Source organism: Magnolia sinica, chromosome 4 (assembly GCF_029962835.1).
Source record: "Magnolia sinica isolate HGM2019 chromosome 4, MsV1, whole genome shotgun sequence".
In the NCBI taxonomy this organism is placed as follows: domain Eukaryota; kingdom Viridiplantae; phylum Streptophyta; class Magnoliopsida; order Magnoliales; family Magnoliaceae; genus Magnolia; species Magnolia sinica.
The window spans coordinates 46,820,380-46,964,558 of NC_080576.1; the positions used below are offsets into that span (position 1 = coordinate 46,820,380).

A 144,179-nucleotide genomic window follows, 5' to 3' on the forward strand; every position below is an offset into this window, starting at 1 on the left:
CCTCCAACTCCATCCATCTATAGTGAGGCCCATCTTCTAAGCGGTTTAGATCACCAAACAAGTCCTCAAATCTGACTGATGTAGTTCTGATGCATCTTTATTATAATAGCATGGGATGCATTCCTGCAAACTTCTCCATGAGATGCGCATTCACGAAGAAACGGTTAGGTGTCCAAATTTAATGTACAAAGCGTACTTAGGTTTTCTAGCCGTATATATTTTTGTGCTTTGCTTCTTCCACAGAAGAACATGACTTGGACGGTCTGAATTGATTTGCATTTATACCATTGCCAACGTTAACAACAGAGGCAAACACACAAGATTTGATCCTCGAAATGCAAGAGGGGGAAGCGGATTCCATGTTGCACCCGCCACACCCACGAGGATATCCATGTGGCACAACTTGGCCCAAGCTTTGTGAGGGCCATCATGATGTATGTATTTCATCCATGCGGTTCATCTATTTTTCCAGCCCATTTTAGGTATGATATAAAAAATGAGGCAGATCCAAAGCAGTGAGGATTGAACACCCACTGTTGAAATCTTCTTGGGGTCCACTGTGATGTTTTATTTGCCATCCAACCTGTTCATAAGGTCGTGTGGAGTAGATGAAGTGAAAATATATTTTATTTGCCATCTAACCTATTCATAAAGTTACACTACCGTGTTCAATCCCATTGTTTTGTATGGTGCGGTACATTTGAGCTTTGGATCACGCTCATGCTCTAAAATAAGCTACAAAATAGATGGACAGAGCGGATAAAAACACATACATCATAGTGGGCTCCATGGAGCTTGGGCCACCTCATGCCACATGGATATCCCTATTGCGGGTGCAACAGGCAATCCACTTCCAGTGGAGGGAGTTGCTGGTGGTCCCGGAAACTGTTCCCCTACAGCTGGTAGATCATGTATCACTACAAGAAAACTGGCCTTTAGCGGCGGTCAAAACCGCCGGCAAAGGCCCAGAAAACCGCTGGCAAATTCTTTGCCTGCAGTCAGCTGACAGCCGGTAAAGCCTCAGTCGGTAAAGGCTTTACCGGCGGTCAGGACCTTTACTGACGATTGTGCTGGACGCCGCTAAATCGTCACTTTTTGCTACACTACCAGAAAATTGGTAAAAAGCTACGAATAAAATCCGTAGCTAAAGATGAGTAGCCCACAATGCAACCAAGCCATTGCTACTGTAGCTCTTTAAAAGTTGCTACGAATGAAATCCGTAGCTATAGGAATCATGGCCACTGACAATCCGTAGCAATAGAGAAAATCTTTCTCATCAAAAAGTACGAAAAATAAAAAATAAAAAGAAAACGAAATAAAAAGGAAACGAAAAGGTGACCCACATGCATCCTAGTTCTTTTTTCTTTCTTTTTTTTTTTAACGCCAGTCTAAGCAGCTAACATACCTTGGTTAATGTCAATGATCTCCTTGTTGCCCATGATTGCCATTGTTTCTAAGGGACTCGTTTCTTCTATCAATCTTTGGTGAGCTGTCTAGCAGTAAAAGGCATCAGCACCAGTATTTCGGAGTCCTTCAGCAGGTTCAGGCCCTCAATGATATTGAGGTTCACCACCTGTGAGCGGCGGTTCTCTGTTTTGTCTACCAGAAGCTCAATCTTCTCACCACGGTCCATAACCTGTACAAACGGAGATTACAATGGGTTTATGTTGTTCTACACATCACAAGATTTAAATAATTTGGGGGCTTCAAAAGACAGGGCTGCATGGAGGACATTAATCTTGGCATTTGGGTGGCCCAAGGAAAAAGATTTTCCTAACTGCACAAAAAATAAATCCAATATATTCAAGTCAATGCCATCCACGTTTATATTCTTTGTCACAAACTCATTTAATTCTTGATTGTAGTATCAACATATTTAAATCATAATTTTAAAACTAATTGCCTGTCTTTATCTCTACATATAAGACTGTTGATTTAGAGAGACTATGGGACCATTGAAACTCCATTAGTTTAAAGGTTTTTGTCTTCCCTATGTTATTGAAGATCTACTAGGTTCAATATATACTTCATAGGCCACAAAATGAAGATCACAAAATGACAGAGAGAGACAGTGGAAGAATTGTTATTCCTTTACAGTGCCCGCACATAGATTGGAATCCTTGGAACCAGCTGAATGTGAGCCGAGCTTCAAGTGGTTTAGGAATAGAATTTACAAGAACCATTCTAGACTTAGACGACTGCCTCCTATAAGGCTTAGATGATGATGATGATGAAGGTTAAAAGAAAAAAAAACAATAATAAAAGATGTCAGATATGCATGCTCATGCTGGACAAAAAAAAAAAAACACAACAGCATAAGAACTGCACAACCTCGGCTGCAAAATTTTCTACCCAGGTGCCACTGTCACTTTGAATTGTGTTTTTGATTTGTGCTCCTGCTCCTGCCTCCTAGCTGTTCATACTAGCTAACATTTTGAAGCTGAAGCTTCTCAATTCCCATGCTCAAATCAGTTCCTGCTTACCTTCACACTTTGTGATTACTTGCACACCAACAAAGAGACCATTACCATGGGCCCTACCTGTGGAAGTATGGAGCTTCCAATAGAGAAAAGAATGGTTACCATTCAATTCTAACCTACAAAACAAATCTTAGCCATTAGCCACTGTTCCAGGTTATTCCATTAGCATCTTACAAATTGAATATGATAATGGATCCTTAATGTATAAAATCAAGCAAGAGACACCTTAATAACAATGGCTTACTAGCTGATGTCGAAGCACTTGGTCATTTCCATAGCAGGCAAAGTGGCATTCCCCCTAGCCATGGAGGAGTAGACATCAAACCCAGTCTTCTTGGATGAACCCAAATGGTTTTCTTTTCATGAGAGGCAAGTCGTAACATTGTTGCACCATCCTCCTCCCTAAGAGAGAAAAAGGAACATGATTTTAATCATGCAACATCTGCACCTACTCTATAAGTGAATTAAATACCTCCACAGATGAAATACACGAGAAATTCAAACCAATTTTAATCATGCATCACCTTTGTAACTTTGCAAGTCCGATTTACATTGATTAGTTTCATATCAAAACCCTGTCATTATTCCAGAAAAAAAAAATAGAAGTTCTCAAGAAGAATGAAGTACACAAAAGGTTGGTGCAACAAATGAATGACTTGCAGCTTAGATAAAAGGTTTCACAAAGAATTATAAAGAAAAATGGATTCGCTTTTTCCTCCAATTAGATGGCCTGTGTAAAGAGAATGGAAGTATTAGAAGTCACTAATCCATTGAGTGGACAAACATATAGTTTTATGGCTCAGATTTCAATTTCCTTGCAACTTACCCAAAACAAACAACCCATTTGGGATATTAAATCAAGATCTAAAACTACCATGAAATATTCATTGAGGAGAATTAAGCCTCTTGTCTACTCTACAAATCAGAATAGGAATAAACTTTCTCACTGATGTTGACATTCTTCAAGTTCATGCCGGTAAAATCATCAACATATATGTAAGAACTAGAACCTCATGACCAAAGGTCCTCTTCAAGATCCTAGGGGAAGCCTTACAACTGGTTCACTCCATACATCACCATTTCAAATTTAGAAATGCAAGTAAAACATACAAATGGAAGCACGGCCAGGTAAAGTATAATCGATCCATTTCACATGAACTGGTACTGATTTTCCCGGAATCGTGATACCCAGATACTTTGAGAAAGATCAATCACCCATGAAAATCATAGTGAGAAAACTGCTTACACTAAAAGTTACTTTTCAATAAAAGATCAATTAATGTTTTCAATGATTTCAATTAGGGAATCGACACTACAAATCCCTAATTAGGGATTCGAAACTCAAAAATTCCCTGGTAGGTGCTAAGATGAGGACAATAGGAACTTCAGCTTGTTCTGGTCCATAATCAGCAAAAAGAAAAAAAACAGATAAATGAAATGTAGACAGTTGGATAACTACAATTGTCAATGGGCAAGGCTTGGGCTTAGCAAAATTGAAATTTTGAATAGGGCCAGCCAGATAGGCACATCCAATCAGTTCAAAATCCACACCGAAGGCAACCCAGGCCCAACTCATTAACAACCATATGGATAACAATATTGAAAATGAAAATTTATATCAAATACAAGCAACTTCAATCTCCCTATAAATAGTAACAAGTGGGTGTGGCTTTGCATTTATATGAACCAATCTGAGAACTCCAGTGTGAGATCCAGACCATTCATCCAGTGGGCTCAATGGTGAATATTCCCAAGCTCAGTCCAGTCCACTCACTTGGTGGCCCACACATGTATGAAACAATAGATGGTTAGAAAATCAAATGTTCCTCATTCAAGATACATGCGCAGCCACCCTGTGGATGAACTGGCCTGATTTTTGGAATAGGGGCATTCACCTTGGGGCCTACCTTATGAAGGGCCCGAATCTCACATGCGTTTGACTACTTGTCTTGCATTTGCAGATGGATGTTTGCAAGCAGCATGTCTTAAAAATTAAGATTCTTTATATGTGTGGAGTAGGCATACAGTTAATGCTATCATACTAGCCACTGCACCAATTCTGAAACCCTTCGCAGCAAATTCACCACTGAAATGAATTTGGTCCAAGGATGACAGATTTATACCCCTTTGTATGTCTTTCACCTTTCAGACATTTGCAGCACTATTAGTTGACTAATATTAGATAAAATAGAGATGTTAACTCTACAAAGTTCGGAAACTTCCAATTTTAACACCATGCTTTTCTGCAGGTGTAATATACATGAAAAAGGTCAAGAGAATAACAGAGATCAAAGGGGCGATCGCGGGCACCTAGAAAAGGCTCTTCTTCTTCTTCCCCTGTAACAATTTTGAGTCATGTAAGAAGGAAACCTTCCACAAGCATGGAGTCCAAGGAATATGAAGCAAAGAGAAAAAACTTACAATGTATTTGGTAACTAGATGGAAAACCAAGAAGACTGATCCTTTGAGGATTTTCTACCAATTCCACTGCGAATGTAGTAGAAGAAAACAGTCAGTGAGGAAAAATGACAGCAATCTGTACTTCTAAACTCATTAGCTTAGGGAAATTTAGTTTTGGCTTGACTGAGTCATTGGACAACCTAATTGACTTATCATGGTTGCTAGTTTTGAGTTGGTTCGTTTCCATCTCAAATCCAAGCTTTTAAACACTATCAATAACAGTCGTTTTCAGTAGATTTTCATACCCCGTGATGTACAAAACTCCATACCAAACACAAAACCGGAATTATATCCATCTTCTTAGTAAAATTCTTTATGCCAAGGAAACCTTTGAGCTGTTACAGAGCAATTGTGATGGCTGCCCCACCCATGAACCCAACAATGGCCGCATGAGATAGGAAGTCGATCAAGAATCCTAATATGTAAACATTACCAGAATCGTCAATGTTATAACAAAGAATACCGACCTTTTAAGTTAACAAGGGTATGGAAAACTTGTAAAACAGATCGTTCAATTACCTAAAAAATCCAAGTATGTGACTTGAGTGATCCCAGCAAAGAATGTTGCAGTAAATACAAGCTGGAGATACTCATCTGGATTTTTAACAGAATCAACCTCATTTTGTAGCAAAGTCCCCAGAATGAGAGACACAACTGCTACTAGTCCCGATGGCAATGTCGCGCGAACTCCATTGTGTTGTCCGATCGTATTCCATTGTTCCCTGCAACCTAGCCACCTGAGTTTTGGATTGGCATAATTGTTTGCCTCGGGTCATAACACAAAGAGGCATGATTGATGAATGTGAATTAAGGTGACAAACATGTCACCGTGGACTTACTGAGCATGATAGTTGCATGCTCTACCTAGCTACAACAGTCGTTGCACAGGATTTTAGTCCCTTGGATGGCAATGCCCCAGTCCTCAATCTCATTTTTGCAGGATCCCTTGCCCAAAGCCCCCCAAGTAAAATGAGAAATGCAGGTTGCACCTGCTCAACTGAGGTTTGAAACTGCCCCCAATTCATGCATAGAAGTGGGTCACATGTGTAAAATCAGATCCACCTAACACAAGATCATCACTGTGTGAGTTCCATGCATCTAAAATTATGAAAATATATTATCATCATGGAGGAACACATGATTTGAACCATTGGACTTTTTCTAATAACCATTCAATATTTCATTTCAACGGTATAACCCACCTGATGATCGATAGGCTATGTTTTTAAGACATGGAAACCATGTACTGGTAGGAAAACCTCAGGAGTAGCTACAGTCTCACATGAGTATCACTTGTTTCCATGTGAGGTAACTAAAACAGGTACGAGTGATGAAGTCATGAAATGGCAATAAGATGAGCTTTGATGGAAAGAGGCAAAGACAACTTTTGTTTTTCCCTAGTGTTGGGTACACCTCCGAAGGAGACTTAACTGGACCTCCCAATATCTCAAGACTTAATTCTGGGGCTCGTTTGGATATATTGTTCACTATGACCTTAATTGTAAATTATAAAAATGATGCATTATAGCATAATGCATTATGTTAGTAAGGGAGTGTTTGGATAATAAATTGGTTAAGATAAGCTATTTATTGCACAAGTAACTTATTTTAGTTACTATTATGTTTGGCAAACAACATATTAGCTTCTCGTCTCATTCGTCTGTCTCCATCTCCTCTCTTCAGTCCAAGTCAGTGATTGAATCTTAGAATCATCACGCCCCTCTCCTTTTCCTCAGCCACTGACTGATGGTTAAGACAATCAATGCCAACGACTTTTAGAGTCAAGTGTCCTTTTTATTGGGTGAGTGGGGCCATGAATTTCTGGGTTTGATTTTGATTATAAGCTAATTTGTTTGGACTTTTCAAGCCTAGTCTATTACAAGGTTTTATTTTACCTAGCCCATGATAAGGAGACCATTAAATTAGAGACAGCAATGGTCTTTGACTTTGTCAACCCATAGGACAGATGGATGACCAGTAATCGGCCTCAGGCCGTGCATATTGCGTTGTTCTTCCTTTCTAGCCTGAAACTATTAAGTAGGCTAGGAAATGCGATGCACAATGACGCAGATAGAGAGAAAGGAAGGAAGATAGAAATCGGGACTACAATGGCCTGAATTGCATGGGCACATGGAAGGGATGACTTGCACTAGCTAACTAATCACTATCTGGGACAATCATGCATCATATCCGCCCAATCCATCAGTTGGGCCGTCACATACCATGAGTCCTGTAGATTCACGTGTAATCCAAGACTTACATCAGCTGCACCATAGGGAAGAGGGTTTTTCACCATAAGTAAAGGTGGAAAATCATTCTGAAAACTTCAAATGCACACTGTTTAGACAACATGAGTAATAGGAGAATTTACTAATCCTGGTATGAAACCACATATGAGTGGATTGCATGGTCAGATGAGTGGATTGTATGGTCTAAGTGGACACCACGTTACTTGGAGTATTATAATAATGAGACTAATTATCTCAGCTATTTCCCATGGTATGTACCGACTGTTGAATCAGCCTGATTTTTGGCCATGTTCCAAATAAAGAGCGGCACATTTGATTGTCGGATTGGATCTCATCCACATGAGCTTGAGCCAACCAACAGGAAAGAGTCTTGAAACATTCACAGGGACACAGGGTGTTCATGACAAATCTATTCAGTCCATCTATTTTCTTAGTGAATGGCTCAAAAATGAGGCCGACCTGAAGCTCAAGGGAGCCACATGACAGGAAACAGTGAGATTCAATGTCCACCCTTGAAACATTTGGGGGCCATTTTGAGCTTCCGATCTGCCTCATTTTTGGGCCCATTCCCTCATAGTGACTGGAAAATGGATGGATGGAATGGATTTCTCATGAACATTAAGATAGGCCCCAAGTACAGTTTGAGTTAGCATGGTGATGCAGGGAAGGACGTGAGGTGGAGCATAGTCTTCCTGAAGGGGATGACGCTCACCTAACTTTTATAAGCACTTTTAGTGTTTTACTATTTTTAGTAAAAAATGGAATTAAAACAGGGAAACAACTCTCGATCTGATGGTATTTCACAAATCCGGCTTGCGCAACCCGGCCATGCCGGGTTGGGTGGCTAAAGTAGCTTTTCCTACCCTAAAATCATACATTTTACGTATGATAACTCATTCCGGTTTGTGAGATATGTCTGTTTTAAGTTCTGACGGTCTGGATCATCTTCGTCTCCAATTGGGCCTCTTTTGATCCATCCTGACCATGAGATTACCTGCAACCAGCCCACTCTACATCAGATGGCAACGTTAATTAATGGGTGAGCTAGAAGTCCGGTGGGCATTTAAGCATAGAGGGTGGGGTTGCTTGACCGATGGTGCGGGCAAACAATGACATTGGTGACAAATACATTCTATCTAGTTTTCCACCTCATTTTAACGCATGGACCAAAAAATAAGGCCAGTCTAAAGCTCAAGTAGACAAAAACGAATATGAAAGTAAGGGAATATAATTAATGTGAGAGCAAGAGGTTGGTGGACATTTAAGTCTGAGGGTGAGAATTGATGGACTATAGGTAGGGTCCACAATAATGTTTGTGACAAATCTGCTCAATCTGTCTATTTTGCCACCTCATTTTGAGGCCCAGGACTATGCATAAATTCATGCATAGAAGTGGGTCACATATGTAAAATCAGATCCACTTAACACAAGATCATCACTGTGTGAGTTCCATGCATCTAAAATTATGAAAATATATTATCATCATGGGGGAACACATGATTTGAACCATTGGACTTTTTCTAATAACCATTCAATATTTCATTTCAACGGTATAACCCACCTGATGATCGATAGGCTATGTTTTTAAGACATGGAAACCACGTATTGTTAGGACAGCCTCAGGAGTAGCTACAGTCTCACATGAGTATCACTTGTTTCCATGTGTGAGGTAACTAAAACAGGTACGAGTGATGAAGTCATGAAATGGCAATAAGATGAGCTTTGATGGAAAGAGGCAAAGACAACTTTTGTTTTTCCCTCGTGTTGGGTACACCTCCGAAGGAGACTTAACTGGACCTCCCAATATCTCAAGTCTTCTGGGGCTCGTTTGGATAGCTCACTATGACGTTAATTATAAATTATAAAAATGATGCATTATAGCATAACGCATTATGTTAATAACGGAGCGTTTGGACAATAAGTTGGTTAATATAAACTATTTATTGCACAAGTAACTTATTTTAGTTACTACTATGTTTGGCAAACGTACAACATACTAGCTTCACCTCTCATTTGTCTGTCTCCATCTCCTCTCTTCAGTCCAAATCAGTGATTGAATCTTAGAATCATCACGCACCTCTCCTGTTTTCTCATCCACTGATCGGATAGTTCTGACAATCAATGCCAGCGACTTTTAGAGTCGAGTGTCTTTTTTGTTTGGTGAGTGGGGCCATGAATTTATGGGTTTGATTCTGATTACAAGCTAATTTGTTTGGACTTTTCAAGCCTAGTCTATTACAAGGTTTTATTTTGCCTAGCCCACGATAAGGAGGCCATTAAATTAGAGACAGCAATGGTCTTTGACTTTGTCAAGCCGTAGGACGGATAGATGACCAGTACTCAGCCTCAGGTCACGCATATTGTGTTGTTCTTCCTTTCTAGCCTGAAACTATTAAGTAGGCTAGGAAATGCGATGCAAATGATGCAGAGAGAGAGAGAAAGGAAGGAAGATATATAGAAATCGGGACAACAATGGCCTGAATTGCATGGACACATGGAAGGGATGACTTGCGCTAGCTAACTAATAACTATGTGGGACAATCATGCATCATATCCACCCCATCCATCAGTTGGGCCGTCACATACCATGAGTCCTGTAGATTCACGTGTAATCCAAGACTTACATCAGCTGCACCATAGGGAAGGGTTTTTCACCATAAGTAAAGGTGTAAAATCATTCTGAAAACTTCAAATTCACACTGTTTAGACAACAGTGTGAAACTACATATGAGTGGATTGCATGGTCAGATGAGTGGATTGGATGGTCTATATAGACAAAAGTGGACACCACGTAAGTATTATAATAATGAGACTAATTCTCTCAGCTCTTTCCCATGGTATGTACCGACCGTTGAATTAGCCTGAATTAGCTTAATTTCCTTTCATCTTTTCTATTCCAGTTTTCAGCTCCCTTTTAAGTAACCCAACTGTCCATGGCATCCAAAATTGGGCCCACTGCCAATTGCAAATTTGTATGAAGTCCTCATATGAAGAATATATATATATTAAAAATTGCATTTCTACTCACCAGATTTTATTTCCACTAGCGTACATTTCAATTAAATACATGAAACCAGGAGATCACCTTCACAAGTCGATGCCAAGCTATCATAATGAACGATGACTTCATATGTCCGAGTAGCTGGGTCTTACTTCATTCAATTTGTTGCGCTTCTCCATTACCATATAACAAGGAAGAAAGAAAAATCAAGTGATGAAATTGCAAGATCTGGAAAAATCAACAGAGTTTGATTCGTTCTACCTTTAGATAATGAGACACCAGATTCACGAATCCAGATTTCTCATTTTCACTTCAAAAAAAAAAAGAAAAAAAGACATGAAATCTTATCTTGTTGAGCCATTTCATCAAATAGTTAGCATTCCTGAAATCTGAAAGAGCGACAGAAAGAGATAGAGAGAGGAGGAGATCAACCTGTAGGGAGGAGCTTTAGATTGCTTCGATTTAAGAAATGGCACAAAAATCTGAAAAGGGGCTTTTGAATGGTGCGTGGTTCCTTCGGGCGGTTGTTCCAATGGAGATCCGAGTAAAAAGATGACACGAGGGAGATAGAAGAGATGGTGGAGATGCGTTGGACAGAGAGAGAGGGAGGCGAATGAGAGAGATGGAGCAGGTGAGAGAGAGAGAGAGAGAGAGAGAGAGAGGGAAATGGAGATCGGGAGAGAGAAAGAGAGGGAAAGAGGAAAATCGGGAGCGGAGATCGGGAGAGAGAAAGAGAGGGAAAGAGGAGAATCGGGAGAGAGGGAAAGAGGGGAACGGGGGCGGAGAGAGAGAGAGAGAGAGAGAGAGAGAGAGAGAGAGCAAATGAGGGGGACGGTTAGGGTTTTTGATATATTCGGCCCCCTTTGCCGGCAGTGCACGTTGGGCGGCCGAAAAAATCAGCCGGCAATGCCGCACTTTGTCGTAGTGTATAGACCGTTAATCAAGTAGGACATTGACAATGTCTGTATCAAAGATATATGCCTGGTCTCAAAGATACCGACACCTCATGCCACATGGATATCCCTATGGCGGGTGCAACAGGCAATCCACTTCCAGTGGAGGGAGTTGCTGGTGGTCCCGAAAACTGTTCCCCTACAGCTGGTAGATCATGTATAGACCGTTAATCAAGTAGGACATTGACAATGTCTGTATCAAAGATATATGCCTGGTCTCAAAGATACCGAAAATGATCCTCTCTAGTACAAGAAGATCTTTTCGATTGCAATGTGATTTTATTTTTTCTCCTAATGTAAATATTTTCATACCATATTTTATTGGGTCGCTAAGATCTTCTGATCATTGGGTTAGCCACCAAAGAGGCCACAATTATTTTATTTTATTTTTTCACTCGGGGAAGATCTGGTGGTACAATTACTACCAAGGCAGATGTAAGGGTGGTTGATTTATTCACATGCAACCCATATATCAAATAAGTCACCTCCGAAAACCTCTAGGACATGAAACTTGGCTTGATCCAAAACTAAGGTAGGCACATCATAGAGGCTCACCTGAGTCAGAAAACAACCTGAATTTTGCCTTGACCTTGTATCTGGTTTAGACAAAGGTTCAAAACGGCCTTGCTTATATATGAACAACCATGGACCACCCAATCTAACCAACCATGTGTTGAAATTGGCACCATGGACGTTCCCACTTAATATGCATGCTCCATGTGCCATGGCGAATCGGGCTAAATTTTGGGCCCTAGGGATTTTATGAGATGACTCATCCTATCGATATGAGTTGGATTTCATGAAAACATCATTGCCCCACATATTCCCAATACGTTAACACTAGATTATGCCCCTTTTCCAGTAGCGGAGGTAAATGCATAATAAAAGCACGGCATAATCCATGGGTCATGGCTTGTAAGTTACACTTAGGCATACACTTAGGACATTGATAATGTCCTTGTCTAAAAGATATAAAAAATGACTGCATGATCATCTATAGTACAAGATCTTTTTTGCGAGGTGATTTTATTTTGTCTCCTAATGTACATATTTTTATACCATTTATAGGGTAGTTAAGATCTTCTGATCTTTGGGTTAGCCACAAAAGAGCCCACAATTATTCTATTTTATTTTTTCACTTGGGCAAGATTTGTCGGTACCAATACTACCAAGGTAAGTTCATTTATACACATGTAACCCATCTATCAAATTAAGTCACCTCTGAAAACCTCTGGGACATGAAACTTGGCTTGTTCCAAAACTAAGGTGGGCACATCATAAGGGCTCACCTGTGTCAGAAAACAACCTTAATTTTTCCTTGATATTGTATCTGGTTTAGACAAAGGGTCTAAACAGCCTTGCTTATATGTGAAAAATACCATGGACCACCCACTCTAACCAACCATGTGTTGAAATTAGCACCATGGATGTTCCCACTTAATATGCATGCTTCATGTGCCATGGCGAATCCGGCTAAATTTTGGGCCTTGGGGGTTTTATGAGATAACTCATCCTATCAACACTACAAGAAAGAACTACTGGTAAAAGTGCAAAAAGGCTGCTAAAACTATTGTCGGCGCTAGACAAGCAGCAGCAGTTGAGTAGAGTTTTATAGGTACTACGTTATTCACTCCACCAGCGCTTTTGCTGGTGGTAGGCAATTCTAAAAGAAGCGCCGGAAAAAGTCATCCAAGCGCCGCCAATAGTATCGTTTTGAGACACTTTTGTCACGGAAAAGCGCCGGTAAAAGTAGTTGTATAGATTTGAGAGGCCCCAGTTTTTTTTATTATATATAATTCAATTAAAACCTGTATTTTTTAATATTTAAAACATAAAAAATGATGCAATACAATTAAAACTGAATATTAAACAAAATTTATATTACTACACAATAAAAAAAATATAATATTTATTACAATAAATTGAAAATGGTCTTGAATAAATTTTTTTTAAAAAGATAAAAAAAAATCCTCTATATGGTCTAAATTTAGGCTGAAGTGATGTAAATCTTGCACACAAAGGAAAAAAAAAAAAGTCAAAAAGTAGCATTTAGCAAATTAACGCATAAAAAATTCACATATATAAGCCAAATCAAATAATTATCACATCAACAACTTTCTAAGCAAACCACTTTAATTAATAATGTCTAATTGAAACCACAAGTCATAATTATGATCAAACCACAGAAGAGTCAAGGCAAAGAAGCCTTAACGTCTGACCTGATTCAACAATTAAGGTAAATGCCAAATTAGAAAAAGGTGGCAACAAAAGCGAGATACGAGCAAAGAAAAATAATGATTCAAGATAAAATGGCATCATCCAAGCAAAATGCACTAATACATGCTTCAAAAAGATAACAGAAAGTAAAACTATGGGAAACTTTAGACACTCACTATATCTTTTTTTTTTTTTGGAAAGATTCAATTCGTAATGTCTTTAAGCAGTTGTATTTGCAGGAAATGAATAACTGTGTCAAGGAAGAAAATTGATTCGGTGATTTCACAATGTCCAAGAGCAATGTAATTAACTGGATCATAAGTGTCACCATTTGAATAAATCATTGGACTTCTAATTCCAAATCCACTAAACTTCTAATTATAAAAAGAATGAAAATCAAACACCCATTTGAAAATTTCATCAAGAAATCGAAAAAGAATAAATTTAAAAAAAAAAAAACAGCAAAATAGAACCCAAAACAGAGAATTCCCCAACCTTGGAATCTCATACCCTTTTAGGTTCCACCACAGTCTCTGAATCAGAAGAAATATAGCAAGTAATAACCAATTCCTAATGTCTTTAAGCAGTTGTATTTGTAGGAAATGAATAAGTGTGTCAAGGAAGAAAATTTAAAAGCAGGTAAACCATAACATCAATCCACAATCAATTTAACAATCTTGATCTTCTAAAATTGGAATATCAAACATCAACACTTAATTCTCAGACAATTCCAAAAAACATATATATGCATATAAATTGAAAAAAAAAGTTCAGAAAAAGAAGTGGAAAAATACAAACTCAATCGAATTGTCTTTAAACATTTAGTGCTTTGGGTCTCCTAAAATCTTGAAATTAAGTTACATCACCTATTTTCTTTCTTCCCTTTCTTTTGGTTTTGATGCTACATAACCTATTTTTTTTCTTCCTTTTTTTAGTTTTGACATTGCATTTTTTGTTTTCTCTCTTCCTTCAACCAAAAGAACACCAAAATAAAAAACATAAGATCTGTTAAACAAATAGAAAGCTATAGACAGAAATTCTATTTGCAATCAAGTGACCAACACAAACACCCCAATCATGGATGTATGGCATTTATTAAAGAACAACAAGGCCAAACAAAAGAACTAGGGTGGCTAAAAGCTCAAGGAGACTATCAAATAACAACACACAACAAAATGACCCTATTACTCTGGTAAAGGTTACCTCAAAATCACCCACTGACTAAAAAATACAAATAGCTGAAGCTAGAATGGCTAACTTTGTTAAAGAACAGCCAGCAAACCCCCAAAGATGAGTGGTGGTCCACAAACAATCTGGAGAGTTTATTGGTTGGACATCCCCTTTTGACTGTTCCTTATCCCATGCCCACCTGAGTTTCTGGTCGGGCTGATTTTTGGCTGCATGGCCTAACATTGAAGGGTGCACCTGGTGGATGGAGCCGATGTCATGCACTGATCATAATGGGCCCCACAGAGGTTGACTCTAAGGTAGTATCGACACTACTGGATCATTCTCCATATAGGTATGTACACGTGTATATGATCATCACGACCACCACCACCACCACCATCATAACTGTGTCCTAGCTATTTGGGCTTGGCCATAGATGTTCATATAGGAACACATGCACATATTCCTATACATGCACTTCCTTCTATTTTTCCTTGACATTGAAGGCTTATCATCTCTTGAAGCAAAGAGGAACTTCAAGGTCCCTTGAGTAATTCCAAAGCACTTACGATCAACGTATGAATCTTCTCCTAGCCTCACAAACCATGGTTCTGATTTTTCTTCCATGGCCGAGGCTGTTGTGTGTACCATAAACTGCTCACAGGGATCTCTAACTAACTTAGGAAATAGCCAGGATGCCCTAGCTTTCAAGGATTCTATGAGTAATGCTACTAAATAAATGTGATATTCATATTAGTGAAGTAGGGTTGCATTTTAAATTATCTTTGTTGTTGAATGTAATTACCTTCTTTGTATTAGGTGGAAGATGATTTTGCTACTGAAGGCAATAAGCTTTTGGAGTTTCAGCATGATGCTAAGAGTTGAGTTTTCTATTCGGATCTACAAATTCAATCATTAATCAGTACCAACCTTCTTTTTTTTTTTTGCAAGTCAATCCAGTTGGTCGAAATGTCACAAGTGATGTTAAAGAAAATTTGAATTGTTTGGAATATGCTGGGATGTGGCGGTAATTAAATGGTGATACAATTAGGCCTTCTATGGAATTGGGCGAGAATCATTTAGCTAATTCTTCATTGGAAGTCGTTGATGACAGAACAGTGAAAAGAAAGGTCATCATAAGGAATCGTTATTTCGAACCTAAGTTATTAGATAAGAATGATAATGACAATGAAAATGAAAAGCTTGTTATAGAGGAGGAAGATGCAAGGTTTGTTCTTTGTGGCAATACAGTACCTAAAAGTGTTTTACTAGGGAATAACTACATGGGAAGTTCTAGTAAGAAAAGAAAGTCCATTTCCAGTCAAAATATTCAAAGTGTACGCCCCTTCTTTTTGTTTGCTGACTTTAAATTGTATTTTCTTTCTGTATTTTTACTAACTTCTACATGCAAATTTCACTTACCATTTATCCATGCAGGGAACTGCAAAAGCGATAGGTACATTGGCAAATTCAATGCATTCCAGGGAAAGTATGTTTTAACATTAATCGCTGAAACTTGCTAAGATTTCTTTTCTTGAAAGATAATATGCCATTATTATCTACATGCTTGTGTATCAAGTGCCTGTGTATCAAGTATCCCACACTGTCTGAGTATCATGTAACTACAAGAGCCTGCTAACAAACAATACCACGTTTGACAAGCCACTTTGCAATTCACCCAGATCAGGAAAATAGAAGAGAACAAAATCCAGATCATCATAGCCGCAAACAACATTTGAATTTGAAATACTATGCCAACTCTAACATATAAATTGAAAATTGTTAGAACAGAGACATTTCATTAAACACTAGTTGTGCACACCTTAAACATTCACAACAATAAACCATAAAAGTGATTTTTAAGGAAAGCCCTAATCCTTTTCCCATTACAAAGTTCAGGAAATCCCTAATTCCAATATTGTATCCTCTGATAATTTACGGATTTACAGATCTAAAACTAAAAAACCTAAATATCTATTTGAGAGAAATGAGTACCTAGCCGGGGAAGAGATGAAGGGCAGGGGCTACTGGCCGCACCAAATCTGGAGATGGTGCAAGTGAGGAAGAGAGAGAGAGAGAGAGAGAGAGAGAGAGAGAGAGAGATCGGGAGAGGGAGAGAGTGCGAGATAGGCTGATGGAGAGAGAGACGCAAGATCTAGAGAGATGCAAGAGAGAGAGAGAGGCAGATAGAGAGAGAGGCGCGGGATCTGGGAGCGGAATGAGTATGTAGGTTTTATATATATATATATATATATGGTAAAACATCCATGGCCCCTGGGCCCTGTTTTACACAGCGCCAGTGCAAGAAGCACCTAAAGTGCCACTGTTGATATAATTTGTTGTAGTGGAATATGAGTTGGATTTCATGAAAACATCATTGCCACCACATATTCCCAGTACGTTAACACTAGAGTATGCCCCTTTTCTAGTAGCGGAGGTAAATGCATTATAAAAAGCACATCGTAATCCACGGGACATGGCTTGTGAGTTACACTTAGGCATACATGAAGAGCCATGTGATGCATGCTTACATGATCTAGTCTTTATATTTACTGCCCATCTCAATTGGGTTTTCTATAAAGTCCCATTTATCATCGACAACCATTGGGTGAAGTGATCTAATTAAAACGTTCAATCAGCATGGCCACTTCCCAAACAACCCCTACTCTCCTACAAGAAGAGGAAATAATAAGCCAGGAATGCAGGGAACTACTGTCCCCCCCTTCCAAGAGAAAAAGGGTGGCGATAAAGTCCTCCCTATCAATACCAAGGCATTTGGTTCACCAAAATCGGTCTACCAGGAACCATCGCATGCCAACGACACTTCCAAGCTCGTGACAGTGATTTATTACTCGCGACCATACCTAAATCGGGCACTACATAGCTCAAGGCACTCGCATTTGCTATTGTGAATTGGACTCGCTATCCATATCCTCAACACCCCTTACTCACCAATAATCCCCATAAAATTGTCCCTTTCTTGGAGGTCGACCTCTACCCAAATAACCAAATTCTGGCTCCTGACAACATTCCCTCTCCTGCCCTCCTTTGTACACATATACCCTACATGGCATTGCCACAACCCATTTAGGACTCTCACTACTGCAAAGTTGTCTATCTTTATAGAAATCCTATAGAGATGTCTTTATTTCTCTTTGGCATTTCACAACAAAATGGACAACCAAGACTCAATCATCCTTTTCACTTGAAGAGGCATTTGACCTTTTTTGTGCAGGTGTTACGCCGTTCCGGCCCTTCTGGGACCACGTGTTGGGGTATTGGAAGGCTAGCTTAGAAAAACCTGAGAAGCTAATGTTTCGTAAGTATGAAGACTTAAAGAGAGAGCCTATGGTTTAGTTGAAAAGGTTGGCGAAGTTTTTAGGATACCCTTTCACACCCGACAAAGAAAGAAAAGAGGTGATCCATGATATACTAAGGTTATGTAGTTTCAAGAATTTGAGCAATCTGGAGGTGAATAAAATGGGAAAGTTTCAACACAGAAACAAGTACTTAAGTGTGCTTGACTATAAGCTTTTCTTTAGGCGAGGTGAGGTTGGTGATTCATCCAACTATCTTACAACCCAAATGATTGAACGGTTGGATGGAATCATTGAACAAAAGTTGCAAGGTTATGATCTGAAGTTCGAAGTATCCATTGAGAAGTGCTTAGCTCTGTTCCAGTTCTCTAAGAATTATTGTATGCTTTCGTGTGTGTGTGTGTGTGTGTGTGTGTGTGTGTGTGTGTGTTTGGTTAATGAGGAGACATACTGTGATATAACCCACATCTTCCTAAACATGTACGGCTTGTTCACATTGTGCAAATGTGCCATTGGTCGGTGGGAATGAGGCCCGATATGGTAGCTATGGTACGGGGCATCTGCTTTCTATCAAAACCCGTGTTTGTATTGTATTATTTGCAATGCTTATAATTTTGTTTGTTATCCATTTACTTGAAGCTCTCGTCTATATAATGTCTATTATACAATGGGTATTATGTTATAACTATCTTTCTCACCAAAGTGTCACATAGAGTATCTGTAACAATCTAAAATTTTGGGTGCAAGTTTACCTGTACATAAGGATGTACGATTACACTTTTACACTTGTTTAACTGTACACTTATAGATCCATTAATATTTATATAGTTTAACCTGAATCTAACCGTAGGGAGTACTTTTCAACCATTGATTGATAGGATGAATCATTAAATACTCTAATATTCTTACCTGTAAATTAAAACTAACCATTGATATAACATATCACCATCAGATGAAGATATCTGACCATCCACTTTGAATTTGGATCACCTGATCAAGTAAACTAATTACCAAATCTTCAAAACCACTTGTTCGCACATCAAATTAACATTTGAATCCTCTCATTTTGTCCGTCGCTTATAAATGTGCTTAACTTACCGTTAAAACTATGATCTAAGCATTTTACACCAATGAACCATTCACTTGAATCTAATGGTATACATTTCTAACTTAGATCACATCCAAAAGCTACTTTTTACGTATCCATTCACAAAACTGATCATATAATAACCCGTAAGTATGATTAATATCCTAACCATCCAATTACTTAAATTTTAAACCTTCATCTTCCCATCTATCATGTTTATATCCACCAAACAGACCATTGAAATCTCAAAATAAATTATTCATTTGAAAAATTATAGGACATACATTACAATTTTCGGTAAGTTTTCACATGTGACATTAATACACGTTGATTTGAATTATAGGTAGATATGAGTCATTAAAAAGACATTTTGGCCATGTTGGTGAGATCAAGGCTCAAACTTTATTTGTTGATAGAGCAGACAAAATGATAGGCCATGCTAAAGTTTCATTTGAAATTGACAATGTGAATGAAAGTTATTTACATTAAAAAAAATTTCCAAAACCTAAGGGATGTGGGACTTCCGGTCTATGCAACTGAACATATCTTAATATAATATATATTAAAAAAAAAAAGAATAAAGATAATACTAATGTCTTTTGGTATCACATGTTATCTCTCAACTTCTTTGGTTGTGAAATGGAAGTGGATCTTGACCAGTTAAACACATCACCCTTTCATCATAGTAGGACCCACTGAGAAGATCCAAACCAATCATCAGATCTAGCCACAGGGAAAATTTCAATAATAGACAGGTTTAAGCTGATTTCCAAACTTTGTGGCACACATGATTACCAAATAAGCTCCATTTTTAGTCCATAAGTTAACAAGATCCGAGAAGTTGAATGAACGGGGTGGATTTTCCTAGTGATCTACACCGTCCCAACTATGTGACCCTAGTCACTATCAATCCAATCCAGCTAACCATCTATCATCACCACTCACTCATACATTGTTAGATATGTCTTGTCCTTTGGTCCATAACTTAACATGATATCATAAAGAGGATTATCGGAATAGATTGCTCATAAGAAATATGATGGACCCCATATATCAATGAAGAACTTAAGATTTGAAATCACACGCAACGAGGATTTCTTGCTTGATACGATTTATTAAAAAAAAAAACCTACTAGCAATCCAGGAGAGATCATCTCCAACAGAATCATTCCTTCTTTATAAGGACAAACGTTTCTCTCCGATCATAAAGAGAAAAACAAAAATGAAGAGAGAAAAGATAAAAGGAGAGAGATTAGATAAAGGGGAAGAACAACTTGTAAGGTTAGTATTTATTTTATTTTATTTTTTACATTAATTATATGATTATGATATGGGCCTGCATGATGGACGGTGTGGATTTACCAAGGGGGCAACAAATGTGCACATATATCAATAAGCGTGCATATGCACGGCGTACCTTGGAGCACCTTATGCATATAACCAAAAATGAAAATGAAACACGTAGATACTTCCTTTTTATTTTACTTGAATTAAATGTTCGGCTTATTTTCCATATGGGGCTGATCAATTCGGTCCATTAGGTTCAAAGGACCAAAATATGGCAAACCTCCAAAAATTAAGCCAATTAACATTTTGGTAGGCCATAATATACAAAATAGAATTCATGATGCATTCACCATTGGAATATCCATCGAGGCCGCAGGGATTTTCGATGGAGATACTAAGTTTTTTTTACCATTAAAAAATAATTGGGTGGACCAATGAATAACTCGGATCTTACACAGATAGTTAGGAGGGTCCGAAATAAAAAATATATATGTTTTAATGGTAGAAGAACGGTCGATGTTGTTCATAATGGTATGATCCACCAGAATAACAAATCTACCTCATTTTTTTTTTACCAATGTCCTAAAACAATGTTGGTAAAATGGTGAATGGGATAGATCTTTTGCACACATATTATGTGTGGACCACCATGAAAAAATACAATAATATAAAATGGGTATAAAAACATAACTTGTAAAAGTGAAGTTTATCTATTTATGGTACCGGAATTAGTCTAAATTGATGGGCCTTTTGTGAGACCCGTATCCTAGCCCGTATCATTCTGTAGGCTTCCGCGGTCCTCCTGGTCAAATTCCAGCAACCTACAACCTGTAATCGGCAATTGCACGCGACCCTGAGTTGCATCCCATATTCTTGAATCGGCTCGACCCAAGACCTGTACCATTGCGACCGCGCCATTGCCGCGGTTCCGATGTCGTGGCTTGCGCGCCGAGGCGATACCCAGGCCGAAGGTGTAGGCCCGCGTTCAGTTCGAGAAAACTCTGCGCAATTGCAAAATCCAAGAGAACATCACATCAATCTCATCAATCAAGTACACATCATGTCAAGTACAAACAATCCCACAAAGTCAACTCTCTCTCTCTCTTACACACCCTTACATGTCAAATACACATTACTCACTCCCCATCACTCCATCATTCACTCACCCATCCCTCTCTCTCCTTACATCCCTCTCTCATTTCTCTCTCCCTCATTCTCAAAGCAACTGTCCATGGCTTCCATGGGAGAGAAGCTTGTGTGGCCACCTTCCTACCATCCAATCCCACCCTCCATGATCAATCTCAACCATTGAAATTCTTTCCTTAAAGCTCTAACATGCATTGGCAAAAGATGGAACAGGAGATCCAAAGGTGGGTGATTTTATTTGTTGATTTTGATGATTTGAGGACCCACATATAGTGGGACCCATCTTAATGTATGCATTGTATAGGGAGGGCCCATAGTGGTGGGGTCCCTCCCCTTCTCACCGATCTCTCTCTCTCTCTCTCTTTCTCTCTCTTATGATGGGCGTGGCCCACTAGATCCACACCGATTGTGGACCCACTATGATGTATGTATCCATGTCGTCCACCTTCATGGGACCCACCTGATGGACGTGTTGGATCTACACCGTTCAGATATGGGAAAACATAAATATGAGCTTGATACCAAACGGGTGGGCCACATTGATGTGGACCCACCGTGATGATGTGGTATATCCACACCGTCCACATAGCAGGACGGTGGGACCCACCAGCCGTGGGCCCCACACGCGGGACCCACCTTAAATGCATATATATCTAAACCGTCCGTCCAGCGTCCAAGGACGTTGGACATGGCTAACGTTGAAGTATGAACTGACAGTGGGCTATACTAAACAGCTAATTAAAAAATAATAATAATAATAATAATAATAATAATAATAATAATATGATATTATATTAATATAATAATATTATATTATAACATATGATGGTGGCCCTGCATGGGACCCACCTTGCCATTGAAGCAGCAGCCGCTAGCTGCATCGTATAGCAACTGTATTGCTGCTGTATTGATGTTAGCTGTAGTGGGGCCCATCTGTTGTGTGGACCCCATCCACACCGTCCGTCCATTTACATGGACCCCACCTTAACGTAGGTATCCCTATCCACACCGTCCAATGCTGAACGGTGCTGTGGGACCCACCATGATGTATGTAGATATCTTCCCCATCCATCCATTCTACTGGACTGGTGGGCTACACGTGTGGACCCACCTTGGGAAGCAAATTGGCTGGGGTACCTCACACCAGCTATATAACTATTGTCTTCACATTAGCAAGTTTTGAGGACCCCACTATAATGTATGTTTTGTATCTCACTGTCCATCCTTGTTCAACTCATGAGGGGCCCACCCTACACATGTTGTACGTGTGGGATGGGACCCACCTTTGATGTATGTTTTTTGTATCCCACGCCGTCCATCTGACGGTGGGCCCCTCCATGATGCATGCGTTGTATCCATATCGTACAGCCATTTTGAGATATCATTTTATGGCATGGGAGGAAGGATGAGTCAGATCTCAAGTTCAAGTGGACCCCACCATTTGCAATAAGTGATACATATATTACACCTACAACTATTGAAATGATTTTTGGTGTAGTCCAAGCCCACTTGAGGCCCATTGATGCAGCCCATCCATAAGGCCCATCATGATGTATATTTGAGGCCCATGTGATAGGGCCCACCTGCCTTGTATTTAAGGCTCATATGATGGGGCCCACCTGCTTGAATCTGAGGCCCATGGACAAGGCCCATTGTGATTTATTCATGGCCTATGGACAAGTCTCATTGTGATGTATTCGTGGCCTATGGACAAGTCCCATTGTGATGCATTCGTGGCCTATGGGCAAGGCCCATTGTGATATGTATTGGGCCCATGACGCATGGCCCATTTAATATATTCGAGACCCAGATACGTGGCCCATTTGATGCATACGAGGCCCATGTGTAAGGCCCACTTGTTATGTATTTGAGACCCATGAGCAAGGCCCACCTGTTGTGTATATGAGGTCCACTGGTGTGGCCCATTGATGTGGCCCACTTGTTGTATTTGAGGCCTATGGGTTGCGACCCATCATGATGCATATTAGGCCCATGTGATGTGGCCCATCGTGATGTATATTAGGACCATGTGATGCAGCCCATAGTGATGTGCATTAAGCCTTTATGTGAGGTCATGGGCCCACTATACGTTTGGCTTTAAGTGGGCCACTCCTTGGGAGTAATGTTGGTTAAATGGCCACATTGATGGGCAATGATAATTAAATGTCCACATTGTGACCTTCCCTTAGGCCTGGTTAGGCCTATTCTCATCATTTTCTAGTGGGTTAACCCAAATTATTACGCCCCATTAATATTGCTTAATCCATTATCTGTCCTCTATCTATGGACCCCGTCTTGTAATGAGGTTGATTATCGAGGCCGATCGTTAAGGCCGATTTCGATTCCAATTGTCAAGGCCAATTCCGATTATTGAGGCCGATTGTATAGGTCGATTATAAAGGCTGATTCCGATTGTCAAGCACCGATTTCGATTGTCGAGGCCGATTGTATAGGCTGATTATCAAGGCCGATTCCGATTATCGAGGCTGATTGTATAGGCTGATTATAAAGGCCGATTCCGATTATCGAAACTGATTCTAATTTTGTGGCCAATTCTGATTGATTGAGGCCGATTCCGATTGTCGAGGTCGATTCCTATGCCGATTGTCGAGGTCAATTCTGATTGTTGTGGCCAATTTCGATTGTTGAGGTCGATTCTGATTATCGAGGCCGATTCCAATTGTCGAGGCTGATTGTTGAAGCCGATTCTGATTATCAAGGATGATTCTGATTGGCGAGGCCGATTCTGATTTTTGAGTCCGATTCTAATTATCAAAGTTGATTCCGATTGTCGAGGCCTAATGTGATGTACATGCAGTCCATATTTGAGGTCCATTGTGATGTGTATTTAGCCCGTGTTTAAGGCCCATTGTGATGTATATTGGGCCCATGTGAGAGGCCCATTGTGATGTGTATTAACCTCTTGAGAAAGGCCCATGGTGTTGTATATTAGGCCCTTATGCGAGGCCATAGGTTTACTATATGTTAGGCTCTATGTGGGTCATTCCTTGTGGGCAATGTTGGTTAAATGTCCACATTGTCTATAAGACCCGTGCCCTAATCCGTACTATTTCGTCGATGTCCGCGATCCTTCTCAACGAATTCCAGCAACTGCGACGTATAATCAACGTTTGCGCATAACCCTAAGTCATATTTTATAGATTTAAGTCGAATTAATCCAAGACTTATACTATTGCGACCGCTCCGTCGTTGCGGTTCCAACGCCGCGTCTTGTGCGTCAAACCGACGCTTAGATCATAAGTTGGGGACCATGCATTATAATGACCATGGACCGCGTATTGCAGGGTCCACCTATTCCATGTGGCACCAATCTCTAAGAAATTATGAGATCGATGACATCACCCTACCCTAGCTATAGCCACCCTACCTTAGCTATAGCCACCCTACCTACCCCTATCCCTTCTTACAAGTACTTATGGCTAGCCACCCTACCCTTAGCCCTTCTTACAAGCATTTAATGCTAGCCACCCTCTCTTACAAGTCATCATTACCTACCTAAGCTACTCTCCCTCTCTCTTATCTCTCCCTCTCTCCTTTATTTTTCATTCCTTCATTTTTTTCAAAGCAACAAAGAAAAAAAAAAATCCCACGTCCATGGTTTTTCAAGTGTGAGAAAGAGTGTTGTGTGACCCACTTTCCCTCTCCTAAGATCCTCCATCTTAGCCATTCATCTCCCATCCTCTACATCAAAGTGAAGCACAAGGACATTGGCGTTCCAACAGACCGAAGAGATCAACCGGTGGGTGCTCCTATAGGCTAGTTTTCATATTTTTATGATGGGCCAAGTGAGGCCTACCGATCAATGGTGTGGATCTCACTTGGGACCCAAAGATGTGGCCGATGGCCCACTTTGATTATTTTTGTGTATGATTGGATGCAAGGGAGGGCCCATAATGTCGGGGTCCCTCCATCACACGTGTGTCCCGCTCTTTTTTTTTCCCTCTCTCTCTCTCTCTCTTTTTCATTTTCTTTCATATGATAATGATGTGGCCATGTGGTCCACTTGGATGGACCCCACCATGAAGTATGTGGTTTATCCAAGCCATCGGTAAGAGGGGCCCACTTCATATGCGTTGAACCCATACCATTCATCCTTGGTGGTCCACCAGAGCAGGGCCCACCTTGTATAGTCACTGCCCAAAACCGTCCAGCGTCCAGGGACGCTGGACGTTGGCTGAACCAAAAAAAAAAGGGAAATTTCTTTGGGTTTTGGGGCGAACCGCTCATGCAGGTCCCACCTTGATGTTTGTGCTTAATCCACGCCGTCCATCCCATTCAGGGGATCATTTTAGGCGTTGAGCCTAAGGATGGGACTAATCCAATTTTTTGGTGGGCCAGAGCATACGAAAACAACTTCTTTACCGTCAAAAATCACCCTACCGTCTCTGTACTTCGAAAAATACCCAATGTTGGGCTCGTTGGGTTTGTTTTGAGACCCAGCAATTGATAGTTGGGACGGATCCACCTGATGTGGGCCCCGCACTCGAAAAACCCCAAGATCAGGAATTTCAAATATATATATATATATAAGGGCAGCGCCCGCTGCCAGCGCTGCTGCTGCTGCACTGACGAGCGGGCGGACAAGATGCAGGGACCCACGGCTCCATCCGTGGGCCCCACCATGATGTATATTTTGTATCCACACCGCCCATTTGGTGGGCCACTATCTTGACGTGGACCCCCTCTAAAAATCGGCCAATCCAACGCTCGGCGGCCCACATCACAAGAAACAAGTGTGAATTGAACTCTACCATTGAAACCCTTTCGGGTCCCAAAAAGTTCCGGATCAAGCTGAAATTTGTTGTTCCCCTTCACCTGGCCCGTGTGACCTTATGAAGCGGATCGGATGGAAGATAAACGCTATGGTGGGCCTCACATGGGACCCACGATGATGCATGTGTTACATGCCCACCGTGCCCAGCACCGTGGAGGGGCTGCTTGATGTATGTGTTCGTCCTCACCGTCCTGGGCGGTGGGACCCCTCCCTGCTGCACGTGAATGTGCACGTGTGTATGCATGTGGGTGTGTGTGCACGTGTGTATGCATGTGGGTGTGTGTGCACTTGTGTGAGTGTGTGTGGATATACATACATACATATTTATATATATATATATGTATATATATAACATTATATTATTATTATATATAATATTGTATATATTTACATATATTAATATTATATATAATATATATATATATGATGGTGGGCCTCTATGGGCCCCACCATGATGCATGTGTTGCATCCAAGTTGTTCAACCATATGGCCGTTGTTGAGGCCCACTTGATGTGTACTTGTGGCCGTTGTTGAGGCCCACCTGGATGTGTATTTGTGGCCATTGTTGAGGCCCACCTTGGTATATACATAAGGCCCATGTGATTCGACCCATTTAACGTATTTAAAGGCCCATGGGTTATGGCCCATTGCAATGTACATAAGGCCCACTAATGCGGCCCACTTGATAAGGCCCATATGAGATGGCCCATTTGATGTATCTGAGAACTATGGGTCGAGGCCTAATGAGATGTATATTGGTCCATTGCAATGTGTGATTTCCTATGGTTTGTGTAATGGTACTTTATGGCGGGCTATGCCTTGGGAACAATGTTGGTTTGACGTCCACATTGTAAGGATAATGTTGGTTAAATGTCCGCATTGTCACACTCCTTAAGGCCCACTGATAGGTCCATACTTATACTCTGCAGGCCGTCTAGGCCCATCTCTGTGATACGCAGAGCCCATCCCTATATGCATGTTTAGTATAGATCCATGATTTATTATCATACGCATCATATGTATGACTGGTATGAGGAGTGATTGATCATAGCATATGCCTTCGGGCAGACTGTTACGAGCTCCCTGATAGGCGGAGTTGCCCTGCATGAGCGCATGGTTTACGCAGGACTATTGCATGACTGGTAGTGTGACTCATGCACTTGCATTGTGTGATTGTAGTTACTGTATGCCCTAGCGACACCAGGGCCATAGCCTCCACAGACACATCGTGGGTGGCTGGATTGGATACCGAAAATGTTTGGTTCTAGCATACGGGCGCCATAGATGTCCCTGGGTGAAAATCCCTAAACCCGATGGTACCAGAGGATGACTCCAACGTCGAGACCGAGTGGATATACGAGCGCATGAGGGCCGAATACCAGGAGGCCGCGTCTCCCACTGTGTCGTGGTCGGTTGGAAAGGAGTGTGGCCTTACTCGCCCGAGGGTAGGGGGCAATACTAGGCTGAGTTTGACCAGCTCGCGAATGGGTCCGCTATCGACGTGCCGGATAGGTATTGGCAGACTATTGATCAGGCGGATAGTGAGGTTTCTTACGCTCACTTGGACTGTGCGGCTAGGAGAGCGACAGTGCCATTTGGAGTGTATTGAACCCCGGTGATTATCCAGAATGAGAACTGTACTGATACATGATGAGGATTGGCATGCTTGAGTTGCATCTCGCATCGCATGGCTATGTTATGGCCGATAGCATTCATATCTTGCACCGCATAGCCTTGATACGGCTAATTGCATTCATGTGCTCATCACCATGATTCCGCATTACCTTGACCTTGCATTTTGAGCACATTTATATTGCGCACATACTTACACCACCCTCTAAGCTTTCTATAAGCTTATGCACGATTGATGCGTGCAGGTGACGCTAGGACGCAGTCGCAGCCATAGTCTCGTTGTAGTTGGAGCGTGCAGCTGAGCTTCTGGAGTTTTGCTTCTTTTGTTATATTGTATTTCCCCTTTCTGTCGCATTGTATTAAAAAGTTTTTGATCATAGTGGATTTTGTGGTGGTGTTCTTGTGCTTATTGTTTGTGGGTTATGCTTTTGTTATGCTCATTATGAATCAGACTGATGATTTGAAACCCTCCTTGTAGTATCCCAGGATCAGAACCTGGTGAATGGGTGCCGGGATCCGAGAATGGGGTTCTACGGAGGCTGTCGGCGCCGGATTCGGCAATCGGAAATTTTGTGAGCCCGGTTTCCGAGTTCGGGGCGTGACATTGTCGAGGTTGATTGCTGATACCGGTTATTGATACCGATTATGAGTATGTGACAGCATAGCATCATAATACATGCCCATACGCATCATCTACATGTTTGTTATGAGATGTGGTTGACTATTACATATGTCATTGGGTAGGTTGTTATGAGACTCCCAGATAGGCGGAGGTTATCTTACATGAGCGGACGGTATGCACAGGATTAATGCATGACTGAATTGTATGACTCATACACCTTGCATTATGTATTGTGATTATTGTACACCTTAGTGACATCAGGGTTGTAGCCTCCACAGGCACATCGTGGATGGCCAGATGGGACACCGAAAATCTGTTATTAGCATCGGGCTGCCATAGATGGCCCTGGATGAAAATTCCTAAACCCTCTTGATACCAGAGGACGCTCCAATGTTGAGACCCAGTGGATATATATGAGCGCATGAGGACCATATACTAGTAGGTCGCGTCTCCCACTATGTCGTGATCGGTTGGGAGGTGGTGTGGCCTTACCCGCCTAAGGGAGTAGGCATAGCTAGGCTGAGTTTGACCAGCTCGTGAATGGGTCTGCTATCGACGTGCCGGGTAGATATTGGCTGACTACTGGCTAGGCGGATAGGATAGTGAGGTCTCTTCCACTTACCCAGTTGTGCATTTGATAAGGCGGCAAGCTGGTGTAGAGTGTACTAGACCCCGGTGATGATCCTACAGAGGAACTGTACTGATATATGGACTTATTGAGCAGGAGTTACATATTCATTCATTTATTCATTCATTCACTATCCACTTGAGCTAGTGGTGCGTAACTATTTGTTACGTGTACCTTCTTAATGGCCATGATTTCAGTTGGGCCGCGCGACTACCTGAGATCAGGAGTTTACCACATTGAGTCTGACTATACAAATTTAGGTATGGGACTAGTTTGGATAGAAGTCCCTTGTGGTGGACCCCGAAGCTTGCAATACTACGTACTATCACCCCGACTTCACATTCCAGTTTGGTCATTCCATTCGTATCGTATATTGCATTGCATCTTCAGCACATAGCATTTGGATTACTGTCCTCGCATTGCATAGCTGATCTACATTGCTTCATCAGTATATGATATTGTTTTTATTATATTTCTGCATCGCACAGCCTGAATAAAGCTGATGGTATTTATTGGCCTATTGTATTTTCACATTATTCTGATATTGTATGATTTATGAGTTTGTCAGTATTTCCGCTTAATCTGATTACTCTGATATTGCTTACTTGGCACTTACCTTATGCATACACTTTCACCACCCACTAAGCTTTCTATAAGCTTATGCACGATAGATACGTGCAAGTGGCGTTAGGTTGCAGCAGTGTTGAGCTTGGAGCATGTAGCAGACCTCTGGAGCTTTAATTTTCGATATATGTATTTCCCTTTCAGCATTGTATTTAAATGATTGTTAGTGGATATGTGATGATGATGTTACCTTCGTGATTTAGGTAAACTTTTGATTATCCTTCTTACGAGATAAATGTATGTTGAAAAATCCTCCTTGTAGGATCCTAGGATCGGAATTTGGCGAATGGGCGCTGGGAGCCGAGAATGGGGTACTACGGAGGCTGTCAGCACCGGATTCGGTGATCAGGATTCCTGTGAGTCCAATCTCCGGGTTTGGGGTGTGACACCTTTTATGTGGGACTTTCTTGATGTAAGTGGCAAATCTGTACCATCTATTAATCTTGTCACTTAATAAGAGACATGTGGTTGAAAATTTTATTTGAAAGAAAACTCATGTGAACCACAGTGCTTTAAACCGTGAAAATTAAATGGTCACTATTGAGTATTCGTGTGGGCCACAAAAGTGTTGTTTCGAGGAGATTACCCATCTCACCCATGATTTAGATTATCATGGGAACTATCCAAAAATTAAATAAATAAATAAGTATAAAAAATAAAGTTTGATTTCCAGCGTTGAAACCAAGTGCGGTTTCTAACATCAGAAACCATCTTGGGTCATCAGATTGTGGACCCATAGTGATATATGTATTGTATCCACTCGATCCATTTGATTTAGAAGGCTATTATGGCTTAAGAGTGTAAATTTAGGACATCCAAAATTTATGCGACCGTACAGAAAAAATAATGGTAGTTGTACAATAATCATTTAGGTTATTACGGGTCCCATGAATTTCAGATTGATTAAAATTTCTTCTCAATGGTCAATACAGTGGTAGTAACCATGTAATCAGTCTAGATCCTTGTAGTCGGACCCACATAAAAAAATTGTGTTATATAAATATATATATATATATATATATATATATATATATATATATATATATATATATATATATAAATCATAACCTAAAATGATCTTTCATGACGAATGGACAACAAGGATAAAACAAAGCATCCACATGCTAAAATATGTGTCATCATAGCATGTCAGTATAAGATCCAAGCCCTCCATTTGATGGGTCATCTTATAAGATATCTAGCATTCATTTTTGGTTGAGATAGATAAGATAAACCATATCTATTAGGTATGTTACCTTCTAAAACCTAAGCATCACTCTCATTTATGGCCTTAGTAATCAAAACAAATCAAATGCTTTATGAACTTGATTTTTTTTAATATTATGGTATAGTACATATGGATTATTTATAAGTATTCTCTATTCTGCTCCATCAGATTTCCCCCTAAATCATCAGGTAACATGTTTCCTCTCCATATGATTAAAATAAATTGTTGTGTTGATATGATTAATTGTATTATGATTTCGAATGTATTAAATATTTGTGTCTTACATCGTTAACACTCTTGTGGGATTACCTAGGGGACAGTCCATTGTACCCACTAGAAGCCCACTATATGTGGAAGCCTGCCCAATGGGGGGATGCGGCCTTGTGTTCACAGCCCCAAGTGTAGGGTCACGATGTAGTAATAATCTCGGTAAGACTGAGGTCAAATCCATAGGGACTAATCTCGTGTATATTATGAAAGTAACTGGAATCAAAACTAGAAGAAGATCTAAATCTAGATTGGGAATAAAAGGAAGTAATTGTGAGGTATTTAATTAGAAACTTAAGAATTCAAAGGTGGGAACTAGGGTTTCCAGGGATCCACTTGCAGCTATTAAGATGTTTCCTTATTTAATTCAAGGAGCTATAATGACCCGAAAAATTTTGTGCTTTTCTTTCCTTAGTAGTTGTTTTTGGGGTAATTAGCGCTATACTCGATTGCTTGTGAAATTTGCATCAATCACTTTAAATTGGATCTGCATGACTCAAAACTTGTAGATTAGTTAGCGCTATGTTACTCTGAAATCTGGGATCCATCGCTAAATCCAGTTGTTCTGGAGAATTTTTGGAAGTTCTGGATCGGACCTGGACCGCGCGTCGAAAGTCCGATAGCGATGATCTTAGGTTGTTGCGGTCACCATGTTGGGCTTGACCATCACCTCGAAAATCAAGTCCAGATGATGTTCTGGGTCGATTTGTTTGAGTTCGGAGCGAAGAGTGTGAGAACGGTTGAAAATTTATTAAGCTTTTATGAAATTTGAGTCATGTCGCTTGCGCGATGATTTTAAGCAATCTGACCGTTGGATTCTAACCCAATTTCACCCTCTGATCAGGGAAGGTGGCCCAGGCATGTCCTTGTGCTTGTGGACCTGATCGAGATTCAGTGACCGTTGAATTGAGTGTGATCCACCACGGCTGATCTGAAGATCCAGTCGGTACGAAAACTCTGCTGGACCTAGATCCATGGTCAAAGAGCTTAAGTCCGACCTTTCGTGGTTATAGGCCCACCGGAAGTGCTTCGTTGGATAGTGAGAGGCAGGTTTTGGTTATACCCCAAGTATACCTTGGCCCTGGGGTTATTTTCATCAATAATAGGCCTATTTATAGACTTTAAAACCCTAGCTCTCATTTCCATACGAATTTCCTAACCCTACCTTAGAAAGAAAGTGGAAAAGAGAGAGAAAGTGAGAGAGAAGTTGGTGAATCATCTTAGATTCTTTCCTATTCTTCTGCATCCTTGAACCTTCACTTTGAATCGTTATTCTGACGATTCTGAGTTCATCTTTGGGTAAGTTAACCTAACCCTAATCTATGTTAGAGCTTAGAATAGTCTTGGTGTTGTTGTATCTCATTTCTATCCTTGCTTTAGGGTATTCTATCGCCGTTGATGAAGACAACTCGTCTGAAATCAGTTCAGTGTTCTTTTCTAGCTTAAGGTGCGGACTTTAAGTGTATAGGTTATGGTTTTCAAGGCTTTCAATCCCAGTTAATGATTTATTCTTGTTATGGATGAGATTTCACATGCCAAATGTCGTGTTTATATTGCGTTCCTGATATGCATGTGTTATATTGAGATTTGTGTATTCTACATGTATGTATAAAGTACCGTATGCGTATAAAATATGTATATGTGTTTGCCATGATTATTTGTCATGTATGTATGCTAGATGTATGTGTGACAACTCCTTGGTAAAAGGAATTGTCTAAATATTTGTATTTCAACATACGTCATGTATGTTGTTTTATGTATTCTAAGTGTATGTAGAAATGCCTGAATGATTTAAAGTGTGATATTTCAACCTAGTATGGGCGTTGAGAAGTGATTCTCAACTCTCCCACTAGTGTGTATGATTTCCTTCATGTAAGTTACATTCCTTGTTGTTTAAATTCAAGCATTACTTATGCTTACATTTATGTTAAGTTGATATTCTTCAAATGCTTAAGTACCATGATTTGAGTTGTTATTCCTTTACTGTTTTACATTCAATATGAATATCTATTGTAGTGTAATGTGTTTGGGACTAAGCATTAGTCTAGGAAATCGGTAATCGACCTTATCATCGTGGTTGAGGTTGCTTTCGCCACGTAGGACGTATTAGACGAACCCGAGTCGTATTAGAGTTGACGGCAGTGGTTTGGCCACGCGGAGTGTTTGCGCACTCTATGTCATTCAACCCAACATGCGCTCGTGCTAGTCGAGTTCGTCAAGTAACCCGATTGTCCGATGTATGTTCACCATGTATGGACGCTATGCTTGAATCTAGGGTACCAAACTTACCAGTGAAATCCTATTAACCATGGTACCTTGATCCGCAAAGACTCATGAGCCGGACATGGTGGTATGGGACACCTGGTCGAGCTGTCGGCCTACGCTAGGGTGACGAGCCTCTCCGTAGTGACCAGTGAGTAACTAAACTCGTGAGCCGATTATGGTGGTATGGGATACTATATTTGTAAGACCCGTGTCCTAGTCCGTACCATTCCGTTGGCTTCCGCGGTCCTTCCAGTCAAATTCCGGCAACCTTCGCACCGTATTCGGTGTTTGCGCACGATCCTAAGCCAGGTCCCGCGCACCGACGTCGGCTTGATCCGAAAGTTGTATCATAGCGATCGCGTCATCGCCGCGGTTCCAACGCCGTGACTTGCGCACCGAACCGATACCCAGGTAAGAAGATGCCGATCAGCGTTTATTCCGAAGAAACACCGCGCGTTGCGGATTTCGAGGGAATCTCTACACAATTAGTCCCACTAATTAACCATAAATGCAACCATACCTCAAAGTACTTCACCCATTCCCTCTTTTTCCAAAAGTCCACCATCTTTCCACCTCACCATTCCTCTTTTTCTCATTTTCAACCACAACCATCTCTCTTCTCCACCAATTTCAAACTAAACCATACCCCTCATCACTCCTTTCTTACAACCATCACTCCACCCATCCCTCCATCCATTATTTCTATCTCTCCCTCTCATTCTCTAGCAATTTTTCCAAATTCCATGAGAAATTTCACACATCCAACACACTCTCTCAACTTCAAGTGTGGCCCACCCTCTCATCTCCAATCTCAACCATTCATCTTTCATCAACCTCCATTAAAAGTGAAGGTAAGGAGCTAAGGAGTCCAAGGGAGCAAGGAGAAGGAAGATAAGGTGGGTGATTGTCATTATTTTAAATTTTAGGGCCCACTTGTTGGTGGGACCCATTTGGATGTATGTGATTTAATCAAGAGGGCCCATAGTGGCGGGGTTCCTCTATCTCACCGTATGTCTCTCTCTATCTCTCTCTTTCTCTCTTTCTTTATAATGGTGTGGATCCCACCAATATGTGTTACATCTACCCCGTCCATCTACATCAGACGGTGTGGCCCACTCTATTACAAGTGATGATCCACACCATCCATTGTTTGGATGGCCCAATGCTTTTTTTAAAAAAATATATATATATATGTATATACATATATGTTATATTTTATATACTATATATATAATATAATATGTATCATATATATAATATAATATCATATAAATCATATATATATATATAATATAATATATAATATATACATATATGTTGGTGGGCCACATCTACGTGGGACCCACCGTAGCAATGTGATTAGGAGTTTGGTCCAGCGTCCAGGGGACGCTGGACGTTGGAAGTGAAGTGTGTGCACTGACGTGGATGTGTACCAGCAAAAAAAAAACAAAAAGGAAAAGGGGTTAGATGCCTTTTGGGGTGGGCCACCTATGTAGGCCCCACCTTGATGTATGTGCTCAATCCAATCCGTCCATCCTCCTCTCCAGCTCATTTTAGGCGTTGAGCCGAACTTTGAGGGTAATCTGATTCTCAGGTGGGCCATACCATAAGAAATAGCGGTATCACCCTTGAAAACCACCTAGATCCCTGTATTCGCCAAAAACAGGCCGTATATTAGACTCATTTGATCAGTCTTGGACCGTGGAATCCGATGGCTGGAGTGGATTTATCCGATGTGGGCCCCACGCAGGAGTTTTTGCAAAAAAATTGATTTAAAAAAAATATATATATATCAAGGCTAGGCAGCAGCGCCTGCTGCTGCCATCGTCAGGGACGCCAGAGGGCGGGTGGACGGGCTGGATTCACGTCCAGCCGTGGGCCCCACCATGATGTGTATTTTGCACATCCACACCGTCCATTCGTTGACCATCTCCCTGGCCGTGGGCCATTCAAAAATTCAGCCTTATACGGAACTCATGTGGGCCATACTATTTAAAATCATGTGAATACATGTCAAAACATATAAAATCACTTGGTGGGGCCTACCTGAGTTTTGAACGTTGCTGAAACTTGGTCTGTACCGTCAGTGAGGTGGGACTCACACAATGAATGGGCTGGATTTGTGAACCACATTTCGGTGGGCCCCACATCTGCCCCAAGGTCCAATGACCTCTTCAACATGTTGGACGTCAATTAAACATTACAGTGGGCTCCCCGCCCACGTGACCGGCCCAACAGGTCAGATGAAAAAATAAGCATTACGGTGGGCCCCTTCACCACGTGGCCCTGTAAACAGGTTGTATGAAAATTAAACATTTCAATGGGCCCTTGGTCCACACGGCCCCATCAACAGGTAGTATGGAAAGTAAATATTACAATGGGCCCTATCCAGGCCCACGTGACTTTTTGAATAGATTGGATGATAATAAATATTTTGGTGGGCCCTACCCTGGTCCACACGACCTTATGATCAGTGGTTGGAAAATAAACATTATATCAGGCCTTAGGCAGGGTGGAAAACAAGCATTATGGTGGGCCCCGCTTATGTATGTATTGTAAACCACACCCTCCATTAGTGTGGGCTCTATCATGATGCATGTGTTTCATCCAACAGTCCAACCGTTTGGAGATAAATTAAGGCCCACTATGGAGGCCCATATTCATGCATTGGTGGTCCTTGTCAAGGCCCACCTTGATTTGTATTAGGGCCCATATCCTGAGGCCCACTGTGATGTATGTAAGGCCCGTGTGACTAGGCCCATGTTGATGCAATTTTGGCCCGTCATTGAGGCCCACCTTGATATGTATTTGTGAGACCCATGTATGAGGCCATTTGATGTATTAGAGGACCATGGGTTGAGGCCCAATAAGATGTATAAAAGGCCCATTGAAATGAGTGATTCGTGGAAGGCCATTCTTTGGGAGCAATATTGGTTTGATGTCCACATTCTGAGGATAATGTCAGTTAAATGTCCGCATTATGATTCTCCCTAAGGCCCATTAATAGGCCCATACCTGTAGTATATAGGCCGTCCAGGCCCATCTTCATTTTGATCAGAGCCCATCACCACATAACATGTTTAGTATAGATCCATGGTTCATGATCATTCGCATCATATGTATGCCTGATGTGAGGAGTGACCGATCATAGCATATGCCTTTTGGGCAGACTGTTTATGGGCTCCCTGATAGGCGGAGTTGCCCCATATAAGTGCATGGTACATACAGGACTGTTGCATGACTGATAATGTGACTCATGCACTTGCATTTGTGTGATTATAGTTACTATATGCCCTAGCGACATCAGAGTCATAGCCTCCACAGATACATCGTGGATGGCAAGATTGGAGACCGAAAATATTAGCTTCTAGCATACGGGCACCATAGATGTCCCTGGGTGAAAATTCCTAAACTCGATGGTACCAGAGGATGACTCCAACGTCGAGACCGAGTGGATATACGAGCGCATGAGGGCCGAATACCAGGAGGCCACGTCTCCCACTGTGTCGTGGTCGGTTGGAAAGGAATGTGGCCTTACTCGCCCGAGGGTAGGGGCCAATACTAGGCTGAGTTTGACCAGCTCGCGAATGGGTCCGCTATCGACGTGCCGGATAGGTATTGGCAGACTATTGGTCAGGCGGATAGTGAGGTTTCTTACGCTCACTTGGACTGTGCGGCTAGGAGAGCGACAGTGCCATTTGGAGTGTATTGAACCCCGGTGATTATCCAGAATGAGAACTGTACTGATACATGATGAGGATTGGCATGCTTGAGTTGCATCTCGCATCGCATGGCTGTGTATGGCCGATAGCATTCATATCTTGCACCGCATAGCCTTGATACGGCTAATTGCATTCATGTGCTCATCACCATGATTCCGCATTACTCTGACCTTGCATTTTGAGCACGTTTGTATTGTGCACACACTCACACCACCCTCTAAGCTTTCTATAAGCTTATGCATGATTGATGCGTGCAGGTGACGCCAGAACGCAGTCGCAGCCATAGTCTCACTGTAGTTGGAGCGTGCAGCTGAGCTTCTGGAGTTTCGCTTCTTTTGTTACATTGTATTTTCCCTTTCTGTTGTATTGTACAAAAAGTTTTTGATCATAGTGGATTTCGTGGTGGTGTTCTTGTGGTTATTGTTTGTGGGTTATGCTTTTGTTATGCTCATTATGAATCAGACTGATGATTTGAAACCCTCCTTGTAGAATCCCAGGATCGGAACCTGGTGAATGGGTATCGGGATCCGAGAACGGGGTTCTACGGAGGCTGTCGGTGCCGGATTCGGTGATCGGGAATTTTGTGAGCCCGGTTTCCGAGTTCGGGGTGTGACAATATTCGTGCTGTCGGCCTACATTGATTGGTAACGAGCCCTTTGTAGTGACCTCGAGCATGCCTGGATACCGCATTGAAGTGACGAGCCTTGGTGTAGTAACGAAGGTATGATAGGCGTGCATTGATTGGTGACGAGCCCTTTGCTACGACCTGAAATTATATGATCATATGAGATGCCTAGGATTGACGACCCTAGAATGGATCATTGTTTGGATGGTGATATGAGGAAGGTATCTTAGCTTCCCAATCCTGATGTATGAAAAGGACTAATAATAACTTAGTAATCATATTCATGCACCGCATTTGCATGTGCTTTGTAGATGTGGCGCACTTTGAGGTGGTGTCATGCGTAACGTAAGATGAAGACGCTGAGGGTGTATGCGTGAGGGCACGCATCATTCTGCATGCATCCCTGCATTAACAAGAGTACTTAGGACTTGTTTAATTGTTCTGCTTTATCATTACTGCTTGATTGAACTAATAACATGTTAACCTATGCTTTATTGTTCCACTGAGTTGATCACTCACTCCCACGTTTTGGGGCGGTGTTAAACACCCACCAGACTCTTTCTTAGCTGATGATGTTGCAGATGTTGAGGCGACTTCTGAGGCTGAGCGGGAGATGGATGATGATGAGGCTGCTTTCTCTTATATGCAGTTTTCAGACGGGTTCTAGCGAGCGTTGTTCTAATGCGCGGGATTCTGGGATTATTTTTGAGATTTAAATGATGTAACTTGATACTTGTAATTTTGATAGTAACACTTACATTACGACCTGGTATGTATATGTACTTCAGGGATTTGCACTTGTACACATATATTTCTATAAGTCTTCTGCTTGCTTTCTTCACTTATCCTTGAATTATATCTGTGCTTTGGCTTAATCTATTCCATGTTTTATGCACTAATACAGACAACATACATCCATCATTAAATATGTTGCATAAGTGATGTTTTGGAACTCAGGAGCTGAGTTATGCTCGACCCCCGAATTTCAGGGCGTTACAGGAGCACAATTGGAATTGGAGTCCTCTCCTATCCAGTTAGAAGATATATCAATAAGATCAATCTGAACTTCCATTGAGCTAATTCTCAATGGATAAGAGTTGTAAGGATTGGAAGCGATTCCATCACCAAACCATGCCCTAGAGACAATGACAAACAACAGGATATACCAATCCCACAACCGAACATAGAAAAATTGTGAAGGTTAGAAGAGATTCCATAACCCAACCATGTCCAAGGGACGATGGTGAAGAACAAGATTTATTATCTTCACAATCTCAAATCAGAATAAGAAGATACTCAAAGTTATTACAGATCTATTATAATTTGAGTCATAACAAACCATTAAAAATTAAAAGTATTCCTTAAATGTCAAATTAGAATCAAAGATGTTCAACAAGAACAAGAATCAAACAAGAAAACGATCTCAATCATGCTACAAGCTTCACCCCTTAGCCCTAGCTAAAGGATTTAGCCAACCATTGACATGATTGGATCTAAAATCCTCAAAGAAAGCATTAAAAACTAAGAAGAAGAGAAGATGAAACTCTTGGATGACGGCTCCACCCCTTTGCTCTGCTTCTCAAAACCCTAGATATCCTAAAAATCACATAAAAACCTATATTTATAGCCTTCACTATGCAAAAATGCAAAACTGCCTCAAATTTACGTAGTCTGCGTAACTCTGTGTAACTCGTTCGATGACATCAAACAACCTTCGATGTCATCGAAGGGTCTTCAAATTCCACAAGTCGCTCCTTTACGCACTGCGTAACTTTTTCACACTTCGTAAGTCCTTATGTCATCGAACCTTCCTTCGATGTCATCGAGAAGTCCTTCGATGCCATCAATAGTTCTATTTATATTATGATATTTTCAAGAATCCTTGATATGTGCATACATGCGACTGTACCTGTGTAAGTGTGCCAGAACAGCACATGTGTGCGACTGTACCTTTATGTAAGTGTGCCCAGCTGCACATGTGCGTACACACCCCCATATGTGCGAGAGTGACAGCTCGTATGTGTATGACTGAGCCCCTACACCCACGTGCCACCATAGACGTGGGAACCCATGCGAAGAAGTGTGTACACTTCTTGTGGGGAGGGCTTGGGCCTCAACCTACCTAATTTTTCACATGGGCTTCAATCTAAACCTAACCCATAGGTCCATGGCCCATTTTACCTACTCCACTTGGATCTATTTCTTACTTTACACCTAACTAGCTCTTACATCAACTTCACTCACTTCCTCTCCTTGCCACATCAGCCATATACAACTCACATGCATGATACCTCACCCCCCATGTACCCCACATACATGACATCTTGCTAGCCACCTGTAACACCCTGATTCTCGGAACCCAAATACACTACTCATTTTCTAAAAGCCCGAGTGTTAGCCTTTAACGGTAGCTCAAATATCATGTACTTTTTTTTCATCAGAGTTAATAAACTAGTGGAGTATAAGGAAATCGAGTATAAGAGGGAGTCCAAATATACATAACCAAGATTTCAAGTGGTTACCCAAAAACTTATATAAACCTGTAAGTGCTATAGTTTATATCCCTGTCTGTTGTCAAATTTGTGGTGCCAAAATCACTGTTATGTTATATATATATATATATATATATATATATATATATAACTTGAATAAGTGAAGCTCTCTCAAGGATCAACATTCATGAACAAGCTAAGCTTACAAAAAGCAAGCTCACAAGACCCTTTGACTCAAGCTGCAAGACTTCAAGAATAGTACAAAGCAGTTGGTAAAGATCTCAAGACCCTTTCAAGATTAAGCTATATCAAGGTTGATCTACATCAAGACTTCAAGACTGATACTTCAAGGTCACTTGTTCCTAATGTTTCAATGTCCATACTTCTTGATTGAGGTTTGATTGACCATAGGTTGACCTTAGAAGTAGGTCATTTCGGATACATAAACCGAATGTTTATTTTACATGTGATTGGTCTGTTCTTCGACTAGTCCTAGGTCTTCTTCGACTAGTCCTAGACTTGCTTCGACCAGTCTAAGAAATTCCTCGATCAGTCGTGAGTTTGTTACAAATTCCGGATGAAATCTGTTAGGCTTCGACCAGTCTAGGAATTTGTTCGACCAGTCGTAGGTGACCTACGACCAGTCGTAGGAAAGCTTCGACCATTCGTAGAACGGTCAAAGCATATCCCACCGGATTTTTCAAATATCTGTTGTTGCTTCGACTAGTCGAAGAGCTCTCTAGACCAGTCGAAGACCCGATCTTCTCACCTATAAATAGTGCACGAATCTCAGAAGAAATCATCGAATTAATTAATCTATTCAAGCCAATCTTCGTCGAACTTCTGAGAGATAATTCTGTGCTCCATCTAAGCTAAGTGTGCTTATTTAATATTCTCTTTCCTTAGCTTTATTTAATTGATTTTGTTTCTGCTATTCCAATCTAATTTGATAAGAGGAATTGTTATTCCCTTTCTTTGGAATCAAAATCAATTAAGGCAAGCCCTATTTGGTTTAATTTAAAATCTATTAGAATTAGAACCATTAGAGTACTGGATTTTGAACTTGGACATTCCATCATCTACTCTGATTTGGTTCTACCGGGCTGCTACATCGAAGGAGATAATCAGGTATTTTACATTTAATTGTAAATTCCTTTTTGTTTTGGTTTCTTTCAAGATTTGCCAGAAAAATCTTGTTATATTGGTTATCTGAGGAGAGCCAGGAAAACTCAGAAGTGGGGTTTTTTAATTGTGTAAGCCCACAGACAAAGACACAATTGTAAAGGTTTTGGGTGAACCTGGGAAAACCTATTTTTAGTGAACGCTAATATCCCCTGTGTGAGGATATTAGGAGTGGAGTAGCATTTTGTGTGGCTGTTGTTTAACAGTTGGTGAACACACAGGCGAACCACTATAAACCCTTGTGTTGTGGTTGATTGATTTATTTTTCTGATCTTTAAATTATTCTTTTGTGGGGTGTATGTATGGTGGTGAATGTTGTAATCATTTAATTCAAGCATTGTGAGAATGTTGTAATAGTTTAGAATTTATTTTCTGCTATTCCTTTATCGCTTGATTTTTAATTTCATTTGAAAGTTGTTCCAGCAAGGTTGCCCTGCCATTTTTATGGTGTATGGCTATCCCTAGAACAATACATTTGTGATTGCAATTTATTTCAATTCTATTTGTATTTATTTTTTGTATTCCTCTTCGGTTTGAGACTTGATACAAAGATCTTTCTAGAAATAAGGTTGTCCTACCATAAACTCTATTTTTGGTGTAAGGTTGTCCTTAGAACAACGTTTGTATCAACCTCTCAAGATCTGAATTTTGAGGTTATTTTAATTTACTGCATTGTGATTTACTTTGGCTATCATATTGTGTTTAATTCTGCTGTTTTAAGTTTTATTTGGCATTGTCCTATTCACCCCCCCCCCCCCCCTTCTAGGACATATAGCTTGGCCTTTTCAAAACCAATGTCTCATAACTAAAGATTGAATAACCAAATAGTAAAAGTAGACTAGAAATTAGAGCCGCGTAGCCATTGATCTCTCTATGCGACACACTAAAGTCAACTCGTACGTCATCCACATATCCTGCACACTGAATATGGTTTGATAGCATTAATGGTTATCCCAGTGAGGTATACCCCCAAGATTTATCATATCATCAAGATAATTAAGCATATTTACTAGGAATAGTGTATGACAAATATTTCACAAAGATTTTCATAAAAATCAGCTAAGGTTCATTAGATACACATTCATTAAATAAATTTCACAAAGATAATCTTATTTATATCTATGGATGCATGCACATGCTCACAAACCTGGGGATGCACATCCAGCTGGTAAAAAGTGGCCCAAGGAGAACTAGTCACCTGAAAAAGTACTTAAAGGTACGCCCAAAGAGAACTAGCCACCAGGAAAAGACTATGCAATGAGGTCACCCAAAGAGAACTAGCCACCCGAAAAAATACTCAATGATATGCCCAATGAGAACTAGCCACCCAGAAAAGACCATGCAACGAGGACACCCAAGGTGGACTAGTCTCCTAGAAAAGTACTCAAATGTACACCTAAGGAGGACTAGGCACCCGAAAAAGTCCATGCAATAAGGACACCAATAACGATATGAATGCACAAAATAATAATTTACGATCACTCGGTAAAATACTCTATGGTACAACCCATAGTGATTCAAGAAAAGCCCCATGTCTTACATCGACCATCCGATAAAGTCTGAATGCCATGAAAATGCATGATTAGCCCAACCATTATTATTTCAATTTCAAACAATCATTTTAAGGAAGCTCAAAGGTCGGGGGTTTGTCACCCAACATAGGCCAACAACTCAGGCATAGTATCCCATTCCACCATCCCTGGCTCATGAGACTAACAAATAGGATGTTTAAAGATAACCTACTTAACTAATGGCCAATTATAGTTCTACAAGTGGAACTTACCATCGCAAGGTTATACGAAAACGGTTCATTAAAGCCACATAGGGCAAATATTACATCAAGCCGCATAAGGAAAAAAATCCATCCCAAGGATGTGATAAAAAGGGATTTTCTCAAAAGCCACTTAGGCAACAAATGATTCATAAGATAGTATGTAACACCCCATACTTTTCAGTACTCGGGTGTTACCATAGGAAACTAATTAGCAGGCATGTGTGGGAACACATATAACCCACACCGCTAATCACCTCTTAATTAGTCACAATTTCACCATCTTAATTGCCTGAATTTTGGTTAGGACAACCTATAACACAATTGTAAGGTCAGAGGTCAATCCACCTTAAATTAACTCTAGATCGCTCATGGTAGGGTTGCGTCATAAACGATCAACCTGTGATCTGAGCCAAAAGTTGAAGTTTTAGTATCATATTCATTTGATTGCAAAGATCAATCAAACCTAAATTTTTATCCTAAATAAATGCATATAATCTTTCAATCCAACTGTGAGTTAGGCAACTCATTTGATCAACCTTTAGATCAATCCACAAGGAGTAATCTTCATCCGTAGTTAGGCTATCCAACCATTGACTCTTAGGATGGACCATCATGCCATACTGAAACTAAACTACAAATCACTATAATCGGGATCAAACCCATAGATTAACTAATCAACTAATCCATAACTAGCAATGAAAGCTATCCAACCTTTAGATTGATATGGATTAACAATTCAAAACTAATAAGACCGTGGGATTTCAAAACTTATAATTAACTATTAGGGATTATAATTAAATCATTTGTGGCCCACTTATTCACAGGATCCACCTCAAAATAGGACCCAATATCATCAAGTAATTAGTTGTGTGAACTGATCCAAGGCCATTGAGCGATTATTTAAACCTCAAAATCAGCCATTGAATCTTGAGATCATCTAATGGTTTAGATTACGAACCTATTGAATCACGAGCTTGACCATCTGACCATCCATAGTGGACCATAAAGCATCCCGATCACTCAGGCAATTTTCTAGGACTCTTTTGATCATTGGAGCATGGATTGAGATCAATCCAACCGCTAGAATGATAAAAGCCAATAAAGGAAGGTAAAAATCACTTGGTATGGCCCACTTGAGCTTTGTAATCACCTGATCTTTGGTTAAAGTCTATACTAGGGCCCATCAAGTGGTATGAACAGAGTGAATTTCCCACAGACATCACCGTGGACCCCACCACCGATCCCGAGGGTGCACGGTGCGTGTGCACAAGCAGTGTACTAGACTAAAGAGTCCGGTCAAAACCAGCAATTTTTGAAAGAAGGAAATTCACTTCTTTCTTTCCCACTCCCTGTTCCTTTCAAACGACCGGACGATGTCCGTTTGCATCGATGGGAGCTCACCATCTAGTCCCATCCTCACAGATTTGACCCGTCCATTTGATAGAGGACCCACGTGCGCCCAAAACCTGTTAGATTTCACACTATTCCACACGTGTGCATGCACACGATTATCGCTGCAAACAGGTCTCGAAAACACAACGTTTCTGAAAATGGAAACCTGTCTTGCTACTGCTAACCTGGCGATCCATGTGAGGAGAAATCCTCCAATCCTAGCCTTCCATTTAGGCCTATCTCAGCTGTCCATTCTAGCAGTGGTTTAGGGTTTCCTTACACAACAAAACCAAACCAACCGTTTTCTTCTCCATCCAAAAGCACCACCTAAAGCTCTTCTAACCTTTGATTTCTCTCCTCCATGAGTTCCTTAGAGCCAGTCCAAACTGTCCATGATGGTCGGATTGAAGAGAAACACCACCGTTTGGAAACTGCCATTAACGGCGGAGCTTCTTCCTCACTCGGTGTCACGCCGCACCACTCCGAGTTGCAGCAAATTGGGGAGAGTTCAGGTTGGGGCAAAACTCCTGCTGGCCAGAGGGAGAGAGTGAAGAGAATAAAAGAAGATTAAGAGAGGAAGGAGAGGAGAGAAGAAGTAGGAGGCACTGGTAGAGAAGATGCCATTAATGGTCGTCTTCTTCCTCATTCGAAGTTGGGTCAAGCCCGCTAAGTTGGGCCACATCTGAGATGAGTCCAGCCACCTCTAGACGTTCTAAAAGCATTATAGAAGAAGAAGAGAGTGAGAGAAGTTTTGAGTGGTGGTAGTGCACCACGTCAAGTCGAGCCGAGTTATCATGGCAGAAGCTTACCAATGAGCTGCTCGTTGCTCGTTGTTAGTCCAAGATCGCCGACTCGGCTATCTTCACCGAGTCGAACCGGGATGGTAAGTGTTGGTCTGGTTTAATCCAACCCCCATGCTGGACGCGTTTGGCAGAAAGAAAAAGAAAAATAATGAAGAGAGGCAGGGAGAGCGTGTGCTTGTGGTGGCTTCATGTCACTCCACCAAAGCGAGCTGAGCAGTTATTGTGGAGTTGGCTAGGACGAGTTGCTCTGAGTCACGATTAAAGCCAAGCTGAGCATGGTCGTTTGGTTGCTTCTATTGTACCTTCAATAGATGGGAATTAAAGAACAGGAGGAAGATAGAGAATGAAAAGGAAGGAGGAGACCTGTTGACTGGGTCCTTCCTCAGCCAACTGAATTAACTCGATCGAAACTTGTCAAGTTTGGCTATCTTAACTCATTGTCAAGTCAAGCTAGGCTGAGTTGATTGAGTCCAACTGCTGGACATGGGTTTTCAGAGAGAGGGAGAAGGAGAGGATGAAAGAGGAAAGAGGAAAGAGTAAGGAAGTGAGTCGACTCACTATTAACTTGGGGTGTCTCGACTCACTACTGAGTCATTAAGTTGTGTCTAGGTCTTTCCTGGGTAAAAGGAGAAAGGGAAGAAAGGAGGTAGGGGAGAAAGAAGATGGGCCGCGAGTAAAGTGGTGGCCGTGTCGGGTTGCTAGAACAGATTGGGCTTGGAAGTTCAACTCGCCGTTGAGTCGACTTATGTGGGTCAGTTCTCTCTCCCAAAGTAAATTGCTTGATTCATTATTGTCATTGGTGTTATTATAATTATTGCAGTTATCAAATACGGTTAGCTATTATCAGGTAATTTATGCTAGTACTAGTTACTATAAAACTACAACTATTGGATGTTAGATATTAGTATTTATTTATCATTCCCAAAAATTATCATTAATAATAGATCACACTATTTATTATTATCATAATAATCATTACTATCATGATAGCTAATATCAATTATATAGTTAATGCTAATGACAGTTTTGCGATTAACATTGCAATCAATTGTACATTAATTAGTGTTCAAATTTTAAAATATAAGCCTATAATTAAACTCTAAGATGGAGTCTAAACCTAGGTGATGCAAACCCTAGGTTATAATCTAGACCATAGATAGTTTTATAAAACTTTGATCTAACCACAAAATCTATAATTTGTGGTAGGCTTCAACTCTAAAGGCACACACGTTCCCCAACAACTCTTGTATGCAATTAAACTCGCAAGGTGATGATTTCTTCCCCTTAAGCTTTCCATTTCCAAATTAGTTTAAGTAATAGTCCTTATTAAGAATCACAATTGTTATCTCATAGCATGCAACCTCTTATCAATTCTTAAGACATAATTTATATCCGACTTATGGCTGATAATTGTGAATCATGATTACATGCGATAGTTACTTACATGATAGCTCTCATTTTAATTTATAATTCACATCAAGACCTATTGTGATTATTGTGCTTAACATATGTTTGTCATGCTATAGCTATATGTTTTACATGAATTGTCGTAAGTCATTATGGATCTATATTCACCATACTTACTAGTGGGTAAGCCCTCTTGTGTATGTGAACCCATACTTAGGATGTAACAAGATGGAGTGTGGAATGGGATGGAACCTCGATTGGAGGGTATGTGGGACATGAAATATTAATTTAGGATTTACCATCCATAGGTCATATGGATTGAGTGGCCTAGAAATGATCTCTTTAACCGCTCTGGTTTAATCTTATCTGACCCCTTTGCCATTTCGATTTAATGTACCAAGCACCCTTTTACTGCTGCGATTTAACGTCTGTCCCATGTTTTGGTGATTGCCTTGCGTGCCTTCGATGGCCTATAACCATGTGATGGAAATCTCTACTCATTGAATTTGATTGCCCACTGGTCGACGGGCATCCATTAAACATCCTAAGATAGGGAAACCTAATGAACCAGGGATGATAGCATGGGACACTATACTCTAGCTGTCGGCCTATGCTGGGTGACGAGACCCCCGTAGTGACCACTGAGTTATTTAACTTGGCTGATTGTAATTGGAATAATAATAATTTGGCTAATCATGCATTCATAGTATATTGGTGATGATGGGTGGTTAATTTTGGATGTTGTAGCACATGCCCTTAGGCTTAGTGGGGTATTGTTTCCCTAGCTCCCAGACCATCGACTATCGGCCTATTTTGATGACTTGGCACCATGTTGTACGAGATATGCTATGCTAGTGACCAGTCTTTTACATGGGTGACGAGCCCAAGTCCGACTGGATGAACATTCCCAGGTCGATGATTGCATGGGTGACGAGCTCAAGTCCGACTGGATGAGCATCCTCAAGTCCATGTACATTCACGCATCCATTATTTAAAAAAGCTACATCATGTATTGTTTTGAATGCCTTGTTATTTTTAACTATACTTAGCTAAGACGGCAGTGTGTAATCCTGAGGAAAATTCACACTGAGTTGGCCACTCATCCATCAAATATATAACCGTACAGGTAACACAGGTGGCTTAAGTGATATTCAGGTTTAAACTGATGAGGAGCCTGGTGTAATTATCAAGGAAGCATGGTTGTACCTGCCAAGAGGAGCTGCGTAACTTTACGGCTTATGTTTAAATGCATTTTAATATTTCTCATGTTTTGAATTTTATAAATCTTGTATTGTTAATATTAAGACATTGGTTTATATAAGTCGTTATGAGCAACCTTTTGTATATTCTAAATGTAAATGTAAATTTTTCTTTATACTAACTTGTCCATTCTACGCTAATCTGCTAACTCTGAAAGATAAAGAAAAAAAATGTATGGAATTTAGTTCTCTATAGGTTAACGCTCGGGTTTTTGGGAAACAAGTCGTATACTCAGGTCCTGAAAACACGAAGCGTTACATAGTTTTTCCACCATATAATTTCAATTTCATTTAATCATTTCACAAATGGCCACTAATTCAAGGACCTTTAAATACACCATACAGTAATCACAAGCTCATCTATATGAAATGTTTCACTTAAACTAGGATAGAGAATTTGTGATCTATAGCATGTTCAAATACGTAATGTAAATCCAATGATTAATCATTTAGGAAGAATTCACTCAAATATAATCTAAAATTCATCATCATTTTTACTAAATGCTAAATTAAACAATTAATGGAATAAATGAACTAGGATAATTATTATGATGTAGAAAAGCTTGAAGGTAATCCTCACCTCTCAAATCATATCTACCTTTCAACACTTGTTGGAATTTGCTCACACACTTTAGGATTGGATCCTATCATGAATTGCCAAATGGTACAGTTAGATCCAAGCTTACACCATATCTATGGTTAAAATCATAACTTAGGTCTTAGGTTTAGGGTTTCTTCCTAGAGTTTTGGTCTAGGCCTAGATTTTAACATTTGTACTATGATTGATGTACAATTAAGTAAAATGTTAATAATGTGGGTAACTTCAAAATAATTATTATCATAACGATATAATTAATATTAACTGACATGGTAATAATAACCATTACAATGGTAATGATAATATTATAGAATGATGAATAAAATACTAATACTTAGTAATTAAAATTTTCTTCATAATAACTAATATTATCATGAATAGCCCACTAATGGCTAATAGTTTATTAATCATAATAACTATAGTAATGACAAATAATGGTAACTCAAAAAATCTAATTTGGGGAAGACAAGTTGACTCACATTAGTCGACTCAGTAGCTCTACTCGGCGATTCGACTCGTCAACTCCCCCAACTTGCCTTCTTCATCTTCTTTCTCAAATCTTCTTCTTCTACTCTTTCTATTGTCTCATAAGGCCCAAACCCAAGCCAAGTTCGAACTTGGCCAACAACTCAGCCGAGTTGACTCGGTTTCAACAACTCAGCCAAGTTGGCATAGTTGGAGCAACCACTGCCCAATCTGTCTCCCTCTTTCTCTCACGCTCTTCTCTTTTGCTCTCCCATTCTTTCCCTCTCTCCCTACTGGAACTCCAGTTAGACCCAGGCTAGGCCCACGCCTAACTCGACCCAGTTGACTCGGCAGCGAGTCAGCCCAATCCTCTCCTCCTCATTCCTAACTCCTTCAACCCACATCCAGTAGAATCTGACTCGATCTGACGTCTTCCTCTCCCTGACTCTTCTTTTCTTCCTTCTTCTCCTCTGTTTCTTCCCCTTTTTCTTTATCATTTCTCTTTTCTTTCTTTAGAAGACAAACCCGACGGCCCAAACTCTGAAATACCTAAGAATCTGCAAACCCAATGACTCACCGAGTCATTGCTCTCACGCCTGGAACCCAACTCAGTGCGGCACCAAGTGGCGAACTCGCCATATGCTCTCTCTCTATCTCTCTCTTCTTTCTACTTCTCTCTTTCTCTCTCCTTCTGCAACATATGTTCAATGCTACTGAACCAGACTCGACTGGCAGTAGACTCACATTATGACTCGTCCAAACTCGGACTGCATCTCCAACACCTGCATCCTCTCGCTTCATCTTTCGATCCTCTTTCTTTATTTCTCTTTTCTTCCTTCTCTACTGGAGGGACTTGAGATGCTGGACTCGGCCCTGGTTTTGTAGCGACTCAGACCGAGTCAACTCTACTAGGTGCGGCAATAGAAGCGGCAACTTCTCTCTCTCTCTCTCTCTCTCTCTCTCTCTCTCTCTCTCTCTCTTTCCATTTTTAGAAAGGATGCCCTAAAAGTAGCTATTTACAGTCTCCCTAAATCTGATTCGAGAACCATCCAACACAACTAATCTAGAGATTAATTATAGATTTTTAACCCACTAATTGGCAACTCTATTTAACTCTTACCACCGATTGCATCTTGATCAGATTGCATGGCCTTAATCCACTTACACCAATGAGTTTCTTGGATAATGGCCCACCTAAGGGTTAGCTTTGATCAAGGTTTAAGGGCCCAAAGCTGATGTGTGGTTTTCCTAGCCAATCAAGGAAGATGACCCATTGTCCATGGCCAATTTTAGATGAGGGGTACATCCCATGATTTGAGGCATATGGGTAGTGTGGATGAGTCTACTAGACACTGTGGGGTCCATATTTTGGACAGACCCACAGTTTCTTCATGGTACAAGAACTTTTCTAATTCTGCCCCGACTTCTTACGCCGACAAGATTCTTGCACAAGATCTCGTATTCAAAGCGAAGCAAGTTTTTGAAGCCCTTTATTCGACGTCCCAGATGCACAAATAAAGCTTATAAAGGCAACCAACAGCTGGGATCGTTCCAGCCTAAGAGAAGGAAAGATTCCTTCCGCTTTTTCTTAGGAAGCCCTAAAATATGGAGGAATGCATGGCTGGGATTCCTTGAAAATGAATGGTTAGGATTTGAGAGAGACTCCCTTAGATTTTCTAGCTAAGCAAATGAAATCTAGCCTCCATTTTCAGAAAATATCTCTCTCACATACTCTTCTTTCGCCCGTGGTTGTGCGCAAGAACCTAATCAACTTCATGTGGAAATTTCAGGGATTCTATGGAAATTTAGGGCCCAACACGATGGACGGCTTGGATGATGGAAGTGGGCCCTTATTTGGGGGCCATGATCAACCCTATGGATGGCTGTCTGTTTGCTGGCGAAAAAGAGGAAGAAGGAGAGGAAACTCCTCCTTTTTTTCACGATTCATTGGGTCAACATGGGTTGACCATGTTGACAGGTCTGGTGCATTGCAAGTGCACACACTGTTCGTGCATACTCACGTTAAACGTGGGGTCCATCATGATGTTCTATGCAATCCACTCCGATCACGAGGCTTCATGGGTCCCACTAGGTCATTAGACCAGATATGGGACATATCACAACTTTGGTGAGCCCTACTCAATTACTTTAAGTTCTTATTATGGATTTTCATCAACTCAATGGTTAGATTGCCCTATTAGCATGATCAAGTTGTATGTTGATGGATAAGGTGTTGCAGGCCCGACAGATGATGGATTTAATGGTTCAAGCCTTGGGACTTAATGATATATAGTCCACTGCAACGTTTATACTTTGAATCAATGATTGGATTGATTCAAAATCATTTGTTAACGGCCCTAGTGGCTCTACTATCCATCCATGTGAACCTTAATGTTTGACTAAACATTTAGATTGTTTAATTAGTGTGATTAGGTGGTGGATCACTTTACGGGAGGTTGTTGGTCAGATGGACTGTATATTTGATGACAAGTCTCGATATTAAAATGAAAGGTTTAATTGGTGCATGATTGAGTTAAATGCTAATATCGATGTCGATTGCCTGATTGGACCCACTCTATGATTACGATGAGAATTGATCAAGTTGATTTAGGACCAAGTTTAGAGATTGGTTTATGTTTGTAATTGTATCGATTATTGGTTGGATCACCATTGTTGGTGTAGTCTTAGGTTAAAAGGTCAAGGGTCAATTCAAAGTACCTTGCAAATACGTGGTGGGTTGTTTAGTCTGAATCTAATGGTCAAGATGGATAGATTGTGGGTTGCTAGATGGAGGTGTGTGACATAAATTAAATGTGTTCCCACACATGTATATACATATTTAGGCTTCAATGGTAACACCCGAGTATAGAAAGTACGGGGTGTTACACCACCTCACCCACACCTCCCTTTCAACCAATACATGCACTCCACCCAATCTAACCCTAGTTAGTTAAGTAGCCTAAAACCTAACCCTAGTTAATTTTCTACACCTAACGTTAGTTGTTAGGAAGTGGATAGTAGCAAAAGGAGAAGATAAGAAAGAAAGAAAAAAGAGATAAAAGAGAAAAGAAAAGAGAGAGAAAATAGAAGAAGGAAAGGAGAAAAGAAAGAGAGGAGAAAGGAGAGGGAAGGAGGAGGAGAGAAGGAGAAGAAGAGAGAAGGGAAAGACGAGATATGAATCCCCACCCCGGACTCATGAGCGAACTTGTGATGTAGGGAAGGACATGATGAGGTCAATCCTCATCTTCCTCCAGGAATAATTACTTCGACTTCAAACTTCCAAAAAACGTGACTTACTATAAATAGTAAACTTACTATTTATAGACTGTCATGATCTCTACTAGACTTCATGGTTTTCAGCCAAAAATGGCCTAACCATGCTATTCCCTAATTTTTCTAAGACATTTTCATGTTGGGCATGACTCCTAAAACTCAAAGGATCAAAAGTGATGATTGAACTAAAACTTACTATAAATAGTCAAACCAAAAATAAGATGGACTTTCGACCATGGATTTGATGGAATCTCACAAATACAGCATGGGCAACTAGACATATCGAGGTTAGTTGGCTAAAGTAGCTTCTCCTACCCTAAAATCATAATGGTACATCGAATAACTCATTCCGGTTTGTGAGATATGCCTGCTTTTAGGTTCTAACGGACTTATCACTTTCGCCTCCGATCAGGCCTTCTTTAGTCCATCTTTTCCATGAAAGTGTCCTCGACCCGCTCTACATCAGTCCCCTCCACTTCAAAAGAACTCGCCCTTGTGTTCTCGTCTTGCTTTGGTCCATGATACTCGTTAGGTCCACAACATTGAAAGTATGTGAAATCTCAATGTCATCCGAAAGATCAACAATGTAAACATTATTGTTGATCTTTTGGAGAATCGGTATGGGTCCAATATTCTTGTTCTTTAATTTTTTGTAGGTCCCGGTCAGAAATCTCTCCTTACGTAGATAGACCATAACATGGTCACCCACCTCGAATACATTTTGTCGTAGATGCTTATCGGCTTACTCCTTGTACTTGTCATTCGAGGCATGCAACTTGGCTTGCACATTCGCGTGAATGCCCATAATTTCGTTTGCCATATGTTCTGCTGCAATGCTCATGCCCAGAAGGTTGGGCAAAGGAACCAAGTCAAGTGTGTGGTGGAGCATTCGACCATAAATAATCGGGAACAAAGATTTCCCTGTCCAGCGGTTCACCATGTTGTTGAATGCAAACCCTGCTTTAGATAAGGCCAAATCCCACTACTTCAATTTTTCACCGAAGGAGGTTTCCCAATGTGCCATACACAACTTCAGTTTGCCCATCAGTCTGTGTGTGGTAGGCACTACTGAACTAAAGTTGTGTATCGAATCGATTCCATAAAGTCCGTCAAAAGTGGTTAATGAACTCCGTGTCACAGTCAAACATGTGTTCATTGTTATTTTGGTGATCCTCTTTCCAATACGGGTGTTGAGTGCGTGGGCGTGCCAGAATTGGGATTGCGGTTCTAATTTAAACTGAATAACAATGACCCCGAGCACTAAAGTAGGCAGACACTGGGAATGACCAAGGTCTAAGGAGATCGATTGCCTATTCGACCACTCACTCAAAGTGTAAATGGATCAAGTAATAATTGGAGGGTGGGGTATCCTCTGATGATGGGTTTCTTCTTGCCTTCCGTACAAAAGGACTTTCTTAATGTAGGGGAATTGGATTAAAGGAAGGGAAATTAGGATTGACCGCTATTGACCACTAAAGAGTGCTCTGATTACAACTACGATTATCAACTATTATACTTACGATATGAATTAAGCTAAGGAATGCAAGCAGTAAGTAAAGTAAAACGATTGCATTAAGGAAAGAAATTTACTTGATAAAGATAGTGATTACACTACAGAATGTAAATTTGACAGGATATTTGAAATATAATTGATTTGTTGGTTTATTTGGGTTGGTGTAAGACGACTTTCTAAACTTGCTTACTCTTCCATTTATATTGCTACTCTGCTACTCTAGATGCTTCTCACATTCTGACGGTTATTGTAACGGTTTATTCCCTCTCTTTGCTTCCAGATCCTTACCACGTTCTTGATTTCTCTAGCCCTTTGACATCTGTCAATACTCATGCGAACTTAACCATTGGCTACTTGTTTGCTTAGCTGTTCAAACTCGGTCACACCATTGCCGATTACTTCCAATGCGCTCGACGTCTTATAACCCTTTCTCGAAATACGGTCGTACATATCTACAGTAATCTTTCGGCCATTAAGCACATGCACTCATAGTTCACACGCATTTGATCCCGAATGACTAGAAATGGAGCCCGGCCGGATAGGGTATGAACATTGTCCCCCTCGTCGTTGTCCTTTTAAAGAAAGAGACCGCGACTTTCGAGATTTTATTAATACTGCCATAAATACTCACATGTCTCGCCCAACTACGAAATATCTTCGATCACTATTGCTAATGTCGATTGTACCGATTCAAAAAAATAGATGAAATCCAAATGGACATGTGGCTCAAAAAGAGTCGTTTTGCTATAAAAAGGCAAGATCTCCTAATTAATGCCACCTCTCGATTACCTATATATATGCAGTCTCACATTCACACCTCTTACAACTCATATTTTTCTTATTTCTTTTGATTTCCATTACTCGGCTCCTTTTCTTCAATCATAGCTTCCTCTTCATCTAAACCTACCTTTGACCAAAAAGATATCATGTTCGTGATGGATCTATTCACAGAAAAATATTAAGATGAGATGATTTTCAAATACCATATTCATAAAGATGCTTTTGATCTAGGTCCTCCATTTTCTCCAGATATTTCGGCCAAAGCGTTGCGGCCTTTGGATCCATTCTTCCCAATATGTCTAAGGAGTAACATTCTGATTCAATCCAGAGTTGTTATTGATGCAACCAATAAATTTAGAGTGTCGAGATTATCGTCGAAACCCCTTCTTGGATGGGAAGATTGGTTTAACAGAGTATTGGCCCAACATGGGGATTTATGGAGAGAACTCAGTATTTTTGAATGTATTAAACTTTCTCTCTTTGAATATTCCCCAACATTCCTCTTCTTCTAGCTCTAACATCATTTTGGAGTATTCTTACTAACACTTTTATGTTTGGCTGTGAGACAATGCACATCTCCATCAAAGATATCAGTCCTACTGGGTCGACGTTGATGAGGGCCGATCTGGTCAAGATCAAATCTGAGTTCCAGATTCTGGACTCAGTGGGACTTAGAGTCCCGAATCTAGGTGACCCACGCAAGGGCAAGGTGGCCTATCTTCTCTGTCGCCTTGCAGTGTGGGCTCTGTCTGCCCTTCCACCGGATCGTACGAGAGGCCACTTCTTGCATGAGGCTGGCCCCTGGCTAGATCTTCTTGAATGCCTGGAGGGATTTGCTAGGGACTTACATCATCTAGTTCCAATTCGGGAACTAAGAGCTAACGATCGAGGAGTTCATGTACCTATATCAGCCCAAGGCTCACCCGAAGAAGCTAAGCTGGTATTACTTCTCGGAATGGGCGAATAAGGGCAAGGTCCTCATCATTAACAACCCATCTTCCAATAAAAATTGAAAGAATAAGTGGTTCTAGGGGTCTGGATAGTAGGAGGCACCTGCTGTTGAACTAGCCCGATTGTGAGCTTGAGTCCCTACCAATTTGCCACCCCAAGTCGGATATTGTCGAGGCTTTGAACTTAAGATTTTTCTTCATTGTAACGTCCCGGATTTTTCCCAACTTAGAGATGGACGTCCTTAGGCAATGGTTCTATCATAACACCTTATCAACTTCTCAAAACATAATCCCAAAGTCTCAAATCCCCTTTCAACCCATTTCCTTCAAAAATCTCACCTTTCACCACCTTATTCTTCAAATTTTTCTAAGTACTTTCATATTAGATACTAATCATAAAGTTTAAATGATGAAGAACAATAATAAAACTAAAATTTACTATAAATAGTGAATATATAAATAAAATGGTTTTTTGACTATTAACCTTTTGGAATATCATGAAATAAATAGGTTATGGATAGAGCAGCTTCTCCTACCCCAAAATCATATATTGCACATCGAATAACTCATTCTGGTTTGAAAAATACATCCATTTCAAATATTGGGTGGCAAAACCACCACCGGACAGTACAGCCGACCGCGATGCATCGCGGTGCATCGAATTTCGGTGGATCCTCGCTGCGATTTTTTGCACTTTTTGACTGACTTCAAAAAGTCATATCTCCCTAAATATAACTCCGATTAAGGTGATTCAAAAGACAGATTGAAGCCTGATACATATAATTTCATATAAAAATAAGTAAAAAAAATATAATAAAATTTTTAATATAGTTAAATCTAGGTTGATGTAATAACTATCTAAAAATTATTAGTTCGGACTGCTGCTACTTCTAGAATTTTTAAAATTTTTCTGTAATATGAAATCTAGTGAAATTTGGTAAAGATAGAGTAGACTTGATGATGAACTACTATAAAAATAATTAAAATAATATACTAATTAAAAGTGCCAAGAACTAGGACCTTATTCTACACATGTTTGATGGTGGACTTCCTGTACAGAGCTGGGCAGGGAGACAAGTTGTGTCAGCCTACGTTTGCCCTGCTAAAGATAGTACAGACCACACATGCTATTAGGGGAGATATTTCACTCCCATTTGACGGATTTATATGCAATATTGCTTGTGATTTTGGCTACAGACTTAACATGGATGAGCTCGCGCCGATCCACTTCATTAATGACACTACACTTAACAACACGAGTATTGGGCCACGACAACACCAAGCCTGACTCAATGAGAGTGGGGATGAGATAAAAGAGTGTAGTGAAGAAGAGGAAGAAAATGAAATAGAGGAAAGAAGTGAGGAAGAAGGAAATGAAGAAGAAGAGGAGGCTCAAGACTCTGATGGGGGACCTCCTACTGCTACACATAAGCACTGCCATGATCGGGCCACCTTAAAAGCCCACATGGCTCAGATTGAAGAGAATCAGGCCTATATGAAGTAGAAATTCAAGTGGATGCCTCGCACTCTGAAGGCCCTCTTGTGCTGTATGCAGGATAAGGGGGCACCTCTGCCCTCACCAGAGTCAGCGGACTAGTCATATGTAGCAGTCGCCTGTTGTTTTGCTTTGTTTCTCACCTTTCTATGTTACAGCCCTTGTTAGTTTAGTTGGGTGTTAGAATAGTTTGTGTTAAAACTTTTCCTAAATTAGCTCACATGCATCTTTTGTCATGATTTCGGTAATGCCACATCATATGTATCGTGACGATTTTGGATAAATGAAATGCATGAAGCTTCTTTTGAATTGAGATATGTAGAATGTTTGGAGAAGTGTGTGTTATTATTCTAAATCTTACACACGTGCACCCTATGTTGTATATAGGGAATGTCACCGAAAACCACTCGGAGTACGACATGTCTTGCTCTTGACGGATCAATTGACGGGGCACCTCCCCTAAACGATAGTCATACAGACCCTAGCTTGGGCCCGGACTTTGAGACAACGCCGGATTCACAGTCGGCCACTGGCCCCACCAATGGGCCAACACCTAGTGCACCACCGGTTTTAGAACAGAACTGTGCATCCTCGTTAATGCCACACATGCATCAGGATCCTCCTCCTGATAGGTTGGAGCAGATGATGCTCCTAATACAGCAGCAGCAGCAAATTTGGACCACTATTACGGGGGCCCTTGCCCAGAACATGAACGTGGTCTCGCCTGCACCACCTATGCACCAGGTTGGAAATATGACTGCCAGCGGTCTTTTTGAGCACTTTCAGCGTTTCTGACCTCCCACTTTTGCGGGTAGTCACAGACCCGAGGAGGCTGAGTACTGGCTAGATCGCATCTCTAAGATGTTGAAGCCGCTGCACTGCACTGATGTAGAGCAAGTTGAACTAGTCACCTATATGTTCGAGAAGGAGGCTAGTTTATGGTGGGACAGCATCCTACGAACAGTTCCCATAGGACACGTGTGGACCTGGGATGCATTTGAGACACGCTTCCATGGGAAGTACTTCTCCCTCACTTACCTAATAAAAAGGAGGGTGAGTTTCTCCGCCTCCAACAGGGAGGAATGACCATATCAAAGTACAAGAATAAATTTATGATGCTAGCCAGATACGCGCCTTTGATACTGGCAGATGAATAGATGAAAATGAGGCATTTTTCAGATAGGCTGCGACACGATATTCGCACTAAGATGTGTTGAGCTAGCATTCCCAATTACGGCAGCTAGTCAACATGTCTCTACGAGCCAAACAAGATGGAAACAGAGTTTCTCGGACGCGTACACCAATGGACCCGAGGCCTCAGCCCGAATTACTGCATCGCCCAGTCCTAGGTAAGGGGCCACATGTGGACTCGCCTCCAAGGCCCATGGCTCCGCTGACCCATTAGAGGCGAACGGGTCGTTAGTGTACATATTGCAACAAAGGGGGACACACTGACCCTTTCTGTTTTACCAAGATGAAAGACAACGGTTTCACGCCACCTCAAAAAATTGATCGTCAGTGGCCATGTGTTATAGCGACTCTACCTCAATGACCTATGGCAGCGCAACCAAATCGCCCTCAACAAGCACGTGTACATGCACTAGTGGCTGGAACATCTGGGAAAGCAGCTATAGCGCCCTTAGCCGCTGAAGTCACTGCCCACATTCAAGGTACCAATGTCATAGTACACATCATTGATGAAAGGAAGACCAATGTATTGAGAGGTCATTTTCCATTTCATGTCAAGGATAGGTCCTAAATTATACCTTGTTCCGACATATAGATCGGGACATAGATTCTTGAGCCTTGAGAGTAAAAATAATTTTTTAAAGGGGGCAGAAAAGTATGAACTCAGTCGGGTTAAGTAGGTACACTCGTCTACCCACTCATAGGCGCAACAGAAGCTTGGCGGGCTAATAGCCCACTGGCCCAAGATCGAAGAAAATTGATCCAGGCTATACATAAGGTTAGGTTACTAAATAGGATCTGAATCTTCCTTAGAATATCAATAATGAAGTCATTGAAGGAAAGCAATTAGGGTTCAAGTATTAAACCAATTCATATTAAAGAATAGGCCTAACAGCGGGTACGAGCTGAATTACAATAACCGAAGTCGGTGTATCTATAAATGTGCTTGTTGAATACGAACTTAATAGAAGCCTTAGCCAATTTTAGGGTGAAAATGTTTTAAGGGGGTTAGACTAAAATGAGCTAAACTAGCATAGATAGTATACACCCTACCACGTACGTAAACTTGAAAACAATAAAACTTAGGCAAATGAAATAATAAAATCTTTACTTATTACCCTTGGGAAATTTCGGGGACGAAATTATTTTTAAGGAGGGTAGATTGTAACGTCCCAAATTTTTTCCAATTTGGAGATAGACGTCCTTAGGCATTGAGTCTATTATAACACCTTATCGACTTCTCAAAACATAATCCCAAAGTCTCAAATCCCCTTTCAACCCATTTCCTTCAAAAATCTCGCCTTTCACCACCTTATTCTTCAAATTTTTCTAAGTACTTTCATATTAGACACTAATCCTAAAGTTTAAATGATGAAGAATAATAATAAAACTAAAATTTACTATAAATAGTGAATACATAAATAAAATATATTTTTAACCATTAACCTTTTGGAATCTCACGAAATAAATAGGTTATTTGGATAAAGCAGCTTCTCCTATCCCAAAATCATATATTGCACATTGAATAACTCATTCTAACTTACAAAATACACCCATTTCAAATATCGGGTGGCAAAATCGCCACTGGAGAGTATAACCGACAGCAGTGCCACTGCGCCGACCGCGATGCATCGCGGTGCACCGAATTTCAGTGGATCCTCGCCGTGATTTTCTGCACTTTCGACCGACTTCAAAAAGTCATATCTCCCTCAATATAACTCCGATTTAGGTGATTTAAAACCAAATTGAAGCTTGATAAGTATAGTTTCATAGAAAAATAAGTGAAAAATATAATAAAAATTTTAATATAGTTGAATCTAGGTTGATGTGACAACTATTCAAAAATTATTAGTTCGGACAGCTGCTACTTCTAGAATTTTTAGAATTTTTTCAACAAATGAAATCTAGTAAAATTTGGTAGGGATAGAGTAGACTTGATGATGAAATACTAAAAAAATAATTAAAATAATATACTAACTAAAAGTGTCAAGAAGGGGCATAGAACTACCCTAGGACCTTATTTTGTCATAATTAGGGCGAAATTTAGTTAAGTGTTAAACTAAACAATCAATGGATTTGACTTGAACCACTTTCTATATAAACTACAAGACCCAAAACTATTAAAATCACTAAATCAACATTACTTAAAAACCTGGGAGCAATCTCAAAACCCAGTTGCTCTTGGGAGCACATTGAAACTCCATATCTGACTTGGACCGCGCGTCGAAAGTCCAATTACCGTGAAACTATAAGGTTATGACTGTCATATTGTGCTTAACAAGTATCGTAAGAATTAAGTCCAAATAGTATCTAAAAATACACAACTTGAGCCCTAAGCAAAGAGGGTGAGAAATGTGAATATCCTTAGAAAATTAACTCAAACTTAAGTGAATTGGACCATTCACTTACAGGTGTAATTGAAGATTTTAGACCATCAGATTCTAACCCAACTACACCCTTAGATTAGGAAAATTTTCCTGCACCCATTAGTATACTTATGGCCCTGATCGAGTGACGATGACCGTTGAACTGATATGGGTCTTCCACGATCAATCCACAAATCCAATTGGACCGAAATCATAACCTGGCTTAGATCCATCATCAGGGAACTTTTTTCAGACCGTATGCGAGTAATGGACCTTCAAATGAGTCTTGTTTGCCTGAAACAGACATCCTTTGGCTATAACCTAAGTATATCATGGCCCTGGGGCCATTGACATCAGTTTTGAGCCTACATAAGGCCCTTAAACTACCCCTCTCTCATTCCATACGAGTTTCTTAAACCCTAGGTGAGAGAAGAGAGAAAAGAGAAGGAAAGAGTGAGGAGAAGAGAAAGATAGGGAGATCGTTGCTGGGATTCACTCTCACAACTCCATACGCCGAATCGCCACCCCACCATCTCTACATCGTCGATTCCAACTTTGATTTGGGTAAAAAATTCTAACCCTAAAATAGAGGATCGATAAAATAGCTAACCCGTTTCGTGATGTAGGTACCGTTGTTCTGTATACGGGAGCATAGGATTCGAACCGAGTTCGAAACGAGTTAACCGACGAAAGGTGTAGACTATAAATGTTTAGGTTACAGTTTTCAAGGTTTTCAATGTCAGCAATGATTTATGCTTGACTTGATTACTACCATATGATATTAGTTACGACGTTTTGTTTAATAAACTATACATGTGTGAAATATGTGAATATAAAATGCATTCTAAGTGTTTGTTGAAATGTTTGAATGAAAGTGAAATTATGATTTATGCTGGCCACGCCTATTAACCTAGAATACATGTACGTTGTATGTGTGACAACTCCCTTCTGAAAGGATTTGTCATAATATATGCTATAACTAGATTAGTTCATGTATATAGTATTATGTAGTCTAAGTGTTTGTTAAAATGTCTAAATGAGATTTGGTGGATGGAATGTACTTATTAAGTGTATTAAGATAGGATTCTTAGTCTCCTTAGTCATATGAATAGTTTTCTCATGTATTGTAAATTGCTACTACGTGCTTTATGGTTGAAATGCATACATATAACAATATGTTCAATGTGTTTAATAAAATGCTCATATGGGATTTATATTTAACTTGTCGGTTAAATGTTGTTATGAATATCACATATATCCACATGCTGCGTTTGAGAATTTTTGGGACTACCACCTAGTCCAGGCAATCGGTAATGGCTCCTGATTGCGTGAGCGAATTAGTCTCGCCACATTTGATGCGTTCAGTGAATCCGAATCGCATAACGATTATCGACACTGGTTAGGCCATGTGTAGTGCTTATACACTCCATGTCAATTAATTCAGCGTGCACTCATACCAATCGAACTTGTCAAATAACCCGATTGGCCTATTGTATGTTTACCGTGTATAGACAATACAGCTTGAATCTAAGGTACCACTTACTAATGTAAAGCCCATTCAACCATGGTACCACAATCCGCTAATACTCATAAGTAGGCATGGTGGTATGGGACACCGTGGTCAAGCTGTCGGCCTATGTGAAGAGGCCAAGCTATATGTCCTAGAGGGGGGGTGAATAGGATAATGCTAAATTAAAACTTATAACAGCGGAATTAAAATAAATATGATAGCCAAAGTAAATCACAATGCAGTAAATTAAAATAACCTCAAAATTCAGATCTTGAGAGGTTGATACAAACGTTGTTCTAAGGACAACCTTACACCAAAAATAGAGTTTATGGTAGGACAACCTTATTTCTAGAAAGATCTTTGTATCAAGTCTCAAATCGAAGAGGAATACTAAATTAAATACAAACTGAATTGAAATAACTTGTAATCAAAAATGTATTGTTCTAGGGACAGCCTTACACCATAAAAATGGCAGGGCAACCTTGCTGGAACAACTTTCAAATGAAATTGAAAATCAAGCTGATAAAGGAATAGCAGAAAATAAATTCTAAGCTATTACAACATTCTCACAAAGCTTGAATTAAATGATTACAACATTCACCACCATACATACATCCCACAAAAGAATAAAGAATTAGAAGAATAAAACAATCAACCACAACACAAGGGTTTATAGTGGTTCGCCTGTGTGTTCACCAACTGTTAAACAACAGCCACACAAAATGCTACTCCACTCCTAATATCCTCACACAGGGGATATTAGCGTTCACTAAAAATAGGTTTTCCCAGGTTCATCCAAAACCCTTACAATTGTGTCTTTGTATGTGGGCTTACACAATTAAAAACCCCACTTCGAGTTTTCCTGGCTTTCCTCGGATAACCAATATAACAAGATTTTTGACAAATCTTGAAAGAAACCAAAATAATAGAAAGGAATTTACAATATATAAAATACCGAATATCTCCTTCGTTGTAGCCGGTAGAACCAAATCAAAGTAGATGATTGAATGTCCAAGTTCAATGTCCAAGATACTTGATTACAATGGTTCTAATTCTAATAGATTTTAAATTAAACCAAATAGGGCTTGCCTTAATTGATTTTAATTCCAAAGAAAGGGAATAATAATTCCTCTTTATCAAATCAGATTGAATATAAGAAACAAAATCAATTAAAATAAAGCTAAGGAAAGATAATATTAAATAAGCACACTTAGCTTAGATGGAGCATAGAATTATCTCTCAGAAGTTCGACGAAGATTGGCTTGAATACTTTAATTAATTCGATAATTTCTTCTGAGATTCGTGCACTATTTATAGGTGAGAAGATCGGGTCTTCGACTGGTCTAGAGTGCTCTTCGACTAGTCGAAGCAGTAATAAATATTTGAAAGATTAGGCGGGATAAGCTTTGACCATTCTAATACTGGTCGTAGGTCACCTACGACTGGTCGTAGGTTTCCTTCGACTGGTCGTAGGTACTGAAAATCTTCGCTAGACTTCAGGTCGAAGATTGTACGACTGGTCGAAGAGCAGTCGACACTGTTCCTACGACTGGTCGAACAATTTCCTGAACTAGTCGAAGACTAACAGATTTTATCCAGAATTTGTAACAAACTCACAACTGGTCGAGGAATATCTTAGACTGGTCGAAGAATATCTTAGACTGGTCGAAGCAAGTCTAGGACTAGTCGAAGAAGGCCTAGGACTAGTCGAAGAACAGACCAATCACATGTAAAATAAACATTCGGTTTATGTATCCGAAATGACCTACTTCTAAGGTCAACCTATGGTCAATCAAACCTCAATCATGAAGTATGGACATTGAAACATTAGGAACTTGTGACCTTGAAGTATGAGCCTTGTAACCTTGATGTTGCTCAATCTTGAAAGTGTATAAACTGCCTTGAACTCTTCTTGAAGTCTTACAGCTTAAGTCTTGTCTTGTGAGCGGTTCTTACATTCAAGATTGATCCTTGTACTTATGAGCTTTGCTTGTTGTGAGCTTAGCTTGATCATGAATGTTGATCCTTGAGAGAGCTTTACTTATAACATAACAGTGATTTTGGCACCACAAATTTGACAACAGACAGGGATATAAACTATAGCACTTACAATCTCCCCCTTTGTCAAATTAGTGACAAAACACATAACCAAGATAAACAAAAGTAAAACAACTGGTTAAAACCTGCAAATCAATATTCAATATTTAACCATTTTCATTCAACAAGATCAAACATATACTCCCCCTGACTCCCCACTCCCCCTGAGCAACATAACCAATGCTACTCCTCTCATAATCACATTAAGAACAAACCATTCTCCCCCTTTTTATCACAATATGACAAAGGAGAACTAAAGAAAGGAATTCATGAGAGTAAACATGAGGAGGGAATAGAGTATAGCAAAAAAGTGATAGCATTACATAAAATAAATATCCAGCATCAAACATAGATAGAATCCAACTCAAAATCAGTCAAGTGCTAAGACATAAAGTTATTACAAACCAAAAGTCTCATAAAAACTAATCAGAACTAGAACTTAATGAAGGAGCAGGAATAGAAGGATCAAGTTGGTGCATGCCTTTGTTCAAGCGCTTAAGATATTTGCGCATGTACTTGAATTGCAAATCATGAGTAATAGACATGTTTTTCAACTTAACATTTATATCGTCAACTTTACCCTCTAATGCACTTAGACGTGCATCAACATCAGATGGTACAAAATCTGGATCATTAGCTGAGTCAGAATTCAGTTCCTAAAAAATGTCATCCATATTAATGTCAACACCAGCTTCTTCATGACCACCAACACCACCACCACCTTGTTCAGGAAGCAGATCAAACTTCATCTTATTGATATTTGTATTGTTGAAGATCAGATGATGGATTGGTGCTTCATCAACAGGCATATCGACTAACATATGAGTAGCCAATACAGTCATAAAATAGGCAAAAGGAATGTCACTATGACCAGGATGGAGTCAAAACTGAATAATGAAATGACAGATTAAGGAATGCAAACAAATCTGAGTACCATTGGAAATAGCATGGATAACACGAACCATAAACGAAGTCAAGTCAGATTTATTACCCGAACAAGGATACAGATTAGACACAAAGATTCTGTGGAGAATTCTGTATTTGGGTAACAAATACCTTGCGGGGAGCGCATTCCCTTTTTGAGTCCATTGAACATCCATGTTGCACAAGTCTCTAGTTAGCATGCGTTTTTCAGCCATTGAGGGTTTATCAGTTAAATTATGGATAGGAATACCCTCATCATTCACAGGAATTTCCATAAGGGCTGAAATTAAATGACGATCAACGTCAAAAGGCCCTTCTCTAGTAGAAATTTGAAAAGTTAAATTATCCTGTGAGAAAGCACTAATACATGTAAACATGGATTGGGCAATGGACCGGTATGCAGGCCCACCCCAATGCAATAAGTTAACCCAACCTACAGCTTCGACCATAGGAAGGATATCAAAAGGTGCAATATGATTGACATCAACAGGATGTTCAACGATAACATTACGTGATCTAATGTCCCTAACATACGATGGATCATCATTGGGAACAAGAAGATGACCTTTAGAGATAACGGTCGATCTGGAGGAAGAAGAAGGACTACGTGAAGTAGTTTTTCTACCTCTAGAAGCCATTTGCAATAAGGATTTCAAGAAATTAAGAAGTTACAAAGGATTGAGAAGTGGGTTTAATCAAAATAGATTTTTCACAATCCAAACCCCAAATCTCAATGATTTTCAAAATAGAAAGCTTCAAGAGAGAAAAGGAAACAATCTTGACACAAATCTGCAAGAAAAATGGGATTTGGAACACTAACCTTGAAGGACTTGAAGGATGGGTTCGACGAGTCGAAGTTCGGCCCCAAGGAGAAGAAAGAAGAAATGAGGAAGAAAGTGAAAAATCCCCAATTTGAAGTGAAACCCGTGTTCCACGACTGGTCGTGGGTATCTACGACCGGTCGTAGGACGACTGGTCGTGTATACTCACGAGTGGTCGAATAAACCCAAAAAAATTCAATTTTCTTGCAATTTAAACAAAAATTGGAATTCAATCTAGTAAATATATACAATATTATACAAGAAGGCATAAATTATCAATTTAAAATGCACATGCCAATATCAAATTTCATCTTTTTGAACCTGCTTTTATCAAGAGGTTTTGTGAAAATATCAGCACGTTGATCTTCAGTAGGAATATATTCTAAAGATATAACTTTTTCTTCTACTAATTCCCTTATATAATGAAATCTAATGTCAATGTGCTTAGTACGAGAATGCTGAATAGGATTTTTTGAAATATTTATCGCACTGAAATTATCACAATGTAATAACATAGAATCCTGTTTAATTCCATAATCACTTAGCATTCGTTGCATCCAAACAAGCTGTGTACATGCATTACCAGCTGCGATATACTCAGCTTCAGCTGTTGAAAGTGATATAGAATTTTGTTTCTTACTAAACCAGGAAACTAGACAATTTCCAATGTAAAAACAACCACCACTGGTTGATTTTCTATCATCTAGATTACCAGCCCAGTCAGCATCCGAGTACCCAGCTAATTGGACATTGGTTTCATGAGGATACCAGAGACCGAGATTTACAGTACTTGCGACATATCTAATAATTCGCTTGACAGCAATCAAGTGAGATTCTTTTGGATCAGATTGATATCTTGCGCAAATACCAACACTTAGTGAAATATCAGGTCTACTAGCAGTTAAATATAACAAACTACCAATCATACTCTGATAAAGTTTTGAGTCAACATTTTTACCATTAGAGTCTTTTGATAGTTTCAGGGTGGTACTCATAGGAGTATCAAAATTCTTACCATTCTCAAATCCAAATCTCTTGATTAGATTCAAGGCATACTTAGATTGAGAAATGAATATTCCTTCAGATTGTTGCTTTACTTGCAATCCAAGGAAATAAGTCAATTCCCCAACCATGCTCATTTCGAACTGAGATTTCATCAAATATGCAAACTCAGTAGTCAAGTTAGTACAAGTTGATCCATAAATGATATCATCAACATAAATCTGTACCATTAAGATATGATCATTATGTTTCTTAACAAACAGAGTTTTATCAACAGATCCCATTTGAAAATTATGACTTAAAAGAAATTTCGTTAGTTTCTCATACCATGCCCTAGGTGCTTGTTTTAATCCATAAAGTGCCTTTTTAAGCCGATATATATGATCAGTATTTTTAGAATCTTCAAATCCCATTGGTTGTTCAACAAAGACTTCATCATGTAAATCGCCATTTAGAAAAGCACTTTTCACATCCATCTGATAGATCTTTATCTTTTTAAAACATACAATGGATATAAATAGTCTGATAGATTCAAGGCGTGCTACTGGTGCAAAGGTTTCATCAAAATCAATCCCTTCAATTTGAGTATAACCTTGTACCACTAGTCTAGCCTTGTTTCTAATTATATTTCCACATTCATCAGACTTATTTCTGAAAATCCATTTTGTTCCAATGATGTGTTTATCTTTAGGTCTTGGTACGAGATACCAAACATTATTTCTTATGAATTGGTTGAGTTCATCTTGCATTGCAACAATCCAGTTCTCATCAGCAAGAGCTTCTTTTACGTTAGATGGTTCAATTTGGGATGTAAAACATACATAATTACATATATCCTCAAGTTGTCTACGGGTGCGAACACCGGTGAGAGGGTTTTCAAGAATTTGAGTGGTTGAATGATCTTTAACAGTCCTCAACTCAGAATCAGTCTGATTCGATGAAGTATCGAGTTTATCAATGATTAGTACTTCATCATTATCTGAATTAAAAATTGGTGTGTTTAAATGATCATCAATGACAACATTAATGGATTCTTGAATCACACCAGTCCTTTTGTTCAGGACCCTATAAGCTCGACTGTTTAAGGAATATCCTAGAAAAATCCCTTCATCACTCTTCATATCGAATTTTTCCAAATTTTCACGATCACATAAAATATAGCACTTGCTGCCAAAAACTTGAAAGTATTTAACAGTAGGCTTTTTATTGAACCTCAATTCGTAAGCCGTTTTATTATTATCCTTTTTAGTGTAGACTCAGTTAATAATATAGCAAGCTGTGTTGACTGCTTCAGCCCAAAGATTTTTAGAGAGCTTCATGCTATTCAACATGACATTAGCCATTTCTTGAAGCACCCTATTCTTTCTTTCTACAATTCCATTTTGTTGTGGAGTTTTGGGAGCAGAGAATTCATGTAATATTCCTTGGTCGGTACAGAACTTCTCAAAATTGCTATTCTCAAATTCAAATTCATGATCACTACGAATTTTACTGATTTGAGAAGATTTTTCAGTTTGAATCCTTTTAAGAACTTTTCTTACTTCTTCAAGGATTTCAGATTTATCCCTTAAGAAGACTACCCAAGTGAATCTGGTAAAGTCATCAACTATTACCAAGATATACTTTTTCCCACCACGACTTTCCATTCTGGTAGGTCCTATCAGATCCATGTGGAGAAGTTCGAGTGGTCTTGATGTAGTAATTGAATTCACCTTTTGGTGTGAATTCCTTGATTGTTTGCCTGTCTGGCACTCACCACATATTTTATCTAATTTCTGAAGTTTGGGTAAACCTCTTACAAGTTCTCGTTTGCTCAATCGATATAAATTTCGATAATGTACATGTCCAAGACGTTTGTGCCATAAATTAGTCTCGTCTGTATGGACCATGTAACATGTTTGATTAGATGAGCTGGATTCACTAATAATATAGCAATTTTCAGACGTTCTACATCCAGTTAATATTACAGAACCCTTATTGTTTAGTATTTCACAGCTTTGATTAGAAAACTGAACATTATGGTTATTATCACATATTTGAGATATACTAAGCAAGTTGTGCTTTAGGCCTTCAACGTATAAAACATTTTTAAACATGAGAAGATTAAAAAGTTGAACCGTACCTTGGCCTATAATCTTGCAGTTGCTACCATCACCAAGTGTGACTGAACCATCAGTCATATCTTTCAGATCGGTGAATAAAGCTTTGTCACCTGTCATATGTCTGGAGCATCCACTGTCTAGGTACCACTTTGAATGACTTGTTGCTTTGAAAGCAGTGTGAGCAACCAAGCAGGTGACTTTAGGAACCCATTTCATAACTGTTTTGGGTTTAGAAACATAGTTGGTCTTCTTTTGTGTACTTTTGTAGGAATAACCTATAGAGTTAGATTTTAAGAGCTCCTTGAGTAAATCAACTATCTTTTCAGCTAGTGGATTTCGTTTCTGATTAAAGTTGACATGGCTGCTTCTAGGTTTTTGAAAAGTTTTTGAATTTCTAGAAAAATCTTGATAAGTACTTTTCCCTTTTGAGTTTGAGGACTCTCCTTTAACAAACATAGGAGGAGTATACATTTGTTTAGGAGATAAATTTTTATCATAGCCCAACCCGGATCGATCGCCACATTTTCTAAATCCGGATAACGGTTTTTCTAACTTTGGATCACCTTGGGCATATTTCCATGTGTCCTTTAGACTCAGAAGAGAAGATACTTCAATTTTAAGTTTGTCAATTTCAGATTTTAAATCAACAATTAGTAAGTTTTTGAATTCCAAATCGCATTTTGATTTTTCAAAACAATCTGAAATTTGTGATTTTTCTAAGGCAAGTGATTCAAAACAATTTTTGAGTTTAGAAAATTTTTCTTTTTGAAGTTTAAGTTTGACAGCAATTTTACAACTTTCCTTATATAGGGCATTGTAAGCGTCTTGAAGATCATCTTCATTTTCACATTCACTATTCAGATTTTCTTCACTTGTTGAGTCATTATCTGAAAATGTAAATTTGGCTAGAGTCATAAGAGCTTTAACCTCATTGCCCGACTCAGTTTCAGAATCTTCTGATTCAGAAGAACCTTCAGAATCAGATGATTCATCCCATGTAGCCAACATACCCTTCTTCTTGGGTTTGTCCCTTTTAGGACATTTATTTGCTAAGTGCCCATATTCTTGACAGTTGTAACATTGACTATTTTTCAAAGATTTTTGAAATTTGGGTCAAAACTTCTTTTTATCATTTGATTTTTAAAAATCAACCCTTTTCTTACTTTTGAAAATCTTGTAAAATTTTTTAGCTAAAAGAGCCATATCATCTTCTGAATCAGAATTTTCTTCTGAATTACATTTAGAAGATTTTAGTGCGATAGATTTTCCTTTAGGAGCTTTAAAGTTTAACTCGTAGGTTTGTAGTGAACCAACTAGTTCTTCTACCCTCATATTATCCGTATCACGAAGTTCCTAGATCACGGTTACTTTAGAATTGAACCGTTCAGGAAGTGAGCATAATATTTTTACACACACTTTACTTTCTGGGATTTTATCGCTAAGACCCCACATTGAGTTTACAATGTCATTCAATCTAGTGTAAAAGTCCATAAACATTTCATTTTCCTCCATATGATTTCTTCAAATCTGGTTGTGAGGAGTTGGACTTTAGATTTTTTGACAATTGTAGTACCCTCGTGTGTCATTTCTAATATATCCCAAGCTTACTTTGCAGTATCACAGGAAATGATTCTTTTGAACTCATCCGGTGATAGTGCGCAAGTAATTGCATTTAGTGCTTTAGCATTTGCACTACTCTCACTTTTCTGAAGGGTGATCCATTGGTAATATGGTGTGACTTTCACTGATTTTGAACCATCAACCCCAGTAACTTCCATGATAGGAGGATTCCATTCAGTCACTGTGGCTTGCCACACATTTTCATCCATTGATTTGAGGAAGATCCTCATTCTGGCTTTCCAATAGGCATACGTTTCACATTCCAGGCTTGCTAGTGTTCCAGTTCGTCGCCGAGCCCAGAGGAGAGCCATTATCTAGTTTCTTAGCGTCGGTCGTTGAGGATTCTATGGCAAAGAGTATTAAGCTTGAAGAGGCCAAGCTATATGTCCTAGAGGGGGGGTGAATAGGACAATGCCAAATTAAAACTTATAACAGCGAAATTAAAATAAATATAATAGCCAAAGTAAATCACAATGCAGTAAATTAAAATAACCTCAAAATTCAGATCTTGAGAGGTTGATACAAACGTTGTTCTAAGGACAACCTTACACCAAAAATAGAGTTTATGGTAGGACAACCTTATTTCTAGAAAGATCTTTGTATCAAGTCTCAAATCGAAGAGGAATACTAAATTAAATACAAACTGAATTGAAATAACTTATAATAAAAAATGTATTGTTCTAGGGACAGCCTTACACCATAAAAATGGCAGGGCAACCTTGCTGGACCAACTTTCAAATGAAATTGAAAATCAAGCTGATAAAGGAATAGCAGAAAATAAATTCTAAGCTATTACAACATTCTCACAAAGCTTGAATTAAATGATTACAACATTCACCACCATACATACATCCCACAAAAGAATAAAGAATTAGAAGAATAAAACAATCAACCACAACACAAGGGTTTATAGTGGTTCGCCTGTGTGTTCACCAACTGTTAAACAACAGCCACACAAAATGCTACTCCACTCCTAATATCCTCACACAGGGGATATTAGCGTTCACTAAAAATAGGTTTTCCCAGGTTCACCCAAAACCCTTACAATTGTGTCTTTGTATGTGGGCTTACACAATTAAAAAAACCCCACTTCTGAGTTTTCCTAGCTTTCCTCAAATAACCAATATAACAAGATTTTTCTGACAAATCTTGAAAGAAACCAAAATAATAGAAAGGAATTTACAATATGTAAAATACCTGAATATCTCCTTCGTTGTAGCAGCCCGGTAGAACCAAATCAAAGTAGATGATTGAATGTCCAAGTTCAATGTCCAGTACTCGATTACAATGGTTCTAATTCTAATAGATTTTAAATTAAACCAAATAGGGCTTGCCTTAATTGATTTTGATTCCAAAGAAATGGAATAATAATTCCTCTTTATCAAATCAGATTGGAATAGCAGAAACAAAATCAATTAAAATAAAGCTAAGGAAAGATAATATTAAATAAGCACACTTAGCTTAGATGGAGCACAGAATTATCTCTCAAAAGTTCGATGAAGATTGGCTTGAATACTTTAATTAATTCGATAATTTCTTCTGAGATTCGTGCACTATTTATAGGTGAGAAGATCGGGTCTTCGACTGGTCTAGAGTGCTCTTCGACTAGTCGAAGCAGTAACAGATATTTGAAAGATTAGGCGGGATAAGCTTTAACCATTCTACGACTGGTCGTAGGTCACCTACGACTGGTCGTAGGTTTCCTTCGACTGATCGTAGGTACTGAAAATCTTCGCTGGACTTCGAGTCGAAGATTGTACGACTGGTCAAAGAGTATCCATTGGTTCTAAGACCAGTTGTAACAATTTCCTGGACTAGTCGAAGACTAACAAATTTTATTCGGAATTTGTAACAAACTCACGACTGGTCGAGGAATATCTTAGACTGGTCGAAGAATATCTTAGACTGGTCGAAGCAAGTCTAGGACTAGTCGAAGAAGGCCTAGGACTAGTCGAAGAACAGACCAATCACATGTAAAATAAACATTCGGTTTATGTATCCGAAATGACCTACTTCTAAGGTCAACCTATGGTCAATCAAACCTCAATCATGAAGTATGGACATTGAAACATTAGGAACTTGTGACATTGAAGTATGAGCCTTGTAACCTTGATGTAGATCAAACCTTGATGTAGCTCAATCTTGAAAGTGTATAAACTGCCTTGAACTCTTCTTGAAGTCTTACAGCTTAAGTCTTGTCTTGTGAGCGGTTCTTACATTCAAGATTGATCCTTGTACTTGTGAGCTTTGCTTGTTGTGAGCTTAGCTTAATCATGAATGTTGATCCTTGAGAGAGCTTCACTTATAACATAACAGTGATTTTGACACCACAAATTTGACAACAGACAGGGATATAAACTATAGCAGTTACACTATGCTGGGGTGACGAGCCTCCCCGTAGTGACCAGTGAGCAACCCAAACTCATGAGCCGAATACGGTGGTATGGGACACTGTATTCGAGTTGTCGGCCTACACCGGCGCAGCTTGGCTGCGGTCCCAGCATGGATTAGGGGGTACCGTCTGATCCAAACCCCCTTCGAAAATAACACTCCAGTTGATAGGGCATTGGTAGAGTGACCTCGAGTATAATCAATTGAACTTATCTATCAACTGCTTTCATTAAGGGTGATGCCCTATAACTTGCCTATCATATGCGATGAACTAGGATTGACGACCCTAGATAGATTATCGTTTGGGTAAATGATATAAAGAGAGGTACCTTAGGTTCTCGAATTTGTTGTATGAATAAGCCTAACTAAGTACTTGGCTAACACAATCATGCACCGCACTGCATGTGCTTTGGCGAGGAAGTGCACGGTGGGAGTTGCCATGCGCGACTGTAAGATGGTGTCGCTGAGGGAGTGCAGGAGATGGTATGCATCATTTCCACATATCATCCTTGCATTAATAAGAGTATCTAGGATTGTTTGATGTAGTGCTTTATCATTACTGCTTGACTGAATTGATAACATTTAACCTTTGCTTTATAGTTCCACTGAATTAGCTACTCATTCCCACCTAGGATGGTGTTTTAAAACACCAGCCAAACTTTATTGTAGATACAAGTAATGGCGGAGTCTATGTAGCTGAAATGGACTTCATGGACGAAGAGGAGGAATTCTCCTATGTTCAGCTATCAGTCGGGTCTTCGTAGACCTTGTTCTCATTCGACGGGATCATAGCGTTACATGGATTAGTTAAACAGTTACACTATGATATTTTGTAAATTTTGGAATCATACATGTATGTTTTCAACCCTGTTATATTATCATACTCTGGAGGCAGATAACCGCTTACTTATCTCAATACATATATTTCAGTCTTCCGCTTGCTAAATTACATTGTCTCTAGAGTATGATATGCTGTTTTAGTGTAATCCCACTCATGTTCAATGCACTAATATGGACAAGATTTAACATCATTATCTATATTGCATAAGTGATGCGTTGGAACTTGGAGTTGAGCTTTACTCGACCCCCGATTTTTGGGGTGTTACATTCATATATTTATAGTTAAATTCACTAACTAGTGATTGCCCCTTCTTTCTGACCTACAACTTAGGCAGGTGCATAAGGTGAAAGTGGCAAAGGACGAGCTCCGCTTTTGAAGCGCATTGATCACCCCGGACCTCCTTTACCGATCTGGGCTCTTCCAACCTTCCCCTTCTGCCGCTCCTTCTGGTAGGTAACGAATTATAGAGATGCATAGGTAAAGTATATTTTTCACTAACTCTAAGTGTTTTCATTGTGCAAACGTGGTTGAGCTATCGCAGCCTGAAAAAAGAATCTGTCATCCGCCTATCGATGAAATGGTTGGACGAAAGTTGACCGTGAGGAGAAAGGTGACAGTTCCTCCGACCATATTGGCTGGAGCCTCTACCGCAGCGGAGGCAAGGCCGAAGTCTGACGCCAGGGGGTCCTCAGTAGAGCAGTCTATTGAGTGTGAAATATTGCATATTTTCTCCTATTTATATCTTGATTTTATAAACGTGATAGTGCTTAATCAATCTAATTATGCATGTTTTTATGTGCGAAGTGATTTTGAGAGCTTAAGGTGAAATTGATGCTAAAAGGAAGATTTATACTTAAAAGATTACTAAATGAATATTTAGAGATTTGAAAGTGATTAATGAAGAATTCACATGTCAAAGAATCAAGGAAACCAAGCGAGGAATGAAGAGAATCAAAGATTTAAAGTGAAGAAAAAAAAAGGAATCCTGAAAATTGTCCTAAAAAACTTATTCTGAAACTCTGAGAGTCTAAAAAAGGAAAATTTTGGAAGTTTATTTTGGGAACATATGAAGAGTGCGTAAATTTGAGGCGTTTTCTAGATTTTTTCAACTTGGTGCAAAAGTTGGAGTTCCACAACTATAAATAGGACTCCCTAGGATGCTCCAAAACACCTTATAGGGGTTTAAAAAGGTCTCAAGGAGCATAGCACAAGGGTGGAGTAGTCGCCAAGGAGTTTTTATTCTTCCTAGTTTATTTTTCATGCTTTGTTTAAGAGATTTTGTTTCAATCATGTCTATGGTTAGCTAAACCTCTCAGATAAGGCTAAGAGGTGAAGCTTATAGCGTGTTTGGCTGATTATCTTAATTTGATTCTTGTTCTTATTAGACTTCATTGATTTCTAGTTTGATATTAAAGGAATATTTTTAGTTTTCTATGATTTTTTGTGACTCAAATTACAATAGATGTTGTAATAACTTTGGATCTCTTCTTTTCCTGTTTTGAGATTATGAGATTGGTAAATGCTGTTGTTCACCATCGTATCTTGGGCATGGTAGGGTGATGGAATCCCTTCCACTCATCACAATTCTCCTCTATTGAGAATTAGGCCAATGAAAAGTTCAGATTTGATTTAAATTACTTTATCTTCCAATTGGATAGGATAGGACTCCAATTCCGTTTGTGTTCCTTGAATCAAGTAAGGTAGCATCTTGATAGCTACAAGTGGATCCTTGACACCCTAGTTCCCACCTTTAAATTCATAAGTTTTAATCGACATTATTCACCATTAGTCTCAATTATTTAGATTTCAATTTAGATCTTTTTCTAGTTATAGTTATTTTCAGGATACATGCAAGTTTATTCCCTATGGATTCAACCTCAGTCTTATCGAGTTATTACTACATCACGACCCTACACTTGGGGTTGTGAACACGGTCGCTTCCGACCACATTAGGTGAAGGGGCTTAGGACGCTCCTACCCTGGCTACCCTCCCCCCCAAACAGCAGGCAGCTATGGAGGTGGTTGATCTAGAGGGGACCTCTTTAGCTCGTGAGGCTCCATCAGCTAAGGAGCCCCAGCCCGCGACCGTCCAGGCCTAGGCCAAAGAGGGTGATACTTCGGGCCCTCGAGTGGCCAAAGAGGGTGATGTCTCAGGCCCTCGAGCAGCCAAGGTCGGGGGATCGAGCTCTCTTCCCCTTGGGCACCATATGAGTGAACTAGCAAATTAGGTGGCCAGGTATCCTCCGGAGGATCAGATTGTTGATCTAATCAATACTATTTGGAGGTTCTTTTAAGGGACGTAGTGATGCTCTGCTACAAGGTACATTTTTTCTTCATCGTTGTGCTCGTTCATTCATGTATGTTCTCTAACATGCTTTCTCTGTTTCAACTCGTTCCTGCTCTTCTGTCTACTTGCTAGAAAATGAGGTAAGTGGAGAACGAGTTCGAGGAGGCAGAGGTAGAGCCCTAAGGTAAGGCTGCTAAGGTCGAGGCCCTTCGATGGGCTCTGGAGCTGACTGGGGAGGAGCGTGCCACTCTAAAGATCCAGTTAAGCGATGCTCAGCAGAAGGAGAGTTCGACATTAGCCGAGTTGGAGGTAATAAGGTCGCATTTTTCTTCAGTCGAGAAGGAGCGATCTGAAGCCATGGCCGAGGCTGCAGTGTTGAAGGCTAAGGCCGCAGAACTAAAGGCTGAGTTGGAGAGCGAGGGAGGGAGGGAGGAAGAGAGAGAGAGAGAGAGAGAGAGAGAGAGAGAGAGAGAGAGAGCTCAGTTGCCAAGTTGGCTAAAGTCAAGGTGACTTTGGCTGCTCAATTGTCCGAGGCTACGACAGCCATCCTAGCAATTAAGGCTACAACTGTAGAGGAATACAAGGCCTCGAAGGAAATATCCGATGAGGTAGAGGTGATCTATAATTATGGCTACGATCGTTGCATAGAGGATGTCAAGGAGTTGTACCCCAAGCTAAACCTTTACAGCCTCGGTGACGAGGTACAAGCAGACCCTGTACCAGTAGATCTAGCACCGACTGATGCCGAAGCCATGAAGCATCCCCCCTCTCAAGTCGACTGAACCCCGCTGGCCCTCGTCTTACTTGTATAATTTTTATTTTTGCTTTTTATTTTTTTGGTACTGGCTCCTTATATCAATGAAAATATATTTTTTTACAATACTTGTCGTGCATGAAGTTTTTAAGTAGAATTAGCAGGTCAGTTAGTTGCACGTTGGTTACAATAGTACGCCGAACACCTTAGTCGAGTAAGATCGTAGGGATGAACTCTTGAGCTCTTCCCTTTATTAAGGGAATTCTACCCTTTTAGAACAAATGGATCAACTGCAATGACCTCTTCATAAAGGGCCAAGTAGTTACGTAGGAGGATTTTTTCCCTTGCACTAAGAGATCTTCATTGTAGACCACGTGATCCAAGTAACGTTACTAATTAGTGGTCCGACCTCTTCTTTAAGGGTTAAACGACTGGTGAGGACTGTTCTTCCCTTGCACATTTGAAGATGGAAGCAACTGCAAGATAATTGGCCAAGGTAATGTACAACTTCCTAACTTACCTCTCTTTGAAAATGTTATATATGTTTAAGGATTAAAACATAATCTTCTGAGTATATCTCAGATCTGTGATAATAAACATAGCATAAAATTTTCAGATCATGGATGTGAGATAATAAATGGGAAAGGAAATGTAATATTAAATGGTCGCAGAATGTTTGAAAATTGTAATATAATTAATAACTCTTACTCAACAAACCATTCGTGTTACATGGTCCAAACAAATGAGACTGATCTATGGCATTAACATCTTAGACATGTAAAGTATAGAGATTTATATAAATTGACCAAAGAGATCACTTATGTGGCCTACCCAAATTGAAAAAGATAGAAAAAGTTTATGGTGCATCTCAAATAGGCAAGAAAGTTAGGAGTGAAAGTGCCCTTGTTTGTCAATTAACGTGATAGGTAAGTCATAGAGTCCAGTGAGCCCCACATGAAGACTATAAGTTGAAGACTCAATAAAATAAATGTGTCCAATGATCTCCAAAGGCTAAACCTCACATCCCATGACCAAAACACCTCAAGTAATAATCCGCTTAAAAAATGTTCTAATATGTCCCAAAATCAACTAGGAAAACATCTTTGGTATATTAGAAAACAAAAAACCAAGTTGCAAGAGCAAGTTTTCTGCAACTGACGATGGCATCGAACATTGATTCGATGACATCGAAAAAGTGCCCAAATATGTCCACCAGCCAAATCACATGACTGGAAACTTCGATGACATTGAAAAATAGGCACCATATGTCCAAAAGCTCAATAGGAAAATCATGAATTATACGATGTAATCGAAATGCATTCGATGACATCGAATTTCAAACTTCAAAGACATCGAAAACACCATTCGATGCCATCGAAATTCGGACCAATATGTCCAGAGAGTTTTTGAAGTAAAACATGAATTATTCGATGTAATCGAACTCAATTCGATGTCATCGAAACTTAAACCTCGATGACATCGATGTAATCTCGATGACATCAAATTTTGAACCTCAAAACTCTCTAAGCAAACCTTAAGTTCCTTCGGTAGAAAATCTCAATGACATCGGAGGCAGTTTGAGTCATCGAAGGAAACTTCGATGACATTGAACGACCTTCGATGACATTGAAAGAAGATAGACTTCTGACCATTTTTTATCGTTTGGACTTTATTGCCTATTTAAAGAGGTTTGCTTCTTAGGTTCCAGATTGAGAAAAAGAGAGAGTTATTGAGATAGTTGATTCACCTACCATCTTAAATCCTTTTTTCTCATGGGAGTTCATCCTTCAATCCCTTCTTAAATACAATCATTATTAAATCAATAAATTGAATTGAAGAATAAACTCCACCATTTAAGGATCCTTTAGTAATACTTTTAATGACAAATCATTAAACTGGAATCCTTTGAATGATTAATATTCTAGAATCTCTCCTTCACTTAAAGACCAACATTTAATAAAGAAGATTTTGTAGAATACCTTGACCCAACACCGACAACTTCTATTGGAGTACCTACAGCTATTGCTGATCAATGGAGCTAAAGACACTTCATCAACAAGGAAGGTCATCTTCAGCGTGTGCTAACAACGGAGCTCACCTACTTACAAGTAAGTCATTAAAGTCCAGAGATACTGAAGACCTTTCCTTTGTAGGATTGGGTTTCAGAGGTTATCTCACAAATTTACTAAGACCTTCATGGTCTTCGACAGGAGAATATGTTGTGTCCTTATGTAGGATATGGTTGCCTTGTGTAGGCTCCTGGTTATATCATTGTGTAGGACCTATTTTCCTTGTGTAGGCCTCTAAGGTTGTCTTGTGCAAACTCCTTAGCTAACCTTGTATAGGTTGTGAAGGTTAATTGTTCATAACCCCAAGTGTAGGGTCGCGTTGTAGTAATAACTTGGTAAGACCGAGGTTGAATCCATAAGGACTGAACTTGTACGTATTTTGAAATAACTAGAACAAAAACTAGAAAAAGATCTAAATCTGAACTCTGGAATAAAGTCGAGTAATTGTGAATAAAGTTGATTAAAACTTATGAATTTAAAGGTGGGAACTAGGGTGCCAAGAAAGCACTTATAGCTATTAAGATGCTACCTTCCTTGATTTAAAGAACACAATTAGAATTGGAGTCATATTCTCCTATCTAATTAGAAGATAAAGCAATTAAATCAAATCTGAACTTTCATTGACTTAATTCTCAATGGAAGAGAATTCTGATGAATGGAAGGGATTCCATCACTCTACCATACCCAGGAGATGATGGTGAACAACAGGATTTACCAATCTTATAATCTCATAATAGAAAAGAAGATACTCAAAGCTATCACGGCATCTATTGTAATTTGAGTCACAATAAACCATAGAAAACTGAAAACAAGAACAAGAATCAAAGAAAAATAAACATCCAAACACGCTACAAGCTTCACCTCTAGCCCTATCTAAGAGGTTTAGCCAACCATAGACATGATTGAAACCAAATCTCTTAAATAAAGTGAAAGAGGTGAGCTAACAATCCCAGAGGGGTGGTGAATAGAACTATGTCAAATAAAAACTCAAAGTACTGAAATAATAAATAAATCAGAATAAATCACAGATCTTAATAGTAGTAGTATTGAGAAATTTATTCAAACTTAGTTCGTAGGACAATCTTACACCAAAAATAAAGTTTTAAGTAGGACAACCTGATTTCACAAATGTTTGTAAGGATTAAAATCACAAACTAAGCAAGAGATAAGAGAGCTATCTATTATAAGCATTCACCACATATGCATAAATAAATTATAATCATTCACCACATATACAAAACTTAACTCATTCACCACAAACACCAAGAGTTATAGTGATTCGGTGTATACACTAACTGTTCTTAAACAACCACACCTACTTCACTCCCAATAATCACAACCCACATGATATTGGTGTTCACTAATAAACAAGGTTTTCACAGGTTCACCTTAAAACATATACAGTTGTGATTTTAGAAAGGCTATTACAAACAAAACCCCACGCTGAGATTTTTTGGCTATCTTAGTCAAAACCAATACATGGATTTTCTAGATATCTCAAAACACCAAAATACAAAGATATAGAATGATACTTATCTTCTCTTTGAAAACGTTCTTGATGTTGCTCGTAGAACCGCTTCGCTTTAAGTAGAATGTTCAATGTCCAGTAATACAAATAAGGGTTCTGGGTTCTAAATTGATTTTAAATTAATTCAAACCACAAGCTACTTGTTTTAATCCCTTAGATCTCAAAAGAAGAGTGATTACTCTCTTTAAAACATATAATTCATGAAAAGAGATCAAGCAATTTTTTAAAAAAAAAAGCTATATAAACAAAATATAAAATACCGTGCAATAGCTTGATGATAGTGGAGACTTCTCTCTTTCTAAATGGAGGCTTTTCTTAGCTTCAATTGGTAATTTTAGAATGAGAGAAGGCCTTTATTTATAGGTAGAAATGTTGTTGATTCGACTCGTCTAAGGTCTCCTTCGACTCGTCTAAGATCTAACCAAATTTCAAATTTTGGGCGAGATCGGATAAAACAGTCTTTCGACTGGTGGAAGGCCCTGCTTCACTAGTCGAGAGCCCTCTTCAACTGGTCGAGTACAGCCTTCGATTGGTTGAGGGTGCTAAAAATTAGTCGCTGGACTTCGAGTCGAGTACCCCTCGATGGTCGAAGGTGTCTCTTTGACTGGTCGAGCAGTATGCTCGACTGGTTGAGAAACCACCAGAAATATCCAAATTTTTAATTTAAACTTGGACTGGTCGAAGAAAATCTTAGACTGGTTGAGCCACAGCTTAGACTAGTCGAACTAAGGCTTAGACTAGTGGAACTAAAGCCTAACCAAAGTATAAAAATCCGTATAATTTTATCATTTAAAAGCACCTAGGTCTAAGGTCTTTCTAGGGTCAATTATACTTGAGAAAACTAGACATTGAAGTGTAAAGCTCGAATCTTCTACTTGAAACTTCAATAGTGCTCAATTGATCTTCTACATGAAGTGTAGTCGAAGGTGGAGCTTGATCTTCTACTAGAAGTGCAGTAGAACTTGAATACACTTTAACTTGAACAATCCATCTTCACGACTTGTACTTAAGCTTGCATTTTCCAACTTCATGAATAGTACTTGCAGGTGAACTTTTCATCTCATAAGATATTTTGTCTCATCAAAATTTGACAAATAAGAGTATGCATAGCACTTACACAAAGCATGAAAAATAAACTATGGAAGAAGAAAAACTCTTTGGTGGCTGCTCCACCCTTGAGTATGCTCCTTAAGACCTTTCTAAACCCTAGAAGATGCTTCAGAGCATCCTAGGGAGTCCTATTTATAGTTGTGGAACTCCAACTTTCACACTGAGTTGGAAAAATCTATACACCGCCTCAAATTTACGCACTCTATGCAGTTTTCCAAAATAGGCTCGAAGTTTAAACCGCCTCAAATTTACGCACTTTGTGCAGTTTTCCAAAATAGACTCGAAGTTTCAAAATATACTTTTTCAAAATAATTTCAGGAATATGTTTGTTTTCAGGACGATTTCAGGATTCATTTTCCTCACTTCAAATCTTTGATTCTCTTCATTCCTCACTTGATTTTCTTGGATCTTTGTCATGTAAATTCTTCATTAATGACTTCTAAATCTCCAAATCTTCATTTAGTAATCTTCTGAGCATAAATCTTCCTTTTTCATCAATTTCACCTTAAGCTCTTGAAATCACCTCACGCATGAAAACTTGCATAATTAAATCAATTTAAGCACTATCATGTTTATAAAACCAAGGTATAAATAGGGAAACTATGCAATATTTCACACTCAATAGCATGAGTGTCCATACAAAGCTTCATAAAGGGCCATGCCCATGCTGGCTTGGAAGCTATTATTGCAGGAAAACTCAGCATATGGAAGGAAATCATCCCAGCTATCCTTGAAATCAAGAACGTATGCTCGCAACATGTCCTCTAGGACTTGATTTACCCGTTCTGTTTGCCCGTCAGTCTGTGGATGGAAGGCAGTGCTGAACTTTAATTTTCTCCCATCACTTCCTGCATTCGAGTCTAGAAGATCGATGTGAATCGGGCATCTTGATCTAACATGATTTCTAAAGGGATTCCATGGAGTCACACTATCTCTTTGATGTAAAGCTTAGCCAATTCATCCGTAAAGTTAGAGGCTCGAATTGGGAGGAAGTGAGCCGATTTCATTAGTCTATCGACGATCACCCATATGGAATCATACCCCTTCCTCATCTTTGGCAGACCCGTAATGAAATCCATGGATACAAATCCCATTTCCATTCTACCAGTGCCATGGGTTGTAGGAGACCCGGTGGTCAGTGATTTTCAGCCTTGACCTACTGGCAGGTGAGGCATCTGGATACATAATCCACTATCTGATTCTTCATATTGTTCCACCAATAGGTCCGCTTCAAGTCCTTGTACATCTTCATACTCCTTGGATGCATTATCGGTTTAGAATTGTGAGCGGTATGTAGGAGTTCTTCCCTCAGCCCATGAAGGTTTGGGACGCACAAGCAGCCCTGGTACCATAGTCTCCCATCAAAGCCAACTCTCCACTCTGTTTCTTCACTGCCGTCTACCCGGTCTTTCATTGTCATTAGTAATTCATCTCCTCTTCGGGCTTTAATGATTTGGCTGTTGATTAATGGTTGAACTCGAACATGGGCTATGGTCTCTTATGGCTCCTCCATGGTCAATTTCGATTCGAAGTCCCGTATGAATTCTATCATATTCCATTCCTTCACCATCAATAAGGCTACGAATTTTAGGGCTCTCTTGCAGCTTAGGGCATCAGCCACCAGGTTGACTTTTCCTGAGCGATATGACACTTCGAATTTGAAGCCTTTCAACGTCTCCATCCAACAACGCTATCTCATGTTTAAGTCCCTCTAGGTAAAGATATATTTGAGACTCTTATGGTCATAAAAGAGTTCAAATTCCTTGCTGTAAAGATAATGTCTCCATAATTTCAATGCAAAAATGACAGCCGCCAGCTCTAAGTCATGAGTGGGATAATTTTCTTCATGTTTCCTTAATTATCGAGAGGCATAGGTGATGACTCTGTTCTTCTGCCTGAGTACGCCTCCTAAACCGACTCGAGAGGTGTCGATGAAGATGGTGTACTTGACTCCTTGCTCGGCTAGTAGGAGAAATAGGGCAGACGTCAATCTGTCCTTTAATTCTTGGAAAGCTGCCTCCACCTCCTTGTTCCAGGAAAAGTTGACATCCTTCTGAGTAAGTTGGAACAGTGGTCGAGCTATCTTGGAAAAGTCTTTAATAAACCTGTGGTAGTAGCCCGCTAGTCCCAGGAAATTTCTTACTTCTGAAACCAAGCTGGGTTGTTTCCAATCCTGTACTATTGCTACTTTGGTGAGGTCCACGGATATTCCGTCTCTCGAGATTACATGCCCTAAAAACTTTATCTCTTCCTTCCAAAAATCAAATTTTCAGAACTGGGCAAACAATTGGTGTTGTCTGAGAGTGTTAAGAACTGCTTGTAAATGTTCCTCATGATCTTCTCAGCACTTTAAGTATAACAAGATGTCATTGATAAACCGTATCACAAACCTGTATAGGTAGGGCCTAAAGATCCTTTTCATAAGATCCATGAACACTGCTGGGCCATTTGTGAGCCCGAACCACATAACTATAAATTTGTAATGCCCAAAACTTGTTCTAAAAGCCGTCTTTTATATGTCTTCCTTCCTGACCCATAACTGATGGTACCCGGACTGCAAATCTATCTTCAAAAAATACTTGGCCCCTTTTAATTGGTCGAATAAGTCATCGATTTTGGGTAAAGGATACTTATTCTTGACCGTGACCTAGTTCAATCTATGATAATCAATACATAGTTTTAACGTCCCATCCTTCTTTTTCACAAATAACACTGGGGCTCCCCATGGTGACATGCTTAGCTGGATGAAGATGGATTCTAGTAAGTCGTCGATTTGAGTTCTCAATTCCCCCATTTTGCATGGTGGAATACAGTATGTTGGTAGGGATATAGGTGTTGCACCTAGCATGAGATATATGGTGAAGTCAATCTCATGCGATGGAGGAAGTCCAGGTATCAGCTTGAATATACTTATGAACTCTCAGACTACTGGCGTGTCTGTAAGTAAATGGTTGTCATACTTATCCAATAGCAAAGTATAGCAACGAATTCGAAGTGGTTGGCTGACTTGGATTGGGAATGTGAAGGAGGCGTCCTCGATTTCATGGATCGTGACTGACCGAATCTCGTAATCGATCTCTACTTTCACCTTGGTTAACCAGTCCATTCCAATGATGACATCATAGTGAAAGATTCTTATCACGATCAAGTCAATGAGTACCTCCTTACTTCTTAAATCTATGGGGCAGTCATGGCAAATCTCTGAAGCATCAAAGAAGGTTCCTGCTATGACAATAATCCCTATCCCCGAGATGGGGGTGGTGTCCAACTTCAGATGCTTAATAATTGTACACGATATCAAGGAGGCAGTGGACCCAGTGTCTACTGAGAGGAAAATAAGGGTACCTTGTATTTGGGTTGTGACTTCGAATGCAGTCGGTACCGTGACGGTAGCATCGGTGCCTTCAGTGATCATCGAATGCACTCACGCTTGTTGCCCACGGTTTGGTGGCGTAATAATGGGTCGTTGTAGTGGTCGATTTTGGTGCATAGGGAGACGTTGGAATTATTGCGTTGGTCCCACCGTTCGTAGAGGAGGAGCTACAAGGGCTTATTAGGGTGGATGGTTAATTCGTTACACAGGCATGTAGTCATTCTCTCTCATCCTTGTGAAAAAAAGGGGTAGTGTGACCCACTTTCTTGCAGTGTGTACACATGCGGTCAGGCCTTACTTGGAACACTGGTGGAGCCATGGGCCTTGGAGGCGAGTCCATTCTGGGTTTTTTACCCAGAAGTGTCGAAGGTTGGGCCTCTCCCTTTAGTCTCGGACCCAACTGCAAGTGGGCCTGTGATATACGTTCCCCATCCTGCTCAAAATGTAGAGACATCTCGACCAAATTGGCGTAGGTGCGAATGTTTGCACAACACATATTCGTATGGATACCCACTCGAAGTCCGTCAGAGAAACGCCGCATCTTGGTTTGTTCGTCTGCCACTATCCGGGGCGCATACCTTGATAATTCCGTAAAGCGATTCTCATATTCCACCACTGTCATCACTCCTTGTTGTAGGCGGAGGAACTCACTCTCTTTCTCATTACAATAGGTGAGCGAATAATAGGTGAGTGAATAATATTTGTTAAAGAAACGAGTCTCAAATTCCTCCCACGTCCAAACCAATCCCGCGAGCACAGATCTTAGGACATTGTCCCACCACAAATTTGCCTCCTTTCAAACCCATACGTAATGAGTTTGACTTGCTCCACCTCGGAGCAGTGGAGCGGTCTAATCATCTTAGGGACTCAATTTAACCAATACTCGGCGTCTTCAGCTCATTGTGTGCCTGCGAAGGTGGGCGGTCGAAACCTTTGAAAGCACTCAAATAAACTACTTGTGGCAAGTACTGTTGGAGCTTGTGTGGGCGACGATGTTGGGGCCGTATTTAGATTTTGGATGATGGTTCCCATAAGTGTGGCCAAGGTCTGTTGCTGTTGTTGTTGTTGCTACTACTGTTGTTACATCAAAAGTAACATCTGCCCCATCACATCCAAGGTCGGGGTCGCCTGAGGCGTAGGTGGTGTAAGGGGTGTAGCGTGGTTAGGGTTAACCCTGGGCGGTATATCCTGGGCCACCTCGTGGGTGGCGTGCATAGCAAGTGGTGGATTTGTCAACCTTAGGTGGTCCTGACCTTGCGAGGATGGTGGTTGTTCAGTCGTCCTCTCAGATTCTAGGCCAGAGTCAAGGCCTTGTCATTCACTAGGCTGACTGATGATTTACCCACCATGTGGGACCCGAACCACACTTTGATTTCCTTTCAGCAGCAAATCCTGCATCCAACCCTAGATAGTATTAGTTGTCGAGATTTGTTCGACCATACATTGTGTTATGTGCATCACATTCTAACTTAAAGAGAAAGCATACATGGTTATTCATTTAAATCATAAAACACCATTTCTTAGTATAGCTCGACAAAATTTAGAACAATTTCATTAATATTCATTGTCTCTTATAGCTCTGTGGTTCTCATTACAAAATGAAAACAAAAGAAAAAGACATTGACACCCATAGGTGGAGCTAGAGTCCTCATGCTATCCCTATTCGACTACTCTCTAGGTAGTCTATACAGATCCTATTTGTAACACCCCGAACATTTCAATAATCGAGTATTGAAAGTTCTCGTGTTACCATGAAATTTAATGTAACATGTACATGTGTACGATACCAGTCTAACCATCCTAACCTTACATCCAGTCCCTAACATGAATCTGACTATTTAGAATAGGCTCCATTCACAGATCAAGTCATCCAACCGCTGATCATGTGGGTTTATATATGTACCTTTTCTTAACTAAATCAACAAATGACCCTTCATCCATAATGATTTAGACATTAGTTCTTTCATGAGAATTACTTTGAAACGTGCCTACAACCATATATAGCCCTTAGATTTCACAAAACTCCTAGATCAGCAATAATTATGAAAATGCCATTAACCTAGACCCCTGAATTCTAGATCATATGGTTCACATGATCCGTTTAATGTGAAACTTTACACTATGTCCATGTGTCATAGATTAGCCATACACATCGAATTTCAGCCCTTAGATCATTGTGAAGTAGCCCAATTAATAAATCATCCTATAACCGTTGATCTTGGTGTCCATTGAGTGAAGAAACCGCGTGGATAGTCGTAGTCGGACATTTCCTTTCATATGAACGGAGTGGATTCGCTCGAAAACATCACAAGTGGACCCCACTTACAGTGCATGTGCACAGTACAACCAGCGGTGCACTGAATGGAAAAGTCAGGTCAGACCTAGTTTGACCTGACAAATCTCCTCTCTTTCGTTAGACTTCCCGCCAGCAGCGGTTTTTAAAACAACCATCGTCTGCTGGGACGGGTTGTGGCCCACCTTGATCTCCCGAAGAGATAATACGAACCATCCACCCCACAGCTAAATCAATTTCGAACAGCTCTGAGGTTGGTTCATGTGAGGACGAGCTCACACGTGGGCACAAATCCGGCCACTGGACTGCGCGTGGAAGGATAACCTAAAAATGGAAAACCGTTTTGAATTGCCTCGCTGGCAATATGCAACATCAGCTGTTGGATGAAAATCATCTCAACCATCCGACTACATCAGGGAGGGATGCGATTCCAACCTCGAATGCAGTGAGAATCGGGAGATCTCCTCAATCCCGAAGATAGAGGATTCTCCGCAAGACGCCTCGACGAGGAAACCAACCACTTTCAAAATCCCCACCACCGAAACCGAAGGTCAGATTCCAATCTCAGCCGTCGAAAACCTAAGTGGAGAGGTTCCGACTCAACCCATGATGTCCGAAAGGAACACATGGAAGAGGAAAACACGACACTTCGCTGTTTTCCATTACGCAATCCGCAATCCTTAGAAGTCCTTTTGTAAAGCCTCCGCAGTTCTCGTTCATAAGAAGACTAGATCCTGATCTGAACCATCCAAAGATAAGTGTAGAGATTTTCAACTGAACCTGCGTCGGCCACGGAGGAAAGAAATTGTAAAGGAAAGAGGAAGGCAGCTATGAACTGCCTTACGCAGTCCGCTCGCGAAGCTACAAGAAACCTCTACGCAACTTGTTCGCACCGAACACTTCGCATACAAGTCACGCTGGAACAGTCTGGAGACCCCACACCAATATAAAACCCCACTCCTGCCTATCGATGGAGGAGGATACGGAACTAAGAGAGAGAGAGAGACATGAAAGAAAGAAAGGAAGGAAGAAAAGAAAGAAAGCAAGAAAGAGAGGAAGAAGGAAAGAAAAACAAAGCAAGGAGACACCTGCCAGCCTCCAGCGGCCACTGAGAAGGAAAACGGAAGAAAGAGGAAGAGAAAGAAAAGAAGAAAAGAAAGAAGGAAGAAAGAGAGAGAGGAAGAGAGGCCAACTGTGCATGCACGGGTTCAAGCCTGACTTAGACCAAAGGAATTCACAATTTCATGATTTTCCTAAAACGGATTGAATTAACTCAACAAAGGATTAACTGAAAACAGGAGTTGATTGGATCATGAATAGTATCCATGCCTATTCTAATATCCATTCCAAATCTTAGCCCAAATCACAACCTAACCTTACCATTCTAAACTACACTTAACTAGATGAATCATATTGATGGTACTAGGTTTGAAGCGATTTGTTACACATACCTAACAATGTTAGGAAGAGATCAAGGTTGATAACTAACAACGTTAGGAAGAGATCAAGGTTGATAAGGTGAGGGTTTTATCCTTTAAGCTTACAGTAATTTAAATTGATATGAATTATCCTGCCTTTTACTTGTTCTCATGTTACTATGATTTTCTCTATGTTTTGTTTAATTTACCATAAACAATTATTAGCCCTTTTGGGATTATGGCATGATGTTAATTACAAGTGATCTTTATGAATTTATGTGGGGCTATGGATACAAGCCTTGCCCTTACCTTTATAAATTTATTAAGTTGGCCCTTGCCACTCTCCTCTTTATTGAGTTGGTCATTACCATTCTCCTTATTATTGAGTTGGCCATTGTCACTCATCTATTTGTTGAGTTAGCCATTGCTACTCTTCTTTTATTGAGTTGACTATTGTCACTCTCCTCTTTATTAAGTTGGCTATTGCCACGATTTCTCTGTGTTGAGTTGACCATTATCACTCTTCTCTTTATGTTATTGGCCTCATGCTTTTATCTTTAAGGCTTGGGCATATATCTTGATATTCTAAAACACCCATAATTCAATTTATATTCTCTATAAGTGCAAGTGATGTGCTAAGAGGTATCACAACTAGTGATTCGAATATTTTATCATGGACATACTATGCTCTGGGTAGAGACCCTCTTGGTTGTCACGTAATTGCATAGGTTTTTGGGTAGTGGTGCACAAATTGATGTGTGTAATTTACAAATGCAGTGTCACATCACTTCCGGGATTGGATGTCGCAAATAGTCACTCCATGAATAAATTGTGTCAGGTAATTCATCCGGCTTATGTGTTGTGAAATTACAGTAAAGACCGCTTTAGTTGAAGTAGGAATATGCCAATATGTCCTAAAGGGAGGTGAATAGGATTTTTTAATAATTTTATAATATTTTAAAATCCTATCAGACTAATCCTAACAACAAGCATATATTAGGATTACTCAAGAGTAACTCTACTGGCTTCCAAGCCTTGTAGAGGATCCAATCACAAACTATTTGAGAGATGAACAAAATGTAAACTAATCTATGATGGATATGACTGTGAGTATGTGTGAGGTGTGATCTCAGATAATTAGATATGAAAGTAATTAAGGAAATCACGTAGTCAAATGAAAGACAACAGTAATCTCAAACACAGTCATTTTTATAGTAGTTCGACTACTTGTCTACTCCACTCCCGGTAACTGCACTCAACCCTTGAGTGTGCTGAATTTCACTAAGGAGGTTTCACAGCGGTTCACCTCAAACCTAAGGTTTTAAATCAGGTTCACCTTCAACCTTTACAACCTACACCTAGGCTGACTATTTATGCTCCCTGAGCAAGGGTCAACACATAGCACCCGGTTTTAGGCACACTAGCCAAGGAACCTCATTGTTTATGCTCTCATGAGCAAGGGTCAGCACAACACACCCACTTTTAGGCACACTAGCCAAGGATCTTCCACAAGACTCTAACTATTTATGCTCTCTATAGAGCAAAGGTCAACACAACGCACCCACCACGTATACTCCCGCCGAAGGCCTCCTACGAGGGCTTGAAGGGGTGAGAAACACCTTAGACCCAATCCTAAAAAGGAATGATCACAAGTGTCCTCTGGACTCTAATAACTTACAGATAAGTGGATGAGTCTCATTCAGCACGTTGTCGAAGATCTCCTCCTTTGTTGACAAAGAATCTTCTACTTCCTTGATCCGCAACACAAATGATGTACCAATACAAGGCTTCAGGTTGGGTCAAGGTGAAAACGGAATCCTACTCTATAAAATGTTTTCCTATAAGGAAGATAAAGTGATTCCAGTCATCTATGCATTCAAGGCATCCCAGCTTAATGATTTGCCATTAAGGTAGTAGCTGGAGGATCCTTGAATGCGAAAGTTCATTCCTCAATCCACTCTATTGAATATCAATGATGAGGGTGGATTGGAGGATGAACTCCCTTGAGAGAAAGGGCTTTGGGTAAATGATCTAAGGTTAAACACTCAAAAGCACTCTCTTCTTTCTCTATCAACAACTAAAGACAAGCTCTCTATATATAGGCAAAAAGTTCCAACGGATATAAAACGTTCACAATTATGACAGAGTTCGATATCTTCGAGTAGGGTCGATATCATCGAGCGTATACTCTCGATTGTATCGACTTGCCGCTCAATGACACAAACTCAAATGCCATACACTATTGGAACTTTTTGCCAACTAATCGAGGGCATCAAAACACGTGTCGATGTCATTGGATTTCAAACTCCAATATTATTGATACGAGGATCGATTCCTCGATATTTAAAAAATGAGAGAGACTGGCTTCGAAATTTTTCAGGCCAAAAGATATGATCGAGGTACACTCGATATCATCGGAATTTGAATACCGATGATATCGAAGGCAGTGTCGATGCATCAATAAATCCAAAGGATTTTCCAGTAAGCTTGCTGGACAAGTTTATGTCCACTCTCGATGTCATCGATCCTGCCTCGATATCATCGATATTTGAATATCGATTATATCGAGTGACCCTCGATCAGAAATAAAAACCACTTGAAAAACATTGCTGAAAAGATTGTGTCCAAGACCGATATCATCAAAGGCTTTCCGATATCATCGATATTGGAATTTCGAGGATATTGAGGGTACTTCGATATATTGAAGGTTTTCATGATTTTCCTATAAAAAATAGAGACACAAATACTCTGCTGTCGATTATATCGAGTCTACTTCGATAAACTCGAGATTCAAATATCGATGATATCGATATGAGAATCGATACATCGATAATTCTATCCAGATGTATATGTAGTTGCTGGACACTTTGTCCTCATTCGATTTTATTGATTGAGTTTTCGAGGACATCGACAGCACATCTCAATTTTATTGAACCTAATATCGATAAATCGACAGAGCTAGAAAACTTAGAGATTTTCTGATTTTGTAAAAAAAAAAAGTTTTCTAACCTTAAAAACCCTATGATGTTCTAATTTGTTTTAAGGGTTTTTATATACCTGGTGTTTTGGGATATGGGCTATGAGGCTTAGATTTACCTGTGGCGAGTTCGTGTACACATCCGGTTGAGGCAGACACTTTGATCAATCTTCCTATAAGGCTCTGCAGTCTAGCTGACTTAACACTCACGCTAATTGACAAACTAGGACACTTTCATGTTGTGCGCCTTGAGGTGTTCACATAAATCCACGGTAGCGTTGGCCATGTCGGCAAATATCCGTAGTTATGGGATGTGGGTCGAGCCAGGTTTTCTATAAATCATATTCCACATTGTGATGATCACTACGTATGATGAGCTGCACATATTTTACTAGGCATGCATCTTATGTAGGTTGTTTACGTATTCTGATATCCTCGTATTAGTGGAGTACGGGACGTATCAGAACCCTTACATTACTTTTATGGATCTCTTGAATCATTGTTAATCTTAAAGGATACCCATCACTATGAGTAGGGCGTTGACCCTCTCCAACCGTACAGATGATGCAGGTAACATACAGATTGAAGAGAGTACCATCTCTCTATGAAAGATTATATTAAAAGAATAAGAAGATAACTTTATAATTTAGTTTTATACTTTCGCTATGAACTCTGATATTATAATAAGCTCCGGGTATTTGATTATTTATTGAATTCGTTTACTCTAATGAAATAATCAATACAGTTAATTTTATTCTCATGAATGTTACCTTCATGAATGTATCTGGATGTGATCTAAATGAAAAAAAAAAGTACGATTTGTAAAGCATCTAATTTATACATTATTAACACCTGATTTTCTCGGGCACGAGTACAAACACTGGTCGTGAAATTTTGGGATGTTACACTATTGATCTTACGAGTCGGGCGAGGGAGGGGGTGCTTCCTTCCCTTGGACACAGCATTAGACCCATTTCATCACCCGGTACATCTTCTCGTTCTAGCGGGTCTGGGTCTCTTTTAGTGTCGCCAGGTCTGAGCGGACTTCAACAAGTCCACTATGGACCTCTATCATCTCTTCACTGAGCTTGCTCAAGAACTCATCCACTGTCAAGGAGGCATGGTACTCTTTATCTTCAGCTTCACTCTTGTCACCTTCTTCCTCTTATTCCTCCCCCTTGAAGTGGATGCCCTCTCTTTGTTGCCCCACTAATTTCATCTGCTCTAGCGTTCGTTGGTTGATTACATAGTATGGCACAAGCCTGCAAGAGGCAACTGGGAGCCGGCACTACCTAGCGATCTTACAAGCAAGGAGGCCAAATGGCAAACTCATCTCTCGAGTAGTGGAGATGGGTTTCAACATCTGGCTAAGGATAATGGACGAAAGGCAAATGTGGTCTCCGCGGCCAAAATGATATAAGATCTCCACCATATAGGGGGTGAGCTCCATACGATTCCCCACTCATGGGTGGACGTTGTAGGTGAAGACATGATGCAACATGCGAAATACTGGGAGCATCCAGAGGCACACAAGCTATTATCTGGCTCCCATGGTGCGTATACCCCACAGACGAACCTCATGTGCTCATCTCGGTGGTACTTCCTCTCGAAATCCTTTTCCGGGATGATCACCTCCCCTCGGTCCACCCCGATTGTGCGGGCTATGTAGTACACATCTACGTGGTGGAGATGTCCACCCACCGTGACCTTGAAGCTCATAGGGTCGCTACAGGGCTCCTGAATGGCAGAGTAAAATTGCCAAACCATTTTCTTGTAAGCCCGCTCGATAGGGTGTGGGACCGGAATCTACCCTAATGTCGTCATCTACTCATGAGTGGCATTGTCAGCAAATACATCTTCGTCAACCCTGGCCTCGAAGCATAGCCTCTGTCTAGAGAACCTGGGTGTGCCCTTGGTGCAAGGCGCACTACCGCTCAAGGTGGAGGCCCCCGCAGCCCCTTTCTTCTTGGGCCTTTGCCCATGGTTAGCTTTCGCTCCTTCAGTCGCGCCTCTCTTCTTGCCCATCATTACTAAGATGATGGGAAGAAGGAAAAAGGTGGAGATGGGGGAGGTGATGGCAGCCATCGGTTTATGAATAAGTAGGTTCCGTGGAAAGGATTAGGAGGGGTGTTGTCTAGGTTAGAGGGAGGTTTCCTAGCCCTCTCAATCTAAGTGAGGGAGTATAAGCAAGGAGATTTAAGAAAAGTGAAGGGAAATAAGTTTTGAGGGTTTTGGGAGAGTGTAGGAGGAGGAATAGAGTAGAAATGTGGAAAAAGAAATGGGTTTGGGGTTTTTAAAACACCCCAACCAGCGCACTCTCTGTTAGGCTCGGTGCAACCGAGCAATACTCGGTGCGACCAAGAAGCGTTGAACTCGACTATTAGGGACCCTACTTGGTTGGTCGAGGTTTTCTCAGTGCATGTTGAGTGTCAAATATTGCATATTCTCCCCTATTTATATATTGGTTTTATGAACATAATAATGCTTAATGGTATATTTTATACATGTTTGTGTTGTAAGGTGAATTCGAGAGCTTGGATCGAAAAGAATGCTAAAAGCATGGATTTAATACTCAAGGATCACCAAGGCATAGGATGGATCTTAAGAGACCAAGAATGAAGAATTCACATATCAAAGATCCAAGGAAACCAAGTAAAAAAGTTGAAGAAAGGACTTGAAAGATTACAGAATCTTAAGCAGAAAACAGACAGATTTGGTCCGACAGAACCCATGTCTAGTCCAATCGAACTTGCACAAAATAGTCCAGCGACAAATGATGGAATTCAGAAGCTAATTCAATTCAGACGACAAACAATTCGGTGCAACCGAAAGTGCACAAAAAGCTCCAGCGAAGAACGATGAATTTTGGGAGTTAATTCAGTTCGACTGAAGATTAATTCGATCTGGCCGACGACTTAAGTTCGATCCGACCAAAATCGAGCAACAGCTGAAACAGAATACTTTCCAATTTTGGACTCAACTTCAGATTTGACTTCAATTCGACCGAAGCGTAATGCAGAAAAGCTATGGATTGCGTAATTCAAGTTGGATTGCAAAATTTTCAAATTGATGCGTAAGGTGGAGATTCATAAGTATAAATAGGAGTCCTTAGGACATTCCTAGGTATCTTCTAGGGTTTAAGGAGTGGAGCAATGTAACGCCTTAAAAATTGGGGGTCGAGCATAACTCAGCTCCCGAGTTTCAAAACATCACTTATGCAACATATGTAATGATGAATGTATGTTGTCTACATTAGTGCATAAAACATGACTTAGATTAAGCCAAATCAACAAACATAATCCAGGGACAGGTGAAATATGCAAACGGAAGACTTAAAGAAATATATATAACACGATAAGTCCCTGAGATATGTATGCTCTGCCAGGTCATAATTACAAGTGTTTATCTTCAAAATACAAGTATCAAAATGAAATTCATCTATTCCCAAAAGAAAACCCAGAATCCCCGTCGATCAGGACACAGCTCACATGAACCCGCCTGAGAACTGCATAAAGGAGAATGCCTCCTCATCAACCTCATACTCCGGCTTTACCCCACAGGTCGCATCATGATCTACATCTAAGACAAAGTCTGGTTGGTGTGTACAACACCGTCCCGAAACATGGGAGTGAGTGATCAATCAGTGGAACAATAAAGCAAAGGTTAACATGTTATCAATTCGGTCAAGCAGTAATGATAAAGTAATACAATTAAACATGTCCTAATTACTCTTGTTAATGCAAGGATGTATGTAAAATGATGCATGCCCTCGTCTGCACTCCTTCAGCGTCTTCATCTTACGGTACGCATGACAACCTCCCGCAATGCCAACGACTTCCACGCACATGCAATGCGGTGCATGAACATGATTACCAAGTTGTTATTAGTCCTTTTCATATAGCAGGATTGGGAAGCTAAGATACCTTCCTCATATCAATTTCCAAACACTGATCCATTCTAGGGTCGTCAGTCCTAGACAATCTCATACGATCATATGGTTCTAGGTAGCTGCAAAGGGCTCGTCACCAATCAATGCATGCCTAGTCATACCTTAGTTACTACACTAAGGCTCGTCACCTCAATGTAGTATCAAGGTATGCTCAAGGTCACTACAAAGGGCTCGTCACCAATCAATGTAGGCCGACAGCATGAATATAGTATCCCATACCATCATAATCGGCTCACGAGTCTGGTGTGCTCACTGGTCACTACGGGGAGGCTCGTCACATCAGCGTAGGCCGACAGCTCGACCACGGTGTCCCATACCACCATGTCCAGCTCATGAGTCTTAGCAGATCGAGTTACCATGGTTAACGGGATTTTCACTGGTAAGTTTGGTACCTTAGGTTCAAGTATTAGCATCCAAACATGGTGAACATACAATGGGGCCAATCGGGTTGCTTGACGAGCTCGACTAGTACGAGCGCACGTCAAGTTGATCGACATGAAGTGCATAAACACTCCGTGTGGCCTAACCACTGTCGACAACCGAAGTACGGCTCGAATTTGTCAGGCACGTCCCGTGTGGCGAAACAACGTCAGCCACCAAATCGGGATCTGTTACCGATTGCCTGGGCTATACCATAGCCCCAAACACATTTATTTTCATCAAGTAATCATATGAAAAAGTCAAGCAGTAATGAACGAATAATTCAAATCTTACAATCATATGAGCATGTTGTGAAGTGCAACACAAACATGATTCCACACACATTCATTTCATAAATAAAACAAACATCATAATGTAACGTACATGGAGGAAATCATACACATAATTAAGGTAACCGAGATTCGTATCTCAATCCTCATACAAGCACTCCTTAGTAACAACTAGCTCATTCAGACGTTTCTACAAACACTTAGACTACATACGTCATCATATATGTTGTATGTTGATTACACATGTATTAGACCAAATCCTTTCACTAGGGAGTTGCCCCGTATACCACACTCATGTACCCACGGCAGATAATTATGGCGTGCATGAATTCAGGTTCCATATTCATTTAATCATTTCCACAAACAGTTGGGCTACACACTTTAACATATATAACGGTATATTGGCCGTGATGTGATTTAGGGCAAGTCCTTTCGCTAAGGAGTTGTCACATATATAGCAAGCATATATCCATGACAAATAATCATGTTAGGCACAAATCTAAATTCCATACACATTCAAACATCTCAACATATACATAGAATATACTATATTCAACATAGTTCATATATGATTGTAAAGAGAAACAGACGACTCATTTTGCATGTGAAATAGCACCCACGTCAGTTATAAATCATTAACCGACATTGAAAGCCTTGAAAACCATAACCTATACATTTATAGTCCGCACCTTAGACCGAAAATGGCGCAACGGATTCGATTTAGACGATAAGTCTTCATCAACAGTGAATAGATAACCTAAAGCATGAACTGGATTAGCTACATTGACACTTAGACTATTCTAGGTTCCAAAATAGGCTACGGTTTGATTGACTTATCTAAATATGAGATTAGAATCGTCGGAATAGCGATTCAAATGCGGTGGATTAGACACGTAGAGTAACTAGGAGGAATCCCAACATGATTAACCAACTTCTCTCTCTCTTTCTCTCTCTCTCTTAGCTAGGGTTGCAAAATCGTATGGAATTTGTGAGAGAGGGTTTAAGGTCAATATATAGGCTTAAAATTGATGGAATTAGCCTCAGGGCCAAGGTATACTTAGGTTATAACCAAATCAGGTTTATTTCGATCCAAAGGAGCATTTCTGGAGGTCCTTTTTCTGAGTGTGTTCGGACTTAAGCTCACTAATATTGGATCTGGGTCAGACTGAGTTTTCGTACCAATCGAATTTACAGATCAGCTGTGGCAGACCAATCTCAATTCAACGGTCACCGAAACTCGATCAGGTCCACAAGCACTATGACATGCCTGGGCCATCTTCCCTGATTCGAGAGTGAAATTGGGTCAGAACCCAACGGTTAGATTGCTTAAAATCGTCGCGTAAGCGACACGACTCAGATTTCATAATTTATATTTAATTTCTCACCGTTCTCACACTCTTTACTCCGGACTCAAATAAATCGCCTCAGGACATCATTTGGACTTGATTTTTGAGGTAATTTTCAAGTCCAACTAGGCAGTCATAATTGTCTAAGTTTATCGCTATCGGACTTTCAACGTGCGGTCCAGGTCCGAAATAAAGTTTCACGATGCTCCCAAGAGCAACTGGATTTAGAGATTGATCATAGGTTTCTGGGTAACGTAGCATTAGTGGTCGTACTCATTTTGGGTCTTTTAGTTCATATTTAAAGTGGTTCAAGCTAATTCTACTAATTGTTCAGTTTAGTACTTAACCAAATTTTACCCTAATTATGGCAAAATACGATCCTAGGGCTACTCTATGCCCTGTTTTGGCACTTCTAGTTATTATATTATTTTAATTATTTTTTTAGTAGTTCATCATCACGTTTACCCTATGTCCACCAAATTTCATGAGATTTTGTGTTGTAGAAAAATTCTAAAAATTTCAGAAACAGCAGCTGTCCAACAAGTGATTTTTGGATAGTTGTCACAATAACCTACTTTAAACTATATGATATATTTTATTATATTTTTCAAATATTTTTATATAAAATGATACTCATTTATCTTCAATTTGGTTTTAGAATCACCTAAATCGGAGTTATAACAAGGGAGATATGATTTTTCAAAGTTGGACAAAATGCGCAGAAAATGCAGAAAATGGGCTGCCCAATCTGCTATACGGACTCGCTGGTCACTGGACATATGGGCGAGGGCTCACCCAGGGGCGATGTTCTCACCCCGCGGGGTTGCCGAAAACATGTGGGACCCACCCCGGGTCCCCCCGAATTAAGTCGTTTGGGCCCACGAGTCCGTGTGAGGCGTTTTCGGGTCCAATTTACAAACTGGAATGAGTTACGCAACATACAATATATGATTTTGGGGTAGGAGATGCTCATCTATCCAATTAACCTATCTATTTTTTTAGATTTCAAAATTTTAAGGGTCAAAAACCCATTTTATCCAATTAGTTACTATTTATGATAAGTTTTAGTTTCGGTATTGTTCTTTATCATTTATACCCTAGGATTGGTGTGTATTATGAATGTGCTTAAAAATTTTTAAAGAATAGGATGGTGAAGGATGAGATCTCGAAGAAAAAGGGTTAAAAAGGAACTTTATGCTTTGGGATTGAGCTTTGAGAGTATTATGGTTGACCCATGCCTAAGGACGTCTAACTCTAGGTTAGCAAAAAGGGTGGGGAGCCTCCGCCAATAGTTTTTCTTCTTCTTCCTTAGTTGTTTTTATGTTTTGTTTAAGAGACTTTAGTTCAATCATGTCTATGGTTGGTTAAACCTCTTAGCTATGTCTAAGAGGTGAAGCTTTTAACATGATTGAGATGTTTACTTTGCTTTGATTCATGTTTATGTTGAATTTCATTGATTTCTAGTTGATTTTAACGAATATTTTCAGTTTTCAATGGTTTGTTATGACTCAAATTATAATAGATCTGCAATAGCTTTGGATATCTTCTTTTCTTATTTGAGATTTTGGGATTGGTAAATCCTGTTGTTTGCCATCTCTCCGAGCATGGTTGGGTAACGGAATCCCTTACAAATCCTCATAATTCTCCTCCTTTGAGACCGAATCAATGAGAAGTTCAGAGATTCGATCATCTCTTTTCTCCAATCGGATAAGATAGGACTCTGATTCCAGTTAGACCTCTTGAATTAAGTAAGGTAGCATCTCAATTGCTACAAGTGGATCCATAGTGCCCTAGTTCCCACTTTTAATTGATAGTTTAAACCTTATTCACAATTACTCCTTTAAATTTAGATTTCTGCTTTAGATCTTCTTCTAGTTCTAGTTCTAGTTACTTTCAGGAACGTATAACATTAGTCCCTGTGGATTCGACCTCGGTCTCACCAAAATTATTACTACATCGTGACCCTACACTTGGGATTATGAATAAGTTTTTGGCGCTGTTTCCGGGGACTACGGCTACGTTTTTCTAAATTTAATTAGTTTTAGAATTAGGTTTAGATTAGGATTACCTTTCTATTTTGTTTTTAGGTTAGGATTTGTTTTCTAAATTTATTTTTAGAAACTAACTTGGTTTTCTGTTTTGTAGGATCCTAACCTAGTAATCTCCAATCCGGTAACCTCTTTCCAATTCTCTCTCTTTTCTTTTCTAGACTTCTTAATTGTTGTAGTTTTCAATTCTTAGATTTTAGGTTAGAATCTGAACTTTAAGGCTGCGAGCGTTTCATGCCAAGTGGGTCCGTGATAACACTCTACATCTTTGAGTGAAGGAGGATTGGTCGAAGGGTTGTCTATCCATCACAGGATTAGACACCACTTGAGGTCCTCCGAGTTAATAAAAGTGATGGCTGTGAATCAACCTGCAAATTAACCTCAACCTCCGGTTAAGGAAATTCAGGATGAAAATGAAGTGCACAATACACCCCCGCCTCGTACTTTATGAGATTATTTACAACTGGTGAGTGTGAGCACACCCTCTTGTATGATTTTTCTAGAAAATATATAAAACATAGATAGCAAGCCCGAGGTGACCCAACTCCTTCCAAAATTCCATGGACTTGAATATGAAAGTCCATATCTACACATGAAAGAGTTTGATGAGATAATAGCCACTTTATACTTTCTTAATGTGTCTGAAGACACAATCAGGCTGAAACTCTTTCCCTTCTCCTTAAAGAAAAAGCTAAGATGTGGTTACATTCACTACATCCATGATCCATTAACAGATGAAATGACATGAAAAAGGAGTTCATAAAGAAATTCTTCCCATACCATAAGGGCCCGTTTAGACGGGTGGATTGAAAGGGATTGAATGGTATTAGGGTGGATGGCAAGGATTTCCAGGTAATGATGGTGTTGTCAGTGGATTGTCTTGAGATCTATGAGATTGCTATATCCCTGGATTACTATATCCAGTCTGTTTGGCACGCCCGACTAATCTTGGGATTAAACCTTCCCATCCTTTCCAATCCCTCGAAGCAAACACATCTCAAGCGAATTATAATGAATTAAGGTGGATTTGATGGGATTTAAAGGTAATGATGGTGTTTTCGGTAGATTGTCTTAACACACATGGGATTGAGATCACATCACCAACTCTGTTTGGCACGCCCGGCCAATCCTGGGATTTAACTTCCAATCCCTTCCAATACCATGCAATCCCTTCCAATCCAACCGGCCAAATGGGCCCTAAGATGAACACCATTAGGAAGTCGATTATGAACTTCGCCCAAAAGGAGGATGAAACATTCTTCCAATGTTGGGAGCGGTTCAAGGATCTTGTCAGTTCATGCCCACAACACGATTTTGAAACGTGGTGCATAACAAGTTTCTTCCATGATGGACTAACATCTTCCATGTGCCAATTCATCGAGCCGATGTGCAATGGGGAATTCATGAACAAAGATGTCGATGATGTGTGAGATTACTTTGATAAACTTGCTAAAACCGTACAATCATGGGACATCTCCCCAAGACATAGCACCACTTCTAAGCCCACTCAATCAAAGGAGAAGGGCGGAATATATCTTTTGAAAGAGGAAGATGATATAAACACTAAAGTGACCAATCTCACAAGGAAAATTGAGGTCATAGAACTTAAGAAGGAAAAGGCTACAGAAATTGTATGCGGTATATGTGCTTGCAACATTCAAACAACTAAAATTATCCAACAATACCTACTTTTTAATAAATATTGAATGAGCAATCGAATGCCGTGAACAATTACTAAAAGGAACCACCTCCAATACTTACAATCCTAGTTGGAGAGATCATCTCAACTTCAGTTGAAGGAATGAACAAACTGCTACTCCTTAAGGATTCCCTAACCAATTTCTGAATCAAGGGAATCCTCAAGAGGATCCAGTCCTAAAACAAATTCAAAATCAAGAGCTATTCAATCAGAGTATGTCGCAAACAGTCTAGGATCTCAAAACAACATTGGGAATGCTTGTGTCGTCCATTGAAAGGATGGAGTCACACTTACTGAGTGGGGAGAAAGGGATGCTTCCAGCCCAACCTCTCCCCAATCCTAAACAGCAATATAAAATCAGTGACCCAAGCTCTTCAAATCAAATAAAGCAAGCCAAGTCTATCACCACTCTTAGGAGTGGAAAACAATTGACAAATCTATTCCGGTAAGGGCTGAAAAGTCTAAGGACCCGGAAGAAGACACAAACGATAGACCTAGCATTGCTCCACATGGGTTAGAACCGGAACCTTAAACCAAACCAATCGGTCCATTTCCCCAACGGTTGATCACACCAAAACCTCTAGCTAACTCATAGGATATTCTAGAGGTGTTGAAACAAGTGAAGGTCAACATCCCTCTTCTAGATGTTGTGGAATAAATTTCCTCATATGCCAAATTTTTAAAAGATCTATGCACAACTAAGAGGCGGCAAAGTATCAAAAAGAAAATTTTTCTGACAGAAAACATGAGTACCATCCTAAAACAATATTTGCCACAAAAATATAAAGATCCCAGTAGCCCAACTATCACTTGTATAATTGGGAATCACCAAATTGATAATGCACTTCTTAACTCGGGGGCAAGCATAAATCTGATCCCCTACTCAGTCTATGAACAATTGGGTCTAGGTGAATTAAAACTCACCCGGACCATATTACAATTTGCTAATCGCTCAGTTCATGTACCGAGAGAGATGATTGAGGATGTATTGGTCCAAGTTGATAAATTCTACTATCCATTAGATTTTATTGTCCTGGACACTCAGCCCATCGCAGACATGAACACTCAAATCCCTGTCATACTTGGCCGCCCATTCCTAGCTACATCCAATGTTATCATCAATTGCAGGAATGGGGTTATGAATCTGTCTTTTGGAAATATAACATTGAAGCTCAATATATTTTTCAACATGAGCAGACAAGTAGAGGATGATGATGAGGCCCACAACATTAATATGATAGACTCTTTCATGGAAGTAGAACTTTGATGACCTTATCCTCTGACCCTCTGGAGACGTGCTTGGCACACTCCCCCAATTTGGATGATGATACAATTAGGGAAGTGGATGTCATGCTTGATGTTGCACCGGTACTTGAAGTTAACCAATGGAGGCCACAATTTGAGAAATTGTCCCAAACCGATGTAATGCCTTTACCATTTAACCTCAAGGCACCGAAGCTTGACCTAAAACCCTTGCTCGCTGATATCAAATATGTATATTTAGGTCAAGATGAAACATATCCGGTAGTGATTTCTTCCCACCTTGAGTAAGAGCAGGAGAGTCTGCTTATCGCTACTCTCATTGAACATAAAGGATCCCTTAGATGGTCGTTCGTGGATCTCAAGAGAATCGATCCTTTGATTTATACTCACCACATTCATCTTGAGGATAATGTGAAGACCTCCCGACAACTACAACATCGATTAAATCCAAACATGAAAGAAGTGGTTAAAGGAGAGGTCCTTAAACTATTGGATGTGAGTATCATATACCCTATATCCGACAGCTAATGGGTGAGTCCAACTCAGGTCATTTCTAAGAAGTCTGGAATCATTATCATAACCAATATTGATAATAAACTCGTGTCAACTAGAGTCACTACTGGTTGGAGAATGTGCATCGACTACAAAAAATGGAATACTATTATGAGGAGGACCACTTCTCTTTGCCCTTTATTGACCAAATCTTGAAAAGGCTAGCTAGTCACTCATACTACTACTTCCTTGATGGGTATTCGGGCTACAACCAGATAGAGATAGCTCTTGAAGATCAAGAAAAGACAACATTCACATGCCCGTATGGCACCTTTACTTACCAAAGGATGACATTTGGAATGTGTAATGCCCCTGCCACATTTCAGCGATGCATGTTGAGTATTTTTTTTGATATGGTGGGGCAATATTTAGAGGTCTTCATGGACGACTTCTTTGTCTTTGGTCCATCCTTCAACGATTGCTTGAAAAATCTTTAAAATGTGTTAAAGCAATGTGAGGAAAAGAATTTGGTACTAAATTGGGAGAAGTGTCATTTCATGGTTCGTAAGGGAATTGTTCTTAGACATATCATCTCATATAAGGAAATTGAAGTAAATAATGCTAAAATTGATCTTATCTCTAACCTACCTCCACCCAAGAGCATATGAGACGTAAGATCTTTCTTAGGACACGGTGAATTTTATAGAGGATTCGTAAAAGACTTTAGTCACCTCTCTCATACTTTATGCAATCTACTTTAAATGGATGTTCCATCGAGTGGACTAAGCAATGCCATGAAGCTTTTTCTAAGCTCAAAGGCATGTTGACCACCGCACCTATCATGCAGCCACCTGACTGGAGCATTCCTTTTGAAATTATGTGTGATGCGTCTGACTATGTTATTTGGGCGATGTTAAGCCAGAGAAAAGAGAAGAAGCCCTATGTTATTCATTATGCAAGTAGAACTTTAAATCCTGCCTAAGTGAACTACTCTACTACGGAGAAGGAACTCTTAGCCGTAGTATTCACTTTGGACAAATTTAGGTCCTACTTGATCAGATCCAAGATCATCATCTACACTGATCATGCAGCACTAAAGTATTTTCTTTCTAAGAATGATCCTAAGCCCCGCTTGATAAGATAGATCCTCCTACTCCAGAAATTTGATTTAGAAATAAAAGATAAAAAGGGAGTAGAGAACATAGTGGCTGACCATCTTTCATGACTTGATCTTCCTGATTCCCTTGAAACGACACCTATAAACGACATGTTCCCTGATGACCAATTGTTCAAACTTTCCCAACTACCTTGGTTTGCTGACATCGCAAATTATCTTGCTACAGGTTTCACACCAACACATTAGATTACAAAAGGTAAGAAAAAAATTCTTCGCTGAGGTACGTAAGTTCTTCTAGGATGATTCATACCTGTTTAAGTATTGCCCAGGTCAAATTCTAAGGAGATGTGTGCCAGACAATGAATACCAAAGTGTCATCTCTTTCTGTCACTCTCAGGCCTGTGGTGGTCATTTTTCTGCTAAAAAGACCACAGCCAAAATTCTGTAGTGTGCCTTTTACTGGCCCACCATGTTCAGAGATACTCATGAGTTTTACAAAGCTTGTGAGCATTGTCAGAAATTATGACCATTGTCCCGTCAAAATATGATGCCTCTAAACCCCATTCTGACCATTAAAGCATTTGATTATTTGCGCATCGATTTCATGGGACCATTCTCCCAATTATTTGAGAATTTCTACATTTTACTAGCAGTAGATTATGTCACTAAATGGGTCGAAGCGATCCTATGCCAGACCAATGATCATCGTACGGTTATTTGAAAGCTTAATGAAGAAATATAACATCTCTCATAAGGTGAGCACTCCATACCACGCATAAATAAGAGGGCAAGCTGAGATTTCCAACAGGAAAATTAAACACATTCTAGAGAAAATGGTTAACCCTGACCATAAGGATTGGTCAATCCGCTTAACTGATGCTTTATGGGCTTACCATACAACCTTTAAGACCTCCATTGGGATGTCTCCCTTTAGACTCGTTTATGGGAAACTTGCCACTTACCTGTGGAATTGGAACATAGAGCCTACTGGGCTATCAAAATCCTGAATTTTAACTCGAACAATGCTAGCTTGTTGCGCAAACTTTAGTTAAATGAACTTGAGGAAATCTAAAACGACACATACAAGAATTCAAGAATTTACAAGGACACGATGAAGGTGTTCCATGACAGGAACATCCTTTGGAAATCATTTCTAACTAGTCAAAAAGTCATTTTATATAATTCTCGGTTATATATTTTTCTGGAAAAACTCAGATCTCGTTAGACCGGCCCTTTCACTATTACTAATATCTATCCTCATGGGGCCATTGAGATAATGAACCCAAAAAATGGCAATGTTTTCAAAGTAGATGGACATCGTTTAAAGCCATTTGTTAAGAAATTTGATTCAGAGGACATATTCATACCTCTAATTGATCTTGTTTACCAGGATTAATCTCCTAGTCTGATGGAGGTGTAGTCAGATTTATTGCTTTCATAGGATTTAGGATTAGGATAGTTTGCTTTCAGTTTATCTAGTTTTTTTTTTATTAACCCATCTTCATGTTGAGATCCTTGGCAAAGCCTCAATTCACCTTCTTCAGGTATTACCTTTCCATCACTTCTCCATTCTTTTCATTGTCTCATTTATATTGCATGCGTATATCTTTTACATTGAGGACAATGTAGATTTTAGGTTGAGGGTGTGGATTAGGTAAACCAATCAGTATTTTCTTAGTCTATGAGCAAAAATTTTATAAATTTTCAATCTCTCAAATCAAAAACCTACTTGGAAGGCGATAGTTTATGCACTTGAGAATGTTTTGAGTATGAAAAGACTGAGATTGAACTTTGAATTGTTGGAGTTTGATCAACCGAGTATACTATCACCTAAGTTCTTGCACTCAATTGATTAAGAGGAAGTTTTGAATATCATGTTAATCTAATTCACAAGACACGTTCAAGCTACTTTCTGTGAGTTGTGCTAGAATTTCTAATGGTTAATATGTAAATCATTGATAGATGTTGAGAATTCAATCTGGAGAATGTTATCCACCTTAAAAGATGAAAAGAACCAGTTAAAAAATAGTGAGATCGACAAAAAGGTCATGTATGAAGAAAAGACTAGAAAAAATTTGAAAAAGAATGAAAAATTCTAAAAAGAATCTAAAAAGAATGAATAATTAAAAAAAAAAGGGTTGTCGATATAAAATCAAAAACTGGAAAAAGAAGGAGAAGGGAATAAGTTCGGAATCAGCAATTGAGTTTTAAACGACTCTTAATGTGATGAACATGGCAAACATTATGAAATGATAGTATTCTCCTAGGAAGAAATTTGATTTCCACTGAGCACATTGAAAAACATGATATAAGAATTTATGCTCTAAAGAAATTGATAAAGAACTTGTTTGATTAATTGCTTATGTGATTCATCTCTAGGTTTTCAAAGTCTCACTTTCTCATTTTAATTCTACTCATTCATACTCAATTGTACAAAACATTGTTTTCTGTAAAAGGTTTGAACATTGAGAATGGAGGTTCACTTCACACATGTTTTGCTTGGGACTAGTAAAATGTTGGTTGGGGAGTGTGTTGAGTGTCAAATATTGCACATTCTCCCTTATTTATATCTTGGTTTTATGAACATAATAATGTTTAATAGTATGTTTTATACATGTTTGTGTTGCAAGGTGAGTCCGAGAGCTTGGATCGAAAAGAATGTTAAAAACATGGATTTAATGCTCAAGAATTACCAAGGCATAGGATGGATCTTAAGAGACCAAGAATGAAGAATTCACATGTCAAAGATCAAAGGAAATCAAGTACAAAAGCTGAAGAAAAGACTCGAAAGATCATAGAATCTGTAGCAGAAAACAAACAAGTTCGGTCCGATAGAACCCATGTTCGGTCCAACTAAACTTGTACAAAATAGTCCAGCAACAAACAATGGAATTCAGAAACTAATTCGGTTCAGCCAACAGACAATTTGGTCTGATCGAAACCCAGTTTGGTCCGACCGAAAGTGCACAAAAAGCTAAAGTGAAGAACGATGAATTTTGAGAGTTAATTCGGTTCGACCGAAGATTAATTCGGTCTAACCGATAACTTAAGTTTGGTCCGACCGAACCCAGCTCGGTCCAATCAAAATCAGGCAACTGCTAAAATGGAATCCTTTTCAAATTCAGACTCAACTTAGGATTTGACTTCAATCCGACCGAAACGTAACGCGGAAAAGTTGCGGATTGCGTAATTCAAGTCGGTTTGTGGAAATTTTAAGTCGGTGCGTAAGGTGGAGTTTCACAAGTATAAATAAAAGTCCTTAGGACATTTCTAAGTATCTTCTCAGGTTTAAGGAGTGGAGCAAAAAGGGTGGAGAGCTGCCATCAAAAGCTTTTCATGTTCTCCTTAGTTGTTTTTATGTTTTGTTTAACAAACTTTAGTTCAATCATGTCTATGGTTGGCTAAACCTCTTAGCTAGGGCTAAGAGGTGAAGCTTGTGTTGAGGGTCAAATATTGCATATCAGACCCAGTTACTGCCTGGATTTACGAACATAGTACGGTTTAACAGCCTGATTTAATCATGTTTGTGATGCAGGGCGTATTCACGAGCCTGGACTGGGAAAAATGTACTAAAAGCATGGATTTAGCGGTCTGAAATCACCAAGGCAAGCGACGGACCCCAGGAGACCAAGATCGACGGATGTGCATGCCAAGGATTCAAGAAAATCAAGAAATTGGAGCTTAAGTGGCCCAAAAAGACGTCCAAAATGCAAGATCACAGGGTTCTCGCCATCCGATTAGCTCAAAACTTTATACATGGCCTGAGGGTCATAAATTAACCGCACACGTAAATTTGCATCCATTGGATCGCTGTGGAAGGGGCCCAACAGACAGATCAGCCCACAATTTACTGATCTGGGACCCACCTGATCTCTGGATACTCCTTATCTTCGGTCTCAACGCCTTAAATCATGAGAAGAACAAGATGGATGGTGTGGATTTCTCATAATCATCATACAGTGTACATAGTATACTTTTTGCACTAAGACTGCATGGCAACACAGGGACGTCTCTCTCTCCAATTCAAACACGGACAGTGTACTGGCGCCGTCCACCGGTTCGTCTCAGTGGGGCCCATTCCTCCCCCAAATAACTGATCGGGACCGTCCATTGTGTGCATAGGTGGAGTATTTACCTCACCAAGGTGGCATCTTGAGGTCATGGAAGATGTTGCAGAATCCTAACCGTTAAATGCATAATGAACGGCGGAGTAGAAGATACGGTGGGCCACACTAAAATCAAGAAAAAGTGCACGTTTCTTACTGGTTTTTCGCCACGAGTCGAATGCAGGAGTGGATTTACTTTATGACATTGTTCATGGGCCCCACCGCTCTCAATCAAAAACTGCGTCCATTCTTGGCGTGAAATCAGGGCGCCGTCGATCTCTATGGGTCTTCATCAAGGTCCGGGCTTAGTTGTTCGAGTTTACTCGAAATCCATGAGAATCACAAGGGCCATATCATTCATGCATAGGTGGCAAATTTCCAAATGGGTTTCTAGTCGTTCAAAAGCAAGATGGACGACTGATTAGATAATGGGCCATGCAGAATTTTAAGAAAACCCACCCTTGATGCAGTTTACATACTGAATCCAATGACGGATTGGATTCGCTTCATAAATATAGTTAGTGGGCTATACCTTTGGGGGCTTTGTCCTAAGGTCCCTTGTTGCTAAATTGGGTTCCATCTATGTCGGTGTCTTTTTGCGGCCATTACATGATCCCAAGCGATCGGAAGGCGTATGAACATTCATCATGAAGGAGCCCCGAAAATCTTCTGAGGATCGACGTTGTCCTTGCAGGAAAGCAAGTGAAAGGGTTTCATGCATCGTACATAGGTTAGTGATTGAACGATGCGAAACCAACTCCAACTCGATTTCGGACGGCAGCGAAACCAACTCCAACTCAATTACGGACGACAGCACACCTCTCCATCCGGTACTGCCCCTGGCACCTATAAAGAGAGAGAAGAAAGAGAAAAAGGAGAGACGAAAATATTTATATAGCCACAAAAGTTTTGCATCGGCGTGAGTTTCTTGTGTTTTTACTTTTTCTCAGCTTCTTTTTCTTTCTTTAAAATTCTTTGCTTCCTTTTCTTTTGTTTAGTTATTTATTTTAGCCCATTCATGTGTGGCTAAACCCCTTAGCTAGGGCTAAGGGGTGAAGCTTGTGGCGTGATGGGAGATTCTACTTTGTGCCTTTAAATTTCATAAACTGAATTTGATTTAGCGATTATTATAAGGAATATTTTTCTTAGTCTTTAATGGTCTGTTGTGACTGAAATTACAATGGGTTTGCAATGGCTCTAAATATTTCTATCCCCTTTTTATGTTTATGAAGTCAGGAAGCCCTGTTGTTCATCATTGCTCCATGGGCATGGTAGGATGACAGTACCCTTCCTGATCCTCATACATTGTTGATTGGTTGGTAATTAGTTTAATCCTGTTGTTTGCTTTGTCTCCTGGGCATGGTTAGATGATGGAATCCATTCTAATTCATATACCATTCACCTCTTGAAAACTATATCAAAGGAAGTCTAGTTAAATTCCATGATTTTTGAAGCAGGCATAATTTCTCCCTGATCTCTACAAGTGGATCCTCTGAATCCCTAGTTTCCTTCCTCTGAATTCCTTAAAGTTTTAGATAATTATTCCACAATTATTCCTTAAACTCTATTTGGTTTAGATCACATCTTAGTCTAGTTCTAGTTCTACTTGGTTTTAGATAACGTACAGGTATCAGTCCCTGTGGATTCGACCTCGGTCTTACCGAGTTTATTACTACATCACAACCCTACACTTGGGGTGTGAACAGCTTGTAGCGTGGTTGAGATGTTTACTTTCTTTGATTCATGTTTATGTTGAATTTCATTAATTTCTAGTTGATTTTAAGGAATATTTTTAGTTTTCAATGGTTTGTTATGACTCGAATTGTAATAGATCTGCGTTAGCTTTGGATATCTTCTTTTCTTATTTGAGATTATGGGATTGGTAAATCCTATTGTTTGCCATCGTCTCCAAGGCATGGTTGGGTGACGGCATCCCTTCTAAATCCTCATAATTCTCCTCCTTTGAGACTAGATCAATGAGAAGCTCAGAGATTCGATCATCTCTTTTCTCCAACTGGATAATATGAGACTCTGATTCTAGTTGGACCTCTTGAATCAAGTAAGGTAGCATCTCAATTACTACAAGTGGATCCTTGGCGCCCTAGTTCCCACTTTTAATTGATAGTTTAAACCTTATTCACAATTACTCCTTTAAATTTAGATTTCTACTTTAGATCTTCTTTTAGTTCTAGTTCTAGTTCTAGTTCTAGTTACTTTCAGGAATATATAAGATTAGTCCTTGTGGATTCGACCTTAGTTTCACCGAGATTATTACTACATCGTGACCCTGCACTTGGGGTTGTGAACAGCACAACCGAGATTCTCTGGACCTTTCTCGGTGTGACCGAGCAGGCCCTGACTGATTTTCCTCATGGGGCATTTGGTTGCTCAAGGTCTACTCGGTGCAACAGAGTCCCTCTGGACTCTACTCAGTTCAATCGTTAATGCTTGGTGCGCCCAAGTAGGTCCAGACAGGTTTTCTCAGAAGGGGGCTCAGTTGCTCGAGGTTTACTCGGTGCAATCAAGTCCCTCTGGACTCTACTCAGTGCAACCGAGTAATGCTCTATGCAGCCGAGCAAGCCTGCATCCTAATTGGTTTGGGCAGTTAGTCCTTTGTTCCATCTACCTTTTTAATTTAATAGTAGTACCCATCGCACGATCCCCTTCAGGTAATAGCAGTTCTCACCTAGAATAATTGAATGACCTATCGCTTATCGCTTCTAATTGGTAATTTCGTCTAGGTATACCTTTGGGGGGCTTTGTCCTAAGGTCCCTTGTTGCTAAATTGGGTTCCATCTATGTCAGCATGTTCATTATGTTTAGTCCCCATCTCACTGTCCAACTTGACTATTACAACACGCTCTAATACTAACCTGTAATGCCCCGAACTTTGAGGATCGAGCCGTACTCATCTCCCGAGGTCTCGAGTGTCACTAATGCTTTCATGATGATACAAGAGTTAGTGATTTCTGCCAAGTATCACAACGATATGATTTTTGGGCCAATTAGCATGTCAAATTTCATAACAAACACTTAACAATGATAAACTAGATAAACAATGTATGCGTTTGTTTAGAGTGCATAGCGAAAGCTGGGCAGGATATGAGAACTTAGTCTAAAATACAAAAAAAAAAAAGTAAATAAAATGTGTCCGTCTTAAGTTCCAGCAGTGCTTCAACGTCACCCTACATCAGCCCTCCAAGTGCCTGGAAGTAAGAAACCTCCTCCTCTAAGTCCACGTATGCCTCCTCCAGTGCATCGGACTCCAGAGTACCTACATCTAACATTGAGTCTGGCTGGTGTTTTAAAACACCGTCCCAAAGTAGAAGTGAGTGATCAACTCAGTGGTTTTATTAACATTAAGTTATGCATACTATCAACTCCACGAGCATGATTAATGGTAAAGCACATTACAACCAAACTCTAAATACTTTCATTAATGCACATGCATGCCGCTATGGAATGATGCATGTCCTTGCTTTCCAACACTCCTTCATAAGCACCTCCGACAACATGTGTGTTAATGCCAACACTCCCTCAACCAGCAACCCCTACTCCCCAGTTGCCATAGCCTACGCTAATGCAATGTGATGGATGCCTATGTTAGCTGGGTACTTAATTAAGTACGTTCATCCAGCAGGGTTAGGGAAGTCAAAGTACCGCTATTGAGTCAATGGCTCTATCTTGATCTGTCTAGGTTTATTAATCCCAAAGGTGCACATACAATGGGCGAGTTCATGAATTTGAATTACTCGCAGTCACTACGTGGAGGCTCGTCACCTCAGCGTAGGCCGACGGCACGGGCGCAGTGTCCCATACCACTATGTCTAGCCCCCGAGTCTTATGGATCATGTCACTGGTGGTTCATAATGGGCCTTCAAAGGTGTAGGGTGCTTCAAATTCAAATTAGGGCGATCATACATGGTGAGCACAGGGGGATTAGCCGGTTAGTGGACTGGCCACTGACTCGAGGGGACTTCGGCACCACCGGCATTAGGTACATGCATCCCATGTAGTCGTACTACTGTCGGGTGGCCGTGTTCGCCTTGGACCAGCCAGGTTCGCCCTCTTATGTTTGGGTTGCTGACCAACCCATAATTTATCAATTGGTCACAATAAATGTATTTCATGCATTACTCATTGAAATTGCGGTAATGACCGCACTAGTAGAAGTAAGAATAGGTCAAAGTGTCCCAGAGGGGGTGAATAGGACTTTATACAATTTTATGATGATTTAAAATCCCATTATCATAATCCTGATTTAACAAGTAATTATCAAGATGACCCCATTTAACTCTAATGGCTTCCAAGCCATATAGAGGATCCAATCATAAGACTATCCAGTATTTAAATAGTATACAATCTTACTCTATGATGAATGAACGATGCGACTCTGTGTGTGTGTGCGTGGGATGTGATTCTTATCAGATCTAAATAATCATGTTAGCAAGCTTTATGAGAACATTTAAAGAAAACACAAATAGTAAGGCAAAAATATCAATCCCAAACACAGCTTTTACAGTGGTTTGGCTACATGCCTACTCCACTTCTAGCGGACGCACTCAACCCTTGAGTGTACCGGATTTCACTAAAGGAGGTTTTAAATCAGGTTCACCTCTAACCTTTATAACCTACACAAGGTTGACTCTAAAGGATCCATACAAGGAACCTAACCTTTGAGGCCACACAGGCCAAGGATCCATACAAGGAACCTAACTTTTAGGCCACACAGGCCAAGGACCTACACTAGGGACCTAAGTTTATGCTCTACAAGGGCAAGGGTCAACACACAGCACCCACACATACTCTCTCGTCGGAGACCTCCTATGAGGACTTGAAAGGGGTGAGAATCACCTGTGACCCAATCCTACACAAAGGAATGATCAACAGGATCTCTAGACTCTAATGACTTACAGATAAGTAGATGAGCCCCATTAAGTGCGTTGATGAAGATCTCTTCCTTTGATGATGAAGAATCTTCAGCTCCCTTGAACCGCAACACTAATGAGGCTCTGATGTATGGTGACAGGTTAGGTCAAGGTTATATTGGTAATTACTCTATTAAATGATAATCATTGAAGAGACAAAGTAATTCCAAGATCTTAGGCAGTCAAGGAATCCCAGCTTAATGATTTGTCATTAAGGTGGTAGCTGGAAGATCCTTTAACGCGGAAGTTCATCACCAATCCACTCTATTGAATGTCAATGATGAGGGTGGATTGAGGAATGAACTCCCATGAGAAAAAAAAGCTTAGGGTAGATGATATGTAGTTACTCTCTCAAAGCTCTCTCTCTTTTTCTCAATTCAACAACCAAGAACAAGCTCTCCTTAAATAGGCAAAAAGTTTCAATGGTAATAAAGATGTCAGATACTGACTGAGTTCGATATCATCGGGCCTACTTCGATATCATCGAATGTATACTTTTGATGCTACCGAAGCAAGGTGCGATTATACAAACTCCACTAAAGTATATCCCTGGAACTTTCTACTGAAGATCAATGCAATCGAGCTGGCGTTGATGTCATCGAAGTTTGAATTCCGATTTTATCGACCATCTGCTCGATACATCGATCATTTCCATATGAATTTTAAAAGAGCTTGCTGGACAATTTTTTATCCATTTCGATAAGATCAATCATATGTCGATTCCATCGATATTTGAATTACGATCATATCGAGACATCATCGATTCCTCAATCATTCTCATATGGTTTACCTTGCAAGATGCTGGAATAGTTTTGTCCAGATTCGATATCATTGATATACCTTCGATATCATCGAGCTTTGAAATCCGATGACATCGAGTAGGGTCTCGAGACCTCGATATTTCTAGGTGATTTTCATTTGAGGCTTGCTAGACAAAAACTTGACCAAATTCAATGATATCGAACTCCTCTCGATATCGTCGACATTTAAATTTAGATGATATTGACGATGATTCGATTAGTCGAGCAATGTCAAGATATTTTCCAAAAGTAGCTAGACAAAGCTCAAGGTGATTCGATATCATCGATCCTCATTCGATTTGATCGATATTTGAATGTCGATATTATCGAAATGTTTTTTGATTTATCAAACATATTGTCTAAAATACTTTGTGGTTGTTGGACTTAGAATGGCCTAATTCAATGATATCGATTGGTTGTCGATATCATTGATCGTAAGTGTTCGATGCCATAGATGAGTACTCGATATCATCGAATACAGTCTGAAAAACTTGAATGATTTTCCTATTTTGAAATTCAAGTTTACAAACAAATGATCTTAGGTTGTTCTAATGTTTTTAAAGGTTTCATATACCTGAGTGTTTTGGGACATGGGATGTGAGGCTTAATTTACCTTTGACAAGCTCGGAGTGCACATCCAGTTGAGGCAATGACTTGAACGATCTTCTTTGGGGCTCACTTGACTCATTGACTCAATCCCCACGCTAATTGACAAACCAAGGCACTTTCACTCATATCAAAGACAGGAAAGGTTGCAAAACAATAAATAAAAAAGATTTTGCTTTAGCTTAGGCATTTTGTCAAACATGCAAACATATCATTCTGGCCATAGAAGTTTACAAGTAATATTCAACCAACATGCATGCATAGGGTGAGGAATGAGGCATCACATGGACAATGCACCAACATGCACATATAAGGTGAGGAGTGAGATGTTGCATGGACAATAACCTTGGAGAATTAGACCTACACTAGCATTGGATTTTTCTTATTTACCTCACAGTAGGTACAAATAATCAATTCATATAGAACAATCAATCAAGAAATGGGCTCTAGTTAGCATGTGATCAATCATTCATTACATAAACCATAAATCTCGACAAGGGTTCAATAAATGGTAGCCTAAAGGTAATGGTCCGCACCTCAGGGTGGTGCATCGAGCTTAGGGCCGATCCTAGGCTAGGTTCTCATGAACTACCTTTCCAATGCCTTGCAAACAAGGTAATGGGCTCTTTGGGGTTCATGCAAATGGATTTTAAAAGAAAACCCTCGTGGGGAGGTTGGTTCCTTACCTCAAGTTGCTGCCGGAGAAGCCCCGCCGATATGGCGAGGGGTGATTGTGTCGCCGGCCGACAGGACGCGCTAAACTTTGCCCACCAGCTCCCTTTTTCTCTTCTTCCTCCCATTTCCAGCATTCTCACTCCCTCCCTTAGCAATTAAATTCGTATGGGAGTGAGTGGGGTGCTGAAACTGGCTTTATATAGGGCCAAATGTGTGTGCAATGGCCCCAAGTCTACCTTTTCTATTGGACTTGGCCTGGGGGTGATTAGTTTTGGATTTATAGGGCCCCATTAGGGCCCATCGGTTCATCCGTGACATGGGAATGGTTTCTCATCATGGGATCTGTGGATTATCACAATTGGGCCTCGATCGAGCATCCTGATTTATCGGGAGGGCCACATTTACATTGGACGGTCATCGAAGATCAATTAGGGCCATGGTTGAAAGGAAATGAGTAGGGAAATATCCTTAGTTTGTTCCTCGAGTTCGGTCGTGATTTGACAATCGGAGTATTGTAACTTCATGAAAGAGCGGAGAGGCCCTTTATAACGCTCCAGGTTTTCAAAACCCTAGTATATGACTCGTTTTACAAAAACCCGAGTGTTAACCTTTAAGAATAATCATATCTCACGTATATTTTTCTTTTCTTTTTCTTTTCTCAGAGTTAGCAGTTTAGTGGAAGATGGACAAATCAAACATAAAAGAAATTTGCATTTACATTCAGAATATATGAGCGGCTGCCCATAATGACTTATACAAACCAATGTCTCTATGCAACAAATACAAGAATTACACAATTTAATACATGAGAAATAATAAAATGCATATAAACTTAAGTCGTAAGATCGCGTAGCCTCTCTTGGCAGATACACCCATGCATCCCTAACAATTGTACCCTGCTCCTCGTCAATTTGAACATACATATCATTTAAGCCACCTGTACTACTTGTACGGTTATATATTCGATGAATGAGTGGCCAGCTCAGTGTGAATTTCCCTTAAGATTACACACCACTGCATTAGTTAAGTATAGTTGTAAACAAAAAGGTATTCAAAATAAAACATGATGTAGTCTTATTAAATGCATGGATGCGTGAGTGCACATCAACTGGGGATGCTCATCCAGTTGGCTTTTGGGCGAAACCCATGAATGTGGCCAGTCACCAGCGAAAGTACATCCCGTACATGCGTAATGCCAAACTCATCGAAAGTGGGTCGATAATCGATGGTCTGGGAGCTAGCAAAACGATACCACGACTAATGGCACATGCTACAACATCCAGAATTAGTCACCCGCCATCGCCTGTATGCTATGAATGCATGATTAGCCCAACCATTATATTTAATTTACAACCAGCCAGTTTAAGAAAGCTCAAAGGTCACACTACGGGGGGCTCATCACTCAGCATAGGCCGACAGCTTAGGCATAGGTCCCATACCACCATCCCTGGCTCATTAGACTCCAACATTGGAATGTTTAATGGTAACTGTAAGACCCGTATCCTAGACGTACCGTTCCATATGCCTCCACGGTCCTCCCGGGCTAATTTTGGCAACCCGCGATCTATAATCGGCGTTTGCGCGCGACCCTGAGTCACATCCTTTCGATCTAAGTCAGCTCGACCCAAGACTTGTACTAGAGCGACCGCACCGTCACCGCGATTCTAATGCCGCATCTCACTCGCCGAAGCAATACCGGGGCCAGGAGATGTGGGCCCACATTCAGTTTGAGGAAAACACCACGCATTGCAATTTTTAAGAGAATCTCTACCCTAAACGTCTCATCAATCCATTAATCAAGTTTAAGTACATAACCTTACCTAGCCATCCTTTTTTTTCACCAACAAGGCATGGCACCCATTCCTTTTTCACCCAAAAGTCAACATGCACCATGCTCCCTCATCCCATCACCCCATCCATCACCACTCCTCTCTCTCTCATTTCTCTCTCTCTATTCTCCCAAGCATCCCCACCATGAGAGATGTCCAAGCTATCTCCAAGAGAGGGGAGCTTAGTGTGGCCTACCTCCCTATCTTCCATCTCCACCGTCTAATCACCATCATCCTCCATTAAAGTGGTAGCCGAGGAGCTTAGCGTGCCATTGATCCATGAAGAAGCAAGTAAGGTGGGTGATTTTTATGTAATTTTGATGATTAGAGGACCCACATATAGTGGGACCCATCTTGATGTATGCATTGTAATGAGGGGCCCATAGTGGCAGGGCCCCTCCATCATGTCGTCTCTCTCTCTCTATTTTTCCTTTGCAGCCCACCTTAATTGATGAATTGCATCCACTATCCATGCGGAGGGGCCATTTGATATATGTGTCTTACCTACGCTGGTCAGCCATAGTGGGGCTCACATACCTTGTACATGAAATCCAGTCCGTCCGTCTGCTGGTGGGCCAGCACCGCAGCACTAGCTGCTGTATTACACTGGCGTCAGTAGATCTGACTGTGGTGTATGGGTTATATCCAATACCCTCCATCTTCTTTTTTTTATTATTATTATTTATTGTTGGTGGGACCACCCACACGTGTTGCACGTGTGGGGTGGGGCCGCCTTAGTGCTTGTATCACATATCCCCACCGTCTCTAGATGATGTTGCGGTTTCTCACCATGATGGATCGGTGGTCCATACCATCCACCTGTTTTGGGCAGACCGTGGGGTCCACCCCACGTGTGGGAGTGAAACCCACCTTGGTATATGTATTTTGCATCCACACCGTCCAACTGGACGGTGTGCTGCATGGAATCCCAACCTTGATGTACTATTATTCCACACTGTCCATTTGGACGGTGGATTCCACCTCTAAGGTATGTATTATATACACACCATCTGATAATTTATGGTGGGGCCACCATGTTATATGTATTTTGTATCTGCACCGTCCAAATTTGGACAGTGCTATGTGGAGCCCACCTTGATTTCTTCGACCGTCTCCAAGCCCTGAGGGTCCCACCATCAATATATGTCTTATCTATACCGTCCATTCATTTGGACGTGTATCCAGACCATCCGTCTATTTTCTTGGTGGGCCACACGTGTGGACCCCACCATGAGTTATGCATTACATCCAAACCGTCTATGCTTTTGATGAGTTCGTCTCACGGCTTGAGATAAAATAAATAAATAAATAAAAATAATAAAAATGAAGCAGATTCAATTCTATGGTGGGCCACGTATGTGGACCTCACCTTGATGTATGTTATTCATCTGACCCGTCCATCCACCTGACATGCTAGCCACCCCACCATTCGATCCATGTGCTGCATCTACACTGCCCATCGATGGGCCCCACTACACTAACAATCCTGTGGGGCCTGCTAGTGTATGTGATACATCTAAACCGTTCATCCATTTGGCTAGCTCAAGGCTAGAGACTTAAAACAAGACAGATTTAGTGTCAAGTGGACCACACTGCTAAAACAGTGATTGAACATCTACCGTTGAAATCCGGGTTCCAGAAGTTTTGGACCAATGTGATATTGTTTCCTCTCAGTTTGGGTCCCTGTGACCTTGTGAACAGACTGGATGGAAAATACATGTCATGAGGGCCCATGTAAAATTTTGTACAGTGGAAATCACTGTCTCCACTGCTATTTGTGATGTGGTCCAACTGACCTTTTGATCACTCTCACCACCGTGATTTGTGGTATGATCCGGATGATCTTTTAATATGATTCATTATCCAGATAATGCTCTAAAATGATCTCCATAAATGGATGAATGGTGTAGTTGTTGTGGCCACTTGATAGGGCCCTGATATGATGTATTTGGGTCCCATTTGGAAGGGCCCGATTAATGTATGAGACCCTTGTGTAAGGCCCATTGAGACTTGTCATGGCCCATTATGATGTGAATTGGCCCATTATTGCGGCCCATTGTGATGTCTTTCCAGTCCATGTGGTGCGGCCCGTTGGTGTGGCACATTTGATGTATATTAGGCCCATTGATGCAATCCACCTGATGTGTATGAGATCCATTAGTGTGGCCCATATCATGTGGCCCACCGTGATGTGTTCGTGACCTTTGGTGACGCCCATGATGATGCATATTGAGTCCTTGTGTGAGGTCGTGGGCCCACTGTACGTTCGGCCCTATGTGGGCCACTCCTTGGGAGCAGTGTTAGTTAAATATCCACATTGATGGGCAATGATGGTTGAATGTCCACATTGTGACTTTCCCTTGAGTCTTGTTAGGCCTATTCTCATCGATCCCGATTTGTCAAGGTTGATTGTATAGGCCGATTCCGATTGTCGTGACCGATTGCCGACTCTGAGTGATGTGACCGATTTGCTGATTCTGATTATCGATCGATCCCGATTGTCGTGACCAATTTACCGACTCTAATTATCGATCAATCCCGATTGTCGTGACTGATTTGTCAACTCTGATTATCGATCGATCCCGATTATCATGACCGATTTGCCGACTCTGATTATCGATCGATCCCGATTTGCCGATTCTGATTATCGATCGATCCCGATTGTTGCGACCAATTTGTCGATTCTGATTATCGATCGATCCGATTGTCATGACCGATTTGTCGGCTCTGATTATCGATCGATCCGATTATCATAACCAATTTGCCGACTCTAATTATCTATCGATCCCGATTGTCGTGACCGATTTGCCGATTCTGATTATCGATCGATCCAATTATCGTGACCGATTTGCCGACTTTGATTATCGATCGATCCCGATTGTCGTGACCGATTTCCCGATTCTGATTATCGATCGATCCGATTGTCGTGACCGATTTGCCGACTTTGATTATCGATCGATTCTGATTGTCGTGACCGATTTGCCGATTCTGATTATCGATCAATCTGATTATCGTGATCGATTTACCGACTCTGATTATCAATCGATCCCGATTGTTGTGACCGATTTACCGATTTTGATTATCGATCGATTCGATTGTCATGACCGATTTGGCGATTCTGATTATCGATCGATCCGATTGTCGTGACCGATTTGCCAATTCTGATTATCGATCGATCCCGATTATCGTGACCAATTTGTCGATTCTGATTATCGATCGATTCGATTGTCGTGACCGATTTGCCAATTCTGATTAGCGATCGAGGATGATTATCGTGACCGATTTATCGATTATGATTATCGATCGATCCCGATTGACAAAGTCGAGTATCGAAGCCGATTCCGATTGTCGAGGTCAATTATATAGGACAACCCCGATTGTTGAGGCCGATTCCGAGTGTAAATTCCAATTGTCGAAACCTATGTGATGTATATGCGAACCATAATTGAGGCCTAATGTGATGTATTCATGGCCCATGGGCAAGGCCCATTGTTGTGTATTCGTGGCCTATGGGCAAGGCCATTGTGATATGTATTAGGCCCATGATGTATGACGCGTTTAATGTATTCATGACCCATGTGTAGGGCCCACATGTCATGTATTTGAAGCCCATTAGCAGGGCCCACCTATTGTGTATATGTGGTCCTTAAGTAAGGCCCATGGTGTTATATATTAGGTCCTTGTATGAGGCTATGAATCTACTATATATTAGGCTTTATGTGGGTCATTCCTCGAGGGCAATGCTGGTTAAATGTCCACATTATCGAGATCGATTGTTGATGTCAATTATGAGTATGTGATAGCATAACATCATGATACATGCCCATACGCATCATCTGCATGTTTGTTATGAAATGAGGTTGATCATTACATATGTCATTGAGCATGTTGTTATGAGACTCCTTGATAGGCGGAGGTTATTTCACATGAGCGCACGATATGCGCAGGATTGATGCATGACTAGATTGTATGACTCATGCATCTTGCATTATGATTACTATACGCCCTAGCAACATCAGGGCCATAGACTCCACAGGCATATCGTGGATAGACAGATGGGACACCGAAAATCTGTTCTACATGGGGTGCTATAGATATCCCTGGGTGAAAGTCTCTAAACCCTCTTGGTTCCAGAGGTTACTCCAACATCTAGACCGAGTAGATGTACGAGCGCATGAGGGCCGTATACCGTTAGGCCGTGTCTCCCACTATGTCATGGTCTGTTGGAAGGGGGTACGGCCTTACCTGCCCGATAGGAGGGGGAAATGCTAGGCTGAGTCTGACCAGCTCTAGGAATGGGTCCGCTATCTACAAGCTAGGCCCGATATTGGCAGGTGGATAGTGAGGTCTCTTTCACTCACCTTATTGCGCGCGATGGGGCGGCAACCTGGTTTGGAGTGTAATAGACCCAGGTGATTTCCCAGAGAGTAACCGTACTGATATGTGGACTTATTGAGTAGGAATTGCATATTTATTCATTCATTCATTCACTATCCACTCGGGCTGGTGGTGCGTAACTATTTGTTACGTGTACCTTCGCATGGCGAAGATTTCGGTTGGGCGCGCGACTAACCTAAGTTCAGAAATTTACCACATTGAGTCTGACTATCCAAATTTAGGTATGGGACTGGTTTGGATAGAAGTCCCTTGTAGTAACCCTGTAGCCTGCGATACTACGTACTATCATCCCAACTTCACACTCCAGCATAGTCATTTCATTCGCCCCGCATATCACATTACATCCGCAGTACTTAGCATTTTAGGTTGCTTTATTTCTGCATTATACGGCCTAGATACGACTGACAGTATTCGTGGACTCATCAGGATTTGCATATTGTATTACATCGCATTATCGGCATCTAATATTTGGCTTGCTATCTCCGCATTGCATAGCTGATCTGCATTGCTTCATCAGTATATGATATTGTTTTCATTATATTTCCGCATCGCATAGCCTGGATAAGGCTGATGGTATTTATGGGCCTATCAGTATGTTTTCGCATTACTCTGATATCGTATGATTCTTAATCTTGTTAATATTTCCGCTTACTCTAATATCGTATGATTCATGATCTTGTTAATATTTCTGTTTACTATGATAATTCCTGATCTGGTCAGTCTTTCTACTTATTCCGATATTATATGATTTATGGATTACCAGTATTTTCGGTATTATATAATTATGGGATTGTGTTGAATACTTGACGCTTACCTTGTGCACACACTTTCACCACCCACTAAGCTTTCTATAAGCTTATGCACGATAGATGCGTGCAGGTGATGTTAGGTTGCAGCAGTGTGGAGCTTATAGCGTACAGTGGACTTCTGGAGCTTGATTTTTGATTTATGTATTTCCTTTTCAGCATTGTACTCAAATGATTATATTAGTGGATATGTGATGATGACGTTGCCTTTGTGAATTGGGTAATCTTGTGGTTATGCTTATTATGAGTTAAATATATATTGAAAAAAAAAATCCTCCTTGTAAGATCCCAGGATCGGAATCTAGCATATGGACGCTACGAGCCGAAACTGATGTACTACGGAGGCTGTCGGCATCGGATTCGGTGATCGGGATTCTTGTGAGTCCAATTTTTAAGTTTGGGGCGTGACAGTAACATCATTGACTAATGGCCAATCATAGTTCAACACATGAAACTTACCATCACATGATTGCACAAAAATAATACATCGAACCCGCATAAGAAAAATACCAAAACTGAGCCACATAGGGCAATTATCAAATCAAATGCCACATAAGGAAAATATCAAATCAAAACCACATAAGGTAGATACCAAAACAAATATGATAAAAAGACCATCCTCAAAATCCACGTAAACACAACAATCCATGGATGGTAAGCCCACGTCAATATTCACATCATTGAAGTAACCACTAGGTCGAGGGTCCATTATAATCACAATCAATCAAGTTACATTCCAAGTCTGGATATACAAATAATAGTGAAGTTTTTCACTAATAAATATACCAATTCAAGTTCCACAAGCAATTCATAAACATGAAGGGATACACAAGTACAACATATAGATGTTCATGCAAACTAAGTGTTGAGCACATGATTGATAATCAAATTCAATAACTAACCCAAGTAATCATAAATTAGAGATACTTATCAGTTGAATTAAAATTGAACTATTACTTAAGCTAATAGGAAAGTGGAAAGCTCGAGGGGAAGGAATCATCACCTTATGAGTCGAATTACACCCAATGTCATTAGGAAGTGTGTGCGCCCTTAGATTTGAATCCTACCATGAATTGTAAGTTGTATGGTTAGATCAATGTCTTACAAACTATCTACGGTTAGGATTGATATTAGGGTCTTAATTATGTTATCTAATGAACTTCAAGTTGCAATCTAACCTAAGGTTAGAGTTTTGAGAACGACTAGCTTCATATGTACAATATCTAATTAAATAATCAAATTTAAATTACACACAAGAGGGTAGAGAGTTTATACCTTAGCAGGAGTTGGATGCAGCTCAACTCAGACCCGGCGTGTCGAGTCTACTTAACCCATCAATAGGTTGGACTCACACCAAAATGGACCCAACTCAGTCCACGAATGGCTCAAGTCGTGTTGGTGTGGCAAATGGCCACCATATGCACTCTCCATATCTCTCTTTCTCTTTATCTACCTCCATCTCTCCTTGCTGGACCTCAGTCAAGCCTGGACCTGGCCCAAGCATGATCTGACCTAGCTGGAGTTGGTTCTAATCGTTGACTCGATTCCAGCCGACTTGACTCGATCTCCTTTCTAGTTTCGCTTCTTCTCTCCCTGCCTACCTCTCTCTCTCTACCTTCTCCTTCTTTTGTTTAAACAGGTCCAGCAACGCCTAGACCCAGACAGAGTTCGGTCCGGTATGCCGGGAAGCAACTCGGCTAGACTCGAACTCCCTCTCACTTTCTTTCTTCCTTTCTTTTTCTCCTTTTCTTTTTCAGCTGCTCATGGTGAAGAAAACTTGGATCATAACTCAAACTAGACAGAGAAATCCCACACTCGGTGAGTCAATTCAACTAAGAGCATTTGAACTTGGCATGCTATCACTAGGTGCAACACCAAGCCACGCACCCATCGGATATGTTTGGTGCTCTTCTTTCATTAGCTTCTCTTTCTTATTTTCTCTCTCCTTTCCTTCTTTCTTTCTTTCTTTCTTTCCCTTTTTTCTCTGAAGACGTCCAGAGAGACCAGTCGGAACCAAGTTCAGTAACCGTTTCTTCTTGATAAAGATGGTGATGGCCATTAATAGTGGATCTCGAACGGAAGTTTCCTCCTCCAATCTGCCTCTTGTAGATGGTCAATAGGGACCCTTGAAAGCTTGTAGACAAGCTTTATTGAAGCTTGGAGGAGTTTCGGTGGTGGGTTCGAGCGTAGAAGGTGTAACGCCCCAAATTTTCACAGCTAGAGTTCATACTCATGCCCAAGAAAACTGGGTGTTATTATCATAAGAAGTGGATGTTCCCAGGGCTCACCTTGGGATTTCTCTCATCTACATTACAACCAGTCACCTTCGTAATGGTATTCATTCACAAGAAATAAATTAACTGCATTTATTATTCCATATCCAATTAAATTGTCAAATGCTCACGCAAAGGGAGCTATTTACAAGACTCAGAATTTCATAATGGAAGCATAAATAAAAGAAATCAAATCTAAAATTCCACTCTATTCCATAGGATCTTCCATCAGAGGTTGATCTTCTGGGTATTCATCCTGTACGTCACCTACATCATCTGTACAGTTGGAAAGGGTCAATGCCCTACTCATAGTAATGGTTATCCTTTAAGATTAACAATAATTCAAGAGATTCGTAAAACAATGTAAAGGTTCTGATACGTCAAGTACTCCACACTACAAGACGTATCAATGCACAAGTAATCTACATGAATACATGCCTAGCAAAGTATATGTGGTTCATCACACTTAGTGATCGCCACAATGTAGAATATGATTAGAGTATCCGACTCAACCCGCACTCCCACTATACGGATATTCACCGGCGTGTCTCACGTTTAACATGGATTTATACTGTTATCCCAAGACAAACATTACACATGACTGGATGATTTACGTGACACGTGGATTTATGCGGTTATCCCAACACAAATATAACACATGACTAGATGATTTACGTGACATGATTTGTTCATGGAGTGACTATTTGCGACATCCAATCCCGGAAGTGATGTGACACTGTATTTGTAATTTACACACATCGATTTGTGCACCACTACCCATGAAACATGGAATTACGTGTCGTCCCAGAGGCCGCTACCGAAAACGCATTACGTCCATGATATTTATTCAATCGCTAGAAGAGGGATTCCCAACATAGTACTTGCACTTATAGAGAATACAAACTGAGTCATGGAGGTTCTGGAATATCAAGATGTATGACCAAGCCTTTTGAAAATAGATAACACAAGGCCAATATAGAGAAGAGTGACAATGGTCAACTCAAACAGTGGCAATGGCCAGCATTACGAATAGAAGAGCGGCAACGGCCAATTCTTGGATAAGGAGAGTGACAATGGCCAACTTCCTAATTAGAAGAGCGGCAACGGCCAATTCTTGGTAAGGAGAGTGGTAAGGTCAACTCGATAAATTTGGTAAGGTAAGGACAAGGCTTATATCCATGGCCCTACATAAACTCAGAAAGATTACTTTGTAAGTAACATTATATTATAATCGCAAAGGGTAATTAATTGATGGAAAATCATATAATAGTAGAAAGAACTCAAAGTAACACGAAGGCATGTTAGGGCAAAGTAGAGATAACATGAAAGCATATAAAGGCAAGATTAAATAACATGATGGCATGTAAGGACAGGATAAATATAATAACTTAAATTAATGTAAGCCTAAAGTATAAAATCCTCACCTTTAATTATTTGTTACCCGCTAATAAAGTTTAAGGCCTCAAGTAATCCTAGGATTAGAATTAACGTCAAGTAGCAACCCAAGGCTGACTCGGCGAGTCAACTCAACACACAATCTTTCCTTCTTTCTTTCGTTCTTTCTTTCCTTCTCTTTTCTTTCATTCTCTCTTTCTTTCTTTCTTTCTTTCTTTGTTGGGCGACCGCACTTCCAGCTAGGGGAGACTCCTCTCCTTGCTGCCACTCGATGACTTCCTCTCTCTCTCTCTCTCTCTCTCTCTTCACTGTGATCCCACGACGGTGGGTAGGACAGTTTTTTATAGGCGTGGGGCTCTAAAACTTACGTGCGTAGTCTTTACGCCAGACGAGCCAGGCTGTAACTTACGCAGCCCGGTTTCTGCGTAAAAGGGTCGGCAACAACTTGCGCCCAGGAAAAATGGGCTGGTCAGTGGTCTTCGCAGGGAGACACTTTCCAAACGGCCATCTTGGAGAGGTTCGTAACCTCTCCTAGGTGATTCTGAACGGCTATGATCGCACGAAAATCTGCATTGATGATCGCAGTGCGGATGGTTGCCGTGGTTTCAAAGGGCGTCAGTTCTTCCTTGTGCTTGCTGTCGCACACGCGACTCTTTGTACGGGTCCTTGAGGGCTTGAGGTTTCGGTTCCTGTCACACAATAGACATAATGGACAGGTCCGATCCTAGTCCAGATGCCTGCAGCGTGGCCCAACTTTGCCCGAACGCTCGGTCGTTCGTGGGCAGTCGAGTTTACGCACCCAACGTTCCATGGCTTTGTCTGTTGGGAAGTCAGGTGGAAACCTAGGGTCCTGTTTTTTTGGCCCTCTGATCATAATGAACCGCTTGGATCATCCATAAGTGTGATAGTGACGACCCACAACGCATCCAGCGGACGATCGACGGAAGGAATCCATTTCTCGCGGATTCCATCGGGTCAGCGTACGCTGACCAAATTCTTCGGTCCGGTATACCTCGGCAGTGCACATCTGCGTACACACCATCTAGGTGTGGGGCCCCCTTGTGACATTTTTCGGATCAATCTACCCCGTCCATCTGTATTCCCACGTGATTTAAGGAGTCGATCTCAACATTGAAGTATATCTAAGGATCAGGTGGGCCCCAAGATCAAGGGTTGATGGCTGATCTATTTGTTGGATCACTTATACAATGATCTAAGGACTGTAATTTTTTGTGTATGGTTAATTTAGGATTTATAGGTACAGTGTAAAATTTCATGTTAAATGGACTGTGGGAACTGAGTGATCTAGAATTCAAGGGTCTATGTCAACGGTATTTTCATAATTATTGTTGAATCTTATGGTAACGCTCGAGAATTTTCGATGCTCGAGTGTCGTAAAGTTTGGGGCGTTACAATCTAGCCCCCTTAAAACAAAATCTTGACCCCAAGATTTGGTATTTGGATTAAACGTTTGAAATGTGTTTAGTCATAGTAACTAGAATCATTAGTATATATCTTCCTTAAAGATAGTTCTTATATTTATCTCCTGTCTGGGTCCTTGTTGAAGAGATTGGGGTAATTTTTCTTCATTTCTTCCTCATGTTCCCTTGTTGCTTCTTCTTGGTCATGATGTGACCACAAAACCTTTACCAATGGGATAACCTTTGTTCAAAGAATTTGTTCCTTACGATCAAGGATTTGTACGGGCTCTTCCATATAAGTGGTATTATCCCTTAGCTCGATTTGCTCCCAGCTGGTAATGTGAGAGGGGTTCGATTTGTACTTTTTCAGCATGGAGATATGAAAGATGTTGTGTACATTGGCTAGCTGAGGGGGCAACGCAAGACAATAGGCTACCTCTCTTATCCTTCCTAATATTTTGAATGAGCAAAGGTACCGAGGTGCGAACTTACCCTTTTTCCCAAAGTGCATCAAACCCTTCATCGGAGAGACTATTAGGAATACTTTATCCCCTTCGAAGAATTCGAGGTTTCATCGTCGTATATCTGCATAACTTTTCTATCTGCTTTGTGCAGCTTGGAGGCGCCTCCTTATCAAATCAATTTTCTTGATGGTGACTTGAACTATTTCGGGTCCTAGGGTGCTTTTCTCTCCCACTTCTTGTCACGCCCCAAACTCGGAAACCAAGCTCACAAAATTCCCAATCGCCGAATCCGACGCCGACAGCCTTCGTAGAACCCCATTCTCGGCTCCCAGCGCCCATTCGCCAGGTTCCGATCTTGGGATGCTACGAGGAGAATTTTCAACATCAGTTTGATTCGTAATAAGCATAATCGAAGGCATAACCCACAAACAACAACTAAAAACTCCATAACATTTCCACTATGATCAAAAACTTTACAAGTACAATGAGCATAAAAGGAAATACAATGATAATGGACAAAAGCTCCAAGATGATCTGCTATGCGCTCCTGCCTCAGCGCTGCTGCGGTCCAGCGTCACCTGCATGCAACGGTAGTACATAATCTTATAGAAAGCTTAGAGGGTGGTGAAAGTATGTGCGCAAGGTAGTAATACAATTATGCAATATCAGAGTAATGTGGAATATGCTGATGAATCCATCAATAACATTAGCCGTACCAAGGCTATGCGATGTAAGGCATGAATGATGTCGGCCATACCAAGGTCATGCGATACGAGATGCAACTCAAGCATACAATTTCTCATCTGAGTCCACATATCAATACAGTTCAATTCTGAAATTTAACCGAGGTCTAGTACACTCCAAACCGGATTGCCGTCCCATCGCGCACAATAAGGCGAGTGGAAGAGACCTCACCATCCGCCTGTCAATATCGGGCTCGGCTCATCGATAGCGGACCCATTCCTCGAGCTGGTCAAACTCAGCCTAGTTTTGCCCCCTCCTCTTGGATGGGTAAGGCCGCACCCCTTTCCAACCAACCACGACATGGTGAAAAGCGCGGCCTTCTGGTAAGCGGTACTCGGCACTCATGCACTCACTCGGTCTAGACGTTGGAACAATCTCTTGGTACCATAAGGGTTTAGGGACTTTCACCCAGGAATATCTATAGCACCTCATGTAGAACAAAATTTCTGGTATCCAATCATGCCAACCACGATATACCTGTGGAGGCTACGGCCCTGATGTCGCTAGGGCTTACAATAACCATATCACATAATGCAAATGCATGAATCACACTATCCAGTCATGCAGCAATCCTGCACGTATCGTGTGCTCATATAGGGCAACACCGCCTATCTAGGTGCCCATAAAATCTGCCCGAAGGCATATGATATGATCAGTCACTTTTCATATCAAGCATACATATGATGCGTATGATCATGAATCATAGAACTATACTAAACATGTTATATGGTGATGGATGTTATTCATAACAAAGATGGGCCTGGACGGCCTACAAGTATGGGCCTAATAATGGGTCCTAGGGAGAATTATAATGCGGACATTTAACCAACATTATTTTTACAATGTGAATGTTAAACTATCATTGCTCCCAAGGCACGGTCGTCATAAACATCATTACACAAACCATAGTAGAGTCACACATTGTAATGGACTTGTGTACATCTAATTGGGCCTCGACTCATGGGCCTTGGATACAATAAATGGGCCACATAACATAGGCATTATGTATATAAGGTAGGCCTCAATGGATGGGCCATAACTACATCAAGATGGGCCTAATCATATGGGCCTCATATATATCAAGGTGGGCCTAATCATATGGGCCTTATATATATCAAGGTGGGCCTCAACAACGGGCCTCGTATATCATATCGACTTAACCAACTGGGCCCCAAGTACATCACATTGGGCCTAGTCAAATGGGCCGAATCAATGGGCGAGTCAAATGGGCCAAATGTATATCAAATCGAGCCCACCCTTATGTATTTGAGATCTGACATATTCATAAGTTTTCATAGAGATAGATGAAATGAAAACAATTATCAACTTAATTGGAAACTACCGTGGCCCTTAGGAGTTTGAACAGTGGATGACACAGTCCACTATTTAAATGGTGGGGTCCACTTGAACTTTAGATCTGACTCACCCATTTTCCCATGCTGTAAAATGATCTCACAAATGGTTGGACTGAATACAACACATGCACCATGGTGGGCCCCACCGTTCAAACAGTGGATGGTTTCGATAAGACACATACATCAATGTGGGCCTGCGGGCTTACTGCCAACAAAGGAGCGGCTAAATAGCTATTGTACAGGCTGTACAGGCAGCTGGCTGCACAAGGAGGGCAAAGGTGGGTCCCACGTAGGGCCCACCACTACACCAAAATCGTCATTTAGGAACGGTTTAAAACCGTTCCTAAATGCTTCAGGAACGGTATCAAACCGTTTCTAAATAAGGCGTCGTAGAAAAACAGGAACGGTTCAAAACCGTTTTGGGTACCGTTTCCATTTTTAGAAACGGAACTTTAGGAACGGTTTTAAACCGTTCTGGTGCCAATGGTCACATTTTAGGCACAATTTTTGAAAGTTTTGAATGCTTATTAATGTTGCCAACGGTCAGATTTTAGGACAGAATTTTAAGAACAATTTTAAACCCCTTTGTTCATTGTATGAGAGAGAGTGTGTTGTATGTAATCTACTTGTACTATATGCTAGATAATTACACAAATAGAAGAACAAGACAATAGATCAGCAGTTCCAATCATCGTGACACCCAGCATGTGGGTCCATTGGCGGCGATGGACGATGGTCATGAGTCACGCAAAACGAACTGAAGCCTCATGTAGTTGGAACCATCTACATCCTCTCAATTTTGGACTCATACCCGACAAAATGGATAGCATGGACAAAACCCCGTACATCATGGTGGGCCACAGAGAGACCTGTCTGGACGGATAATCTTCGAGGAGGGGACAGGGCGCAATCCACTTCCTGGGTTTTGGAGTTAAATGCGACCAATTGAAAATCATTTTTTCATTGTTCTAAACTCAAAAATAGACATGGACAGTCACAAACACTCATTCTGGCTCATTTATCATATATTCCAGAACATTAATGGTTCCGATGATTGAAACACTCATCTTGTGGGCCTCCGAGGGCGGCGACAGACACTGCACCTAAATCGCGACAGAGCAAAAACCAACTATTTCTTTACTCCATTTTCTCTTGTCATTACCTCCATCCCTTCGTCTCTCTATCTTATAAAATACCGCCTATGGAAGCGGAGAAATCTTCAACAGATAAAGAAAACGCCACTGCCAAAAGAAAAAAAAAAAAAAAAAAAAAGCCCTTCAGAAGATTTTAGACGCATATCATAAATAAATGCAATTCCTTTATTCAAAAAACACCAAAAAACTAGAGGAGAAAGAGGGCTCCTACTGACCTTGTAACACCTCTATACTATGATGTTTTCCGCCCAAATGTATCAATGGACTTCCTATGAACTGGATGCTTCTGGCCCACCTTCCCAGCCCCTCTTCTGTGTCCATGGCTACAAAATCAGCCCCACCATGGGAAGATTCTCCTGCACCTGTTAGGAGAGAGTTGGTTCAAGGCTCTAAAAAGGCAATAGGAAGGCCCAGAAGGATGTGAGTGGAGCGTGTGAGAAAAGACTTGCTGACCTACAGTTTAACTGACGATATCATTTACCCTATTACAATATCAGTAATTTGAACTTAAGGCAAACACATAATTGAGGACACTATAATTTTCTCATCTGATTGAGTATTGAGATATCATAGACAAACCCTAGTTCTAATAACAAACAGAACCAAACCTACTGCTATCAATCACAGGCTCCACCAGATGTGGCTCCCTGTTTATCAGAAACGCTCGAGCATAAAGCTCTCCTGCTTAAAACATTCCATGTGCTCAATAGAAATAATGGTATTGTCTAAGACTGCATCAATTTCTTTTCCTCTTAATTGTAACTAAAAGATTATTGAACCTGTGGTTTTATCTTCAAGCTTGATAATGCACTCCTCCCGTCTGCTGATTACTTTTAATGCCCCTTCCCATGACCATTTGTTGACATTCCATTCATCAGCCCTAGAACAAACATAATTATTTAGAAACTGTCTCCATTAAGTGCAATGCTTTTAAGTGCTCCTATGGCAACCCATGAAAGTAGGATCTCAATCCAACTTCCTAAAATGTACCTGAAAATCAGACCAATCCACTCATCAAGTGTGGACCACTGATCAATTCTCCTAACCATCCTTTCTTTGTACACATGGCCCATCTGATGACCATACATACCTGAAATTTGGGCTTCGGCACATACATGGCAGGCCCACCTGAGGAATGCCCTAGGTCTCTCGCACACACATGGCACATTCTCAGCAGTATCCTGACCCGATTTAGCCCAATGAAAGTAAGGAGCGAGGTTCTTCTTCAAAATTTCAAAGTGTTTTTGGATATGATTAACTGTAGCATGCTCCAAATAATATGCACTCATTTCCTACCTGCAGTGCAAATAATGAACATTATCATTCTAGTAAGAAGTGGAGCAGTATGCTCTAGGAATGACATTTACCGACTTAAAAAAAAAAAATCATGTTAAAGCAAAAGATTTGTTGAAAAGGAACCCATTCTTAGGTAAGCATACATTGTGGACTGACAGTCTAAACATGTATTGTGATCGTTGACAGACTGTTAGAGGTTTCAATATACAATATATATGTATTTGTGTGCTTGTCTGTGGAAGGAAAAAAGAAAAAAGAACACAGATAAGCATACTAGTAGCAAACTTTATATAATTATGTGTTCATGTCTATAGAAGAATAAACGTACAATGTTCACAATCGAGCTTCCTTTATTTATTACAACTAGTAGAAGACTGGCATTTTGTCGAACATGTCAAGTTAACAAAATTTACTGCCTTACGTATACAGTTTGTGTAATGAGAACTAACCTGCAAATGATGTGTTTCTTAATCCTGCAAAAATGGCAGATAAAGAATTCAAATGAGCATATGTTAGCTAGATTGGATCACAATTAAAAACAGAATGCAAATATGACAACAGAACTAGATGGAATACTGCATATGCACCACTCCAAGTAATTCACAATACGAGTATACCAGATAAAAGAAGATCAGCAGCAAAAATATCTCTATCAAGGTCTAAAGGGAAAATTAATACATGAAACATGTACATTCTGTATCAACAGCTATGCAAATAAGTAGATGAGATGAATAGCTTAAATATCATGCAATATCAAGTAGACTTGCCAAGTTGCAATCAGTACTGGCCCTAGAAGCGACGAATCCATGGCCAATTCAGGCATGTACCAAAGACTCATGCATATCAGCAAAGTCGTACAGGCAACTGGTCCATGTCAAAGAAGACAAACATGGATCATGCAAACCAAAGTTTTGAATAGATTCAGTGTGGCTTGCCTGAATCATACCATTTTCTGCAATATGACTAGGACTGACCATTGACCAAGTTAGTCTGGGATTTTAGACCCTGCTACATGCAAGGTCATGTTTATAGAAGTAAAATGATTCAGCAACCTGAGAAAGATATCTATATGATGAAGAAAAGGTGAGAATGTTCTGACATTAGCAGTTACATTATTGTTCCAGGAGCACCCGTTTGACAATGAACTGCATATTGTTGAAGATAGAATCTTGTTGTCAAGAAACAACTCCTGAAAGACTCAAGTGATATCACGTAAGAAACAACTTATGAAAGACGGAATTGAGATCTCATGACGCCCAGTTGAAAAGAAGCTCCAAGCTGAGATTGTGACTTAAGTATGCTGACTTGATGCTCAGCAGGACCCACCTATAGACCTACACTGTGTTGTGTCGAAGAGTAAGCTTAGGGCTAGATCATGCTTTAATGATCTAGCTACAAATACTCATCATTAGGTGGCAAATGGGACCCACATAAAGATCAGCTCCAGAGAACACTTCGGATTAGAGGCCATAACATGATAAAGACGTGCAAAGTTTGATCGGATGAGCGTTCGAGGAAGAAACATCTCTCATGAGCATTTTATCGAACAGTATGTGTGCATCATTAATCTAACAACATTTTACATACATATCAATCAAAGAGGTCCCAACATACAGATCAAACATGAGTTATCAAGTACGTTAAAGAAAAAAGTCACAAAGGTGAGGAACTCAATCTAGCAAATGTAAATGTGTCTATGAAATCAACTAACCTAGATCAAGAACTGATAGAACAAACTATCAAAAAACTAAAAAGAAAAAACTAAAGGAAAAATATACTCCAAAAAATCTACATGGAAGAAGCATCAACTAATAATTCCAGATCTATACCATTTTATAACTTAAAAAATAAGAAAAAATATACTCCCAAAAATCCACATCAGGAAAATGCTACAGATCTCAAACTCTAAATACTATAAAAGAAAGAACATTTCTTGCCAACCCAAATCAGCATCTACAACTTCACATAGACAAAATCATGCCAAGATATATATATATATATATATATATATATATATATATATATATATATATATATATATATATATATATATATATATATATACACTGATTAGAAAAATGGAAACAGAGGAGTTTTGAAGAAGATCGCCTCTCTTGCTCAGTCGTACCCCGAATCTAAGCTTTGGTGACCTTCTCGTCGACGTTCAAGCTCCGAGTTGCGAACTTGACCCCGATCGTCGACCTAAACTCATTCCTGGTGAACCTCGAGAGCGGATTTGACTTCCTAACTCCTGAATCACCGATTACAACGACAAAAAGGTAGGAAAGATGGCGGAATTACAAAAATACCTTGGCAGAGCTTCCACGGACCTCCGGAAAGATGACATTGTTGAGGTCATTGATGCCATTACAGAACTCGACAGCCACGATTCTTCGCCCTAGCGGCTGCAAGCAGATTAGCACAAGGCCTAGAACAACGACTACTGCTGGAGTAGCAGTTTGGCCCTGATCTGCAGCAGTTGGCGCATTCACCACTTGTGCTAGAGGCTCCACACCTGTTACACAGAACGAGAGGGAGATCGAGAGAGGGATGGAGAGTGAGAGGGAGATCGAGAGAGAGTGTTGAGATCGGGAGAGGGAGATCGAAAGAGATGGTTGAGATCAGGAGAGGGAGATCGAGAGAGAGGGAGGGAGAGTGAGAGGGAGATCGAGAGAGAGGGTTGAGATCGGAAGGGAGACGGAGAATGAGACAGGGAGACGGAGACGGAGACGGAGACGTACAAAGATGGAGATGTGAAATGAGGCATTGCAGGGCTTTTGGCGCAAGGAAGTGTTTAAAACCCATCGGTGGTCTGTGGCAGATAGAGCAACGTGCCTCTTGGGCCTTATGGGGTCCACTAAGAGTTTTTTAATCGAATCCATTCTGTCAATAAAATAATAAAAGAAAATAATAAGAAATAAGAAAATCAAACACTCAATTGGAATACACCAACAAAATAGTAGAAAGAACAACACATAACACAATGACTAATAGGATGATTACCGTGTCAAATCGGGAACGGCTTAGAGCCGTTTTTGAACCAAATTCTCAACCGTACCAGATTGATGATTTTGATGTAGTGCACCATCATGTATATATAATATAATATAATATATAATATAATATATATATATATATAATATAATATAATATATATGATATATCTAACCTCCTTAGTAGTGGGACCCACAGAACTTGCTGTCGTCAGATGGCAGTGGGTCCCACCATCAAAAACAGATATACCACACGTGTAAAACACATACATCATGCATGGCCAACCGCCAGAATGGATGGACAGCTTGTGTAAACCACATACATCATGTGGGCCTGCAACTTGCTGACATCAAGAGAGCAGCCATGTAGCTGCTCCACGTGCAGCCCCTTTTTTTGTAAGGCAGAGGTGGGTCCCACGTAGGGCCCACCCTCATGTATTCTATATAAAATATGTAATATATATAACATATATCATTCACGTAGCTGCTGCTATGCAACTTTATTCATTAACAGCGGCCAGAAGTGGGTCCCACGTAGGGCCCACCCTCATAGATAATATATGATATTATATAATATTATAATATAATATATAATATATTATATCATATATTAATATAATATAATATAATATATTAATATTATATTTTAAAAAATGCTACGTCCAGGCCCTGGACGGCCTAAACATGTACGTTCTTCAAGGGAGGCCCCACACGTGGGGTGGGTCCCACCGTCCAAGGACGGTGGACACCACACGTGCCTGATGGTGTGGCCCATCTGAATGGATGGACGAGGTGGGTGGGTCCCATGGACCCCACCGTCCGTTCACACCACTGTTAGCCCCCGTACTAGGGAACCATACCAAGACCCCAGCGTTGAAAGGAGGTATCTTTCACTTAGTCTGCCAGTTGAGCTAGGGTCTGGGCCCCACGTTGAAACAAGGTATCTCCACTTAGTCTGCCAGTTGAGCTATAAAGCTGGGTCCCATGTCAGACCACACTTCACGTTAGCCACCCTACTGTCCGTTGGCACTTCACTGTCAACCACTATGTCCAGCGTCCCTGGACGAACAGTGTGGATGTACACCTCATCAAGGTGGGTCCCACATGGCCCACCTGTTTTGAATCAGCCTGATATTTGTGTTTCCCTTTCACCCAGGCCTGTGTGACCTTCCGGTCATGCAGGCCCCCAAAAAGGATCAAGGTGGCCCACTTATTTAGATGGCATGGATAAAATACACACATTATAGGTGAGCCATAATCATAGAAAGAGAGAGAGAGAGAGAGAGAGAGAGAGAGAGAGGGGCCCCTCCACATGGGCCCCTCTTTGATACAAAACCTACATCAAGGTGGGTCCCACCATAAGTGGGCCCTTACATCACAAAAAAATGGAGTGGAGATCCAAGATCACCCGCCATCTCCTTCTTGCTCCCTTGGCTTCCTTCGCTCCTTGGCTTCGATCCTAACGGAGGAGATGGAGTTTGGATGGTTGAGATGGGAGATGAGGGGGTAGGAAGTGGGCCACATACAAAGTTCTCTTGGAGGGTGAAGAGCTTGGATGTGTGATCTCTTTAGTTGCTTAGAATGAGTTTGAGAAATGAGAGAGAGGGTTGTAAAGAGAGATGGGTGATGGAGTGATGGATGTGGTGAGTGACGGGTGTAAGAACTTTGGACTTTTGTGGATTTTGGTGTAAGAAAGGTATGGGATGTAAAGAACTTTTTGACTTATGGGGTTGCTTGGGGAAGGGTGTGAGGTGATGGTGTACTTGACCCTTGATGGGATTAATTGATGGATTAAGGTAACATGTTATAAAGATTCTCTTGGGTTTTTCAACTCGCGACGTTTTTCTCGAACCGAACGTGGGCCCACATCTCCTGGCCAGGGTATCACTTCAGCGAGCGAGTCGCGACATCGAAACCATGGTGACGGCGCGGTCGCTTATAAGTCTCGGGTCGAGTCGACTCAGTTTGACGACATGCATCTCAGGGTCACGCGCAAACGTCGGATAAAGGTCGAAGGTTGCTGAAATTTGACCTGAAAGATCGCGAAAGTCTACGGAAGGGTACGGACTAAGACACGGGCTTACACTTCTGCCCAACAGTGTGGTGTGCGACAAGGGCGTCCATACAGGGCCTCGAATGGGGCCATTCCGATACTGGCCTAGAAGCTGTTGTTGTAGGTAAATTTGGCGAGGTGAAGGTAGTCATCCCAGCTACCCTTGAAGTCTAGGATGGAGGTTTTTAGCATGTCCTCAAGTACTTGATTCACCCTTTTCGTTTGTTCGTCCATCTGTGGGTGGAAAGCAGTGCTATGATCCAAGGTTGTCCCTAACGCGGTTTGTAGCTTAGTCCAGAGATTCGAAGTAAAGCACAAATCTCCGTCTGATATAATCGTAGTTGGAATCCCATGGAGTCGTACCACATGCTTTATGTAGATTTTCGTTAACCTGTTCATTGAAGCAGTGATTCTCATGGGAATGAAATGGGCGAACTTAGTTAGTTGGTCCACCACCACCCATATTGTATCATGATTTCTTCTTATTTTTGGCAATCCTACTATGAAATCCATGGATATAGAGTCTCATTTCCATGGGGGTATTTCAAGAGGTGGAAGTAACCCTACTGGCCTCTGATGTTCTGCTTTTATTTTCTCTTTTCATGTTATTCCACTAATAGTGGTGTTTTACGTCCTGGTACATCTTCGTGCTCCTAGGATGGATAGTAAGTTTGGAACGGTGGGCTTCATCCATCACCGCTTGTTTTAGCTCCAGTCTGTTTGGCACACATATTCTATTGCAGCACTAGATTCCACTGTCCGAGCCCTCGTGCCATCACGGGTCTTTGTTCTCTTAGGCCTTCGCGTAGCGCTTCTATAATTCTTCATCTTACCCTTGCTCTTTGATGATTTGGCATATTAGTGATGGTTCCACGGAAAGATTCCTGAGGAACACATTCCCTTCTTCTAAGCTTAACTAGATGTTAAAGTCCTTTATGAAGTCCATCATTTTCCATTCTTCAAGCGCGAGCGCAGTTACCGTGGTGTGAGTTTTCTTATGACTAAGTGCATCGGCTACTACGTTCGCTTTCCCTGAGTGATACTGTATTTTGAATTTACAGTCCTTGAGGGTTTCCATCCATTGGCGCTGTCGCATATTCAATTCCTTTTGGTTGAACAAATACTTGAGGCTTTTGTGGTCCGTATTAAGTTTGAATTGTTTGTCATATAAGTAATGTCTCCACATCTTGAGGGCAAACACCATGGCTACTAACTCTAGATCATGAGTCGGCTAGTTCTGTTCGTGCACCTTTAATTGTCTTGATGTGTATAATATCACCTTGTTGTTCTGCATAAGTAAGCATCCTAATCCTTCCTGGGAGGCGTCCGTGTATACTGTAAATTCTACTCCCTCCTCGGGAAGGGTGAGTACAGGAGAGGAAGTTAGTCTTTTCTTGAGTTCCTGGAAGGCTTCTGCAGCTTTTCCATTCTAATGAAAACGTGCATTTTTCTTCATTAGGTTGGTTAACGGCTGGGCTATCTTGGAAAACTCCTTGATGAAATGCCGATAGTACCCTGCTAGCCCTAAGAAGCTTCTGATCTCGGTGACAGTATCGGGCCTAGCCCATTGCGGTATGGCCTCACCCTTGGCTGGGTCTACTGTGATGCCTTGACAATTCACCATGTGTCTTAGGAATTTGACTTCTTCCTTTCAGAATTCGCATTTTGAGAGTTTAGCATACAATTGATTCTTCTTCAGCAAGTCCAGGGCCTTTTGTAAGTGAACTTCATGTTCTTCTTTACTCCGTGAGTAGATTAAGATATCATCGATGAAGACTATGACGAATTGGTCAAGGTATGGTTTAAAAATGTGGTTCTTAAGGTCCATAAAAACAGCTGGTGCATTTATGAGGACAAAGGGCATTACCAAAAATTAGTAATGTCCATATCTTGTCCTGAATGCGGTCTTATGTATATCTTCGTCCTTAATTCTCAATTGATCGTACCCCCACCTCAGATCAAACTTTGAAAAGAATTGAGCTCCCTTTAGTTAGTCGAATAGGTCGTCGATGCGAGGAAGAGGATATTTGTTCTTCACGGTTGCTTGGTTTAGACGACGATAGTCGATGCACAATATCAGGGATTCGTCCTTCTGTTTAACGAACAGCACTGGTGCGCCCCAAGGAGACACGCTTGGTCGGATAAACCCCTGATCCAGGAATTCTTCTATCTACTTCTTAAGTTCCGCCAACTCTACCGATGCCATACGGAAAGTGGGTAGTGCAATCGGGGTGGTCCCAGGCATTAGGTCAATACCGAAGTCTACCTCCCTTTTGGGAGGTAATCCGGGAATCTCCTGGAATACCCCGGTGAATTCTTTGACTACCGGAATTTGTTCCACAAATACTTCCTCCAAGCTCATTATTCATTTTAAGGGATCCTCCTTCTTTCCTCCTTGAATCGTGGTGGGGGATCGCCCCAGCACGGTGAAGGTGATCCTTCTAACCCTACTCTCTATGATTGCCCTAGTTTCATCCAACCAATCCATCCCAAGGATCACATCGAACCCTTTCATGTTTATCATTACTAGGTTTACCGATATTTTGATGCTTCCTATGGTGATAGGGCAATTTTCACAATATTTGTTTAATTTCATTACCTTCCCCAAAGGCGAAGTCACGGTGATTATCTCCTTTGTGCCCCTTAATTTTAAATTTAACTATTCTACTATAAAACTTGAGATAAAGGATATGGTAGCTCCACAGTCAAACAAAAGAATAACTAGGATGTCTTTGATAATAGTCATACCTTCTATTAGTCCCAAGGCAGTGTCCGCGTCTTCCACTGACATCATAGCGTACAGACGATCTTGTGTTTTTTGAGATGTGTTCAAGATGGATTGTTGTACTCAGGGCGAGATGGGACGGCCGTCATCTCTCATCTTCTTGAAACAGTTCCTTGCATCATGGCTTGTTTTCTTGCAATAGCTGCAGTTTGAAAGATTGTCCCCTTGCTTCATTTACTCTGATACCAATTGTAACACCTCAAATTTTCACGGCCAAAGTTCATACTCATGCCCGAGAAATTTGGGCGTTATTATCATAAGAAGTGGATGTTCACAAGGCTCACCTTGGGATTTCTCTCATCTAGATTACATCCAGTCACCTTCATAATGGTATTCATTGATAAGAAATAAATTAACTGCATTTATTATTCCATATCCAATTAAATTGTCAAATGCTCACACAAAGGGAGCTTATTACAAGACTCAGAATTTCATAATGAAAGCATAAATAAAAGAAATCAAATCTAAAATTCCACTTTATTCTATAGGAGCTTCCATCAGAGGCTAATCTTCTGGGTATTCATCCTGTACGTCACCTGCATCATCTGTATGGTTGGAGAGAGTCAATGTCCTACTCACAGTGATGGTTATCTTTTAAGATTAACAATAATTTAAGATATTCGTAAAACAATGTAAATGTTCTGATACGTTAAGTACTCCACACTACAAGAGGTATCAATGCATAAGCAATCTACATGAGATGCATGCCTAGTAAAGTATATGCGGTTAATCACACTTAGCGATCGCCACAATGTGGAATATGATTAGAGTATTCGACTCGACCCGCACTCTCACTATATGGATATCGTCAGTGTGTCCCACGTTTAACATGGATTTATGCGGTTATTCCAAGACAAACATAACACATGACTGGATGATTAATGTGACATGATTTGTTCATGGAGCGACTATTTGCAACATCCAATCCTGGAAGTGATGTGACATGGTATTTGCATTTTACACACATCGATTTATGCACCACTACCCATGAAACATGGAATTACGTGTCACCCCAGGGGCCGCAACCGAAAACGAATTACGTTCACGATATTTATTTAATTACTAGAAGAGGGATTCCCAACATAGTACTTACACTTACAGGGAATACAAACTGAATCATGAAGGTTCTGGAATATCAAGACGCATGACCAAGCCTTTTGAAAATAGATAGCATAAGGCCAATATAGAGAAGAGTGACAATGGTCAACTAAAATAGTGGCAACGGCCAGCATTACGAATAGAAGAGCGGCAATGGCTGATTCTTGGATAAGGAGAGTGACAATGGCCAACTTCCTAATTAGAAGAGCGGCAACGGCCAATTCTTGGTAAGGAGAGTGGCAGAGTCAACTCGATAATTTTGGTAAGGCAAGGACAAGGCTTGTATCCATGGCTCCACATAAACTCAGAAAGATTACTTTGTAAGTAATATTATATTATAATCTAAAAGGGCAATTAATTGATGGCAAATCATATAATAGCAAGAAGAACTCAAAGTAACATGAAAGCATGTTAGGGCAAAGTAGAGATAACATGAAAGCAGGTAAAGGCAAGATTAAACAACATGATGGCATGTAAGGACAGGATAAATATAATAACTTAAATTAATGTAAGCCTAAAAGACAAAACCCTCACCTTTAATTATTTAATACCAGCTAATAAAGTTTAAGGCCTCGAGTATTCCTACGATAAGAACTAACGTCGAGTAGGAACCCCGAGGCTGACTCAGCGAGTTAACTCAGCACACAATCTTTCCTTCTTTCTTTCTTTCCTTCTCTCTCTCTTTCTTTCTTGGCTGGGCGAACGCACTTCCAGCGAGTGGAGACTCCTCTCTTTGCTGCCGCTCGACGACTTCCTCTCTCTCTCTCTTCAATATGATCCCACGACGGTGGGTAGGACAGTTTTTTATAAGCGTGGGGCTCTAGAACCTACGTGCGTAGTGTTTACGCCAGACGTGCCAGGCTGTAACCTACGCAACTCGGTTTCTGCCTGAAAGGGTCGGCAACAACTTGCGCCCAGGGAAAACAGGCTGGTCAGCGGTCTTCGCAGAGAGATACTTTCTAAACGGCCATCTTGGAGCGGTTCGGAACCTCTCCTAGGTGCTTCTGAATGGCTGTGATCGCACCAAAATCTGCGTTGATGATCGCAGTGCGGATGGTTGTTGCGGTTTCAAAGGGCGTCCGTTCTTCCTTGTGCTCGTTGTCGTGCACGCGACTCTTTGCATGGGTCCTTGAGGGCTTGAGATAGACATAATGGACGGGTCCGATCCCGGTCCAGATGCCTGCAGCGTGGCCCAGCTTTGCCCGAACGCTTGGTCGTTCGTGGGCAGCCCAGTTTATGCGTCCAGCGTTCCATGGCTTTGTCTGTTGGGAAGTCAGGTGGAAACCAAGGGTCGGGTCGTTTTGGGACTCTAATCATAATGAACAGTTTGGATCATCCGTACGTGTGATGGTGACGACCCACAATGCATCCAGCGGACGATTGGCAAAAGGAATTCGTTTCTCACGGATTCCATCGGGTCAGCGTGCGTTGGCCGAATTCTTCGATCCGGTGCACCTCGGCAGTGCACATATGCATACACACCATCTAGGTGTGGGGCCCCCTTGTGACGTTTTTTGGATCAATCTACCCTGTCCATCTGTATTCCCACCTGATTTATGGGGTTGATCTCAACATTGAAGTACATCTAAGGATCAGGTGGGCCCAAAGATCAAGGGTTGATGGCTGATCTATTCGTTGGGTCACTTCTACAAGGATCTAAGGGCTATAATTCATCATGTATGGTTAATTTAGGATTTATATGCACAATGTAAAATTTCATGTTAAATGGCTTGTGGGAACTGAGTGATCTAGAATTCAAGGGTTTAGGTCAATGGTATTTTCGTAATCATTGTTGAATCTTATGGTAACGCTCGAGAATTTTCAATGCTCGGGTGTCGAAAAGTTTGGGGTGTTACAGAAGGTGGCTGCCATTTTTTGAGTGCAGCCCTAGATATAAGAGGGGGAAGCGTTCCAATGTGATGTCCAGGGCTTCCTTACGTTAAAAGGCGTTTGAATGGAGGCTTTAGATTGATTTGGATTGGTTTTTAGATGCCCCTCAATGGTTGGGATTCTAACAGCCATGCGGCTTGCAACAAAGGCAAGATTCTTTCCGCATGTTCGTAACTATGAAGCCCTAATGCCATGGGGAGATAGACGGCCGAGATTCCTCGAGAATGGACGACCAAGATGTAGGGAGAGAGGCTCACGTGTATTGCCATCGTGGCAAGGAGAAACGGACCATTTTTGAAAAGCACGATGCATGTAAGCCCTATGTGCATCAATGATTGTGTGCATGCACACGACCTCTAAGGTGTTGAGTTAGGTGGGGTTTGGTGTAATTTTGATTCCTGACAAGATGAACAGTTCAGATCAATGATCTGATCTCAGGTGAGGCTCACCTGATCAGGTTTCATGGACAGGGTCCGTTCTCTGGTGAAAAGAAAATGTGAAAAGAGAGAGGTATTCCTCCCCTTTGCGGGAAAACACGGGTCAAACCCAGTTTGACCCGTGTTGGTGGTTTGGTGCACCACAGGTGCACATGGAATGTACACAGGCACAACTATGGTGGGGTCCACAGTAATGTTTAGATGAATTCCACTCTGTTCA

The 144,179-nt window shown here is 40.5% G+C and overlaps 1 pseudogene; it reads left to right on the forward strand.

Annotated features, from left to right (window-relative positions):
• Positions 1 to 17,006: 17,006 nt before the first annotated feature.
• On the forward strand, positions 17,007 to 93,249 carry LOC131244135 (cytosolic sulfotransferase 1-like; annotated as a pseudogene).
• Positions 93,250 to 144,179: the final 50,930 nt, after the last annotated feature.